The 121,896-nt window shown below is 26.7% G+C and overlaps 12 protein-coding genes and 1 long non-coding RNA gene across 19 annotated transcripts; 6 read left to right on the forward strand and 7 right to left on the reverse strand.

The window, feature by feature from the left end:
• Positions 1-3,453: 3,453 nt before the first annotated feature.
• On the reverse strand, positions 3,454-10,141 carry LOC132929390 (probable RNA-binding protein 19). The gene is made up of 16 exons (XM_060994719.1): positions 9,912-10,141; positions 9,635-9,839; positions 9,385-9,548; positions 7,949-8,113; positions 7,633-7,885; positions 7,363-7,572; positions 7,099-7,281; positions 6,842-6,993; positions 6,663-6,776; positions 5,654-5,789; positions 5,449-5,586; positions 5,262-5,383; positions 4,987-5,189; positions 4,814-4,927; positions 4,520-4,755; positions 3,454-3,590 (listed from the first exon to the last, which is right to left on the reverse strand). The coding sequence occupies exons 1-16, from the start codon at positions 9,945-9,947 to the stop codon at positions 3,526-3,528; spliced, it is 2,496 nt and encodes an 831-aa protein (XP_060850702.1). The 5' UTR covers positions 9,948-10,141; the 3' UTR covers positions 3,454-3,525.
• Positions 10,142-10,264: 123 nt separating this feature from the next.
• On the forward strand, positions 10,265-13,361 carry LOC132929391 (G-protein coupled receptor 143-like). Of its 2 annotated transcripts, none has more exons than XM_060994720.1 (7): positions 10,265-10,644; positions 10,764-10,962; positions 11,024-11,135; positions 11,384-11,472; positions 11,555-11,733; positions 12,214-12,541; positions 12,676-13,361. In XM_060994720.1, the coding sequence occupies exons 2-7, from the start codon at positions 10,813-10,815 to the stop codon at positions 12,862-12,864; spliced, it is 1,047 nt and encodes a 348-aa protein (XP_060850703.1). In that variant the 5' UTR covers positions 10,265-10,644; positions 10,764-10,812; the 3' UTR covers positions 12,865-13,361. The 2 variants fall into 2 exon arrangements, with proteins under 2 accessions (XP_060850703.1, XP_060850704.1); XM_060994721.1 differs by having other exon boundaries at positions 10,810-10,962.
• A 1,064-nt stretch (positions 13,362-14,425) lies between these two features.
• Positions 14,426-16,227, forward strand: LOC132928337 (rhodanese domain-containing protein CG4456-like). Of its 3 annotated transcripts, none has more exons than XM_060992930.1 (5): positions 14,426-14,675; positions 14,947-15,073; positions 15,560-15,754; positions 15,814-15,973; positions 16,046-16,227. In XM_060992930.1, exons 2-5 carry the CDS (start codon positions 14,962-14,964, stop codon positions 16,092-16,094), a joined length of 516 nt encoding a protein of 171 aa, XP_060848913.1. In that variant the 5' UTR covers positions 14,426-14,675; positions 14,947-14,961; the 3' UTR covers positions 16,095-16,227. The 3 variants fall into 3 exon arrangements, with proteins under 3 accessions (XP_060848913.1, XP_060848914.1, XP_060848912.1); XM_060992931.1 differs by having other exon boundaries at positions 14,430-14,675; positions 14,979-15,073; XM_060992929.1 differs by lacking the exon at positions 14,426-14,675 and having other exon boundaries at positions 14,738-15,073.
• A 447-nt stretch (positions 16,228-16,674) lies between these two features.
• Positions 16,675-23,409, reverse strand: LOC132928335 (arylalkylamine N-acetyltransferase 1-like). 4 transcript variants are annotated; one of them, XM_060992923.1, is made up of 4 exons: positions 23,195-23,409; positions 19,984-20,212; positions 18,106-18,394; positions 16,675-16,939 (listed from the first exon to the last, which is right to left on the reverse strand). In XM_060992923.1, exons 2-4 carry the CDS (start codon positions 20,189-20,191, stop codon positions 16,720-16,722), a joined length of 717 nt encoding a protein of 238 aa, XP_060848906.1. In that variant the 5' UTR covers positions 20,192-20,212; positions 23,195-23,409; the 3' UTR covers positions 16,675-16,719. The 4 variants fall into 4 exon arrangements, with proteins under 4 accessions (XP_060848906.1, XP_060848910.1, XP_060848908.1 ...); XM_060992927.1 differs by having other exon boundaries at positions 19,984-20,232; XM_060992925.1 differs by lacking the exon at positions 23,195-23,409 and adding an exon at positions 20,540-20,624.
• A 128-nt stretch (positions 23,410-23,537) lies between these two features.
• Positions 23,538-26,584, forward strand: LOC132928340 (rhodanese domain-containing protein CG4456-like). Its single transcript, XM_060992935.1, has 3 exons — positions 23,538-23,933; positions 24,580-24,742; positions 25,608-26,584. Exons 1-3 carry the CDS (start codon positions 23,798-23,800, stop codon positions 25,663-25,665), a joined length of 357 nt encoding a protein of 118 aa, XP_060848918.1. The 5' UTR covers positions 23,538-23,797; the 3' UTR covers positions 25,666-26,584.
• A 464-nt stretch (positions 26,585-27,048) lies between these two features.
• LOC132928338 (partner of xrn-2 protein 1-like) lies at positions 27,049-29,080 on the reverse strand. The gene is made up of 4 exons (XM_060992932.1): positions 28,885-29,080; positions 28,533-28,714; positions 28,285-28,421; positions 27,049-27,495 (listed from the first exon to the last, which is right to left on the reverse strand). Coding segments are annotated over exons 2-4 (309 nt in total). The 5' UTR covers positions 28,703-28,714; positions 28,885-29,080; the 3' UTR covers positions 27,049-27,493.
• A 149-nt stretch (positions 29,081-29,229) lies between these two features.
• LOC132928341 (uncharacterized) lies at positions 29,230-31,640 on the forward strand. The gene is made up of 4 exons (XR_009662015.1): positions 29,230-29,626; positions 29,709-29,813; positions 29,902-30,013; positions 31,216-31,640. It is a non-coding gene; the product is annotated as an uncharacterized LOC132928341 (long non-coding RNA).
• On the reverse strand, positions 31,546-32,884 carry LOC132928339 (uncharacterized). Its single transcript, XM_060992933.1, has 3 exons — positions 32,725-32,884; positions 32,556-32,636; positions 31,546-31,902 (listed from the first exon to the last, which is right to left on the reverse strand). Exons 1-3 carry the CDS (start codon positions 32,768-32,770, stop codon positions 31,745-31,747), a joined length of 285 nt encoding a protein of 94 aa, XP_060848916.1. The 5' UTR covers positions 32,771-32,884; the 3' UTR covers positions 31,546-31,744.
• Positions 32,885-32,931: 47 nt separating this feature from the next.
• On the reverse strand, positions 32,932-34,700 carry LOC132928336 (probable ribosome biogenesis protein RLP24). The gene is made up of 4 exons (XM_060992928.1): positions 34,493-34,700; positions 34,222-34,408; positions 33,970-34,119; positions 32,932-33,134 (listed from the first exon to the last, which is right to left on the reverse strand). The coding sequence occupies exons 1-4, from the start codon at positions 34,571-34,573 to the stop codon at positions 33,007-33,009; spliced, it is 546 nt and encodes a 181-aa protein (XP_060848911.1). The 5' UTR covers positions 34,574-34,700; the 3' UTR covers positions 32,932-33,006.
• Positions 34,701-38,529: 3,829 nt separating this feature from the next.
• Positions 38,530-42,619, forward strand: LOC132929534 (m7GpppN-mRNA hydrolase). Its single transcript, XM_060994929.1, has 7 exons — positions 38,530-39,117; positions 39,195-39,351; positions 40,789-41,007; positions 41,076-41,335; positions 41,427-41,709; positions 41,775-41,915; positions 41,974-42,619. The coding sequence occupies exons 1-7, from the start codon at positions 39,026-39,028 to the stop codon at positions 42,154-42,156; spliced, it is 1,335 nt and encodes a 444-aa protein (XP_060850912.1). The 5' UTR covers positions 38,530-39,025; the 3' UTR covers positions 42,157-42,619.
• Positions 42,620-50,961: 8,342 nt separating this feature from the next.
• LOC132928200 (putative uncharacterized protein DDB_G0282133) lies at positions 50,962-67,785 on the reverse strand. The gene is made up of 11 exons (XM_060992686.1): positions 67,432-67,785; positions 66,109-66,302; positions 65,900-66,045; positions 65,725-65,824; positions 65,321-65,406; positions 65,180-65,253; positions 62,778-62,845; positions 56,785-61,766; positions 56,201-56,242; positions 53,287-53,328; positions 50,962-51,662 (listed from the first exon to the last, which is right to left on the reverse strand). Exons 2-11 carry the CDS (start codon positions 66,298-66,300, stop codon positions 51,581-51,583), a joined length of 5,814 nt encoding a protein of 1,937 aa, XP_060848669.1. The 5' UTR covers positions 66,301-66,302; positions 67,432-67,785; the 3' UTR covers positions 50,962-51,580.
• A 3,437-nt stretch (positions 67,786-71,222) lies between these two features.
• Positions 71,223-78,467, forward strand: LOC132930002 (uncharacterized). The gene is made up of 6 exons (XM_060995660.1): positions 71,223-71,572; positions 72,459-72,629; positions 73,456-73,591; positions 75,224-75,372; positions 75,958-76,185; positions 78,306-78,467. Exons 1-6 carry the CDS (start codon positions 71,426-71,428, stop codon positions 78,465-78,467), a joined length of 993 nt encoding a protein of 330 aa, XP_060851643.1. The 5' UTR covers positions 71,223-71,425.
• A 1,283-nt stretch (positions 78,468-79,750) lies between these two features.
• On the reverse strand, positions 79,751-121,478 carry LOC132929924 (uncharacterized). Its single transcript, XM_060995565.1, is given in 26 exon segments — positions 79,751-81,410; positions 83,697-83,785; positions 83,867-83,982; positions 84,130-84,252; positions 84,559-84,670; positions 84,768-84,882; positions 85,055-85,192; positions 85,257-85,461; positions 90,399-91,521; positions 91,523-93,462; positions 94,404-94,576; positions 94,653-94,717; positions 94,782-94,920; positions 94,987-95,116; positions 95,637-95,675; positions 95,851-95,923; positions 96,321-96,457; positions 96,920-97,033; positions 98,402-98,482; positions 98,574-98,661; positions 98,727-98,929; positions 104,485-106,548; positions 106,872-106,940; positions 109,968-110,014; positions 117,601-117,752; positions 121,284-121,478. Coding segments are annotated over 26 exon segments (7,815 nt in total). The 5' UTR covers positions 121,392-121,478; the 3' UTR covers positions 79,751-81,238.
• Between the last annotated feature and the right edge of the window lie 418 nt (positions 121,479-121,896).

Consider the following 121,896-nt stretch of genomic DNA (forward strand, 5'->3'; position numbering starts at 1 on the left):
TCATAATATTAATTTGTAAGTATTAGTTGTCCTTTAAGAACACCCAGACAAAAAAAAATAAATTCTACGCTGGTGGGATGAGCATGCTTAAATTGCTTAAAAAATCACACATTCACACTTTACTTTTATTATATATTATGTGAAACTCGATTTTACATTATTTAATAAAGTTGTTTTAAAAAAAACAACCATAAGGCATAAATATTTAAATAGAAACATAAATTGTATTTTCGTTAATAAACTTTTCTTTAACATTACTATCTTACTATCTTTAGTACTATACCAACACTGGCAACACTATCTATGATGGGTGTTTACATTATGCAATAATAACGGTAAAGTAGGTACAAACTTTAGCCTCATACTATAGTACTATGCCTAATACTTGGAATACTTTAATACTTTATCAACGCGGCTTTAGGTAAATAATAAAGAGAGTAAGTGAGTATGAACAATTTAATAATTTTATGCAAGCGTAGAATATTAATATTTTATTAATGGACCATCAACCATGTTATGTTATACCTACAGGCATGAGAGTGCGAGGCCAAGTGAGAAGTGACATTATTATATATTTTTAAAACATATTTTTTTTTTTATTATTAATTTTAGATACAATAAGAAATGTTCAAATGTATCTATATCGGATTTATAATGGTGTTGTTTTTAGTACCGAACTAGTAACTACCGAACTAGTTTTAGCATTATATACGTAGGTACTTAGCTTATAACATTATAAGTATCTAGTTATAGTATGTTAAATAAAATAAAATCTTATACCTATCAAGACATCAGGTGATTCATTAAACGTAAAAGTGCAAAACACTCATTATATCAAAAGCCTTTCAAAGAAATATTGGGAACTCATATTAAATTTAAATTAATACAGAAAATAAGAGATGGTGTTAGAAATGCTTGAATTAATAAATATTAATGATTTTTTACATTTTAAAATAAGTGGTTTATTATTTTAGTAATATTTGCTGCATAATCAAATTGAAATAAATAATGGTTCTTAGAATCATTATCGACACTTATAAACTATGAGTATGGCTCAGCAGTTGCAGGAGTTACATGTAACTAGTTAAATGCATATATTGTTTTGTATAATCTTGAATTATAGCGGAGAAATCCTAACTATACGTTGGCAAGTTTAAAAATCAAAAATTAAAAATACCTACATATTTTGTGTATGTTGTCAGTTTTAGGGAAAAAGTACATATTTCATCGATTTTTGAATGCACCTACATTAAGCATAATATTTAATATTATTTAAAAAAAAAATGATTTTTTTTCTTAATTTATCAATATATTTTAAATAATATCATGGGCGCTCGGAGGGGGGCAAGACGGGGCATTTGCCCCCCCCCCCCGGAATTCAAATAGAATGTTGAACATTTTAACTTTTATTTTGATTTATAAACATTTCATCGATATTTTTACTTTATAGTGTGTGAGGTTAGTATTTGATTTCATATAATTCTAACACATTTTGTAGTTTACAAGGAATAAACTTTTTTTAGTGTATTTTTTGGAGTTTGATTTCATTTTGCCCCTCCCTGATAAATTTCCTGCGGGTGCCCATGAATAATATTGAATATAAAACTTAATATTATTTTACGTAAGTTTATTGTCATTAAAAAGAATATTAATTTGATGACAACGAAGTGCTTTTAATCTATATCACGCTAAAACAAGATTGATTTTGTCAAAAACTGGTTTTATGTAAAAATCTTGTGTTTTTCCTATTTATTTTTGTGATGTGTAAGTTAAAAATTATAAAAATATTGGAATTATCAATTTTGACCTATGTTAAAAGTATCAACTATCAACTACTAACTAGATTAAATTTACTATCAGAATAATCACCCTCAAAATTGATAATCGAAGCAATTCTTCACACATACGATATACATCATAAAATTATATACCTACATTTATCGTTTCGCTAAAAATCTAAAAGCTAAGTTTTTTAAACTATTTTTGTTTTTACCTAACTATTAACTAATAAGTTGAGCAAAATTATTTTATTAACGAGTCATGTGCAATGTTCATCTTAGTTTGTATCAATTATTACTACTCTGAGTGGCTGTAGCCCATAAGCACAAAATATGACCAAAAGGTTATTTTTTTAACAAACCATAAGTTCAAATAAATTTTACAAAAATAAAGCGTATTTTATCAAAATTGTATTCATCCCACTTCTAAGGTACAAAAGCGCAAAACGAATTTGCGCTTTTGGTCTATCCAAAAAAATGACGATTCGCGCTTTTCTGTTTCACCGCTCTGTGTTGATATCGCATTACCGTAGAACTGTGTACAACTATAAATAAGTTCCGTGGTTTGTTGCATATATATCTAAATATTCCAAATAGACAATAGTTATTAAAATTCACGGAAATTCGAAATATTTTGAAAATGTCATTACATAATGTGTATAGTTAAATAAGTATAATTATTAAAATACATGTCAAAGTTTCAAATCCTCGCAAACAACATAACTAAAATCGTTATAAATATCTAATTTTTACTTAATCAACTTCCCTAATTAATTAAACTTATCTAATGTCAATAAATAAAAATTATAATAATATATTTTTAAATTTTTGGATTTCAATAAGAACTACTTATTAATAACCTTGATGTTAATTTATGTTAGTTATAATAACAATTTAATCTGTTACCTAATATAAAGTTTTATTTTTTATTAAATTTATTTAATTTAGTGTTCTTTCCACTAATTATTGTAATGTTGTCATACGAAAAATAAAAAAAGCAACCTTGTATTAAATTTTCAAGATTGACATTGAATATTTAATACTCTTTTAAGTTTTAACTAAAAACTAATAAAAAAATTTGTTAACATTTGAACTTCAGATGCTTATAAGAAAAAAGTCACATTGTATCAATAGCTTTTTAAATTGCTATAATAACAATAGTTATGACCTACTTAGTGTTAATTTTTTCATATAATAACTATAGAAACAATCTCTAAAGAAAGCAATCAAACAAGTTAAATATCTATAAATAGCTTAAAAACTTAAAAATCAAAATAATTTGAAAATCATACAATGCATAATAGAAAATTCTAGTATAAACACTTGGTGAAAAATTCAAGTATACACTTGTTTTTGAATTAGAACAAAATAAAATAATAGATTTTGTCAAAAATTAGTCAAAAGTACTGGGAATTAAAAATTTTTCCTCCCAAAATTAGATTTACTTTCTTACCAGAAAAGATATGGAGGTTATAAATCAAAATTTTTTTCCATTAACCTTATTAACATAATAACAAAAAAGCACACATTGTAAAATCAATACATTTATTACTATACTCAGAACCTCAAATATGATGGATAATAATTAGTAAGTAAATTATAATTTATATTAAAAAATTATCATATTTAGGAATGCTTGAGGTAAATATATATATAAATAAATATTGCATTTAAATAATATGTGTTAGAACATTTGTCACTAGTCATTTATTCAAATAAAAATAACACACAATTATTTTTTATAATTTTATTCTTTATTTTCAACTTCATCTATTTGTATATCAGCAACACCTTTGCAATGTTTTTTTGTTCCTAAAAAAAATATATTATTAATACTGTGTTTAATAATTTTTAGTAAATGAATATCAATCAGTGACATAACTCATAATTATAGAATGATTTCTACTTAAACCATTTTTAGGCTCATGTGTGATGGAAATAGTAAACGATGCTCGGAATATTGGTACGGTCCATACATTTATAACAAAAGAAATAAAAAATGCGGAAAACTGGTACTATTCAATATTTAATTTTCAGGGATCCTAAAATATTTACAATGTTTATAATAGAATTTCGATAAATCACCATCGTCAACAAGTTAAATTTATAATTTTAATACTTAAAACAAAAAAATAATGTTAGCAATCAAAATTAACCAAAAACACAAATAAGTACACACAAAGTAGCAGGCAGGTAAAATAAATATAAAATATAGGTACAATATATATAATATAAAATAATTTATGATTAATAATAATTATTTAGTATACTATTTACTTTAGTATATTATTTAAAAATTGTCCTATTTGAATTTATTTATTTAAGAAGCTCTCACATTCGTTGTGTAGTTTGTCTTGCAAAGTATTTTTTTTTTTGAACTTTTAGGCGGTATTGTGTATATTTGATTTAAAACGGGTTCTTAAAGGTATTATTTTCACTCGCAGTCACTTGTGAGTCGTGGTTTCCCATCGATCGTCGGTAAAATGAAATTAAAAATAATTTTTGATATTTTATTATTTTTTTTTTTGATAAAAGTTTGGGAAACCTTGACTATTGTGGACTGTACCAGTATTCCGTTTACCATATTAAACAGCCTATGGCGTTTTATTCATTAACATAACATTATAAATTATAATACAGTAGACCATGTTATTCCGATTTAAAATTCTAAAGTTATTATAAACCATTTTCTAACTTTCTAAACACTGTTAAAATTAAACACAATTTAATTAAAAACTAACCTCCAGGTAACAGATATTGGTCTGCAGTTCTTTTACGCATTTCATCAAGATTTTCACCAGCTTGTGCCCATTCGAGAACCAATCGCCTACCATACAAATGAGTACTTTGGCACATGGATTCCATAGCTGCTCTTGCTTCAGTCTTAGAATTATATTCAACAAATGCAAATCCTCTATGAGTGCCAGTTCCTACCATTTTCTTAGGCATTCTTAACCCTTTTAGTTCTCCAAAAGTTCTAAAATATTAACAATAATACAATTTCTACTCTAAAAACTATATTACAAGAAACATACTTAAATAATTCAATAACTTCTTGAATACTGGCTTGGAATGGTATATTTCGTACAAGTATTTTAGTACTTTCTTCATATGATTTACTTTGTTTTCGATCTACAACTGTTGTACTTCTACAAAAAATTAATTTATTAAAATGTATAAAATATAACTGTGTCCTTATACTACTAACTGTAATGTTCTATTTGAACGTTTAAGTTCAATAGAATGATCGTCCAACATTGACATTTGTTTGGTTTTCAATGCTTCATTAACTGATTTTTGTCTATAAAATTGAATAAAACCATAGCCCATGGACAGTAATTGTCCTGGATGATTAGGGTCTTTTTTTCGAGCAACAGTAACATTTGCAATTTTTCCACAAGATTCAAAATGCTAAACATAAATTTGATTATCAAGATGGTATTTTTTTCTAAAAACAAATATAACATAATTAATTGTTTATACTTTTGTGATATGTTCTTCTGTAGTATTAAAATTGATGTTTTTAATAAATAATGTGGTATCGGGTTCAGGTTCATCAATATCATCTTCAGTTTCTTTAGTGGTAGAATTTGAATAGGTTTGTTCTAAAATTAAAATTAATGTAATTAAACTTTATCCTCTTAAAAGGTATTTTTAAATTATTGTTTACCATTTATATTTTGAGTAGCATCAGTGAAAACTTTATCTGGTGCCCACTCTAAATAAAGTGGTAAATGTTTAAATTTAGAATAAGCAAGTTGACGAAATGCTGTTTTAGCTTCTGAGTTTTGTACAAATTCTATTAATCCTGTAACAAAACAACAATATCATTGTTAAAAATTAGATTAAACAATAAATCTTTAAACTTGAATTACCAGTAACACCACTTGGTGGTAATACTACTCTGCTTACTAAGCCATACTTGGAGAAAATGTCTTTTAACTCAAGCTCAGTTGTATCAGCAGGTAAATTTTTAACCAAAATAACATTTTTGCTTCGATTTATCACAGTCTACAAAAATAAATATTAAATACAAATTATTGAATATTATTACAAAAAACATTTTTTATTATATTTTGGTAGTTATAATTTTTTTTACTTTTGATATTTTTGTATGACGATATGCATTTTTAATTTAATATTCTTGAACTGAATAATATGAGTTTATAAAAAATAATTGTACAAACATTGAATTTTAACTTTAATTAGTTATAAGTAGTAAGTACACATTATTAAATGTCCAACAGAATATTGGTTTACTGATCCATTTATTTTAACTTTCAATATTATTAAGTTATAACTTATTAACAAACTTTTGAGAATTAAATATTTATATGTAACAATATTCTACTTTGGAATAAAAAATAAAAAATTTATTCAAAAACTTTAAAAATTATATAAAAAAAAAAATCAAAAATTGTAATTAAAAATATACATATACAGTAGAACCTCATTAATTCGGACCTCATTAGTCCGGACTTCGCTTAATCTGGACAGCCATTTATAATACGTAAATTACGCTAGTTTATGTCATAGATTAAAATAAACGAGAAAACGAATTCTAAAAATATCCTATATGTATTATGTATCATGTATTTTTAGGTTAAATATTGTAAGACATACATATGTATTTATATTTAGTTTGAATATTAAATTAATATCCAATATATTTTTTTTTAAATTTATAATTTACGATTTTTGGTTATTTTGTTTAATCCGGACTTTCAATAATTCGGACAACCTAGAGCCCCATATAGTCCGGATTAATGAGGTTCTACTGTATATTTGGAAATAACTTAAAATTATGCAAAAAAAAATATTTTTTAAATAATTAGCTCATATTACAAGATTGAGATAAATTTGATAAATTTAAGTAGGACTTACTTGATTAAATATATCTAGTTTAACACCATGATTTTCTAGGTAAATTTTTGTATCTGAAACAATTTGTGATTCCCCAAGAGCTAATCTAACAGCAGCATTATCACCAGTAAGTACCTGATAACATAGGATTAGATTAATTATTTGTGTACACAAATAATAATTACTAATTTAGCAATTACATTTTCTTTAGTAGTATTATAGGTTTTAGCAATAATATCAGCAACTGCATTTTGCCCTAAAAATAGACTATTCCAGTTGTGAGATAAACCTGCTTCCGATTTTAATTTTGCCATTTTTTTCTTTTTGAATGAACTGCCTTCATTAGTTATTTCTAATTGTAAAGTTTAATAAATGTTTTGAATATTAAGAAAATTAATTAATAATTTCAGTAGTCATTACAAATAAATAATTTATCATATAAAAATTAAACAATTACCATCTTCTAAATTAATTTTTGCCTTTCCAGGTAATAAATGCATCATACGCCCATGAAATATTGTACCATCCAATTCAGTATATGCTTTCACAGCATGTTCGGGCATAAGATAGGTAATTAAACCATAACCTTTGACAAGTCGAGATATTTTATCAATGGGAATTATAACTTCAGTTACAGGACCTATAGAATTTAATGGTATATCAGTTTATATATATAGATAAAATAAAATAATTACTAAATTTTTAAAATTAAAAAATATACCATATTTTTCAAATATTGCTTGTAATTCTTCCTCTGTAGTAATGAATGGTAAATTTCGAATAAATATGCGCCCAGATTCTGCAATGCTCTCTTCGTGTATTAAACTATCAGTTTGTTTCTGCCAATCAGGATTTCTTTTATTATGGTTATTGTTTTCTTCTTCTTCGTCAGTTTCATTTTTCATTGGGTATAATAGTATTCGTTTTCCATCTAGAATTTAACAAATAATATTCATACAATGTTAACCAGTTACTCAACATCTAAACATACTTAAGAAACTCTTATTTTTAATGAGACATTGTTCTGCGTCACATTTATTTTTGAATCCAATATAAGCTACGCCTTTGATTTTAGGTGGTAAACGTATAGAATCTAGTTTCAGTGGTTTGAAAAATTCTTTCAACATGGCCTTTTTTGCTTTATATGGTAAACCACGAATTACAATTGTATGATATTCTGTTTTAGTTCCTGGACTTTTCAAAACCTCTGCTTCAGATTTCTTACCACTTTTTATTTTTAAATACTAAAAAATATTATGACATATTTTATAATATTATAAATGCATATTTATAATAATTTAACAAACTTCAAAATCAGATATATCAGCATTTGCAATTTTATTTGTAGGTTCTTCCTCTATTTCTTTTTGAGTGGATGACTCTTCAACTTTATCTTCATTTTTTATATCTTCAAGGATTTTTTCTTGTCCATGAGCTTCCAAGAATTCAGTAAACATAGGATCATTTAAGTGCTACAAATATTTTCATATGTTTAGTAAATCAACAAACTTAGAATCATCCTTTTTAACATTATTACATAAATAGCTTTTATATGACATATAATTTATATATAGTAAAAATTGTTCATAATGACATTTTTTGCAGTGACATATTAGATTTAATGACATAAAACATAAAGTCCCAGCAAAACTTTTATGTTCTAAATGCTAATCTTCATAGCTTGTTATAACTATAGCTTATAGGCCACCCTTTTTTACAGAAAATAATGTAGAATGTGCAACGCAAATTTCAAAAAGTGTAAAATACTTGGAAATAGCTTAAATTGCCCTAAAAAATTTAAAATAGCAGCTTATATTTGATTTGAAATAGAAGATAGATTTAAAGCTTTTTGGACAAGAGAATAGTCATGAGAACAATTAATTTTAAGAATATATTAAGTGTAGGAATTTACATTGACATTTTTCCAATACTAGAAAGTCTGTTGTGATGGTGAAATGTTAAATCCCAAACGACAAAAAACCATATTCAATTAAAGGACAAACTAATTATTAATAAAAAGATAGTTTAAATTCGGTGTACATTTTTTGGATAAAATCAAGAACTTTGAGTGTTTTACAGTATATATTCTTAATATTTAGTGTTGTATATAACGAGGAGTAAAGCAAAATCCGAGAAAAATCAATTTACCATGGGTACAGAAACATCTTTGATCAAATAATTTGCTCATTCGAAGAAACTAATTAGTATAAAAAATATATATCTTGAATATCTTAATTTGTGATCAATATATATGGACAATAATTAATTTATTTATTTAAGGGTATAAGAAATATGAACAAATCGTTTAGTCTTAGTTAATAATTAATAATAGAATTTTTAAAACCATGATTCAAATTTCATATTTTTGGTATTTCCTTTTTAATTTCTGGTTTTTGATAATATATTGATTTCTAGTTTTATTTGACATTGGGTTTTTTTATTATTTTAATTAATTAACCTAAGTTAAAAATTATAGTTTGTGCCAATTTTTAGATAATTATGATATAGTATATACCTATACAAGCATAGTTCAGTGTCAAGCACAATATGCTCTTGTATTTATCAACTAGAGTTACAAAACTCAAAGACTTAAGACTATTCGTTTTGAAGTCTTAGAGTTTCTTTAACTTCTAAGGTAAATCATGAATTTAGAGGTAGTGATAGGAGAGAATTAAATTATTAGTTAATATATGTATAACAACAAAATTTTTATAGTAAATTACAACTGCAACACTATAAATACCTGTTTTAATTTGTCTTCTACTTCAGGTTTGAGTTTACTTTTTTTTTTAGTCTTAGGTTCTGTTTGGATTATAACTTCTTCGGAATTAGCAGTACCATGTTCTTTTTTATAGGCTGTACTGTCAGGTGCATATTTACTCCATGATCTGGGTTTATTATCATCTCCTAATGATCAATTAAAAAAAACACACATATATTATAAAACAAGAACAGCAGAGTTATAACGATTAATAATTATTTGAAATATTTACCTAATTCAGTACATTTTTCTACTTTTATACGTAAAGAATGGAGAAAGGTATTGTCAAAATAATCTAAAGCTGCTTTAGCTTCTTCTTCATTTTGAAAACCAACAAAAGCAAAATGACGAAATTTTCCTGTTTTTGTATATTTAAGTTGGACATCAGTAATAACTCCTTTTTCACTGAAAATTTCTCTTAATTTGTCATCGGTTATCTAGAAATATTAAAAAATATAAAAATTATTATTAAAATTTGATGATCAAAAATCTCTGTAAGCTTAACTTACGGATTTTGGTAAATTTTTTACGATTAAACGAGACATTTTCGGTACAACACTTGTACTTGAAGTATTTAAAATAATAATGCTTAATGCTATAGCCTTTAGTAAAGCATAATTTAGTTATAATAATTAATACATAACGTTATTGCATATTTTACTTTATTTTTTCATAATATTTATAATACTATTTAATATTTATCACGTCACGTTAGGATTCACGTGTGTTTTCAACACGATTTAAGATAGTACTATCTTAAATCGTGGTATCAATATTAAAAGACAGTAGGTAGTAGTTGTTCACTAGTTCCAATATAACCTTAAATAATATTACGATCAAGGTGTTATAGGAATGTTGTTTACAAATAAATTTCGAAATAATTTGCCGGTGCGTAGCATAGAGTACTCTATGGTGCGTAGGTAGCACGATTAAAGATATCTTTAATCGTGGTAGGTAGGCGCCAATAATTCATAGATAATATCTTATTAACTTATTGTCACGGACTAAGATATATCTTAGTCCGTGCTTATTGTATCGCGCTGACCGGCAAGTGGCAGATAATTGATAATATGTTAACACTTAACATTTGTATATAAAATATAATTATTTTTAATTGTAACTGTGACAATGTAAATTTTATTTAAATTACTATAATCAATTAATTTATTGTAAGTTGTAATGTATGTAAATTAACCATCAATTTAATCGCTATTCTGATTAGAAATTCAATTAACCTTAACCGTGAGTTTATTACTATAAATTATTATTATGTTGGTTAAGATGTACAATAAATATATGTAGTATGTAGTATATTATGTAATATGTGTAATCAATTCCTATATAATAAAAATAATTTATAGGTACTCAAACGAAATTTAAATTTGAATTTTATACTCATACTCATAGAATATGGCTGACCCATCAATTCAAACGTTTTGTTGCCGTAGAGCACTTGATTATCATCCATCTTATAAACTCATGAACGAATTCAATACAGACCGTTTTAATATGGTGTGTTTACTGTCTTCAATAATAGGAATAACTGGTGCAGCATACCAGGTAATGACTATTCAAATATATATTTATAATAATCATTAATACAATATTACATTAATTTTAGATATTACCAAAAATCGAGCTAAAAGTTCCAAATAGATTTTATTGCAATATCATGCAGCGAGGAAAATATATAATAATGTGGTTAGCAATAGCAGATGTCTGTGCATCATTGGGTAAAATCATTTAAATTTTGAATATTTTAGTTTGGTTTAATTCATCTCACTAAAATTTTTAATCTACCTTTACATTTTTTTGATAATTAGAATATTTAAATTTAATCTAATAATAAATTATAGTACCTACATATATATTATTTATAAAAAAAATTTAACTATCTTATTTTATTGAGATTGTTTAGTATAGGGTTCAATTATATATTATAGAAATACTTCTAACTAACTGGTTATTTTTATAATTTCAGGTATACTTTTAAGGTCCTGCTTAAAATTAATGCATCATTTTCAATGGTACGATGGACAACCATATACAGTTTCTTGTATATTTTTAGCAGTAAGTTTTTAGTTTTAACTTTTAAATCATATAATTTCTAGGTTTCTGTAAAGTTTATTATTGTTATCTTATTTATGAAAAGGTTTGGATACAGTACTTTTACATTGTAACTTGGTTTTGGACTTTGTTGTATGCTGTAGACATGTGGAGAGCATATCAAGATAAACATTCATGTAGAAAATTATATCATTTTGTTGCTTGGTCAATTCCTGCCATATTTACATTTATTGGACTTTCTACTCTTTATAGACCAAATGCAAAGTATAAACTGTTAAGAGAAGTCAACATACTATTTGTTTTCTGTGTCCGACCCAAAAGCGACATAGTAAATGTGTGATCAAATGTTGTATTATCAGCTGTAATATTTTAGTGAATAAATTTATTGTTAAACTTACTGGTAAGAATATTATCTAGGGTATATCATAAACTTTTTTTAATATTTTTATTTAAAATTGAGTACATTTATGTAAAATACTACATTTTTATAATTCCTATGACTTGCTTTAAAATATCAATAAAAGCCTATAAGTGATATAAATGATATTATTACCTTTACGGTTGATATTATGTTAATTACTCTAATACTAAAGCTAATAATACAAAATAATATTTGCTGAACACAATTTTGTTGTGAGTTGGTCAGAAAAGAAATGGTACACTGACATTCTCTTAAAAAATGTTAATGTTCAGTTAACTTAATATAATTCTTAATATCTACTAATTTTCTTTTAATTATTTTAGCTGTCACAATTTGAGCCCTAAAGAAAATGTTGTTATGAAGTTTCTTCCAAATTATTTTTTTACATTTTTGCCAGTCATTGTTGTTATGGTAGTCAATCCAGTGCTATATTCTTTATCCACTGGATATATATACCACATAATAACTTCATACATGGCCCAATACTCTACAAATGAACGGAAAATGTTGGACTTATTTAAACAGAGATTTGCATTAATTAATCTAGGATTTTATTTATGTTGGGCACCCAATTTAATCAATGCAATAATAGTATGGACATCTTGGGATAATCTACCAAATGGAGTTATGCTTATACTTTGGTATCTAATGGTATGAACATACATGTATATTATTAAAAAAATGGTTTTATTATGAAAAAAATAATAATAATAATTTTTTATGAATATCTATAATCACATATTATATGCATACATTTCTTTATTTAATATCAATTTTATTTTCAGGCTATTTTGAATCCTATGCAAGCGTTTTTCAACAGTTTTCTGTACAACTTACTTGAGCATACTGAGCAAATCTGTTGTAAATGTTTTAGCACCCAAAATAGAGTTCAGGAAATAGTAGAATGTAGACCTTTATTAATAGCTAATGTAAAAGGTTCAGCAAATTCAAATGGTTATGAAATAATTGAATGATTTAATTTAACAATTAATAACTAAACCCAAACAAACATTTGTTAAAAAAATTAAAAAATGTTCAAGACATAATTTGTATTTATACTAGATATTAATTCTCTGCATTTATAATTTTAATATGTATTATGTTTTTTTATTGTACCATAAAGGTATATCAATAATTTATAGCTGTGAACAAAATATTTTTTTGTTAGGCATTTCCATTGTATTAATTATTTAGTATGTATGTAATTACTATATTTTTAACAAATGCATTTACTATTTTATTATTGTATTTATACACCTCAGACTGACAATAAGATATATTAGCATGTTATTTTTTTTAAATATATATATAGACATATAGTTGTGCATCTTTATTATATTTTATATATTAGAAAATGAAAAAATAATAAATTTAAAATATGTTATATTCTTATTTTATTTTATTTCTTGTTTATACATTTGAATGTGTATGTTTCTTTTGTAATTTAATTGAATAAAAATATTTAACTGAATCAGACTAATATTTGTATAAATAATATTTAAAAAAAAAATCAATTTGTATTCAATATTCATAAATTACAAGTTAGAATACAATTTTTTGGAAAATATTATAATAGTTTATTATTATTGGTATTATTCTTAATTTGTTTTTTCTATCAACCCTATTGTGCATGTATCATACAATATTATAACATATCAGTATATCACATATTATAGGAGTGATTGTAACAAATAATTTTAGTCAAATTATGTCCTTAAGGTTTGAAAGGCCATGTCTGATATTTTGGTTACTCGGAATGTTTTGAAACAAAGTTACTCTTTTGGTGCTGTTTTACATTATTGTATAATGAGAAACAATTAAATATATAAATATAATATCTAAACCACAAACTAAGAACTTTTGTACTCGTGCATCTAAAAGTAAATATAAATGCATTTTTTCATCCTTACACTCTTATAGGGAGGAGAGGCGAACTTTATACATTATATATATTATATAATTACACAAATTACTATAGGTGATATAAATTACAAAAATTTGAAGGAAAAAATGCCATATGAGGGGCTACTAGCCTATTCGTCTCCTCCCCTGAGGACACCCCTGGAGCATGGCCACTGGCCAGAGATGGTCTGGTGACTGGTAGTCTGGTTTATAAGTGCCTGGTTGACGACGGACATTTTTGGCTCCTTGATTGTTGAGTCCTAGGATACCACTACACCTACCTCCATCACTAGTATAGAGATGATGAGGCTGCTTGGCCCTCAAGCTCTCAAGCATTCCTTTTTTTCTTTTAGATTTAGGAGTAAATTAAATTTGCATTTAATTAAAATAATATCGTATTCTTTGACCCATGCGTAAATTTAATGAGCAATTATTGGTAATCAATAGGACGTGAGTTAAGTAATATTATATTATTTATATTGCTATATTGGGTGTCGGCCGTTTGAGCAACAATGGTTTTGATTTAATAATTATCGTTCTAATGATATCAATGATAATTATTTCTATACTTTTAAAACAATTAATAATTAATTATAATTACACGCCAGTACGCCACAAGAACGACATCTTCTTTACGGCTTTTAGCTTTAACAAAATAATACGGCACCCTCCGACCACCGAAACCTAATGAAATGTATAACTTAACTTACAAGCTTTCTTATCACCACTAGTCGAACGATTCATATGAAATACGATTACCGCCTTTCACGTGCTTTCACCTAGCTTTGGTCATAGAACATAATGTTCTATGGAAATACTTGGGTTCAATCAAGGTCGTACCCATAGAAAAGAGAATAATATTCTGTTGGTTGTACTTATAATGGTAAACGTCAAGGATTATAATTTGATAAAAAAAAATTAAAATTATTTTTTATTGATAATTATTGTAAATGTTTATGTAATTTTTTCTACAAATTTTTATTTGTTTTCTGTTTAAATTACTATCAAATTTTAACAAATTCTTGTATAATATAGATATTTTCATATCTATACTGATAAACATCTTCTACTGCAATATCTATATTATATTAATTGATCAATAACTATATTATATAATATTATATTTAAATATTTACTCTTTACACATTTTATAGAAATAATTTTAAATCATGTTAAAAATTTTAAGAAGTCAATGTTCTCCTTTCATTGTACAAATGCACTACCTATCTGGGAAAGTAGTAAACAAACAGTTCACGAAGAACACAAAACCTATACTACTTTGTAAGTTTATGATTTACGACTATAATAAAAGTGCATATTAAAATAAATTGATTTATGTTCAATCAATTTTATCATGAATGAAGTACCTATATTATTTTTACCTACCATAATAAGGCCTTTACTAGACATATTTTGAGTGAAAACTTACATTTAAATTATTTGTATTTTCAATTTTTCAAATTTAATTATAAAAATCTAATATAATCATAATTATATTATGTTTTACTTGTATCAGATTCCTTGCATGTTTTTCAGTAAAACTTATCAAATATGTCCAGTCCAGCTTACTCTACTACTATTTACTAATATGATTGTGTCATTGTTCTTAATTTGTCCTAACCTTATTTTCTTTTAATCAAATATAATAGATTACTACATAATTTATTTTGAAAATTAAATCCATTGCTCTAGTAACCAAAGGATAAATTAAACAGTACTTATAAGTTGTAATAACCATACTTAATTCAAAATGTTTTAATGTTTAAGATAAAGCCAAATCAAACTCTTGCTCACTTATTCAAAATCGCAGTTTTGCTGGCACGTCTCCACCAGTAATTACAGATATTAATTATGAAAAATTGAAAGATTTTATCAACCAAAATGACGTATTAATTATTGATGTACGTACTAAAGAAGAATTAGCTGCCACAGGAGTTTTACCAAATAGCCATAATATTCCACGTGTGTTAACACATTAATATTAGTTTGGATACCTACTTATATTTTTGTTTTTATTTTAGTCGATGAATTAAATACTGCATTTGAATCTGCACCTGAAAAATTCTTAGAAAATTACAATATTCCTAAACCAGATAAAGATCAAAAAATTGTTTTTTCTTGCGCTAAAGGAATAAGGAGTTTAAAAGCATGCCGTTATGTTGCAGACTTGGGTTATAAAAAGTATATATTTTTGAATAACCTTAATTTATACACAAATGATAATTGAAACTTATTTAACTTATTTGATTTTAGTCTTTTCAATTATACCGAAGGATGGTTTGGATGGGAGTCACACAAATGAAAAATATATACCATTTATATTTTATTGGTCAGTTCTCAGTGTATGTCCTTATAGCAAGTAGACTGTTATTGTTTTAAAATTGTATTTTTTATTTATGATTAAATAACAATATTCAACGTTATACAAACCTAAATTTATCATAAATACTGTTAAGGGTTTAAACCTTAACTATTCAATTACCTTTTTATCGAGGAAAAGGTGATGAAAAATGTCTTAATGCATTGGTGATAAATATGATGCTAAATATAAAGTAATGAATATTATTAAGATTTTTAATAAATGATTTAATATTAATATACCTATGATTATATAAAATTATATTCATTTTATCACATAAACTATTAAGTAATAATTAATAACAAATAACAAAAAATGGTGCATAGATATTTTAAAATGGAGACAGTAAATATCGCTTTAGGCCAATATCATATCATATTTAGTCTTTATAATTAATAATTTGTTTGAAATAAAAATATAGTTTATTTATATGTTTTTAATTTATAGATTGAAAATATAATAGCATATGTTTGTATGAGTACACACAACTGTAAGAGTAGATTGTAGCATTGTAAATATATAATTATATAATTAATTATTTATTTATATATATCATAATAATTTTTAATTAATCTGCGTAAAAGAATTTTTCAATAGAAATTACATAAACTTTAAATTGTTTGTGAGGGGGTAAAGAATTAAATATCACTTCATCTTTTTCATTCTTATATTCTTCGTAATTCAAGGAATAGATGCATTGAAATCCTAGTTTCTCTGCTGCACTAGCAGAAAAATAACTACTACAGTCTACGCGAACCATTGAACATTTGTTTTCTAATGCCAACTCCCTGAAATTTAAATTTGAAACCTTAAATAACTACAAATAATAATATAGATAATATCGTATTATGTAACAAATATTAAAATAAATACAAATTTTATTTTATTGGAAAATTGTTCAGAATAACTAAAAGAACATAGGCGCAATTTGAGTTTTAAATTTGGAGAAGCTATTATAATTTGTATGTATACTGTGTGTATGCTCCTTGAGATATATAAAGGTGAAAGGGGATGTATACAAACCATTTTGAGGGACTTAGCTCCCAAGTCCCTCTAAAATTGCACTTATGCAGAAGAATCTACCTTTTTTAAATCTAAAAGTAATATGAGAATATTTGTTTTATTTTCCAATTTATAATACCACCATTTCAATCTTTTAAATGATTTTGTAAATTTTGAGTGGCAGAACTTGGGATATAATGAAATGTAAATGTGTTAATCAAAAATGAAAACAAATATTGTATAATACCTATGTACCCACCTACTCAATACATACATTAATATTTGTATATTAATAGGTACCTATATAATTTAATAACAATTAAATATGTACTCTATTATATACTGATTCACAAAAAGTTATCCATATGGGTGGTGTAAATTCAAAAAATTAAATATACTAAGTGTAAATAATGATTTCTACTTCACAAAATAAATAAAATGAGTTTACATTACATAAACTAAAAGCCTAATATGTTATAATTGTAGTTCTTGAAATGGATATTCGATATTTGTCTAAAGTTCGATTACACTATACCTAGACGGCTAGACGCCATAGGCGGCATAGGCTATAGTCTACATATAAATTAGGTGTATATTGTGTATACAATATATGTATATACTATATGAATATAACTGAAGTAAGTATGTACTATGTAGTAAGGATAAGTATTATATTATATTTAGTATTGTGTTATATACAATATACATCATAAATTATAGTTGATAATTTATATTTCCTAGTTTCCTACTTAATTAGGTAGTAATTATCAATTATCATATTATATTATATAGCTTTATAGATCTGATAGCACTAAAAATACCTAGACATACCTAGTCTATAATTATACTTATAATAGTATTGTCAGTAAATTATTATCATTGTGCATAATTATAAATTATAATTATGCAACTATACTTAAAAATATATACCAACAGTGTGTGGCTAACGTACTTGCATTTATAAAAAAGTGCTTTGCAAACTCCTTGACCTCTAAATTTTTCATTCACAGCGACCGCCTTAATATCCATTACCCGATTTACATCTGTGTACCTTTCAAACATATTTGATTCTTGTTCGATTTTTTGAAAAAGTTTCATGAACTCATTGAACTTTAAACTTCCCTCTTGGTCTTCGTTGTTACTTGTACAATTACTTCGTGTTTCGTTATTCCGATCAATTATTTCGTTGGTAATAACACCAATCAAATCTCCGTTCGAAGACACGGCTTTGAAAGTTAAACCTAGATTTATAAATAAGACATGTTTTTTGCTGTATGGTTTATAAAATATCATAAAAATTAATTAACATTTAGATAGTGAATTCTTCGGTGTATAAATAGAGAAATAAATCGATTGGAGGCACGTGTGCTATATATTTATTTAACAGAAAAATGACATGGGATGTATGCAATTAAAATACAAATTTAAAACAAATTATTTACACTTTTTTTGCTATATATGGTTGGTTATTATTGTTATTATTTTTGTATGAAATATAATTTCATCATATAGACTTATAATATAAGACAGTCTATGACGCTCAATGTTGAACAGTAGAACATATAGATAATATTATAATGATAGCCATAAATGGAAATTTTAGTTTAAAAAAAATATAAGCTTCACTCTAAAATTCTACTTCTATTTTTCCGCCATCTGCTAAAATTGTATTATTTAAATTTCTAAATTGTGTATATAATTATTTATTTATTTATATAAAAGGTTATTTACTACGCATGCCATATAATATATATTTCCCTAATTTCGAAAATTTAACTAAAATCTGAATTTTTGGAAATTTTTTAGTATACCTAAAAAGACCATGTTTTAAAATAGAAGCTACCTTTTCACCGTAAAAGCCAATAAGACGATTAAAATGGTAATATATATAAGAAACAATTTTAACAAATAGTTAATTTTTAAATTATTAAGCTATATAGGTAAATACTATTTAGATAAGTACCTACCAAGGATAATAGATTTAAAGGTATGGGTGGGGGAGGGGGTTGAAATGCTTTGGTGATTAATAAATTATAGAAATTAATTAATAGATGTCAAAATTAAACATAATATTAGCATTTTGTACATTATAGGTTAGGTATAACCTACTATAATACCTACTTACTAGACTAAATATAACATCTATTTTATATTTGATTAAAAACCATTATCTAATATCCCTACTCCTTAAGGAGTATAATTATAGTATATAACAGGGGTGGCCAACATGACTATGTACGCGAGCCATCACATACTTAATGCAATTATATCAAGAGCCAAATTATCTAATCTGTACTTTTATACCACAAAAATAATAAAGGTAGCTAACATCCGATAAACATATCAAATTACGAAATATGAAATTATAAAATAATAATAAAAACATTTTTTTTTTTATAAATTTATGTAAAAAAAATTAAAATTTTAGTTTTTGTAAATAAGACCGCGAGCCGCATACGTCGATGAAGAAACCCACAATTTGAACACCCCTGATATAATATAAAATTTAATAAATGAGAAACTATAAATAAGGTTACTTAGGTATGAACTCGTTCAAATTTTGATTTACAGTAAAAAAGTTTTATTTGAAAAAAAAGTTTATAGGTATCACCATTGGACATTCCGGAATAAATCTATAGGTAAATATTTGAAAATTAGATCTTTAAGTATATACAATATATACTTGAGAAGCATATATACCCGGTAAATCACCCATCCAACGTGTATATAATATTTACTGTAATATAATTGAAATAACTTTCTTTTTTTTTTGTTATATATGGTATACGTTTCAGCATTATGTATGTATAAATTTATAATAACAGCTTACCATTGTCCAACGTTTTAAAAAGATGATTTTGAAGTTTTTCCACTGATTCGACGTCTTTAAATAACTGTATACACCTTATTAATGGTTCTTGTTGAAAGAAAAATTTTTTTATAAATTCGATAACTTTTTGTCTATCATTGACATCATTGAAAGACATTGGCACGATATTGTAGCTGAGACGTACCTTGTCTATGTTGGAATTGTTCATTTTCTTTAATTTATTTGTAAACTGAAATGTTTGTATTATAACTATAATACTATAATATTAGTTTTGTTTAATTTACATAAAATATTGTATACATATGTATTATTTAGGTTACTCAAAACTTAAACTTTCACTTATTTTATATTTCTATTAAAATACTTTATATATATTAAATATTGTACAATAATTATACATAATACATTATATCCACAAGAAAGTCAATAGATGAATTTACAATATACGTGTAAAATAATATTTCTCAAAATATTATGATACGCTGTAAACATAAAAAATCGAATATTAAACAAAAATTCCTACATTACTAATTAGTAATTATTATATAGTAAGTACCTATAGTCAATAATGCATGTTGATAGATAAATACATACGTACTAAACATACACGTAATATATACTATTCAGTATTTACCACTACATGAATATAAAAAACGTGTCTGTGTATATAATATATATTTATCTTAATTAACACCAATGAGCGTAGACATCAAATTTTTAAAATTGTTTTTGTTGACTGTTGTTATCTATAGCAAGATTACCGCTATATTGTCTATATTATATTGTATATTGTATGTATACGTAATATGTATGTATTATACCTAAAAGAAAATGAATCTGTTCGTTGTATGGATGTCTATATTAGATATTTATTTTATTTGTTTCTAAATAACTTTGTAATATTAATAATAATTAGGTATATCGTAAATAAGAGTATTATTATAATTGTTGAGATTACATTTAATTTATGATTTCTATATGTGCAATTATTTAAAATATATATTAGGTAGGTGTACTGTGTAGACATCTAATATAATAATATAGTCATAAAAATCGATTTTTTTTAATTAAAATAGGTTCGATGTTCCTTTTAATTTATACATTTTATAGTTTTACATACAGCTAATGATTAAAATGTATACATTTGTTTGTTCAATTTTGTAACAGCTAATTACTATTACACATTTTTGCTTAGTAAATAGTAGGTATTTATGAATGTACGATAAAAACATATTTCTGTTAGTATTTGTATTGTTTTATATTGTTTAAATATAAAATTTATACCCAATATCAACTAAAACATAGCTACAGGATTATATTTTAGTTCCTCCAATTCTATTTTAATTAGCACAGAATTATTCTTATTATTATTCCAGTTATACTAACACAATTACACAATCGATATAATAGATACTTAATATAGTAATATTATGTATTTTAAAGATTATTTTATGAATGTATATACATTTTATAGTAAAAACTATACTTCCAATATTCAGTTATATAGTCTATAAGGGTGGCTTCTGATAACAAATGTAATATAAAAGACTAGAAAGTTGACTAAGAAAGTTGAATTTTAAAATTTTGAAATTCCTAGTAATTTTAAATGAAATGAGAACAAACAGGAAATTTTTTCACATACCAGTTTTCGAATAAATCGATCTAGTTTATTTAGGCATGTAAGTATGTAACTATTAAAAACGAATTTTCATAGTACTCTTTTATAGCCAAATTTTTTATTTATAGTATATTAGTATAGTATAATACAATATTTTGACTTCTTTTGAGCAATTTATAGACATTTTAAATTTACAACTTTTTTTTCTCTAAATGTCAATGAAAATTTTTTCATGTGATCAAAAAGCTTATAAATTTTATAATTTAATACATATAGTTCCTTAAGTTCCTTATAAATTTTCCATAACCATTACATTAAAAACTATTGTAAATGCAGTCACTATTATATATATATATATATATTTATATCGTTTAATTATAACGAAATTCACCCAAATTGCCGAAATTTGCAAAATATTTTGTAGTCAAAATTTATTAAAATTTTTAATTGGTCCAAACCAATAAAAATTCTCAATAACTACCTCCATTTGCTTCAAACCATACTCAAATCCAAACTATAAATTCACACAAAATTCATACTGTATACGTCTTTACTTATAATTATTTTGGCGTATGGTATGATGCAAATCTGGGAATGCGTCAAACCTTCTCAAACCCTCTGCAGGAAGTACTGGGTGCGTACACCAGTTGCCCTCAAAAGTACCTTTTTTTATACTACCGACCTGCGTTAAAAAGACCTAGTTTAATGATAGTATACCGTTAACGTTAACTAATTCATATCGATTTTTATACTTAGGACCTTGAGTAAGTAAATGATAAATTATTTATAACGTTTGACGGAAAACTTTATTAACGTTTAAAAGTTTGTTTATCTAACATTTAATGTTTAAATTTTTTATAACGGTAAAGAATATTTTAACGAATAAATCCAAAATATCACCAAATAATAAATCATCAAATGAACCGTGTTTAAATTTTAGTTGTTATATTAGAGTTAATACCTATTTAATAAGGTACTTACATTTAAATAAAATATAACTACTCGGCTCAGGGGCGTCATTTCGGGTTTTTTTCGTGTGCGAGTTATCAAGCAAGCCATTTTAAAATTTCACTAGGCCATATAGAAATTGTATATATATTGCATATATGTACATTTTCTGCTTACATTTATTTTCATACATTGTGGACCGAATCAAAGCATCAACATAAATAGTAAAAATTAATTTGAAAACTAAAATGAGCACAGTAACATACTGCTGATGTATAATAAATAAATGGAAATTAACAAAATAATGTTTTTCTAATATGCAGCTATTATTGGAAAATGTAATAATTACAGCTTGTGTATCAATTTGAATATCGTTTTCACACAAAATTACGAAAGTACCATTAAACTTTCAAGACAAAAAATTTAGGGGTAGCTGCTACCCTAGAACGGCTAGAAATTTCTAGTTTGCGCCACTGTATGTATGCTTATACATAATATATAAGAATATAATGTAGAGGTGTCAAAGTATATACTGACTTAAAAATAATATAAATAAATAAATAATCTAAATATCATACTTATTTTATTTTTAAAACCAGATTTTCATTTAAAACAAATATTTTAAATACGAATTATGATACATACCTTATACTGTATGTCTGTAATACATCTAAGCCACAGTGAAGATTTTTGGTGTCACCGATATCTCTATAACAATACGTCGGTACCTACTACCTACTTATGTATATAATTATATATCTACATTCTACATATCTAAGGTATATCTCTATAGGCGACTACAGCTTTATATAATTATATTAAAGTATAATACTGCAGACTGCAATTAACTGTAATTAATTAATCGATATTTTAATAATAAATAGGTTCCGATCTCCGGTTCTCCCTCTTCACGACATTCGTCACTCACGGCTCACGCCTAGTATATTATTATAGTAAATTATCTGGTCACATTTGAATTATTATTGGGAGATCGTTAGTCGTCACGACGTCACTAAATCATCGTCAGTGTATGCGCGTGTATAAAAATAATTTAGTCAGGCGAGTGTACACATTTTATATCAGTCGTGAAATATTATGTTATAACTTATAAGAGAGCTGTTGCGGCACCGTAATACTTGGATACCTATTATACCTAAATATACACGTCACCATTTGCCTCTAGACTAGTTATAGTTCTCCATCGATCGAGTATAGAAATAATTTATTTATATCAATCATTCAATCGTAATGTCGGTGTTCTATGAGAATGTAGACTACGATGGCTTGTTGGCAAAAATGGACCAAAAATCATTTGTGATCGATGTCCGTGAACGTCACGAGCTTGCTGCGACTGGATCGTTACCCAACAGTTTAAACTTTAAACGTTCCACGTAATATAACATAAGTCATAAATATATTATTAATTATTATAATATGTTATACAATAAAATATGTCAATTTATAAATCGTACGTAATATTACCTAACTTATACATTTTTAGTGAATATCATTGACTTCATGATAATAGTCTTTAGGATTTTAGGCGTGTCATCTATTTTAGAGTGAAAGTTTATTTTATTTTATGTAAGATTATTTTCTTAAACATTCGCATTTTAATGGGCGTTGCCGCGTTATAATTTACGAGTACTATGCATCTTCAAATTAATATAATATGGGAAATCAAAAATTACAATTCATATGTTCATTTCTACTCAACACTTCAACCGTGACAGTCAACAGCCAACCCGCTCACGACAAAAACATTTTGTACATAATTATTAATATTTTACTAACACCAGTAACACTATTGTGTAGTAGATAATATAATGTTTGGTATGATCTTTTATATGGACCTATAATGAGTACTGACTAGAGTGACTACTACTTAGTAACTATAGAGTAGGTATAGTACTTATAATGATCTATTTTATAATTTTTAAATTGTTATGGTATTGCTTACTAACGCGGTGTTTTCATAATATGCGGAACTGCTGGGTGTGAACAACAATTTAAATTGATTATTATTTCAGTCGGCGAGTTAGAAAATGATTTAAGTTTGCCTGCTGAAGTATTCGAGAAAAAATACAACGTGCCCAAACCCGACAAAGATAACAACGAAATCGTATTCTCCTGTGCCCGGGGAAATAGAAGTCGCCGTGCAGCTGAAATCGCTTTCAAACTAGATTACAAAAAGTAAATACTTCTATTGTTAACATAATTGGTTTAGTTTCCCCACTCAAATTTAATTATTTTTTTTTATCGAAACTTATGTAACTCGGCGAGTTATGAACGATGGTGCAATCAGAATATTTGCAAACATGAGGTTTTCAAAAATTAAAAGGTATAATATTGCCTACCTTTTTTTGTTTTACGGACAAAATCTTGTTTGAATAACGATAACAAATGTTCAAATGAACAATTTGCTTCCAAGCTATTTTCGGTGTAGAAAAACATTCCCCCACCAATAAATTTTTTAATGCATTAATTTTTTTAAGAATTTATTTAAATATAATTATAGACGTATATTTTAATTTCGAAAGATCATTGTCTATTTAATAATTTAAAACAAAAATAATATAAAAATAATAAGTAATTTTAAAACAAATATTATGATTTATGGGTAATAACTAATAATAATATAATAACAATTATATCTTACAAAAACTCATTGTAATTAAGGTACTAGAAAAAAGTAAGATAAGTACAATGGTACAGTTAAGTGTAATTAACTGTAAAATTGTTTCCAAAACCCCTATCAAATACTTAGACTATTAAAATATGTATCTATAATTATATTTATGGTAATATTTAGAAATGTATTCTGTTTATACATAATTAGACAATAAATAATAATTAGCATAAGATAAATACAAATAATTTTGTATTCAAATAACTTTTTAAAAGATGTGAGCGAAAAATTTAAAATGTAACAGTGTAATACTAATCGAAAATAGTCTGTGTATAGGAGGGGGAAACCATGAAGGTTTGTTCATTTACTTGTACCCTATTCTAATACTAATGTATACAACATAATGCCTAATCTAGTTTGTCATTACAGGTTATTTAATTACACAGGTGGTTGGGCCGAATGGTCGGTGAAGTATCCAAGTGCATAAGATTATTATTCTAATACTAGAAAACAACAAAATTAAATATTAATAAGCAATTCATTCATCATTGTACATATTATACTCTAAGTAGTAAAGTAGGTACCTATCTATTACTTTTTACCTACTACATTGTGATGACAAGTGACACAATGTAATATTTAAATAATAAAAAAATTGCAGTCATCGTTTAGTATAATAGCCACAAATATAAACTATAATTGCGGAGAAGTTGGGAATCTATCTAATATCTAATTACTTAATAGTTACTAGTTTACTGTTTACTATTGTCTATTATAGCCAATAATGTTCCCAATGGAACATTGAACATTTTCTTAATTGATTACTATTATTATTTATTATTTAGGTACTAGTGTACTACCTACCAATACTATAGTATATTTCCTTATATCTAACCTAATGTGATTTATCTTTTTATATGCCTAAAATTTTAATACTTAATGGCTAGTACCTATACATATTATAGTTGAAGTTTAGATTTTGTAATTTTTCATAGATTAAAGAAGGAATAAAATTATAATTAGTATATTAATTTTAATCTTGTCTGCTATATATTTTAATCAAGTATTTTTTTTTTTTTTTAATCTTATATCAATGGTTAAAAGATCAATAATTGTCGCAACCCTCAGTTTGGGTGAAAATTATGCTATAAAAAATATATTAAGTTTTATTAAATTAGTTTTGTTATTTTTTTTTATTTCCATCATAAGCCAACATACAATGATACAATGGACACGAGATGACAAAACATGATGGTAAGATAGATTATACATACTCATACAGTCGTACTAGATTTAAGGTCTATGAAGCCACATCATGATTTTATAATAGGAATTATTATTTATTATGTATATATAGTTGTCATTTTAACCATTGTAAATCCTAATAAATGTTAATAGCTTATGAATTATGATTTTATATAAGATTATACTGAATTTAAAATTAGGTAGGTATAGTGAGTGTTAGTTAGATGAAATTAATACATACGACATGCTGATACAATGTCATGCATATTATAGTCTATTTCAGGGTAGTAATACGACTCTTGGAGAAATAAATTTATTCATTTGAAGCTGGAAAATAATCAGTATAAAAATTTGATTCTTATTAAATGGAAAAGTCTTCCAAATTAATTTTCTTCAATGAAAACATGTATACAACTTTTATATTTTTTTTTATAAACTCAGAATTTGTTCAACATACTTATGTAGTTATGTGCTATTTATACTTTAAGAGTCCAATACTCTAATAGGTACATTTAATGTTTTTAATAATTTTATATTTGACTTGTTTTTATCATTAAAGCCATAGATGTTGGAATTTTAAGTTTAAAAAAAGGGTTATCAAATTAGTTGGCACACACAAGGAAAATAAAAAATAAAAATTTTTATTTGACACATGAGTACAGAAAGGTTTGCCATCCCTGAATTATAGACAATATTAACCATAGGACAATGAAATATAATATAATAAGAATACATGCAATGTATAGGTGCCAGGAATATTGGCTTTAGTCAAGAATAATATAATCTAAGTATGATAATATTAAATAGTATTGTTTAAACAAAAAAAAAACAACATTGAAAATACAAATTATACTTATTACCTATATATTATTATAAGTCTTCAATTCATTAAAAAAAAACAAAAAAATTGTATATTATTATTAGATCATAATGCATATTAAAAATTATTATTTTTAATCTATTGGTTTTATAATTTTAATAGTTCAGTAATTATAAATGTGTGAATAATTAGTTTGTAATTTGTAATTTATCTGGTTGATATTGATCTGATATGTAGTGTTATGATAATTTTCTGAAATACATTAAACATTAATAAACATATATTATTTTAAATTTTGAATAACAATAATCTATTTAAATGATACCTAAGCAATTGTTTTCATTTATTTAGAATTATAATATATACAGTGAGTTTAGTAATGTGAATAAAAAAATGAATAATTAATGTCTTAATGTGATCACTGGTTTATAGATTCAACCATTTATTGGAATCAAAATTGAAAATTCCAAACCAGTTCTTATATTACTAATATTAAATTAACCTTTTATTAGAACTTAGAATCACCAATTACCGGATAATTGAATAATTTTAAGAACATTCTTATCATTTTAATGGTATTTCAAACCTTCACTAAAAAGAAACAAGAATTTATTTGAAAAAGTTAAAAGGAGCTATTCAAAAATATGTCAAAAACGATACTTTACAGTTGTTCCAAAAGTTATAGGTACAATATGTACAATATGTACAATATACATTATTATTGATTTATTTTTAAATAATTAAAAATCATGTATATATTATATTAGCTGAATAATACCTATAATAATATCTGAATGATTTTAATTTCAGGCTAATATGAAAATTAAATTAGTAGATTCTCAAGTGCAATCAAAAATAGATAGACTTAAGATGAATAAACTTTATTTTAAACTTTTAATCAAATTTTAAACACACATCTAATTAAAAACTCATCAATAAAAAAAATGTTTTATGGAATCAATCGGTAAATAGAATCAAAATGGTCAGAACCAATGTGATCACTGATCATATTAAGCAAAAATTACTGTATTATGTACTTACAGCGTTTAGCTTTAGCTTCGGCAGCATCTGATGCTGCAACAAAAGTTCTTTGTAATTTTCCTTTACGTTTTTCTCTTAAGTCATCAGCTAAACCTTCGGATAGTGTTTCAATAAGGTCCATGACTTTTTTAGGGTACCTTAAATAATTAAAACTATTTTAAAAACAACACTAAAAGACTGTAGTTTATAGTTTGATTCAAAAACATTAATATTAAAAATTATACAGATCGATTAAAATTTAAACTTACTGGCATCCTAAAAACTCAACATTAAAAAACACTTGGGCTAAACACACTAATCGATCTTCAGGGAATTTGTCTTGATGAGCAACTAAAAACTGACGCCTAAATTGCCAATGATCTTCATATTCATGTTCAGATCTGTATTTATCAACATCCCAAGACGTGTCAAAAGACATAATTATAGGTGCCTGTAAATAAAAAAAAGAAGAAAATTAAAGTTTAAAGATTGCATAATTTAATAATTTTTCAATTACATTTATCAATATGTTGGTATTAAGAAATTTATAAAATGTCTTCAAAATTAAATAAAAGCAACAACATTTATATAATAATAATATAAGCTAAATGACAAACTTACTATTTTAAAAAACTGAGTCTCCCTCACTCTTCGACCTTTTTCAAAAAATAGACCCAAATAGTCTTAAACTCAAAAAAAATATAGTTAACCGTTAGGTACGTTAAACGCTTAAGTCTGAAGCTTTGAACAGTAAATTACAAATTTTAAACAAATAATTACCGGTGTTTTGCTGTTTTGGTGTGATCGAGATGAATACAATGTGATAACACGTGATAAGGGCAATTCCCGTTTATATTTTTTTTATCTTATTTTTTGTTTTTTCCTAATAAAAAAATTAATTCTGAGCATTTTTATTTTTAATCCACGAATTATATCATAATTCGTATATTTATATCGTATATCTTAATTCGCGTTTTAATCCCAGAAACTAGATACAATTTTCCACCAGAAACCAACCTCAAAGTTGAAATAATCAGTTATTTTTATTTTTTACTTCGTTTAAAAGCGACGACAGACAGAAAAAAAAACGCATTGTACAATCAATACTTTTGTCGCTCAGATCAGAATTTAAAATTAGACGAATAATCAAAGATTTAAAGAACTATTACGGATGTACATTTTTATTGAATTTAAAATTTAAAATTATATTATATCAAAATTATACACTGAACACAAACACACAATTCGGACACAATCATTGAACACCAACGTTTTCCAATCGATCTGAATAAAACTCAAATCATTGAACCAATAAAATTCTAGTATTCATGAGAAATATACAAGACACAAGCTTTCCATAAACGTAATTTTTATTACTACCTAGTATATATATATATAATATAATTTATTATTTATTAAAATATTTTTATCCTCCCCAATAATAGGATCTAAGGAAGGTTGTAGTCACTGCCCGCTGGTCAGATGAGTGGTCTGGAAGAATTTTGAATCATATTCGTCCATGGCAGAATGTCTGTTATTCAAATTTCGCGGTAATTATTTTTCTTCATTGTAACACCATTTTCCTCCATGCTTCATATGTTTTTATAGACATTTTATCTCTGGTAAATTTTTATCAAGGTTATAGACAGTTTTTCAATTTTCTTTACTTCGTCTACTGTCTAGTTCGGCAGATTAAAATATTAAGTAGAAAAGACAAATTCGATTCGAGGTCATAAATTATATATTAAAAGTAAGTACATGTTTATACTAATATTAATAAATTTATTACTGAAATAGTATTCAACTATTATTAATTATTAATCAATTATACATTTTTTTTGTTGTGTTCACATTAAATTAAGTTATTATTATTAAACTAAATAAAAAAAAATAGTTGAATATATGTGTTCCCTTTATCGGTAATCGATAAAAAAATCTGTTAATAAAATCATATGAAAAAACATTATTGTACATTTATCTATATGGTATAATATTATTTTATTAAACATTTTTACATATCACATTTTTATTAAGGGTTAAGGTAAGTTTTTACTGGGTACTTTTTTTTCTTGACATTCCTTTTATCTTGCTCTTCATCTCACAAATAATCCTATTATTCAGTGGTGGCTATAGGCAGTGGCTCTGATCCTTTTTTAAACCACTAGGGTGAACCCTGTTTGAGGGTGCTAACTACCCACCCACCTAAGCCTGATTAAGGGAGTGGGTTAAAAGATATCTTTACATCGTGCCTGCTTATTGCATTAAATGCATTTTGCTTATGTTGTGTACTTCTTTGTATTTACTATTTAGTATTTACAAATTACAACTATATCAAAAAAAATTACTCACAGCCCATTAAAAAGTTCTGGGGTATTTACCCCACTTGCCATGCATGATCGGCGCCACTGGCTATTATAGGTGTAGTATCTGACTACACCTTTAATTAGAGGTGGGTTTTCTAGATAATTTTTTGCATGCCAATAATACAGAATAATGCTTTGGAATATTTTAATAGTAACTATTTTATTTTTAAGATGTTATAAACTATTCAGTAGACCGTATGTTATATGGATTAATATTATCGACAGTGGGTGGTTACTTCTTATGTTTCGCTATACCTATATTTTTAAGGATAGCCGCCACTGCCACTACCTATCTATAATTTACTTAAATGCTTGATAAATTTTAATTGTACTTTCTTGTCTTTTTTTAATAAATATATTACCTATAACTAATTTAGGTTATGAAGGTGATGTTTATATTTTTTCATTGGATCTTTTTTTCATCCAATATATTATATATTTACTGTTAAATTATAATAGACAACATTTTCATAATACAAAAATTTAGATTTTTTATCTTGGTATAATTCATAATTACTACCTATTCAAAATATTCAAGCATTATAATTATATTGATATATCTGTATATACTATACAATTATTGTTTTAGACAAACATTATGTCGATCCGAAAAATATTGATTGCAACTAAACCGTTGTCCAGAAGTATCCATGGAAGCAAACCCCTGTGTGAAGATGCACGTTTGAAAAATTTAAAGGAATGGCAATCATTATTCCAAAAACCTGATGGTGTACCTATTTACCTGAAACGTGGAATGACAGATCGCCTTTTGGTTGGTTTCTTAGTCATTGGTACATTTGCCGGACTTGCAAACTCATTCAAATATTTGTACGAAGAAGTTATTAAACCATGAATAATGTACACATGTAGATTTTACAGTTAGTTTTGTAATAATAATAATAATAATACAGTGAGGAAATCTTGTAATAAATTATGTATTATTATTGAAAATATATTGCGAGTTTTGTTTACATCAGGTTAACAAAAAAATAAAAAATATACATTTAAAAAGAAGTTTTAGTATAATTATATCTTTTAGTAAAACTATTAATAAAGATTTTGTCATACTTAAAACTTAAAATTATAAAAATTGTTCAACCATTAATGTGGTGAGAATTTTAAGATGTGGTGAGTGGTACAGAGGAAGGCGTTTGTTGTGGAGGTTGATTGTTGATTATAATAAATTTTTGCAATACAGCAAAAATTATTCCTGAAATCCCTAATATGATGAGTCCAGTAAATGTGATTGACAACCAAGCAGGTATTCCTAATGATTCTGAAATAAAATAAAATAAAATGCGTATGTGGTATGTGTATTAATTATTAGTTATGAAAAATATTTAAATTTAATAAACCGACTTTGTTTCTTAGTTTTTGAATACTGTTAAAAACATTTTATTAGTCATATATTATTAGATAAGATTTTATTTATTTTTATGCAACATGTATGTCGCATTTGCTAAAGGTTATAAATGAATATATTTAGTCGAGTGTACGCTATTAACATACACAATTAACACTGTAGAATGAGGATAGAGTGTAAGAAAGTTATTTTACTAAAAATATCTTTGTTTGATTACCTACATTTTGCTATATTAGTTTATAATAAAATGGAAGTTTTATTGTAATAATAAATGCTAAATTTTATTTAGTTTGATGAAACTCAGTTGTACACAAAAGTGATGTATATGCATAATGAAATTTATTTAAAAATATTAATTATAAAACCAATGACTAATCGACAATAAATCTATGATGGATCTAAATGCAACTATTCTAACAAGTAATGTTTATTGTTTATCATAATATATTAAATTATTAATTATCTAAAAATTATAGAGGAATTATTAATAGTAACCAAATTTAAAATTGTAGAGCCACATTTACATGTTGATTTGTTTATAAAATATTAATTTTATCTGTACTTACTGTAATATGTCCTAGTAATAGTTTTTCTTCCCCTAAGAATCTTTCGCCTTGCTTCTGTCTCATTGAGAAATGAGATTATTACTTAAAAACATAAAAATTAATTGTAGTTACGTTAAAAGACTATTTACAGATTTACTTTATAATTTAAATTACGCCAAATATTACTTACCAATCACCAAAAACAAGAAAACAGTAGAAAAACGCATTTTGAACATTTTGTATTAGTTATTAGTTATCCTTTGAGACAATATTTTTAACACCAATAAATAATACAATACTAATGGAATTTTTATGTCTATTGGGCGGAAAGATATTTGTATAGTACCTTATCTGTTATGTTTCACTGTGTTGTAATAAATAAGGTTGGGTAGATAACTTGTGTAAATAATTACTCATGTATATATTCATAAAAAGATTCATATTACAATATCATTGAACAGTTACAAATATTTTATATTTTTATGTAAGATAATTTACTATGATCAATATTATTTTCGTCTTCTGTAGTAATCATCTCCACATCATTTTCTTGCTCTTCTTCGAGTAGTTTTTCTTCAGTTGCCAAACGTTGTTTAAGTCCTAAAACAAATTAACAAACAATTAATTAAGATTTTATTATTTTCCAATCACATATCTACTTCAAAATCATTGTTATTGACTATTGTTATTGTAATATATTGAACTAAATGTACAATAAGTACAATATATAATTCTAATTGCAAGTTTTCTGAAACTAAAATAAATATGATAAGCTACAAATAACAAATTAATTGTTATAGTAAATACTTTGATAAAAAATTTATTATTTTTTATTAAAAAACACAATTTTATTCATTTGAACATCAATTTTAGGTTTCTTTTTTACAAAACCATCCCACATTTAGGAAACTGTTTTTTTCCTAATATTCATTTTAGAGATTTAATAATAAATTAAGTATTACAACAAAAGAATCTTAGCATATTTTAGGTATTTTTCTCTTAGACTTCTTCTTTTATCCCATTTATAAAAAACATATTATGCATTAAATGTTATTGAATTTTAGGCTTCATAAGCAAAAAAAATCCACTAACCTAACCATACTGTTTGGACATAATAATTGGCCATTGATTAATTTTAATAAATTTGCTATTTAGTGTCAACAAAAATTATTTTCACTAAGAAAAATAGTGCATTTCTGCTTTTCAAGTAGAAACAATAATAATTACTCTATTTTTCTTTGATTTTACTGTAACTTTTAACAGGCATACATCGATGAATGCATTAATGATTGCCATTGGCGATAACTCAACCTATAGTTATAACAGTGGTATGAAACAATAGTTAATTCCCCAGAATATATGTCATGTACATATCATTATATATATACAATTTGAGATAACAAATGATTATAAATATTAGTCCTTTAATTATTACCTGCAGCAGGTGATCTAATAAGTGACATATCTCTTTGGACTTCTCTGATGTCTCTGTGCTGTTCAACTTCACGTCCTTTACGTAGTCGCTGCATTACATAAGTAGATTGGCGTTTCTTTTGAATTTCAGTAACTTTCTTAATTGCTTCCACTATTAAAACAAATATTATTTACAAATTGTGTTAATCGTACACAAAACATAGATCTATTGTAGTTATTTCATAACTATGTTTATTGTATATAGTTTACTCACTAGACATTTGCCAAAATTCTCTGTCATATTTCATTGGTATGTTACGTCTTTTTTCAATCTCAAAGGATGGATCTACAGCAAGTTCTTTACCAACAGCCTTACGGTATGCTTTAGTCCATCGTACACGCCTTGGGTTCTTCTTCTTTTGGAATGCTCTGTGACATTTTGAGCGACAAAATTTAAATACCTAAAAGAATAAAACATAAAAAATTAATAAATTAATTTTAAAGGAGTAAAAAATAAGTATTAAAATTGTATGTATTTGACATACCTTACAGTCATTTCTTACGAAATGCATTCCGTGTCCTGGGTATATTTTGGACGAACAAAAATAACAAGTGTCAATATGCATTGTATCGGTTTAGGAATATTAGACTAAGTTACTGAACCAAAAATCACTAAAAAAGATTGGCCGGTGTCTAGTGCAATTTGCAATACCCAGGTAAAAAGAAAAAGAATATTATTTTCATTATTTTGTATTCATATTATTGTATTATCACATTAGATTTATCATTAAAAAGCACGTGAACCTTAAAATGTTTTAGTCATGGCATAAAAACCACAATTTAAGATAGTATTATCAAAAATAAATAAAAATAAATGAGACGCACTCACGCACAGAACATAGAGTAAGAACTAAGAACTAAGAATAATATTTATACGTCAGATTATTCTATGATCTATGCAAAGTGGATATTGTATATCCATCTTAGATCTATATTCTATGGTATAATTATTTTAAGTTGTAATAATAACAAATTTATTATAATTTTAAATTTAAATTTAATAAAAAAATAATTAATAATTGCAATATATTGACATAAGTATAATAATTTAGATGAATACTTAAGGCCAACAATTATAATATGCCCTAAAAGAAAATTGTTATTATAAAAATGATTAAATGATTAATTTTTTTTATGTATTATATATACTATAATGCAATTATTGCCAATGATTTACAAAAATGTGTGGTATTAAAAAATATTAAAAATTAAAAAATGAAAGTAATAATAAATAATAAGTTAAATAAAAACATTAATTAAATGATAAATATTTTAATTTTTACTTGATCTTATTGCATTGAACAATTAATGATTTGGATAAGTTTTCAAACAGCAATGAGCGTCAATTTTTGTAACGTGAAAAAAACGTTCCTTCTACAGTTCTACATCAACGGATGTAATAGGTGCCTATTTAAAATACAACAAAATGTTGGTTGTCAAACCTTCTGGAATGCCTTCTGGCTTCTAACGTGGATACATCAACGGATAATACTTATGAAATTTTCGTAAGAATATGAAAACATTGAAAACCATTATTTTTTTAAAAAAAATCTTCGCTATCAGTGCCATTTGTACCACTAACTTCACATATTTTACTTCGCGCAGTTTCTATTAGTTTAATTGAGTCTTTAACGAGTTTTTAAGATCTTAAATATGTTGCAAAAATATATTAAATGCTAAAATATACCCTAATCAATGCTAGTAGCTACTCCCAGGGCCTAAAATACATCTAATTTCAGGGGACACACTTATTAATTTAACTATTACCTTTGGGCAATTTCTATAGCAAAAAAAATCTGTGGAGGTTATAACTCCCAAAATCTCCCCGGTTTTATGTACCACTTACCTGTCACATCAATATTATTTGTATGATACTGGACTAAAAAAATAAAATAAATACAACAATAAGTTCAAAATATTTTAAATTGTTTAAAATTCCTAAATATATGTTATTACTTATTTCTGCAATCAAAACTAAAAACACGCTATAAAACTTGGGACACACATTTGTCATTGAGGGGACTCACTTTGATTTTGAGGGGACACAGTATTTTAGGCCCTGGCTTCTTCCATATAAGACAATGAATCTTGAATTCGACGGAAAACACGGCGGAATACGCCCTGTATAGCCCCGGCCTTATTTAATATTTGAACAATTTATATTTTATTATTAGATCGGCAGCAACAGTAAATCCCGCTGACAGTCGCGGACGGGTATTTCCAGTTTCCACTGCAATGCGTACCTATTTGTCCATTTTATAACAATGTTGTTACTTGTTAAAATTAAAAATAAAATAATATTATTTTATTCACATACCCATTATAATACATTTCTTTTAAAATATTTTTTTTTTGTAGTTATGACTTGTTTCAAAGTTCATTTTAAATTTTAAATTTTAAAATTTAAAACCTTTAAAATACGCCCACGTAAATTATACGCCCGGGGATAAATCCCCGACTCCCCCCCCCCTAGATCCAGCCCTGCTAGCCGGATCTAAAGACTTGCATGGGCCGGGCCGGACTTCTGTTTGAAATATTTAAAATTATGTTCCATAATCTATTAAACTATTCTTGGTCAGTTCATTCCGAAAAAATCGGAACTATCCAGGCTAACGATTTTGACATCGAAATTTTTTTTTTTATTTATTGGCGTTTATTGGCAATTTATAATCTGTACATTATATACAATAAATAAATATGATGCGGTAAAAATAAATAATAAAACGGCTTTGAATAACTTGAAGGAAGACTTGCAATCGATATATTATCGAAGTGCGAGACCAAGATATTTGACATGGTTCAGTGCAGTGACGTATATTCGGGGGGGGGAGTCCAGTGGTACTAGACCCCCCCAAAACCTCTCTCTCAAAAAAAACTAAAATTCTTACATATTTGCAGAACCCGATTTATGTAGGCACGCGCGGACATATTTTTTTCCTGTTAACAAAATATTATATAAAATATAGTTTAAAATTCGTTACGCAACATATGTTCCTTCAGCATGGTTTTAAGTAATAAGTATAGAAACTATACATTTATAATAATACAATCATATATTTTGTTCAACTTCCTCCAAAAACTGCATAAGGATGTAACTATTACAAGATATCATAGTTTATAGTATATAAACTATTATTCATATATTATAGTTTATCATAGATTAATTATGTATAAACCACGAACTATGATTATTTATTATATTGATAATCATAGTTCGTGGTATAAACTGAGGACCCCCCCCCAGAAAAATTTGAAAATACGCCACTGGTTCAGTGTAATATTTAGAACTGAATTTTGTGTGTGTGTGAGGGGGGGTTAAAAAAAGATATTTTAAAATATATGCTATAAATAAATTCATAAATTCTAAAAAAATCGGGGGGGGGGGGTGATCCCCTCCACCCGTTAGTACGCCATTGACATGGTTGCAAGTGGAAATGTGGAATAGGGGAATTGTTCAAGGTGATCGGCGGGCAGACTTGTGGTCATAGGGGATAGTGAAAAGGTAATATGCGATGACTTAGTTTCGTTGATTTTAATTCCCCATGTATTGAACACTAAGAGTCTAAGACATAAGAGCGTTTAGGTGGGTTTGGATTTGTTGACTGGACAATGATAGGGTCAACACTTAAGGCAAGTATGGCCAGCAAGAACTTCATGGTGGGGCTTGATACTTTGAAACCAAAGTTTGGTATTGATTTTGACTGAACGTTCCGTTTTCAAGGAATGACTTTAAGAGTAGATAGTAAGGGGCTGGAAATATTTTTTAAGATGACGCTACACCCGCATGTATTGTCTCTGTCTTACTAACGTACATCATAGCAAATTTGCGTTCAGCAGAACATATTTTGTGATTTTAGCTTTAATATTAGAGTAAATTTACCTATAATCAAATTTAAAGTTAAGAATATTATCTAGTCAATGTCATATGGTTTTATTGATATTATTATTATTTTAAAGTGAGTTATGAACTTTTTTAAATTGTAAATGTTACATTTTACATATAGGCATATATCTATAACTCACTTTAAAATTATAATATCAATAAAACCATAAGATTTTGTGGCTAATCAATTAGGCAGCAAATAATAATGCATAAATGCCTCCAAATAGAACTCGTTTGATCGTTTATTCGTTTATGGTATTTTCCAGTACATGGTAACCGATGAACGGATGAACTCGCGAGGGTCGTGGATGTGCATGTCATAGAATAGAATAATATTATCAGTGTCATACCCCTGTCCTATACATGTAAGAAATGAGAAATGAGAATGTGAAATTGTCAATTGTGAGAAGCTAGAGGCGAGAAATGAGAATTTAAACGCCCCAACTTTCCAAGTCAAACTACTCAAACTATTAAATTATGAGTAATGAGTATTTGAACGGGCCTCGATTAGTGAACAACTAATTCAGTGTGACCGCTGTGTGGGAATAATCATGGATTAAAATTATATTGAGAATCAGCTGTTCGCTTTCTCTTTTTACTTGATGCTGATCGTGACGTCAAGAAATTGCGTCGCAACTAGCAAGCTACAGCAGGCCGTCTGAACTCTTGAGTGCACAACAATAACAAGCGACCGAGCGATTGGCTCCGTCTTCTTCCTGTTGAGAAAATTTTTGATCTTAAATGGCCGTGTCGACCGACTTGTGTTTAAAACGTACCGATACCAATGAACATAACGTACACGCGGGGACTTAGTGATTGGAGAGACAGTATTAGCTGAAGCATTTAGTCATGTAACTATTAATTATAATTTAAATTATATTATAATATTAAACCAGTGTGATATTAATGTTACGACACATTTTGTTAATTTTTTAAAAAGACAAGTGCGTATTTTCGTTTTTTTTAAATATTAAAACCGTTTTGCATTGTGTTTACAAATAAACGTGTTTGTTATTCGATAAGTGCTCGTGTAGCCGTATATATATTTATATATATTTGTATTTATTCGTTGAACCTATATAAGATATAACTGATATACTATATAGTGGTATTCATATCCGTTTATCCGACAAATATGATCATCGAAATGAAGCCAGTTACCGTAAAAAAAGGAGACCAGATGAAACAGAATAAGTTGACTAAGGAAATTCTTGATGACCTTAGCTGGTTCGTATTAATAACATTTAAACTATATTTCTGTTAACATCATATTTATTTTTCTTGTTTTTATTATTGTTTTTCAGTCGGTTTATAATCAATGTTCCTGAGGTAGAACGACAAAATTTGATACGGATTTGTTTCCAAATCGAACTGGCCCATTGGTTTTACATCGATTTTTATTGTGATGAACATAATTTAAAACCATATGGTATCAATCAATTTGCACAACATATGTTTCGGGTAAAAATTTACATCATTTAAATTAAAGTATACATTTTCTAGGACTGGAATATTTCATATGCTATGTTTTCTTTATGCTTGAATAAACTATTTAAAGCCAAGTATAAATTATGAAATAATAATTTTAATTAATGTACATAGTAACCTACTATGATTATGAACGATCATTTATTATTTATACCCATAGGTATAACTAGGGGGTGGAATTCAGCCCCCCTAGAATTTTTGGGCAAATGTACATGCTTATAAACTTATTAGTATTACCTTTATTTTTGCCTACAATATTAACCAATATAATGTTTCATATAAACAAATTGTCAGTAGTAAACATCAATTGAAACAATATATAATTTACTATAAAACATTTTTAGGAATCTAGTCGCCCCCTAATTTAAAGGATTAGTTAAGCCTACGTTTATACCTATAAATATTATTTTAGTTCTATCAATTTAATTTACCAAATTAAACTATTTGTTTATAAATGGTAAAATAATTATGAATATAGATACTTTTATTATTTGCAAGTAAGTAATTGTCTATGATTTCAAAAATAGATTCTAATATGTATGACATATAAAATTTAGGTTATATTGATGATTTTGATATTGAACGAAAAGATAATTTTTCCTTTTAACTATAAAATATAATGAATGTGTCTTACAAAAATAGTAAAAATATCATTAAATTCTTATGAAATTCCCATTATTTTTATAACACATTTTTAATCAGTATATGACCCATATATATATATAATATTAGGAACAAATATTATCTTTAATATCTTCACATAAATGAGATTAAAATCCTTCTTTAATGATTACAATCTAAAATCTATAAATGATTGTTAAATTGTTGAAAGGAATATTGAATATTTCAATTAAGTGGCTGATAACAATGTATTACATTTTATAGTTTGTGATGGATGGGTTATGAGTTATTAATGTATTACTTATTACAGATAAGTATCTTACAATTAAATGAGATTGAATTTAAAAATAATTTTTCTTTGCATAGTTAGTCATTAATTTAGATTAACAATTGTTTTTTTATGCTAGTTTTTAAAAATAAAATATTTTATTACTGTGCAGTTATTTTTAAATTTTATTTATCATAATATTATTGTTTTATATATTAAACCTTCCAGTGTTAAATTTTATTTTCTAGAAAAAAAAATGTATTAATAAATAATCTAAGTTGTCAGAAAATGAAAATTAGTTTTGAATTAAATTTATTTTAAATAAACTGATTTGGCTGTTAATTTTTTATATACATTTTTTATTTTTTCGACAACATTTACATATTTTATTTAATATTAGAAAAAAACACCTAAAAGTTCATTATTAAAATAAAACTGATTTTATATAAATATTAAAAATTAAAAAAAATTAAATATAGGTCTTAAAGTTAACTCAATTTTCAATTTTTTTTTGTTTTCAGCATATACCATTTTTGAGAAGTCGTGAATCCCAGGTTTTGGATGTGCTTAAAGAATGGCGTGAATATAAAAGATCAGTACCAACATATGGTGCTATTCTACTAAATGAAGATATGACTCAAGTATTGTTGGTCCAAAGTTATTGGACCAAAACATCATGGGGATTTCCAAAAGGCAAAGTGAACCAAGACGAAGATCCATTAAACTGTGCAGTTAGAGAAGTAAAAATAATAAATAAATAAAAAAAAAAAAAATTCTTAGCAATAATTAATAAATATAACATTTAAAGGTTTATGAAGAAATTGGTTACGATATTGGCAGTGTGATTAACAAGGATGATTACATTGAAACTGTGTTGAATGATCAGATAAATAGATTATATATTGTGCCTGGAGTCAGCATGAAAACAAAATTTTCACCTCAAACACGGAATGAAATTGGATCAATTGAGTGGTTTGCATTAGATAAATTACCATCTAATCGTAGAGATCATATAGCTGCCAAGAGTTTAAATAAACATTCCTTTTACATGGTGTTACCATTCATCAGGTAATAATTGAATTTAAATTTATTGGAAATTGTTTTGTTTTAGTAACTTTAAATCATTTAAACAATAACTATTTCATTACTCATTAAATAGACAATTGAAGACTTGGGTGGTTAAAAAAAGGATAAAAGGAAAGCAAAATGTCAAGCCACCCAAAAATTCTAAACAACCTTCCAAGAATTCTAAATTGCCTTCAAAGAGTTCTAAAACGCTGGCTGAAAATCCTAAGATGGTGGCGCAAAAGAGTTCTAAATCATTATCTGAGAACCTTAAATCGGTGCCTGTGAATCCTAAATTGCCACCCAATACCTTAGAGTTAATTGATCCCGCCATCATTTTTACTCCGGATAGAAAAAAAGAAAATACAAGTTTCCTTGTAAGTATAAATTCTTATCAACTGTAAAAAATTAATTTTGCTCTAAACAAAAAAATATTTTATAGACTTCTCAGACTCAAGAATTTTTTGCTATGTTCCCGGAACGATACAGTTCACCAAAATCTCCGATTATAGTGCCCCAACCAAGTACACCTATACAACAATCTCCTTCTCCTTCAACTACAGCTGAACCTAATGCTATTTCGGTTAGTGTACATTATAATTATAGCTATTTGTACAATAAATAATAAACATTAATTTTAGGAAGCCAAACTTAAAGAATTCTTCGCCATGTTCCCTCAATGTTTGGACGTCTCCAAATCCCCAGTTGCGCAAAAAGATACTGTTGCTCCTGTTCAGGTGACCGAAAATAAAAGCAGAATCAAGAAAACAAGTCCTTGGCCGGAGTTTAAATTTAACACAGCTGAAATAATGAAATATTTTTAAATACCTTTGACTTCAACTCCCTCACCCCACCTATCATCAATTGAAACATTATTGCTATTGGCAAGTTTTTAACAAAACAACATTTTTATTTTAAATTCATTAATTTTTTTTCTCTTTATCATTTCATTCAATAGTTTTTCTCAGTAAAACTAATAACATTATTTTCTTTTCTTTTCTATTTCTCAAAGTAAATATTATAAAATGATATTTATTTATACAATAGTATATAATAGCAGGTATAACTCATACAATTGCATGGTTATATAAAATATATTTTTTGTTTATTTAAGTATTATTTGAAATCCTTTCATTATTGACCAACTATTTTGTTTTGTATTCTCTTTCTGTAAACGTTAAATTCAAACAATTTTTAAATGTACTTCTTGATTTATTGTCACTACATAATTATTATTTTTTGATAAATTTGTTGTGAATCCAATAAACCAATTCACTTTTTCCCGTATTATGTTTAACTTATTGAGTAAAAAATTAGATTTTAAATAGCTCATTGCTATTATTTGGCTGAATATAAATCAGCCATATCATTGATTTAATTTGCATATAGATAATTAAACGTAGATTTCAATATTGCTCATAACATTAGTCAATAACATTAAGCTTGAATTTAAACTTCGTACAACCTGTTATATAAATGTATATTTTTTTGATGTGCATTAGGGCCTTTTATATTTTATTTTAAGTTGGCAGATAAAAATCAAGAGATCATTTTAATAATAGAGTTAAGTCTTATTTATCATTCGAGGAATTTTGGCTTTTAAACAATGATTATGTTTTCTTAAATACTGGTATGTCTGATATTTTATATAGAAGAATATGGGATGATAAAAATAATTTTGTAGGGATTTTAATCTATAACATTTTTACTATTATTAATATTGAAGGGGTATATCTGCTGTAATAATGCACTCCATTGAGTATTTTAAATATATGCCACCTTAAAATAAATTAAATATTTTATGATGAATATTAAATTGAGATTTGATGAGTGAAATTATTGACGTTTGATGGGTAGTTAAGAGTGTTATGATCGTTATTAGATATTTTTAAAACAGCATGAACTACTTTGTAGCCGTCAAAAAATACTTTTCTTTATTTGCAAAATATCATATAATAATAATCGTATTCATCGAGAATCCTGTATACTATCATATGACTTGAAATGTATAAAAATATATTTCCAATTAAAAGTATGAAGGACAAAGGATATATGTACTGCCAGAGGCGTAGCCAGGATTTTTATATGGTAGGGGAGGCTAAATACTTTTAACTTGAGTTATTGAAAATCAAAAACAACAACAAAACTAAAATACTGATAACATATTAACGTTGATTTGCCGTTAATGTATTTACTATTTTAAATAACTAAAATTTGTAAGACAATTCCATATTTAAATTTAAATATTTCAAAACAATAGAAAAAATACGGCCAATGTGAGGGATATAGCCCCTCCCCCTTGGCTATGCAGCTGTGTACTGCAGAAGGTCATTATTAAAACAAAAAGTTTATTTTGTTAATACCCTCCTGCGGTGAGTCTAACTTGCATTTGATTGTAAAATATTTATAATGGTATTTAATTACATTTCATTATGTTTTTGAATTATTTAAGCATCATAATAAAATACTTTTAGCGGAGCTATAGGACAAGATACAAAATAATATAATTATATATCATCTGATACTCAGTGCCGTAACTACCGCAGGTTAGGTTAGGATGGACCTTAAAAATGTATGTATCAGCTGTATCAGGGCCTCAGATTTTACTATACATAATAAACAAACAGTTGTAAAATGAATATAAGAATGTAATAATTTTGAATTTCTTATTTCATAGTATAGGTTTCATTATATTAGCGTAACAAGTAGAAGAAACTATTATTTAATAGGTACATGGTATTCTAGGATTTAAGTAATAATTCATATATAACTGAAGATAATCTTCAAATTACGATATTTTTACCACTCATAGATACAGCAATTGTCAAACTTAAAGAAATAAGGTTCTCAGGGTTTTTCGAAGTAACAACAAATAACAAATTTAATTTTCTAATACCTAACTAGAAATATTTTAAAATATAGTGAAACATGATAATTTTGTATAGGCAACTTATGACTCAACTATTTTATAAAAGTGACATAAGTATACAGATACAAGTATACAACTAGACAAATGTTATGTATTAAAAAAATATTTAAGGATTCTCTCAAAACAATGCATAGCATAAAAAATCTTTTCAATGTTTATTAGACAAAGACGCGTAGCTTCTATTTACAAAGATTTTATATTTAAAGAAAAAAAACTAATTAAAATCAAAAATGTCAAATGTCTATAAACAGTTCAAAAAAAAGTTAAAATACTTTGAAAATTACCTACACTAATATGTAATGTGTATAAAAATATTTTGAAATAATTTTCAAGTAGATACCTATCTATACACCTAGGTACTGTTATTTATTCTAAATTACTGCAAAATAAAAGATCGATATTTTACACAAAGCTTGGTAAAAATTTGCTAAATGTGTTTTTGATTTTATTTAATTGTTGTCACCAATGTTTTCATTTTCTCAGATTTCCGTTTTAACCCCAAAAAATATAAAGGCACACATGCATAGAATTTACATCTAAGACACGTTAACATGTAATGTTTATTAGCAATACTGTTTGTATTGTTTGAATAAATATTTATTTTTGAAAAATACCACGTCAGTTTCTAACTATGTTTCTATTAATACCTAGGTAATCACCATTACTTTATTTTTATTATTTATTTAATTCGCATATGGTGTACACATTTAGTATTCACTATACAGTTAGCATAGAAATAAATTAATAAAGTATCTAAGTATCAAACAATAATATTTAATACATTTTGTAATAATTTAATATTAACATTAATATAAAATTTAATTCATTTTAACCTATAAAGAGATATAAATTCTACTGTAATACATTTTTATTTTTTATTTACAATAAATTTAAACCCAAAATAACTAAATTAATGAATACATTACCTACACAATGTATTATCATAGGCAGTCTTGTTAAAAATTCTTTTTGAAGTAGATATTAATAAATAATAATATTATATTATTATTATGTGATGTACTCGTACCTACTGGCTACCTCAGTCAACGGAAAAGCATGATATATTTTGAAACGTTATTCAAACTACATTTAAAGCTTTCTTGATATCTCTTAAAAACAACTGTATTAATTTTTTCGTTAAAATCGGTTGAGTATCTTTCTAGGTAGGTACCTACTTATGTAAGCTACAAATGTACATCCATTTTTATATACCTACTAATTACTATTAAGTATAGATTATATAAAACTATAAAAGCCAGAAAAGCCTCTTTTATTTTTGTACCCAATGGAAAATACATTTATAACCAAAAAAATATTTGATTTGCACGAGCCAAAACGAAATTGCTGTGTGAATAACCTTTTATTAATCTACATAATATAGAGGCGGGCATATGCGCAATTTGAGGGAGTTTTGGGTGTGCTTAGCACCCCCAATTCTTAAATTAGCACCAGAAAATTGTTTTATGTTAATTTAGATTTTAATAGTAACAGGTATCCATAACCTTAAGATAACATTTAAAAAAAAAGATAGTGGAGCTTCAGCGCCTTCAGTTTTTTCATTGAAATTGCGCCCCTATATAGAGGTTAGGCTTTAGGTTTATGGGTTAAAACAAGATATAAACACTTCTCGAATCTCGAGGAACATTTGTGTGAGGTTTGGTACAAATTGATTCTGTGATGGTTTCCAAATCTATAAGGTCCATCCCAATATCCCATTCCTTTGAACTTTAATTTCTGTATATTTATCGTATGCTCGTACGACGTACTGTACCTATACGAGACACGAGTCGTACATTGATCTCAAAAAATATAATTATATTTTAAATATTTTAATACTAATTATTACTTTATAAACAAAACATTAATTTTTTATTTTAAAAATTAATTATGATTAAATAAATATAACATTAATGTTAGGCTTATTTTCTTAATAATTAGGGAACGGATTTAAATGTAAACTGCATTTTTTTCTGAATATCTGAAAACGTTGCTTTCCAATAAGCACAAAGTTAATTTCATACATCAATGAATTAAAAATGTAACTTTAATTTTGCATTTTTTACATTTTTAAGACTAACTTTTTAGAGAATTTATTAACATTTTTATTGTTTTTAAGTCATTTTTATAAAGGAATTGATAAAATTTAATAATAATTAGGCTGCAACTTGTTATACATTATACAGTGCTATTATAAAACAAGGTAAAAGTATTACGTATAACGAATGTATCTATCTAAATTGTATACCTATTCATTTTAATAGATTATTATAAACTTATAACTAATAAAACTAAGTTACTTCTTAATATTTTATGTACTTCTCAAGTGCATATATTTGTTTAGTCAACAGCACATTATATATTTTCTAGTTTTCTACTGCACAAGAAGTGTCCTACTGCATCTTACAATAAAGCCTGTTTACTATAGGTAATTAATAATTACATTTATCTATTTATATATGAGCGCGTTAAGACCATATTGTCAACATTCACTACGATTTTTGGCAAATGTTAACACTCAACATACACCGGTGGCGATGACCGGTGACTGTCAACATTCGCCTATTGCGGTCATACACCTTAAAATATACAATTATTAGTCTAAGCAGTAAGCATGCCGATAATCTATAGTCTATGTACGTATAGGTAGGTGAATAGTATATTAGTTGGGGTCGTTGAGCAAAAATGTAGTTATATATTTTATGATAATATATTATAGTATTGGAATACTGCGGTATTGTATTGGTGAAAATTAATCCACGGAAAAGATATTAAGACATCATGCTTTAATAATAGCCTATATATATATATATATGATATATTAATGTATTAAAAAAAAAATTAACGGCAGGTCGACAGATGCATATTGTTGCGACCGGTATGTAATTGCTTTTAAAATAACAACTGAACAATCAGAAGAAGGTATACAAATCTACTGTTCTCGTATTTTAGTTTTATTAATTTTAGTTAGTCGCTAAAAAGTCATAAAAGAGGTTATACTGTGATCAAATTGTAACTCTTTACTGAAAAAATGACTCCGACGTTATACAAGACTAAACTCATACTTGTAGTGCTGTGCATCGGATTGACATTGATCCATTATTCGTCACAAGGCAAAGGGGGTAATATTTATCATTTTTATATTTCCCATATTAATTGTATTAAGACAAAAAATTAATATAATCGTTTACTCAGAAATCTTATATAATAGCAATCATCTATGATCATGAAAAATATATTACATCGCTGATGTATTGGCTTATTGCTCACTCTATTTTAATTTATTGTATATAGTATTCAGTGTCAGATTACGAAGCAAATGATATCTGATAATTTTTTTACTAGTAGGATTAAGAATAAATCTTGCCAGGGAAAACATACATTCAACGGGTGCTAAAGAGCACAAGCTGGTATTATATCGAATATATAATTTTTTTATTGTATAATAATATTGGTAAGGTTATTTAAAGATTTATTTTTATCATTAAAAAAACTAACTACTTCCAAGTCAACTTTTTTAATGGTTTTAACAATTGCAAATGGCTAATAGGCTGAACAATAATTTCGTACAAGTTGTAGGCTACAGCTTACAGGAAATCACACGTAACTACTCAATTGTATTTGTATTCGCAAAGTAAATATTCATTATGATAGTAAAAGTCCGAATTGTCGGTAATTTGATATTAATTAATACTGCAATTAAATTGGTGGTAGGTATTTATAAATTTAAATTTACCGCGTCTTTTACACATATTATACCAGACAATTTCTATTACGATGCATGTGTCTTATGCATTATATTTTTTTTTTATGTATTTGAGACAATTTAACATACCTAAGCAATTAAAATACAAAATTATATTTTTAGAGAAAAAAGATGGAAATCGTGTAATTGATTTAATGGCCAGGGCGTTGCCGTGTTTATTTGGTAGTGTATTTTTGATTACAAGTATAATTTATTTTTAACAAAATATTAATTTATAATTTTAATGCACATTTTTAGAAGAAGTATCAGTCGAAGAAGGTAGTGACAAAGGTGTTGTAACGGTATAGTATTATAATATGTATATAGATTTTTTCAAAATATTAATCAATAACTATAATATATTTTTAGGTAGTGTCAACAAAACCTAAAAAGAAAACCAATAAAAGTAGGTACAATTCATCTAAATAATATAATATCTATTTACCTAAAATATTAATCTATTATTTTTTATATATTTTTATTATTTTAGAGAATGTCTCGAAAGTCTCATCGTTATCAACATCAGAAAACATATAGATTAATGTAGAAATTGTAGAAAATTTAATGTATGGAGTCCTAATTTAAAATATAATTTAGAGCTACACAATTTGTTAATACATTTAATACAATCTATTATTGATTTAACTGTATATTAGATTATCAATGCTACATGCGTAATTATGAATTAAATTATCCATATTATTGTGAATTTAAATGTATTTTTGCTTAAAAAATAAAATAATTTATTAATAATCATCAAAATATTGTTATTCTTGTTGAGTAGGTACCTATTATTATATCGCTGTTCGTCATATGATTTATAAGTATTATAACCTATACATGGCTACATGTATCTAGTATCTACGTTAAGGTAGGAATCACCATTACAGATATTGGCTATTCAGTACGTTAAGTCTTAAGTACCTAACCAATATTTACTTAAAACCACCTAACGTCCACTCCCTTAAACCCAAATAATATGTACCATTTGTACCTAAATGATAATAGAAAATATAAGTGTACTAAGAAAATTATTTTTTATAGACATTTTAAGTTCCAATTTGGACGTAATTACTTATTTAAACATTTTAAACGATAAATAACGATATGTTAATTATTTTATTATAATTTAAAAACATTATTCGTGGGAATTTAAACTTGCATGTATTTTATGTTATTTATGAATGTAGCAATAACAGTTTTTTATTTATTTTAAAATATGTCTATTTAGTATTTATATATATGCACTTACTATGAATCTATTTTTAATGTTTTACGATATTTACAAGCATACCTATGTTGTTAAATGTTATGTTATAATGTAATATATAAACGTGAAAGTAACTTCATCTGTCTGTAACGCTTAAACCGCTGAACCAATTTTGATAGCATTTGGTACAGAGATAAATTAGACCTCGGAGATGGACATTTAAGCTACCTCTTTTGTCGCGAAAGAAGGGGTCGAAATAGAAGACGAAAGTTCGTAATCACGCGTTGTACATTTTAAAACAGTAGTTATAATCGTACCTAGGTATATAAAATCTTAAACCTTTAATCTTTATAATAACTAATAAATAATAATATATGATATATTCTTTGAATTTGTTTGACTGTTAAAAGATAAACTAACAAATTATGTCACACGTGCAGGAGGAGGATGTTGTAGAGTATCTTTCGGTTCACAAATGTCATGGACACTGAACGCAAAACGTTGTATCTTATAGTTTCTCAACTCTTCAGAATGATCGGGACTCAGGAGTGTCTTCCCATAAGTTGAGACTGAAAGCTGGTATTCCGCGGTTCCGGTCCTGTTAATGCGAAATTTTTGACGCACCAAGGCTATACAATGGTGCACGGCTACAAAGCCGTGGCTATAGCCATTTTGTAGGGTTTATTTTTTTGAACATTTCATTCTCATTAATCTCATGATTTTTAATATTTTTTCTAGTTTAGAGAAAAATTGTGAATTATTTAATAGGTATCATATATCAGGGGTTCCTAAACTTTTTTCCGTGGTACCTTTTTTAGACCAAATTCAGCCGCCGTGCCCTTCGGTGAATTCCATGCAAGACAAAACAAAAGAATACTCATTATTGATAACAACAAATTATTTATTATGAGCCGTAAACCGTGGTGCACAGCTGCCATATACAAGTGCTAGTTATTAAATATGTGGCCCGCGGGCTCGTACCCGTAATATAATACAATTATGTTCTTAAAACTAAAAAAAAATATTTTTTTTTTTTATTTATTTGAAAACAATTTATATTTACAATTTGTATTTAAGTTATACAATAAGTAAATTTGATGGTTTATTTAGAATGGCGGGAAGGGGAAGTCGCCCATTAGCGGCACCCCGAAGAAAATAAATATATCTATTAAAAAAAATATTAAAAATTAAATGTTGAAACATCAAAATTTTCAAAATTTAACTTTATAAAATGGCTATCTTCCGATTTTTTTAACTTTATTTATTATTACCAAAGCAACTACATAAAATTAAAATTTGAAATACTTTTAGTCCATATCTCTGTGAATTATTATAGTACAAGCATAATTAAATTATTAATATTTAACCACTTTTGTATGAATCAAACAATATTTTTTTGTGTATAGTACCTACCTAACACAAGTTAATTTACAGGGAAATTAAATTCAAACACATCATTTGATGACATTTGGTTAGCTTAGTCTTATTTGCACTGATACACGGATCCATCCATACATGATACTATAAAAATATACAATTTCAATTTTAGTCGTAGAATTTATGAAGTTTCCCAAGGAAGTTTTATTTCAATGATGAAACTTATACTGCCATTTTTGATTAACAAGTTTACCTGAATACTAAATCTACAATTTGTACGTTTTAAATTGTTTTAAAAACAATTTATTACAATGTTTGTTAGATTGTAGCTTTTGGTGACATAATGTAAAATATGTATATACACTGTTAAATGTATAATAGAAGTAATATATTTATTAAAATTAAATTAAATATAACTGTAGGTCACTTAGGCAATTCTAGTGAAATTCAAAGTTCAGTCCTACTGGTTCTTATTTTTATTAACATAAATAATAAATACATTTGAATAATTGGTTTATCGAGAAGTTCTATTCGTAAACATAACCAGTATTTGATTTTGTGTACAAATTACATTTTTTTGAAAAACAAATTCCAAACTACCCAATAAAAGAAAATTTAAACATAACGTTGACACTTAATATATAATTAATTACATAAACAACTGTTTTATGAATCAACGAAATAATACAAAATTTAAAGAAATACAATAAACCAAACCAATAATTGATAAAAATAGTTAAGCTACATGAATTACAAAAAAAATATAAATGCTTGTATAGTTTAGCACTTAATTATATTAATAGTAATTAAAAAAAAAAAAAAAAACATTCATATAAATTTCTAATTCTAGTATTCTTTACAGTGAATATATTAAAAAAAAAAACTAAATTTAAGAAAAACGTCAATTAGTAACACAATTAAAATTAATATAAACGATAAAAAAAAAAGATACAAATAAATAAAATTTATTATTCATGGATATTTTTTTTTTCACTTTTTCTTGTCTCTGACTCTTAGTACTCGAGGAGAAATAATTGTCTCTTTATCTTTTGGAGCGGCTTGTTTTGCTTTTCTAAAATAATAATAAAATATACATTACAAAATGTCATAGTAATAATATCTAAACAATAAAGTTTTTTTTGAGTTCTATTTAATTTAAAATGTAAGGTTATAAATATCAATAAATATATATATTTTTATTATGAAAAGATACAATACTCAATTGGTGCCCTAATGTTTAATAAAAATATTTAAAAATTGAATAAGACAGTGAATTACTTGTAAGAGAAAGTTAACTAGTTGTGATATTCACTTTTTGTTTTTAATTATTTGTTTAAAAAGTCTATAGCTATTTTTAATTTAAGCGTTTTGGAGGATTACTAGGGATTACATTAGTTGAAATGTTAAGTTAATGAAATCATGAGGGTTATGCCTGCCATACCACCTTATACAGCTATTAAAATTTAACTTAAACATACAAAGTTTTACGTATTAATATACAGTTACTACGCATGTTACAACTTATAATAATTGTTTAATATACACTACAGACTGCAGAATGATGTGATAGACGACGGTCAACAATAGCATATGTAATATTGATGGTCGTTGAATGTCTGTACACGCATGCAATCGCCAATGTGCATACTGCGTACATCAGTACATAACGGAACATTTAAAATTTTATAAGGTTGCGGAACATGGTCGTAAAATACAACAGTAATTATATAAATTTTTAAATTTTTTTCTTACTGAATTTAAGATTTTGGTAGAACACTTTTACCAAGTCCACCAAACACTAGTTAAGAACCACTGGCGAACATAAACATAGTAGGTATTAGCCACAAGATATAAGGACTAGCACGACACGGTCATGGTATTGGGAATTAATCACTCATAATGAACTTAGAAGAAAATCCACAAAATATTATATTATAAACTACTAAATTAGTACAATTGATTTTTATAAAAACATAGCATAATTAATATAGAAATTATTTTTTTTTCAATTTGTGAAGTGTATGATATCAGTATATGCACACCTACGCCACTAATAAGTCATGAACTTGGATGTTTGGATGATCCTTTGTAAATGTAGTTTGCTATTTTCTGATTACTTTTTAGAAACAAATTAGTGCAAAGATATATTTATGGTGAGGAGTTTTTTTTTCATAAGGTAATATTTTAAAAATACTGTATTTTTTTCAGTTTGAAACAGTAACTCCATATTGGTTTTAGCTTCATGTATTAATAATTAATTAATTGAGTATTTCAGTATTTAAAGTCAGGATTTTAGTTTGTCTTATTATTCTCATTGTTTAATATATAAATCATATATCTGATATAAATCAGTGATTGAATATCAATCAACAGATATTTTACTGCCAGGATGGTAGAATATGGATATTAGTATGGATTTTTGAAATTGTATTTGTTTAAAAATAAGTTTGGTATAAAACTATATAAATCAATTAGGCTAGGTCAATTTTAATAAAAATATTTAAAACTGTTTGAAAAGGTAGTAAAAAATAGATAAAAATATTTAGTTTTAATATTTAATTGATTCCAATTATTTTAAATAAAACTGATAATTAATTTAAGCATAGCTGAGTGATATAACATTTAAAAAATAAAGTAACTGGTATTATAACATTAGTATAAACTGATTAAAATTATACATCACACATTTTACATACCTCGTTTTTCTTTGAATGGGCGAAATTGACTTTCCAGTATTTCTAAAAAGAAAAAAAAATCAAATTTATAAAAGTACTGTTTATATTAGAATATTTTAGATTCTTTAACTATGTTCACGTAACTTACATAATCAATATATATTTACAATTAATAGACATCAGTACTTATGCTATGCCTTATGACAACCAAGTTTCATATATTATATAAATTGTAGTGATTTGTGACTGTTGTTAATATTATAGTATGCAAGTATAAAGAGTATTTTACATTTATGTGTTTTTTTTCTATCATAATTTTTTGGGCCAGTTACGATGGTTCAGTTTTAAAAAAATGAGAGAGGTTTCTTGTAGCAAATTGTATATAGATGGTAAATCTTAAACGTAATACATTTTATAATCAGTAGAAATAATGAGGGTTTTATGCAATTCAATTTTTGACAAAATCTTTTTTTTTTTTTTGAACTTAAAAACTAATGTTCGTTACTTGACATTTTCAAAATATTTTGACTATTTTTGAGTTATTTATAGGCAATTGAAATTTTTGAGTTTTAGTTTTTTTTTGTCAATAAATATTGATAAAACGATATATTCTAGGTCAAAATTTTGAAAGAATTATAGAAATTTCTATACAAGTTGTTCTTATATCCATTTAAAAATTAATAAATAGATGCAATTTTTTTTAAATGCATTTAAAGTTAAAATTTGAACAAAATTATGTATTTGTAAACGATGAATAACAATGTTAATTATTTTATTAATACATTATTTGAGGGGACTTAAAGCTTTACGTAAATTAAATTATGAATTTTATTATAAGCAAAGGTAATTTTGATTTATTTTAAGATACTTTAAACTTACTTTTACACTTGTACATGATATTTATAGAATGATCTTATTAAATTTTGAGTTATACGTAGATATTATTATAATATGGTAAAATATATACTTATTAGTATAATAATTAAATACTAATAATATATTAAATGCAACATTTTCAGAAAAAATATTATGAACTTATCATAATACTAAAAGCAAAATAAATGACTAAGAGCAATATAAAAAAAATAATATAAAATTTATTTAGTGATATTATATCACTGATATAGGTTAATAGATCGTCTGCTCAGAACCGTTTTTTTTTAAACAATTATATATTAATTCAAATTTAAAATGCTAATACGAGGTGTGATCAAAAAATACCCGGACTGTGTTAATAATATTTATATCAATTAAGATGACGAAATTCCGATAATGTCATTCGATAAAGTAACTTCTAACGATAATTTGAACGTTGGTTTGAAATCGATAACAATATTTATTTTTATTTTATGTTATTTATACAAAAACATGCTTCAGTCGTGTGGCGAATTTCGTAATGGAAGGAATAGAAGAACGTGTGTGCGTAAAATTTTGTTTTAAATTAGGAAAAAGTTTGAGTGAAACTTTTAAACTTTTGCAACAAGCTTTTGGAGATGATGTTCTGTCTCGGACAACATGTTTTGAGTGGTTTAAACGATTTAAGGAAGGTAGAACATCCGTCAAGGATAACGAACGACCTGGTAGACCATCGACCAGTAAAACAAATGAAACTGTTGCTCGTGTTCGTGAAATTATTCGAAATAATCGTCGATTAACTATCAGAGAAGTAGCAGAAGACGTCGGAATATCTTATGGTTCGTGCCAAGAAATATTAACAAAAGAATTGGGCATGAGCCGAATCGCAGCCAAATTTGTTCCTCGCCTCTTAACCGATGAACAAAAACAAAACCGAAAGACCATCGCTCAAGAACTTTTTGAAAGAACAGAAAGTGACCAAGACTTTTTAAAAAATATTATAACAGGTGATGAAACTTGGATTTACGGGTATGATGTTGAAACCAAGCGTCAATCTTCACAGTGGAAGTCAGCAAATTGTCCTAGACCAAAAAAAGCAAGGCAAGTGAGATCAAACGTGAAAGCGATGTTAATCACATTTTTTGATTTTCGTGGTATAGTTCATCGTGAATGGGTACCTCAAGGACAAACAGTAAATCAGCATTATTATTTAGAAGTCATGAAAAGATTACGAGAAAATGTTAGGAAAAAAAGGCCAGACAGTTGGAAAAGTGGTTCTTGGATGTTGCATCACGATAACGCCCCGGCTCACAGCTCATTACTCATTCGTCAGTTCTTAGCAAAAAATCAGACTCCAGTAGTTCCACAACCACCATACTCACCCGACCTGGCTCCGTGCGACTTTTTTTTGTTTCCAAAATTAAAATCAATGCTCAAAGGACGTCGTTTTCAAACAATTGATGACATTAAACAAAATACGGAAATCGATCTTAAGGACATTCCAATTAGTGCCTACCAGGAATGTTTTCAGAAGTGGAAAAGAAGATGGCAGCGGTGTATTGCTTCCCAGGGAGATTATTTTGAAGGTGATAATGTGTATTTAGAATAATATTGTCTTAATAAAGTTTTATTTGAAAAATCCGGGTATTTTTTGATCACACCTCGTATTAATGACCTAATCGATACCTAACATACAACAGACCTGTACTCATTTACTATTTTATGTACTGAGAATGTGAATTTCCTAGGTATATCTATAACTCAGCGGTTCCCACTAAGATTTTAGAAGGGAAAAATATTAATTTTAAAAATCACTTGCAGGGCGCAGCATGTAGTGAATACATTTCATAATTTACCATATACAGTTATTGTCATAAAAATATAAAATGTGTACATGAAGTAACTGAAGTTAAAAGATTGTAAAAGCACTAAAAAATTATTTCATATCCCCCTCCTCAAGAAAATACTATAAACGGCTATAACACGAAGATAATGGGATTGTATACAAGATGGATAATACAAGATTCCACATAAGTCCTAAAATCAATTTAAAAATAGTGAAAATAAATATGCATTTTACCTAGTTTTTCTTTGTATGGGTGAAATTGATTTTTCAACATTTCTGAAAAAAAAAAAACAAATTTATAAAAGTACTATTTAAACTATTAATTTAGATTCTGAGCAAAACATTTGGCTCAATATCTAACATTAAAGGTGGTTACCATAAACCACCATAACTACCATTGACTACCATAAGTCAATATGTCTAGTCGAGAAATGTTTGTTTCTCAGGCAAAATAAAGTTTAAGTTGTTCTTAAAGCAATTTTAAAACTTTGAAAATCCATCTATAGTCCGCGCAACGAAAACTGGCCGGTGACCCCTATAAATAGGGACATAAGCCGGTGGGTTCTCAAACTGCACCGCTGCGTTGTTTACACAATAAATGAGGAAATTAATTTTGGAAGTATGACGACCACTGAGTGGAAATGGCCGCTAGTCACGCCGGTCATCGGCCAGTTTTTGTTGCGTGGACTATAATTATATTCATCTAAGATTAACATGGTAAAACAAATTTTTCAATCATAAAAGGTTATATATATATATTAAATTAAAATTTTGTTTTCTTTGTTTCGAATGTAATATTATATTATTTTGTAACTTACTTATTGTATTTCACTTTGAGAGATGCATTAGGCTCAGTAGAAGTATCTGTATTCTGATTTTTAAGTTTAGAAGTTGTGCGGGTAGATAAATCAGATTTTTTATTTTCACTGTCTGCTCCTCTGAGAGTTACTTGTCTTAATTTTTTACATGTAGATGGAGCAGAGTCAAAAGAGCAATTATCAGAATTCAATTGACGCTTTTTAGCTCGAGTATTTTCATTAGTTTTTGGTTTTACTTTTTCATTTGATTTTTTCTTTTCTTTTTTACTAACTACTGTACTTTCAGGAAAAGAATTATTAGAAGCTTGTTTAACAGATATTTTGGACATATTTCGGGTACGTATATTTGGAGAGTTTGAAGCTCGAGAAACTGTGTTTGCAACTTTGGATAAAATATCACATTTTTTGCCTTTAGCACTGGGCTGAGATAAAGGTGATGTATCAGCTGCACGTTTGCGGCTTTGTGTTTTTGGTGGCTGCAATGAAACTTCTGAAGTTTTAATTTTTTCCCTTAGATTACGTTTAGTTGACAATGAAGATAAATTGTTATCAACAGTAATATCCTTTTTTTTAGATTTTTCTTTGGTAGACTTAGATGGACAACTAATTGATTGAGGTTTTTGAGTACTTTCTTCTGTTTCAGACTCTAAATTTTTATTAGTTCTTAAAATTCTTAAACTTGCAGATTTCTTTGTAGTTTCAGGTAAAGACTTATCAGGAACTTGATTAACTGCTGAATTTTGTCTAGGTAGAATATAACTTGGTTTCTTTGGAGAGTTTAAAGCCTGAGAAATTAGGCTCGCTACTTCTTTGGATAAAATATCTTTTTTATTGTCTTTACTGTTTTGAGTTAAAGGTGACATATCGGTTGCACGTTTGCGACTTTGTGTTCTTGGTTGTATTGAAACATCAGACATTTTAATTTTTTCTCTTTGATTACGTCTAGTTGGTAATGAGAGTAAATTAGTATCAATATAAACATCTTTCTTCTGAGTTTTTTCTTTGATTGATTTGGGTGGATCAACTGATTGTAATTTTTTGGTACTCTCTTCAGTGTCATTTGATGATTCATTTTCAGAAGAATCTTTTGAATTTGTTTTAATTGGTTTAGAAGGTAAGATACGTTTCGACCGAGAATTTTTAGTTGTTCTTACATTTGAGGATTTCTTTGTTTTAACAGTTTTTGAAATTTTGGTAGACTTTGATTTAACTACACATGACGTTTTATTTTTTTTATCCAACTTCAATTTGCTTGTTTCAGATAATGTATTATTAGTATCATTATATATCTTAGTAGATGAGGTATTTTTTTTGGCTTTACTAGAGGAAGTATAATTATTAAGTTTTCTCCTACGCAATTCTCTTTCAAATGTTTGTACTTCATTCGGAGAATTCGAAGAACAAGTCGTTTCATTATCACTACTTGATAATGAATCTTTAGTAACCAATATTTTTACTTTTACATGTTTTTTCATCAAATTATTTGAATCAATTTTATTCACACTCGTAGAAGGTAATGGTGATTTAGAACTATTATTCTGATTTTTTTTGATTTTTTTAGTTTGGCTAGATGCATGTGTATCTTTTTCTTCTGATGAGCTTGAAGTTGTAGAGTAATTATGACTTTTAGAATCAGATTTTGAAATAGCAGTTACAGATTTCTTTTTCTTTGGACGGTTTAAGTTTGTTTGAACAGTTTTTTTATCAATGGAATTATTTTTTCTAGGCAATATTTCATCAGTATTGCTAGTATCTGCTGAATCGTAATTATCAGTGTAACTAACTTGGGAATTGGCAGATCTATTGGATCTTCTTTTATTCCCCAACAAAGATCTTCGAACTCGAATAGATTCATTTTTTTTAGGTCTTATAACTTGAGTTAACTTATTTGAAGTATTATTAGACATAATTAATGACACTGAACACTGCACAGAATTATTTTTTTTAGTTTCTGATATATTTTTCTTAATATTTGTGTCTTTTGATTTTTTAACAAATAATTGTTTTTTATGTTTACCCGTTTTATTAATATTTGCATTAAAATTAATAGACGCTTTTTTAACAGATTCATTAAAGTCTTTCATCATTTGTGACCATGTTTGTTGATCAGCATCAAATGAATTAACCGGAGTAGATCTTTCATCACCACTTAGTCTATCTTTATTCTTAGCAGAATCATCTGCTATTTCTGTTGTGGATTCATCAGGCTGTAAACTTGTAATTTTATAAAAAAAGTTTTTTGAATTTTTCGAAATTCCAGGGGTAGATTCATACCTAGGTCTACCAATAGAAGTATCTAATGAATGATCTAAATTTTTGTTTTGGTCGTTTTCACTATCATCACTAGATGAATCCATAAGTTCTGCAATTATCTTTTTAGTTGAATTAATTGTACTATGATCAGGTCTAATAGATTCTTTTATTGGTGATCGGACAGATTTTCTTAATTCTTTAGAATTATTAGCACCAAGAGCAGATTTTAATTGATCCAAACTGATTGTAATTTTTTTAGTAGGCTTTGGAGAAATATCCTTTAGAGAAAGATTGTTTGAGGATATAGTTTTTGGAAGGCTATTTGATTCTTTGTTACTTACATTTGTATTCTGCACAGAATTAGGTTCATCAACTGCAGTTTTGCTGGACAATTCAGAAACATTAGAATTTTCAAACTCTGTTAGACAATTGTTACTTACATTACTTTTTACTGGGGATTTTGTTGGTAAAGATACCGAATTAGATATAATTTCTGTGGATTCATTAATTGTTAATGTATTCAAAGAATTGTTTGATAGATGATCATTTATTTTTAAAGTAAGATTTTCAGTATCTGTTTCTTCAAGAACCAAATTTGACGTTAATGTTTTCTGTTTATTTAAAGCCAATGTTGAATCTATAGAAATAGTTTTATTTTCATTACAATTAGAGTTTATGTTATTTTCATTGTGCATCTTATCAAGCTGTACTTCAATAGCGTCAATAAGGCTTTTGTTTACAGGTTCAGTTAATGAAACACTTTTACCACTTAATGTCTTATTGCATTTGTCAATATTTGGTTCATTTATTTCTAATGAATTTTGTAGATTATCTTTTCCCACTAATATATATGTTTCTACAAGACTTTCTTTATGTTGTGAATGTGTTGTTTCGTGTTCATCAATACTCGCATTGAACATTTCAGACATACTTTGAACTACTATTGATGGAGTTTCACGATTTAGAGTTTGTTCAACAGCTTTTGAAACAGAAATTTGTTTATTTGTTTGATCAAAATTCAGATTTGAAGATTTACTGACAAGTTCTACAATAGAATTTTGTTTTGTTTTAAGTTCATCCTCTATAGGTTTAATATTCTTAGCAACTTGAGTATCATTCTTTGATGAAGAGATTTCGTTGGTACATATATCATCATTGACAATTTCAGAATCATCTTTCTGTTTATGATAATGTTCTTTATCTATAAGGTTAATTATTTTAGATGATTCAGTAATATTATTTGGTGTTTCAATGTCATTGGTACAAATTTCTTCATCGATAGTATTTTTCAAATAATTAGAGTGGTCTTTTTGAGTTTCATCTATATTTTTATCATGTGGTGATGTATTATTTAATTCATGATCAAGACTTTCAACATTATCAGACTTTTTAAGAAATTCATTTTTAGATGTTGGACAGTCTTTTGCAATACAAGAAATATCAAGTTTTGAGCTTGTATCAGACCGATTAATTTTTTCAGTTGAAATAGAATCCTTTTCAGTATCAACACTAGTAAAATCACTATCATTTACTGTAATAGAACTTGAGTTCACTGAAGGAAGATTTAATGGTGGAGCAAATGTGTACTCACATTCAAGATTTATATCATTTACAGATTCATCTTCAGTAAAAGTGACTGGTATTTTTTCTGTATCTGTAATATTTAACAAATTTGTTTTAGGACTTGAAACTATTTCAACACTTTTTACTGCACTTTTTTCAGTTTCAATATTACAAGTAGCTTTTAATGAATCTTCAGCTTCAAAAATATCTTCTAAATTAATTCGTCTTGACGAAGAAACTGATTCTTGTAAAACATTTGCATTATTTTGAGAATCATCATTAGGTGATGTCTCTATATGTTTTGATCCATTCATACTTAGCAGATCAGATGCTCGAATACTATGTTTTGGAGATTCATTGGTACGCTTTTCAATGGAATTAACAAGACTCATTACTTTATTTCCTCTCGATCCTCGTTTTGACGATTTATTAATACTATTGTCTAAAATTGGCGAATTAATTAGAGATGAAACACTAATATCTAATGGCCGCACACCATCTAAATCATCATCATATTCTTCAACATCAAATTGCATAGAATTTTTAGTACTTTTATTAGAATCAATCAAATTATTTTCATCATCTGTAACAATAAAATTAAATCCTGGATTTAATCGAGTCTTTGTATTTTTAATCTTACTATCAGTTTTTGGCAAACGAGCAAACTGAACCATTCGACAGCTAGATCTCGATCGATTAGGTTTAGTGGTTTTTGAACACTTCAAAATAGAACGCCTTGGAGCAGGTGTAGTATTTTCTTCGATCACTATAGATCTATTATCAATAGAGTATGTATCTCTTCTAGATGTGCCTGGTTCAGGTTCAGAAACTGTTAATTTGTTTATGTTATCTGAATTAGATTGTAAGTTATCATTATCTTTATCATTCAATTCTGGTTGGTTATCAATTGGTAAATTGTTATCAATGACATTATTAATATTTATATCAACAGACTGTTCACTATTCAATACAAGGTTTGGTGGATCTGGGGAATCAAATTCTACATCTTCGTCTTCATAATGATAACTAGAATTTAACTCGGGTGTAGAATCTCTCTTTAACCTCTGAGTAGATAATCTGTTATGAGCTCCAATTGAAGATAAATTGTCTGATGTATTTGTAACAATCCATGATTTTCTTGGAGTGGATTTAGAATCCCTGAGAAGCTAAAATAAAATTATACATGTAATTAGAATATTATTTAACAGAATAATACACTATTTATACAATTCATAGAACCAATATTTTTTTTATGCAATAAATCCAATTATATTTAATTAATTTAAATTGAAAAGTAATAATATAACTTTCAAATTTTTAAATAGACAAATTAATTAAAAAGTAATTAATTAAAATATAAATTAAAAGCAACCAAGAGATCAATAAGTTTAGCTCAAACTTGCAAATTATTTATGACTAGGAGAAGCAATTATTAGAGATATGACGATGAAACGATAAGACGATCATAATAATTTCTTTTAGGCTTGATAGACACCTAGTACTGTTTCTACAGTGATACAATTCTATATTGCTAAAAACAATTATTAATTAACTAATTTTAATTTTAAGCACAATCAAACCAAAATGGATCATATTAGTATTTGGCAACATATATTTTTATTTTTACATTAAAAAATAAAATATACAATAGTAAAATCATATAGCTCACAAATTTAATTATTATGAATATAATAAGAAATTATTGGTTTAATCAATTGGTAGCACTGTGATAGAGAATATTCAACAGTCAATGAATTCTATTACTCTATTAATATAAATCATTACACATTGAATTTTAAATATAAGCTATGTCCAATGCCAAATGACTGTAAATTATATCAATATTTTAAATTGTGCCATGCACTGAGTTTATTAATTGGTACACAGTCTAAAAGTATACTTGATTTATTTTCTAATAATATGAATACTTGGAAATTTAAAAAAGGTGTACAAAAATCATAATAAATAATTGATTAATTAACCATTCAACAATAACATTTGTTTTATGAATTAACAATATGAGTTGATCTTTTAATAAATTTAGTAATATCTTCAACATTTTTTAGGTATGTTGATCAGTTTTTTGAAGGATAATTTAAAAACCATTGAAAAAATGTAAGATTATAAAAAATAGAAACAATTTAACTGTTAATATTTTAAAAAGTGTTTACAATTACCGGTATATTTCGGATAGGAGTCATTGAATATGATTTAATACATTTAGATCCAGGTTGATCAGTTGAATCTGAAAAATATTAAACAAAACTGTTTATATGTATATAAAATATTAATAATACTAAATGGATAAATGCATAGAACATTTTAATATAGTTATAACTAAGGCTTGGAAGTTGATGACCTTAAAAACATTAAATAATTACCAAAAAATATGCAAATATGACATAAAAAGTCCTTAAAAAAGACCTAAAAAATTTACAAATGTTTTAAATTAATAAAAATATATTTTTTTTAAAATTGTACTCTATTTTACTATAAATTCTATGTTCATTTATCAAAACTAACAAATTACTCAAAATATGACATAAAAATGTCCTTAAATATTAAATAAAAAAAAAATTAAAAATATAGTAGACGTAGACGAGCATTAATCGACGCTTTGAAAATATTACAAAAAAAATAATAAAATTTAGGTAAAATAATATTCACTACAACACGACAACGACTGTAATCAATGAGATAAAATCGGATATATGTACTAATCTTAGTCTGTGGTAATTTCAAAGTTTTAAGTTATTTATCGGCATAATGGTCGACAAGAAACAAAAGTGAATTAATTTGAAATCAGTAAAAACAGTGGAGCAACCAGGAAGGGGGAAAGGGGTTGTAACCCCTCCTGAAATTTCTCCAAGGCCTAGTATAATAACCTATGTACTTATCTTATGTATATATATTGTAATAATGTAACCCCTCCCGAAATTTTTTTCTAGTTGCGCCACTGAGTAAAAATGTGGAAAAATGTCAAAAAATGCAAAATAAAAATTAGTTGTTCAGATTCATATGCTAATAAAACATATTTGTGGCCTGGAGAACATCATCTAAAAAGTTTCAAAAAAAGTGCAAAATGCATCAACTCGAGCAAAACGTAAAGCAACTCACTAAATAAACATTATATCAATATTTCAGGGTTGTTCCAGCTGGGTCTTTATTTAAATACATAGTATTATGCAGTTATGCAATTTTAAAATATGGTAACTACTATTTATAATTGTAAACCAAACCTTAGTAGTTTTTCATATATTTAAGTATTTCAAAATAAATAATAAACTACAATATACTATTTTATTAGTAATATAGTTTTTTATTACATGACATGTATTTTTATTTTTGTCACATAATCTAAATAAACTTTTAAATTAATAATATGTAACATTCAAAATGAAAATTTTCGAATTAAATCAAACTCATGGTTTGGTCAATAAAATGTAATGAAAAATAACTGATGGTTTAAATGTGATTTACAAAGCATAATTGTTGTTAAGCATAAGCATAAAACTTAAGATGTAAAAAAAAGCCCCAAATGCAGTAACACTTGTGTTTTTTAGTATTTTATGAACAAACATTATTTTTTAATTTGATATTTAAATATTCAGTATTTTATGGACAGCTCTCTAAAATAAATTGTAATTAATAAATTTGTGTATTAGTAATTTAAGTTTATTAGTTTATAATTTATTATTATGTTGAATGTTAATTTAATACTTTAAAATAATCTTTGGTAAAATGAATAAAGTATCAAAATTTAAAATTGCATGCAAGAATACCCCTTTACTGTATGGTAGGTGTGTGGAGTCATTGTAATGTGTTAAATTTGAATTCAATAAAATTAATTGTCTTCTGAGCAAAGATGGTATTCTCTTGTCCTATACCTTCATAGGCACATGTACCCTATTTCTGCTAAGAACATCATTCATTAACCTCTTTATCTATTATCTTACTTTAATAATTAATTTTCAATCCATCTCTTATAACTGAAGTCACTTATATACTACCCATAATGAACTAATAAGTTATATCTTATTGAATCCTACCTTGTTACTCCTTAGATTCATCTTTGCTACACTCAAAACTGTATTATAAAAGATACCACTTAATTTCAACAGCATCCTTTTGCTACACAATATATTAGATTTTTCTCCATTTCAGATATCATTTTCAAAATGTCTATTTTCTTTTACTACTGAACCTAAGCATTTGAACTAACTCATTCACTATACCATCCCCATCATTACATTGTGTGCCTATCAATTATATCACGCTTCCTCAAAAGAAATGTGGTTTAATTTGAAGTAATATTTTAACTTTACCCTTTAAGCGCTGCTTTCTACTCATTCAATACTTCAGGTTTTTTTTTTCAGTTAATTAATCAAATATTAATTCTATCATTGGATTTTCTGGTGCAAACTCTGATTCTTAGAAATATTAGTCTCGCTACTCTTTCTCTTTTCATGTATTAAAATGAAGTGAATACAATCAAGTAATGCATACATGTACTTATGTATATCATCTTAAATATGCATGATAGTATCTACAATAATATAGTATAATATAGTGTACATACTTGAATTTTGGTTCTGTAGGCTATTCTGCACTTCATCGAATGAAGATTTAGACATATTTTCTGTGGTTACAACACTATACATTAAATAAGTAAATTTTAATTCAGTTTTAATAGCTTATACAGACTAATTTAAATACTTACATTGGTGTTTTATTTAGGCTTATTATTGTTTTTGAGGGAGTTTTCATGCTGCTCTTAGACAAAGTTGAAAATATTTTGTTATTGTCCTAATATATAATTTAAATTAATAAATTAATAATTTAAATAAAATGGTAGATTTAATTTAAATACACATTCAATTTCTTTTTACAAATAGGTACTAAATTATCAAAAACAAAAAAAAATCTAGTAAATGTTATCAAAATATTATTTAAACTATTCAATAACAAATTAATTCCTGGCTGCATAAACACTCAACATTTATGAATCAATAGTAAGCAAATGTCCTTTCAACATGATTAGGCTCAAAAATGGTCTATTAAATTTTTTTTAGTGAACCATTAAATTATTATTTTTATGCAATCTGATAGTTTATACTTAAGTACCAATGGTGTGATGACTTGGTTTGAAAAACGTTCTGGCACTCTTGGTGATAAATGATCATTTTTAATCCAAGACTTTTTGCAAGATAAATTATTTAATTCTCTAAAGTAAAAGACAATTTTAAGAACACATACATTATTAAATTAAAATATATAAAAATATTTAATATAAACTTACCCATGTGGTTTCTTAGGATATTCCCAAACAAATTTCCTACCACAAATTTCAATTTCATCTGAATCATGCAACAAAAAATTATTTCTGCCAACTTTCTTACCATTTACTTTGGTTGAACCAACAATACTTTTATCACGAACATATGCCTAGTAAATTTAAAACTAAGATTAATAATTTCTCATAAAATCATAAAAAAAAATTCATTTTACTTTATTATCAATACATATTATACTACATTGTTGAGCTGAAACTTTTTCTAAAAGAATCCTTATATCACAATTATTATCACGGCCTAAAATGCATTCTTTCTTTGTTACTGGGAAACGTCCACAAACTGTACCACTAACTTTTTTGACCAATAAAAAACCATAGTAGGTTTTTATTGATTTTCGGCTCTCCATGGCTAAAAAAAAAAAAAATATTATTAGGATAAAAATCAATAAGTTTTTGATCAAACAAATTTAATTTAACTAAAATGTTAAGTCAATAATCTTTACTTTAAAGGTGTGATAGTGGACTATGTTGACAAAACTAAAACTGTTTCTACAGATTTGAAATTCAACATCAGTTAATTTTTGTTAACAGATACACGAAACTGAATTTTTTGTTAAATCAAATAAATTACCCAAAACTGATCTAATCTATCTATGTAGTAGTTATAAGTAGGGCTTGAGATTTGTATACATTTTTTTTTGTAGTATATTAAAAGTTAGCAAAATAAGCTAAAACATTTAACATTAAAAGAAATTAAATTTTTGAGTTCGTTGGTAAGTGGCAAGCGTTGTAATTAGTTCCTATTAACCAAAAATAAAAAGTAAAAATACAAATGGATGTTCAACATAAATTACAGATACACACCTTGCTGAACGCCACTATGCAACAATGCATTGTGTGTCACTCATTGCTTGCCATAAAATACTCCAGTTATATACACAAATGCAAGTAGAAACTGTGTTAGAATTTGGAAATTAAATATACAGTAGAATCTCGGTAATCTGATAGATATCAGACCATGCTACTGTTGGATTAATGAGGGTTCACATAAAAACACATTTCTACTTATTGAAATATTAAAAAATGAATAACCTTATTGTACTTCAACGATAACTAAATAAAAATAAAATACCTAATAGGTTTATTCGGATTTAATCTGTTATTACTTAGTTTTATTTTACGTATTATCTTTAACTATATACTAAATACATATTAGTACGTATAGGTTAATATAGCCGGATTACTGGACATACCGGATTATCGAGATATTTTGTACTTCTACATATACCCATTAATAATAAATAATAAACGTTAAGCATCATTTCGTCAATAAGAAACAGGTTACGCTTCTAGGGTACCTACAAACTTAACATAATATTATGTCTATAGTCTATAATATATTTTTACAGTGTATTTAGTATAGTATACTATACTTGAAGTAATTGATAATCATCGATAGACGTGCATGACTACGTGAATACGTGATACATTGTTTCGATAAAAAACTTTCTTAACGGACAAAACTGATAGATACTTACTGTTATTATACGCGACTTTTACGAGAAATGATTGGACTTCGCTGAAGCCTAAGTCTCACTAACGACAAAAACTACCGACCGTACAAAATAACGAATAAATTATCCGCTACACAAGATTCAAAAGCTTGAGAACGACATGGCTAATGGTCACGCGACGCGAATGGGCGAGACACTTACAAGTTCTCGAAAACTTCTAAGACGAGGAACTCACGACGAAAACGCACGCGCATCGAGTACAACAATGGGAAACAGAACGATTTGGGCGCCAACGTGCGACGGTTATGCGCGTATGGGCATCTCAAATCTCAATGTTTGCAGTTTGTACCTAGTCGGTATAACTTGAACGCGCAAACGATAAGGAATAACCGTTAAGGTATCTCCGTCCACCAACCTACTGGTAATGTAGCAGCAGCTGTGTCGGCAGGCTGCCAGACGCCCGGACTGAGTTGGACGCGGATGGGATTGCGGATCATGTTTGGTCATGGCCACACTGGGTATAAGAGTCGACAGTCGACACTTTAACTTCGACAGTTAAAAAATACGATATGGTAGACATTGGTATTATAAAAATTAAAAGATGTAAAGTCATTTTGTAAATTCCTGACATTTTCAATATTCCTATCTACTATTTAAAAACGTAGTATAAGAAACTTTATAAGTTGTAATTCTTCTAATTTCTAAATTTTAAAAAACACGAAAGATACCTAACAGGTATATTATTTTTTTTTATTAGCATTTGATTTTTGAAGTTTAAATTTATACTAGTAAGTCATCAGTCCCTTTTATTTTATTTTATTTTATTTTTATTATATTCCTATCTTATCAACACTTATACTTATTGTAAAAAATAATATATTTACAGATTGTATAATAAAACAAATTAAAAAAAAAAAAAAAAAAAAAAAAAAAAAAAATTTATACTATGAAATTAGGCATTTAATCGCGGAATAACGATTTTAGTTATTTTGTTGTAATTAATAAAATATTATTTCTGTGACTTGACATTTTTAACGTGTATTTATTATATTTTATTATTTTTTATACACACAAACATAAATCAGTTATTAAAGTAAATAGGTAATCTCTTTTTTGACATTTTTTTTTCTATACGCTTTATAATGTTGTATGATTTATACAAACATAGGCGGAACTTGACATTTTCATTGGACTGGGCTATCCTGAGAGTCATTTTGCACCTATCATACCCAAAGGAAAGGGTGGAGGGCGATTGAGAACACCTGTTTTTTACTACAATGCAAATGTATTATTATTTACCTATTTATTAATTATTGATGTTATAAATCTAAAATTGTATCACTTTTATTTTAAACTTAAATTATACATGTGAAATACAGATACTAAATATATTTTAAACATTTAAATTATTATATTTTTAATAATTATAATTATTATGTACAATTAATTTCTCAAATTTTTTTCGCATTTATACCTATAATAATTATAGGTGTAAATGCTAAAAAAATTTATTAAATTAAAAATAATATGTTCTTAGAAAATGTATACAATATGGTGCTAATTTGCCTGGGCCATGGTCCAGTAAGCCGCGCGTAGTTCCGCCCATAGATACAACGTAGTATTTATTAAATATAGCCAATATAGGTAAGTAAGCAGGTAAAATTATTAAATTTTATAATAATTTTTAAAATCTAAAATAAATATTTAAAATAAAATGATGATGATAATAATAATAATAATCATACTAAGTAATAATACTCAATATGATTTTTACATAATATATTAATATATTTACGTTAACTATTCATCAATCTATTCCGATTTGTATTTATGGATTGTGAAATGTGAATATTGTCTATCTCAGGCACATATACATGGGGGGTTCACCCCCCTCGAATAATTTCGAGTAACAAGGAAAAAATTGTTTTATTATATTGCGGCACAATTTGTATTGCTAAATTTTGTAAACCTCCTCCGACATTTTTTTTGTATACTTGCCTGGTCTATCTATATACAATATATTTCAATTTGAAATCAACAGATTGTATTAAAAAAAAAACTTACGAGCAGAGCTACAAATATTGCTCAAGACTTGGTTCAATTCAGATGTATACTTGCATAGTAATGAATATTTTTCGTTCAGTATTTTTAAATAACAACACTATGGCAGATACATTGTCAGTGTTAAATTATTCCAATATTCAGATGTACCTAAACCTAACTATATACACGTTCGAGGATTATAATATAGTTGGTTATCCGGAGAAAAAACACATTTATCTATAACCTACTATGAGTCTATGGATGGTTTTAGGTTTAGAGCAGAGCGATAAATGAACTAGATTTACTATAGGCAGATATTGAGGCATGTGTTGGTTTATTTGTGTTAGCCTTTACTTTTTGGAGTAGTAAAAATACTTCAATATTATTTCTGGTACTTAGCAGATTAGATTTAGTTTATACTTTAGGGTGGAATACTGGGATGGGGATTTAAAATGAACAATTTTAGTCCTTTTTTTGACGACTGAGGAAAACTAAAAAAAAAAATCACGGAAATAGAAAAATGTATGTAACTTACAATTGTTGACAACATTTTATACCATATTTTTTTGTAATTTGAAAACGAATAACTGTGGATACTTAAAATGTTTATCAAGTACTAGTTTTTTTTTCTATAAATATTAGTTACATTTTTTATACTTTGTCTACTTTTAAAAAGCTTGACAATTGAATACCTAAAAAGTTTCTTATAAGTTTACCTTGAAAAAATTAAATTTTACAATTATTTATGACAATTGCCTGAAGTTTTGACAAAATTGGATACCTACACGGCACACGTAAAATAACGATTACCACCCATCAATCTATTTTTGATATTTTGTTTTGATTTAAACAGTATTATTATAGTCATGAAAATATTCCACCATAATTTAAATTATTATTTCCTACGTACACAATGAAATGTTCGAAATTTTAGAACTGATATCTGATTTAAAACTGTTTATAAGAATTTTAAATGTTGAAATATTTTTAATATTTTTAACTCGGAAAAAAACTTAAAAATCAACAAACAAGATCCCATATAACTTTTTCTTTTAGCAGCTTAAAAATATTGGCAATACATTGGCACATTTTTTTTAAAATACCTATTTATTGAAATGTAAATTGTATTATATAATATTGTATATACTGTTAACTCTAGCCTGCAGTCTTCAATAATTTTTTTTGTTATCTCCAATAAAAAATCCTCCCAACAACACCATTGGATTATGAGCAATACAAATAGACACACTCATACGACATACATATTATATGTATATATAACAATTCAATTATATTTCTATATTAGTATTGGTTGAATTGCAAATAATACGTTTAAAAAATAAATATGATAATTAATATCATTATTACTGTAGTCTGTAACAATATAAAATGGAAATAAGTTATTCGTATTTCAATATCGTATTATCGTTTCTATTACGTGATCGAATATACTCTATAGCTGTAGGTCATTTACCTACCCATTAAATATTATTGATTATATATTTTATAATAACAATTACCGCCCATATATCAATATATAAATATAATTATTCATTAATTACCATAATTATATCTATTGGGTTTTAATTGTTTATTTATAATATTTTATAATAATTATTAAAATTGCATTATATATTGTTTGGGCAGTATGATCTTATCTCGAGTAGGTACAAAATATTATTATAATAGGTATACTTCTTATTACCATTAGCTAATCTTACTAGTACCGCGGGAATATTTATTTAATACCACAATAGTACGGTGTGCACAGCTAATTTTTTTCGACTTGTGTCGTCCGCAGATACATACGAATCATTCATAGTTCCATACAAATCTTTTATACGCTCAAACTTGCTTGGCTCAAACCTTAACCTCTTCAATATAAAATCATCGTACCGTCTATAACAAATAATATTTTATAAATCTATATTATTTATTTAATCGAATTTAAAATTACAAAAGGAATAACAATAATATGTCCGTCAATGCAACAATGAACAGCGGAGATTCGCGGTTAGATTCGCCGGAGTCCGATTTGATTTGTCTGGATCGTGTCAAAACCGAAATACCCGTGATCGGCTTGGGTTGCGAATACTTTACGAGGCTCATTGCCAGTCTCAAGGTGAGTTTAACACAGCTGTGGTTACATTATATTATAATATGATATTAATCGTATCTCGTAATCTCGTATGCATCTAATATCATCTTTCAGCTAGGTGAATTTTCGAGGGTGTTTATGGAGAATCCCGGAGTGTCCCGATAGGAACCACGGATATCTTTTTGAAACCCACATTTTGATTACAAAATAATATATAGATCGTATACATATTATATTATCATTATATTTATATTTTTATTTCATAACTGATTATTTAGGAATAATAATTTTTTTTTGTCAGTTTCTAAAATTATACATGTAGACTTGAGAAAAGGAATTTATTATTAATGATATTTTTATCTATGTAATTTTATATGATACCAAGTCGCGACTCGTAGCACAATTTTATTTTGAGATTCGGAGAACATTCTCCGATTCTTGCAGCTAACATACTTATAAGCGAACTTTTGGTAATTTATGAGTGAGGACTGATAATGCCGATAGTGGTGATTTAAACTGATCATCACTACGTGTCTCTGACTTCTATACAGTTTTTATATATTTGAGATTAAAAAATATAGTAAGCTTATGAGTTATGACATAAATTGGATTTTTTTAGCAGAACTATTTTCCATCCATATGGAATTGAGAATTGTGAAATAAAAATACTTTTGATACTCCCATATTCTATACTCAACTATTGTTCTCGATGGCGAATGATGAAAATTCTTATAAAAGAGGAAAGTTAGGAAATTAAAGGATTTTGCATGTTGAGCAGCTCCGTGAAAAAGTCATTATGTGCAGAGTTATTATGACAATTGTCGTATCAATGTATTATACTATATTATATACTTTAATTATATAATCACCATAGTTTTATGTTATGTGTTATCCGACTACCGTATTGCAGGAGTCCTCCGCTGTTGTCGAGTGGAGTCTGAACAAAGCCACCATTGGCGTGGATAATGTTGTCAGATTTCCGTACGTCAAAGACCAATTGTTGGCCATCGACCGGTTGCTGTGTTCGTCGTTGGACTTAACCGAACTTTCATTACCCGTGTTGACTAGAACGCCACAAGAAGTATTAAACCTATTTCGATTCAATATATTATTTCATTAATCAATAACCTATATGTGTTTCTTACTTACATTTTTAGATAAATTCAATTTCAAATCATGGATTTTTATATTTTATTTTTAACCCACATTCATCGACTGTTACATAACACCACTTTTATATAACCTACATAAATTATCGAAAGAAATCGATAAAAATATATGGAAACATAAAAATGACAACGCGTGCCTTTGAGTAATTAATAAAAATAAATTTGTTTGAAAAACGCATGACTAATAACTAATAAGTAAATTTAAATACGTATAGTTGCTTTTGTTAACAATTAAAATTAAATAAAAAGTAAATGTTTCACAGTGTTTGCTTGTGGTATACTATACCTACTTTAGTTAATTAAAGTTGTGTTAAAAATAAAACGCCACCACTTAGGTATTCGTGATTACAAATCATTATAATCATCTGATTATAAAAATAATTAAAAATAACGTAGGTGTATTCATTAAAGTTTTCACGAATTAGGTATACAATTTGAAATTTTATATAGATAATAGATATATACATAAAATACTTCAAGTCTGATTTTATATAAAATCTAACCTTGATGTGAAACTGTAACTAAATATGGCTTTTGATACCAATACCTATTGGTTATTGTATGAAAGTGAAAAGTATAAAATGTATTCTTTATAAATAATGTAAATTATTATACATGTTATTAAATATATCATATATTTATGTATTTGTTATATTTCAAAATAAGAGTTAAAAAAATTTAATTAAAATCATAGTGGATGCAATATTAAATTATAATATTTGTAAATACAAATTTTAGATATACGATGAAAGTATAGAATACGTGATTGGAATAGTAACACCGATTACCACCTGGGTTGACTTGGAGCTTCTGCCATCAGCAGAGTATTATGTCAATCAATATTTGCCGGAATTGGATCCTGATCAAAAAATAAGTAAATGTTTGATACATAATTTTAAGTAAAATATTGTCTTTGCATGTAAATACATATAATTAACAGATAAAAACCAATTAAAATATAAATCTTTATGTTTAAAAATTATAGTTAGGCATTCAAAATACCTCTTTAATACAATTCTGAAGTGTTTATTATATGAAAAGGTAATGCCTAAGATATATACATTTCATTAGTCATTTAAATATACCTATTTGGTTTAAAATATGAATAATAATTTACTTATTGGTATGAGGTACGTTTTTTTTGTTTATATGCCATGTAGATCGATTGTAGAGCACGTGTTGGAGCATATAAAATCGGTAATGATTGATGTAACAGTATTTATTTTTCATGCTTAAAAGACATTAGTACAACCGTGAAACAAGGTGGTTAATTGATTTTATGTGGCCCTAGGCGCAAATCGGATAGGTACAATACTATATAATTAATTAATATCTAGTTGATATTGTATACATTGTTTACTGCAAGATAATATTTTTTACCAATTTCGTACCTAACCTAAAGATATATTTATAATAATATTAATAATATTCAATTATTTAAAACCGGATTAAGGTTCTAAAATAAATAGTCATTTGTAGTTTACGTGAATGTAATAATTTTTATCAAAAAATGAATGTCCATTTTAGCAAGTAAAATTATTTTTACTTGTATTAGCGATATATATAGAGTTATGTTTTGTAGTAATTTTATTTATTAATTATTGAATATATCAATATTTTTTTAAAATTAATGTTCATTTTTAATTATTGATTATGTAAGTATACTATATATGATTTTATTTTATTATTTCAATTAATAGTGTATAGGTACAATACTACAATGTATATTACTATAAAATATATAAATTCATTTGTCTATACGGATATACCTAAATCTATTTTAACTTATTCACCCCTAAATTATATTTTTGGTAAAATAAACACTCGTCCAAACGTTATATATAACTATTCAACCAAAAATATCACATTTGGATCGATTTAGCTAAATAGTTTATGCCTAAAATATTTATAGGAAAATAAGAACATTTAAAATTCACATTTAATGCCTATAAGGCTTTATTATATTTATTAAAAATACGTAGGCTCATTAGCCTACATATTTATTTAAATGCTAATATAGTAATATCCTATATTCCTATAAGGCTATAAAACTGTCTTGTATATATTACAATTTATAACTCGTAGATAGTAATATTTTATAATGGAATTTCAAGATTTGTATGATTTTTAAATTATTATAATTACTTAGATTATTTCTCTCTGTTTATGTGTTTTGGTTTACTTATCATAGTATTGAAATTTTTTTTTATTTCCTTGTTTTTGAAATAAAACAACCAAACTAATGAGTAAAATAGTGTAAAAAATAAAATAACTGATGCAATTATGTTGTTTTTATTAGTTTAAAAATTTCATTTAAAATTTATTAAATTTTTGAAATAAATATTTTAACAATGCTTATTTTGTCTCCCCTTTAATCTGACCTGGTAGCAAGCACCTAATAAAATAATGGTTAATTTATACAAGCTAACACTATACATATCTTCATATCTCTTACGTTTATTTTTATTTTTATCGAATACTAATTGAAGTGTATAAATGTCTTTAGAGCTTATTAATAGTGAAAAGGGTCCAAGAGCATGTCAATTATCCGCGAAGCTTGCTCGTCGCATCAAACAACACGCTTATGCCGAACCAAAATATTTGGGGAGCCTGATGTATAGTTTATATGGAGAATCAATTTTGCTGGCGAAAATAGTAAGTAAAATAGTAGTTAGTAGTAGGCAATACCAAACTATTTCTTCATAACGACATTGAAAGGTGTTTCATTGGTTATTATTCTAAAATTTTAATTACCTATTATGTTTAAAACTCTTATATTAGTTATATTTAATGAAATAAATATGTAAGTACCTATATAATATACACTTATTATGAAATTAACTCATATTAATATCACATATTAACTACACTGTTAATAAAATTTGAAATAAAAAATTGATTAAATAAAAAATATTGTTGATAATCGAGGAATAGTAATATTTGGATGATGGATTGTATTGTATTTTTAAGCTAAAGTCTTATAAGTTATAAGTAATAGGTGAACGGTTTCAAACACTAGAACAAAAAGTTTAATACGATCGAATGTTTAGGAAAAACAATAGACAAAGAATTTAATGTGTGCGATTTTACTATTTTCCTAAGCGTTTACCTAAATGCCAAATGCCTATTTTAAGTCAAACGTATAATAAAAATGAAACGTTATTATATTATTTTAAAGTTCTAACTATTTATTATTTTATATTTTTTATAAACTGTTCATACTCAACCCAAATTTCATAGTTTGTTTTTGAACCAAAGTTGTTGCCAAAGACGTTTTGTCAGATCTGGAAGAAACTCGGCGATGGCGTGACACCAGTTGAGGTAGCTAATAGCTTATTGTTGGTGGAAATGGGCTGTCTACGACTTAGAGAAGGTGCATCTTTACTTGTCAAGATGATAGAAATCTCTGAGCAAATGGCCAAGTATTACATTGAAATGTTTATACGATATGTGTACGAAAAAAAAAATGTAAGTATGAATAATATATAATATAATATAGGGTAAAACTCTCCCGATTTTTTAAAATAGTAAACTCTCTCGATGGTAAATTCTCACGGGTCAATATTATGTTTGCCTGAAGGCTGGAGGGAATATATACAGTGTACACTCTCTCGGGTCAACATTATGGTTAGCAGTAGGAAATATGTTATATTATTCTAAATTTTTAAATTAGTATTCATAGATCCAAATGCAGTTGGAAACGTTTATGTATTCACATTAGCTGCAATAATGTCTCCACAAAATAAAAAATGTGAAACGTTTGCTTCGTACTTAGTTAATACGTATATTGATGAAGATGCATCATATCTTCCAATAATATGGGTTTTAGCATTAGTAAATTTAAAAACAAATCCTATTTTGAATTTGAATTAATTTATTTGAATTAAAGTTAACGATTGAATTTTCGAAATTAATAAATTAAAATTATAACTAATATGTAAAAACAACAATCATTATTGTATAATTTTGGATTTTGACTGCAATTACAATATTCCTTTCATAATATTAATATCAAATATTTTTTAATATTGTTTGATTTATAGATTTTTGATTTTTTCATTGAGTTATGCATAAAATGTTAACTTTAAAAGAAATAACAGTAAAGGTACCTATAATGTTTATTGTTTAAAATTTCTTCATATTCGAATGATGCATTTATTTTTTTAGTAAAACTGAGGTAGGTAACGGTAACTATATAAAAATGTTATGTATACATTGTAAGTTTATCGATTTTTAATTAGTTATATAATATTCAAACTATCATCATAATAACGTTGTTCATGCGGTATATCGTCATTTACGCGATAGGAATACTTATAGTTTTCACTGACCCTTGTATAAATATCAATATGCAATAAATAATAATAGTTAGGTACTGTATGACTGTCACTAAATACCTATTGACTATCGTATTACTGCTGTATTGATATGGCCAATATGGATGTAGAATACTAGAATGTACATGTAAATAGTAAATATATAATATTATATTTATATTATGTCGATAGTGTATAATATTACAATATGTATAGAATATCTATTTTTTTAAATTCAAATACCTACATTTCAGAAATAATTTAAATATTAATTTAATTTCCATAGTAGTAAGCAAGCCCAGATTAAGACATTCGGGGGTACAGGTACCAATACATATGGTTGTGAGCCCCCCATAAATAAAAACAATTCTTTAAAATTATAAAAGTATATAATAAAACAAATTTAAACATTTTTATTTTAGTATGATAACGATTAATGAAGATAAAAACATATTATTTTTTATTAAAATACATATTTTTAAATAAAATGAAGTAAAGTATAAAGGGTTTTGATTTTTAACGTATACCTGAAGTCCTTCATATATACCACTCATGTTAGAAGCGTTGTCATAAGATTGACCACGACAATTTTTTTTATATCAAGTCCAGTATTTTTCAGAAATTCACATAAGATATTAAAAATGAACTCTCCTTTATGACTAAAGTAAGTTACTGGTGTCAGATCAAACAATCGCTCATTAACTATAGATAAAATACAATATCTGAGTACTATATAGCCATTTGATCAATTTTTGTATCTGGGGCAGAGTCCATAATTATAGAGAAGTATTTTGTCTGTTTAACTTCTTCTACTATAAAGTTAAACACGTTCGACGGGTGACGGGCCTCATCGCGCATTAGTTCAAACAAGAAATAAATACAAATACAAATATTCTTGTAAGTATTATAAAAAATACAAATTATCACTCAATATAATTTTAAGCCGAGAAGACTATGATGGGTCGTTTACTCACGTGGGCCCGGGGACATGCCCCCCTCCCTTAATCCGGGCTTGACCATAAGTCACTAATATAGTAATACTTTCTTTGATAGGTAACGTTAGCTTCTGATTGAAATGTATTTTAGTACAAAATGCCCAATACAACAAAATTATAGTTCACATGTTTTGATTAGTAGATTATAATATAAATTATTATGCATAGAATAATTTTGATAATTTTATAATGTTGATCAGATTATCAGAAATAATATTATATTGATGTTAGTTTGCAATGATCAAATATCTAAAATAATATGTTCTTGTAAATATAGCATGTGGTCAACAACATATCGAGAGTAGTACATCCTGAAATGAAAAAACAGAAAAAAAACACGGAAACCTATATGTCTCAGCCTGAAAACGTGGAAACTAAAACAATAAATGAGAATACAAACGGTGATGAACATTCAAGATCTCAAAACTTAATAGATTAGGATAGCTTAATAGTTCAAACTTTACGTACACGAGCTATTTTAGCTGTTTCGGTTTTAATATTAATTATTATTATAGTTATAATTTATATTATATTTTACTAATTTTCCTTTTAAATTTTGTTCCAATTTTTATTTTTGAATTTTAAGTTTTAAATGAAAGAAATGCATCAATTATTATATAAACTTTAGTTTTTTTTGGGGGTTTTTAATTAACAAGGAATTAAAAAAAAATGAATTATATTGTAGGTATAATATTATAATTGATGGGTGTATTATGCTCAGGCGTGTGAATTTATACTTTTTCTAAGTCATTAAATTCGTTTTTGAATTATTATTATTTCGTTGTTCATTTTTATTACTTGTTATAAAATATATTCGTTTCGTGTAATCGTCTTTATTCTCATATTATTTTTTTATACTTAGGTACCTACTAAAATTAAATTAATTAAAAATAAAAATAATTTCCTATCTAGTGATATACAAAATCATATAAAATTCATGATGTCTACATTTTACTATAGGTCAATAGATACTTATGTTTGATAATAATACATATAAAATATAACGATGATGATAAATAATAATAATGTACAAACGATAAATACTACATCAGATGATGTAACTCGACATATTTGCCGTAACGTACTGCAATAATTATTAATTATATATATTAAAATAAGTGTATATAGGTATGTAACCTACATTGTACTTACGAGTACTGTTTTTTCATTACAGTAAATATTTTTAGTATATATACTTATTATACACTATTTAAGTCAAAAATGTGTTGTACCACTTGTACCTAGTGGCTGCTCTCATTTATTAATAAATAAATGAATTACCACATTCAAAAGTCAAAATTTGAAATTTGACAATTTATCTCATTGTACCTATATAATAGTATTGTTTAAAATAAAATAATAAATGCAATTGAAAATACAGTCATTATTGATGTGTCAATATTTTTTATATTAGTTTATTCATCATTCATTAAGCATATTATGTGCTAAAATGTAGGTGTACAAACTGAAAATATAGTATATAAATATTATATAATATATATATATATATATATAGATACATTTACCTCATAGTATATTATAAATAAATAACAATGACTGTATAGTATATATTATTATATAACATTGAGGATAGATTGCACGAAACAGGTATATAAATAAATAATAATGCTCTCGGACAACATATATAGTGCATTATTATGTATCGAACATTTACTCTGTTGTATCTTATTATTGAGTGTCAAAAAAATTTGTATACACCTATAAATTATAAATTTAGTCACTTTATTGGACAAAAAAAAATTGTACACTTTTTCGAGAAATTGTTCTTAAATATAGTTTATATAATATAATAGTATATATATGACGAGTACTATATATTTTTATGGTTTATTGGCATAACATCTAATGGTTTAACGTTTCGCCAATCTATCCGTATGATATTATTATGCCTATTAAATGAGGAACATTTGGTCTTACAAGAATAAAAAATGAAAAATATAAACATATTATTATATTTTAACAAGTAGTATATTCATTTTATTCATTTTATTTATAATATGTCTTATATAAGTGTGTGTGTATGTGTTGCTCGAACTGTTCTCTGAGGAGGGGGAGGTGGCTTCAGGTGGCTTAGCCCCTCAAATGAAATTGTAGTATGTACATCCGTGGACCATGATGTAAATGGTAATCGGTGCGCAGGGGGCCACTTGAGACCTCTCCCCTCCCCAATAAAAAAAAAAAAATGCAACAATATGCCGCCTAACGTGTCTTGTACAAGTTTGTGCACACGCACGCGTATGTGTATGTGTGTGTACCTACGTGTAAGCGAGCGTGTAACATTGTATCATTGTATATAATATACGATTGTAAAATAGTAAATATATTTAATTATAATGTATAATAATGGATATTATCCGTGTATACAAAATTGTTAAATTAAATTGTATTAATTTTTATGAACAATATACCTATGAATATTACATAAGTACAACGATAAATCAATATAGCCGAGGCCCGAGGGAAATCTTAAGTACAGAAGTTTAGAATTACAGCTTGTTTCCAGTCTTCCGTAGGCGAATTAAATAATAATAATAAAAAAAAATCAAGGCACGTCAATATATTATCATAGTAATATATTCCGGGTTCGTTCAGAGGGGCTAAAATTCTTAGAAAAACAAAACAGCTTAGGGTTACACACACGTGTAGCGCCGATCGGTCAGAAATGATGTATGTTCAACATGCATAAAAGCATAAAATAGTATATTATCAGATTATTGTACAAATATTAAAAACTCCAATGGAGTATGATAGATTATATTATAAAGTGTTCTATACCATTAGAATATTGAATAGAGTATAATATTGTATCTCTAATAGTGATATTGACTGACTAGTGTTTTTTTCATTTACAATAATTATATAATCGTAATAGTAATAATAATAATAATAATAATAATAATAGTAATAATATAATGTTATTCGATTATAATAACACGATATCTAATTACAGACGAAATATACATTACATATAATAGGTATTATATGTTAACAGTGAACGTTTAAAACTATAACCAAAAAAAAAAAAAAAAAAACAACTTATAGTTAATGCAAAATCCTTTGGTATATAAAATTATGTTATACTTAGAGAGACGAGTGAGAATCCGAGGACACACACGAAGAAGAGGACGAGGATGAGGAGACGAAAAGGTAATTTTTTTGGAAAAACTATTTTGTTTTTTCGCCAACAGATCAGATACTGCGTTGCACATAATTGCCGGGGAAAGTGCCGAAGCATCCTGTCCGTTTACTCGATCCCACGTACCATCCGTCGTCGCATTTTTCCATCACGAACACTACGTCACCTTCTCTAAGTTCCAATTCGTCACTGTTCTGTGGCTTATAATTGTATAACGCCCTATAACTGTCATCAACTCGAGTGATAAATTGTTCATTTTGTAATATAATATTATATTATAAAAATTTAAAATCAAATATTATAATGGATATTGGTAGGATAATACCTATGTAATGGTTGACTCAATTTTTCGCTGTGATAATTTAGTTTCGTAAATTTGGTTTAATGTCAAATTAGTCAAAAATGCACATCTATCACATGTACACATTAGTCACAATATAATGCATAATATTATATTTATTTTATTTATTATATTATATATTATAATAATAATTAATAATTAATTGTATTCAATTTTAATATGATTTTATAACGATTTATATACAATATATATGCTGCTATAGTAATAAGCCTATATGTATCGTTATGAATTAGTATGATGTTTTTGTAGTCAAAATAATATATTAAATTAATATAAATACTGTTATTAAAGTAAACGTAGATTATGACTTGTAAGTTATGAGTATGGAAGATAGTGTCAAATAGATATTTTATCAGTATAAAATAATGAAATACACATTACACATATTATTAGATAAATTACTGTTATAATATCAACATCTTTATTTTTGCATACGGTCTCTGTTTTCATTAGATAAAGCCTAAATGTAGCATAAGTCTATGATTATGCTTTGGATTGCTGTATAAATAAATTAAATAAGACTTCGTCAGGCCTTATTTAGTATTCCACTTGTAAATCATGGATTTTGTTACAGCGTTAAAATAATTTACTTATTTCGTATTAAAAATTGATTGTTAATTTTTACTATGGATTTGTATTTTAAAACCACAACTTAAAATATATTTAATTTAATTTAAGTAAAATATTGTATTCATTATTTTTGTTCAACCGCATTACTGTACCAATGAACAAGATGTGCTACGTCGTTAAATAACCGTACATACAAGTACGTAGTGTTCTGTATAGTGCACTACACTACTAAAAATATACAAACATATTATATAAAACAAATTATACATTTAAACAATTAATTTACAATGAACGATGATTGTGTACTTTTTTTTGTTTACAACGTACCTAACCTTGCATATTTTTACTGTGAACTCGTGCTTTATAGTTTTATTTAAACATTTTTATTTTAACTTATTTCCTAATTATTGTTTTATTTAATTTTTAATTATTTTTTTTTCCAAAGTGGTAATACGTATAACCGTTATAAGTCGATTTTTTTCTTTTTGACTTTTAAAAATAATTTATCAACATATTAAAAATAATAATTATACAATATTATATATTATACTACGACACAAATTAAAATAGGATTGATCTTTAAATGCTAAGACAATAACTATTTATCTGATTTTTGTAGGTACCTGTATATTGGAATGTCGTATCCTATATTATCGATTGCGATAATAAGGTATGGTATTGTAAAAAAATTGTGACATTTTTTATAAGGATTTTCGAACGTACTTATTATATTTAAATCTACATTATTTAGTAGATATTCTTAAATAATAAAACAAATCGTTGACTGCTTGACTATTATTTTATTTATTTATTATATTACCTTTTACCTACCTATAGAAATTTCAATTTCTTTATCTATATTTTTAATTTACCGTGACCAAATGAGTGCGACCAATGTGTAAATGCAACAAATTTGATTTGAGTAATTACTAATTTGACACGCGACCAAATGTATGCGATCAATTATTGACTGTAGGTATACCTACCCACATAACAATTTGACTATAGATTGTACTGATTATCTTTATCAGCTCACGCGCGAGTTTGTATTTTCATTGATAACAATATAATCGTGATTTTTTTACAATAAGGAAAAGGAAAAATACGATTTTTATCATTATTGTAATAAAATACTTTCTTCTACAGTTCTATACAATTATGTAGATAACATTAGAGTTTTTAGACTGAAGTATACGATTGGATCTGTAGAAACGTATAATAAAATATTTAAAACGAAATATTGTTTCTGACTGGTTTGAATATTTAATAAATGATTACTTATCTATTATTATATATATAATTATATAATTATAAACTATTATAAGAGACGAGCCTTTTTAGCGACTGTCATGCACAACAATTAACTCTATAATTGGTTATTAGGTATATATATATTATTTGTTATTTTATAACTGTTAAGCTATTATTTATATAAAAATAAAAAATAAACGTACCTAACAAGTAACCGAGTATGATATATATTTTTTTTTATATATAAATAATGATATTATTAATATATAAAATAAATTAATTAATTGACATGCACCTATATTGTATGAAAATTGTATTCGTTTACTTACGGCATGGGTTCTGAGTGTACGTCAACGTGTAGAGTTTCATTTATGTTATTTGCTTGTTTCTTCGTTTGAGTCCCGGAATTTCTTGTCGGCTACAATCAATATCATCGACAATAAGTTTCCCTAACTTCATAAAGTATAACAATTTTTTTTTGATTTAGACGATTTGATACCATAGAAGAATAGCTATCCGGCTGGTACATGTGCTGCGTTTTCGGCGGGTTACTGGTAATGAGAGAATGCGATGCAGGAGACGCTACGGGTTTGAACGATTCGCTCGTCGACGAGTCTGAAAACAAAACGAACCGATCCGTTTAAGATTAACATAGTAATACGACGTAGGTACACTCGTCGTAGGTACCGATGAGTATCGGAATTATCGGACGGGCAAACGCATATATCACGCGCATATAATAATGATAACAATATTAATTACTTGGGTGATCGCCTGGTTCCACTAAGACTGTGACGTAAGATATAGGGAATATTCCCTTTTTGCTTCCGATTCTGCCTTCATACCAGTTGTTGTCAACACGCCTAGTCAGGACAACCAGTTCTCCTGAAGATGAAAATAATACACATAGAATATAGATACATTATAATATACTATTTAAATAATGTGTATGTCTGTCTTGACGAATTCATTCCAAATCGAATAGGGAGTGGCTCATACAACGAATGAGACTGCTGTAGTGTTCAGCGTTCATTGAACGCTAAACGTCATCGTAATCACTAATTACCCGTCACCGTCGAATGTTATTTGCTTGCAATTCATTATTTTATATTATTATATTACTACTATTATTATAATGTATAAAATTATATCCATGGAGTGTAAATCTTTTAATCACATTTTGATTTTTACCTTTAACCAAAGATAATTCCATGTTGGTCTGTGCAACAAAATTGAATTTTGCCCTTGCTTGGCCTTCATAAGGTCTGTGCGGCGTTGTCCTGATGCCATCGTACGGAATTACCTGCCAAAAATATAAAATGTTACACTCTTGTGCATTTTGGTTGCTGCGTGAGCTCTGTGGACCGGAAAACGGAATTTTTGAACTATATAATGCGCACCTCGACATAGTTGAAAGGGAACAATCCGACCATAGCGTTGTGCTCCCCCTCGTACCAATTCTTGTCGATCTGTTTCCGGACGAATATGATGTCACCTTTCCGGAACGACAGTTCTCTATACACAGAAATTAAAATATAAATAAAATAGGTAGGTACTAGTATTATTATAATTTATATGTATACCTACTTTAATTTTATGAACTGTAATATACTAATATATCTATATACGGTTATACACGGCTAGGAACAGCGTAATGGGATATATACTATTAATAATGTATTTTTACCTGGACGTTTGGCCAACAAAGTTGTATAAAGCTCTTGCTACGAGCTTTGGTTCTGGAGTACGACTTCTTGGCGGCTGTGGACTTTCGTCAACGAAATCGTCGTAGCGGTTTAACGGGATGGGAGATTTTTGAGAAGGCCTAAAAAAATATCATTTTTTTTTTTAATTTTACTTCGACATTATTGTCTTGTTATATGACCAACAATAAGTTGTCTGCGTGTCTCCTATTCGACATGTCTTGAAGTTCTTGAAGGTACTTTCTTCGTCTTTCTTCTTGGTAGATCCTTCTCATAGCTTCTGCTTGTTTGTTAGCTAATTCTTCTTCTGTCCATTCTTCTTTAATTTCGTTTCGCACCGGACGTCGATATTGTAGTGTTACCTCCGACTCCGCATATTTGTGCGGTGAATCTAAAAGTATTTTTTTAGTATTATTTAAAACAATAGCGTTAGCGTTCAACTAAAATTGTGTTATAGTATAGGTAATTCTTTACATACTATATAGTATTGCATTTTAAGTGAAGCCCGATAATGCACAAATATTTTGTTGCAACGAAAAGTCGGTTATTGCACAGACAGTCCCCCTCTATATATGTCAGTTAAAATTAGGAATCGAATACCATAGGGAACGATCGAAATACTGAACAATGAAAATAACGATGACAAAATCAACAATGAACACAATGAGTTGCGTGCCGTAATTTTCATTCTTTACTTCCCTTCACTCGCCAACCCTATAATATTTATGGTAGCCAGTTTGTACTATCAAAAATATGCCAATGTTTCGATAAAACCATAATGTGACAAAAAAAAATATATACACCTTTTCATAGTTATACGTTGGTTTTGTTGTATTTTTTTCCAACAGCATCGAATATAAATATATATATAGATATATACTATTAAAAGACCTTCAGTCTAGAGAATATTCGAACACGTGCTACCAGTGAATGGAAGATCAATGTAACACGGGTCGTTAAACACGTCCAAACGGCAATATAATTATCGGTTTCTCTTCTTTTGACAATAGGCTCTAGCGAAACATGTTTCATTTTTTTTTCATTTACGAGAAAGCTACGCAACTAGAAAATAAACTATTTGTTTGACTTATATTTTCTGCAACGCTTCTCAGAAGATTTCTGAGCAAAATTAAAAATAGACACGATTTCTGGTCAAAATAGCCAGATGCCAATAGATTTGCGTCGGTTCGAGGGCAGCATGTAAAATATTGGGCAATCAGTTATAATAAATTTTGTTATAATCGTGATTGACGTGATATTACATCACTAGATTTATTATAAAGTTTATTCAATTTTTTCTAACGATAAATAATTTATGATTAGAGGGAAAAATGACTATATATTGAATAATTGGATAAATGGATAATTAATATTATGCAAATTCGCGATTGCTTATCACGATACTTTCTCCATTGTCGAATTAATAATTTACATACAACAGATTGAAAGTGATACATTCGATTGGAAATCCATAAAATTAGCTGTCATCAGAAAGATTTCTTTTATTAGTAAAAATTGTAGTAGATACCTCTTGTGTGTAAAGATTAAATTCAGAAAAATTCCCCAAAGAAAAAAAAGTAAATGTAGTTAAGAAAGTTGCATTCTTCACGAAGATAGAGTAAGATATTTCACAATCTTGAGTTCGTAAAATGGAAAACCGAGAACAAAATTAGACGCTGTTCTAAAAATATTGATATGTCGAAACAAAATTGATTTTAAGTTGTTTTTTTGAGCCCCGCGTGTATATTATACGTTTAAGAGCTGCAGTCGGTCGTTTTCTTTGATCAACCAGCTGCTACTGATTAAACAACACCACACTTTTTCCATTATTCACACGGACATTGACAATTTACTACGTATATGCGCGCTTAAACATGTTGCTTGTAATTTATAATATAACGCGTTTGTGAGCGTGAGGCTCGTAAAAGTAGACCTACAGGTTTTTATTTTATTTTACGAGGCAATTCTTTATTTGCCGGGGACCTTATTCGAAAACCTAATTTTATTATTGAAAGGGTTGAGTTAAAGACACAAACAAAGCGGAGATAGGGTTGAAAGTGCACTATAATCTAATTTAATATCGGCGCCTGGACGCGTGACCTTAAGACGGGAAAAAGGGTTGGTGTGACGATAGTGAACAGCGTGAGAAGGGGGGGGAGTATTATATGATGGTATATTGTATATATACGGTTGAAGTTTTTTTTCCCGTGGGCGGAACAAAACCGTTTGACCTATAATGTCCTCGAGCTTATAGTTCTATCTGGAAACAATATTAAATATGTATTTACCAGGCGCGTTTAAATATACCTGCGATTAAACTATGCACGATTGTATTTCATAATATGGCGAAGCACGCAGATGTATAACTCAGATAGTCATTACTCCGACCTTATTATATCGACAAAACATTAGGCAGACAAGCGTCCGAATGTTAACGGTTCGTATATTTTATAGATTATATCTAATTTTTTAATGAAACGGAAAATTATTATAGATGAAATCAACCGTGGAAAAAATTATGTTCAAGGTAAATGGTTTGTGACTCGTCAGATATATTATTTCATACTATTTTTTTTTCAAATACATTTGTATGCGGAAAAAAAGTACCCATATCTGTATAACCGTACAATATATTTATATAGTATACAGAATACATATGTTTAAAACTATAAAGTTTATCGTTTAACATGAAAATACATCTAAAATACCATTATTATTATTATAGCTTATGCACAATCATCAAATTGACAGCAGTAATAGCTAATAGGTAATTGGTGCGGCTATTAAAAGTTAATCCTAATGATATTTCCAAAAGAACGCCTACAATTCAATTGGGTGGAGGTCTAAGTTTTTTTTGTACAATATGCCAAATGAAGTGATTTTTTATCTCAGCAAAACGTTTTTGCTCTGTGAATAGAATTCATTGTGAGTTATGATGGTACATTAGTATATTTATATGATTGATGATCAATGTTTTGTAAATAACATAATATATAATATACAGCGAAAATACGTATAAATGAAATTGTCATAAATAATTGTAACAACACATTTTGGTACTGGCAAATTGTGCGATCTACCTACAACCATAGATTTTTAATCTACCGTAAGTATTCTTCACACGATTTTCTAATTATGTATATTATACTATGATGTTTATAATTTAGTATAAAGTTTGATATTGACATAATATCGACTTCTCATTGAGGATCGCTAAATGTTTATGAATACGATAGTCGATATTAAACGGTCATCGATTTAATGTAGATTGAAATTCAAAAAAAATTAAATATAATTATTGTATACTTTAGTCTTAATTTAGTAATCAAGCATTTATGAGAGTTCTAAATTTAGTGTGTAATTTAATAATTATAAATATGTGAGTTATGTAATAAATGTAGGTGTTATATGTTCTAATAATGATAATATATTGGTTTTATGAGTTAACATGAATCTTTGAAATCATCTCGAGGACACCTTAAGATCAAATTCTATTTACATTATAACATTTTCTAAATTTAAAGCACGTATTTTAACAAAAAACATATGGTAGATCACGCACTTTACCAAAAAATTGACAGTAAAACGCAATAGGTACTTATATTGTACTTACATAAAAATAATTAGAAATTTTTTGAAAAATATAATTTTTAAAAAACTATGGTTGTAAGAAATTAATTACAATTATGCAAATACAAATAGTGAATGTTTTGGTTATTATGTTTTGAAAGTATCATATAATTTTTAATTTTTAATTTATAATAAATGTATGTTTTAATATTGTATCTGTTAGTGCAAGTAATAGTAATATATAAACGTATACGATATCACTACATCACGCATTTGAAAAATTGTGGATATTTCAGTTATATCGTTATTCGTAGAAAAAATGTGTATATTAAATAATACAATATGTTTAATTAGTCTTAAAAACCTATATAATATGAAGGAATTATTTGAATGAAAAAACATACACTATAATAACCGATATTATATTTACAACAAATATACCAGTAATTGCACTGTCTTCGTCATTAAGCTAGGCTATACATTATAAATTGACCTCCAAAACCATTTAAACTCTGTCCTTGTGTTCGTGTAAGAACTTTTAGCTCATTTACATTTTTATTCATCTGTAAATTAGCTTTATTGCTAATAGTAGATAGGTACTAAATTAGTACTTACAGTCACCGTTGACAACAATCCTCCTTAAACTGACTGTTCTAGCTGGCAACAAGAGCGGTTTTTTCATGTCATCGCCAGCCATAACACACAAAACTCGAATTTATTACAACGAGATTATCGTACGGAGGGTGGCGACGATAAGTATAAACACGCATTGACCCGACTCAACCCATGACCGAACAAACAGCACCATCCGAAGCCGAATATACACTACCACATGTTCAGCGGCAAAACAATCGGAATGGGACAGACCGAGCTACAGGCGAACGCAGCGCTCTCGTCTGATAGTTGCCGTTTGTAGTTTGTATATTATGATCGGGGTCAATAACGTGGAAGAATGTGACAATAATGTATTCACTCACTCGTGGTATATAATAATATATAGGTACAGGAATTTGGGTGTTTTGAATCCTATCTGGATTTTATTTTAGTAGCCTTGAACCTTGCCAAGGTTAATTCGTGTACGTTAATGGTTTGTTTTTTTTGAAGTGCCGCGAAATGGAGCGTAGGTACTTTTCAATACTACTTTCAATTTCTTCGAGAGTTGGCTTATTAATTTGGTTGTATGAAATGAAACTGTCGGTCAAATTGAATACGGATGGCCATTACAATTATTTAAATTTTAACTCCACGATAATAATATTATATTAGTTAATATATACACTATACAGTCGATATTCTGAATTTAATTTATTGGGGAGCGGTTATGTAGAGTAGATATATATGGTGTATATTATATTATACCTATTATTGTATAAGCGTTGGGTGGTCTTTGTATTTTATAAAATAATCAGCATCTATTCTATTATTATACTATATGAACACTATTTTTCGTCAGTAAATTTTAACCAACTATAATAATATACAATTATAATTAACATGTTAAAGATGAAATAATAAAGCCGGGAAATACTTAAGTATTTTTAGTTTATACTTAGAAACGTGTAAAATAATGCTTATAAAATATATACTATACAGTATACCTATATTCTACATTTAAAGGTTATCTATAGTTAATTATTTGGACTTATTTTTGTTTTCAATAAAAAATAATCAGGTTTTAAACTTACGCTCTTATTATAAAATATTAAAATGTATGTGCATTTTTAAGGTTATTGTGGATAGTTTTATAAAAATTTGCACCTTTAAATTTAACAATTGATGGTTTTGGTGGTAATGTTGGCTGCTGGGTCCATATACCATTCCAAGATGGTGTCCACCTATATTTGGGCTTATGAGCTTCCGGATTATATGGTTGACTTAAAAATCCATCGTGTTTTGATTGTTTCAGAATAGAAGGATGATGATGTTTTTTGTTATATCTGACTGGTGATGCAGATTTAGGCCTTATTTTTGGTTTAGTAAAAGGTTCTGGTTCTGGATATTTGTGTGCCATCCAATTGCAGTCTAAAAATGGTATCATTTTCCTTGCTTCTCTCAAGTCAGGAGTAGAAGTATAAAATTGACCCAACATAAATGCTCTATTTCTGTTTTCAAACATGATCCTTATTCTTTCTACTTCACCTTTAGTTAACTTGTCTTGAAGACTCGCCAGTTTACTAATTACATTTATACGGGGCATAAGTCTATTATCTGGCCTTAATGGATATTTGGGCACTGGACTTTTGCACCGTTCGTATTTTATTTTCAGATTTTGCACATCGCCGTATTCATGATATCTAATAATATTCCTATTGAGTTCTGGGTCACTCTTGTATCTTTTTAAAGTATTTGATTCAATTGGAGTATGCAAAAATCGAAGATCATCGAAGCTTTCAAATTTTCTACAAAGCTTTCTAACAAATCCATTCTTTATGAATTTTGAATACTCGTAGCAGTGATCTGGCGATGGAGATAATACTTTTCTCATACAATCTCTTTCTCCGAAAATGCATTTCATAGATGAAAAACTTTGAGATGAATGTAAATTTGTTTTCTTTGCACCAAGGTGTATAACTGTAGAAGCAGATGAGCTGGATTCACTAACATTTGTGCCATTTGCCCAATCAGAGATCATTTTTTTCTTGTCTTCATTATCAGCTAAAACCAATAAATAGTTTTTTTCATAATTCTTTGCAATATATTCTTCTTCGGATACATCTATGGAGTAACATGTTCTCGGTGAAACACTTTCAGGAATATTTTCCTTACATTTTACTGCTGCAACAGCTCCTAGAGTTTCTTTGGGTATTACTACATTACCTGAATGCTTTTTTTGTTTTTTTTCTAACACTTCATTACTAATATTTTTTGAAATTTTTTTTTTTTTCATTTTCACTTAAACACACTGATCCAATTGAATCAGCTTTTCTTAGTACTTCTCCTCTATCTTTTTTTCTAGAGGGCCCCATTGAACTCGATCTTACGTACAATGATGAACTGATTTCAGATTTCTTTACCTTGCCATTTACTTCAATTTCGTAATCATTTTTTAATTTAGTTCTCTGTATAGTTCTTGGTATCCTTTCTCCTTTCATGTCAGATATTGTACTATATACTTCATTAAGTTGTGTCTTGAGTCGATTCAATTGTTCCATAGAAAGACTGCTCCATATTCGGCAACCAATATTAGAAGGACTTCTAGAACTTGATCTTCTGGGTATGGGTGTATAATTGTTTTCCCTCTCTTCTGATACAGGACGACCTCTTTTTGATGATGTTATGTGTTTTAATGAAGCAGCTACATCTTGAACTGAAGTTCCTCTCCATAGTGGTCTGTAAACGTTAACTTCTGGTTTACAATAAGTATCGATCCCTATAGCATGAAATTTTCGTTTTAAATCAATCACTGAAGTTTCTTTATTTCTCAAGCCACGATCTAAATTCCCTTTCCAACGTATTTCTTCGGGGTCTTTTGTCTTATATAGCACATCTTTTGACTTCTGAACATCTTCAAGTTTAGCATGCAGTGATTTTATTTCATTTTCAGCTCTTTCCTTAACCCGAATGGTCTTCCACTTATCATAATCCACCAGATCTCCACGTGTTCTAACTTTATTACTCGCATTTTCTGCAGTTTTTTCTAATTCTCCCAATCTTTCCAAACTACAATAAAAATTATGTAACTCTTTAAAGCGTTCGGATTTCTTACTTGAGTGTCTTAACTCTCTTACATAGGTTTGATATTCATAATCGACTGCAGCATTTTTAACTCTCTCCATAGGTTCTTCAGCACTTTTAGACCGTTGACATCGGCGGATACCAGTTACACTTTCAATCAATTTTACTGGTGCTTGGAAACTTCTGATACGACGAGAAGATGGAGACCGTGACGGTGGTTCACTGGCACTTCTGCCTTTTAAAAAATCAACACTTTCATCTCCAAACTGATCCCATTCTGTTACACCAGAAGATTGATATTTATCAAAAGATTTAAATTTAGATTCAGACACAGGCTTTTTGCTTGATAAATATATGTCTATTTTGCTACTTTTACGACATACATTAGATTTTTCTTTATCCTTGATTGGACTTATTTTAGGAATTTGTTTCTTCTTTTCACCAGTCAAAAGTAATTGTTGAAAAAATTCTTCTCCAAACTGATTTTGTTTTTCATTATTTTTGAAATCTTTTTCGCTTTTTAAACTCGATTTCACCGAGGTTTTGACAATTTCAATTTTTTTGGTTTGCCGTTTTCCGCTATTTGTTTTTACTAAATTACTTTTTAGTACCTTTTCTTTTGAAATTGTTTTCTGAGTGGTTTTAGAAACAGGGATGCTTTTAGCTGGAGTTAATAATGATTTTGTTTTTTTAGATAAAGATGATTCTGAAGAATTTGTTGATGAAGTACTAGACCTTGGAAGCACTTTTCCTTTTGTTGATACAGCAACTGTAACTTTAGGGGACTTCTCTTTTTCTTTTTTTAGGTCATTAGTGTACATTTTTGTAGAACTTTTTAAACTTGAGATTTTTGATCTTTTCTCTGTTTCAGGTTTTGATTTACGAACTTTTAATTCGACATTTGATTCTACATCAACGCCTTTAGTCCATCGCTCAAGTCTAGAGTTTTTACGAGATGATTCTCGCCGAGGAGGAGTAGGAGGTGATCCAGTAGAACTTGCTGATGATTTAGCTGTTCTTTTAAAGTTTGAAAAAACTGGGTAACAAGTGACTTCCTTCCAAGGGTGATGAATTACTTCATTATCAAATTTCATTATTTGGATTTTAGTTAAATGAGACGTGATTGGCAAATACTCCAACTCCAAATCTACAGATCAAATTTGAAATTTTATAAATATTATCCAGATGCTTCATGTTTGTGCAGTACAAGCCAATCTGGTAGATAATTGCTATTTGTTAGCCCATTATTAAATATTGCATTGCACTTATCAAAATATTTCAGTGCTTCCATTAATTTTCACAGAATTTCCCAAAAAGTAGACCGTGCATCATTATTTAGTGCGACCAAAAATTGTATTTGTTATGATCATTACTTATATATTTAAGTGGTTGGTGAATTTCTTTATTTTAATTAAAGAAATTATTTATAAATAGTTAATATCGTAAGTGTGAATGTATTTATTATATTATTTTAAAAAGTGCATAACATCACCACTCGTAGTATAATTTTAATATTTATATTTTTAATTTGAAGTGTATCAATTATTTTTTTCGATATTCATTTTTTTTACATTAGTACGCTATTAATTATGTAATTATTGTGCATTAAGTTTTAAGGATATTATTTAAATTATCACGTATCTAAGTAGTAAAAACTTAGTACCGACGTATTATTATTTATTTTGTAGTACTACCTATTGTAATTAACGTGTTCAGAATTCAAGAATAAAATAATAATAATGATGAAAACTTTTAAAATATTTTCATTTTTCAACGTATTTTTTACGTAGCATGAATATATGATATATACATAAATACTTTCCAATAAAAATATTCTAAAATAATAACAGAATCAATAATTTTAGAATTTAAATACAAATTTTAACTTATAGCCAAATATAGTACTAAAATTTGTATTTATATTTTATACATATCATTGAATCTATGCTTTTTTTTTCTTAAATGAAATGTCGTCATGTTGATAAATAATTGCGTAATTAGTTAATACTGTATTAATGTGCGTATTGGTGATTTATATAGAATAACTTAAACTTATTTTATTTTTTTATAATGATATAATAATCCAACCTTTTGGTCGTTCAGGAAAAGTTTTTCGTAAGCCCTGAAATGGTACTTCTCCCCCATTTTGAATTACTTTATATGCACTTTTTTGTTCGGTAGGTGAAAGGCATTGAGATTGATTTTCTTGTCTTTTAAATATTAATGTGGAATCGCTATCATATCCAGATTCTTTTAAAGCTCTAAAAACATAACCACTAATTAAAATGTATCAATCTATTATAAACTATATTTATTTTATTATATCAATTTACTCACTGAGCCAGATTCGATTTTTTTGACGACGACCGATTTTGAGTAGGAGGGATTTTATGTTCAGAATCCTGGTAATTAAGAGAAAATATTTACATTTGTATTTTAATGCCAAACAAAAAAGCTCTGACTCACCCCGTCAAAAGTATTCATAACCTCATCCCACCACTGTCTTGTTTCTTTCTCGGCTATCGAAGAATGTCCTGGTTCATAGTTTTCGATTGGTCTTGGTTGATTTTTGTATCTGTCTTGACCACATTTTACAGGAGATACACTTAAATTGTAAACATATTTACAATAAAAATATACAATTGTAATTATCACAGAAATTCATGCTTACGATCTTCTCATGCAAACATTTCTCGTGTATTCGCCGTCTAAATTTTGAAATGGTCTATTTTCACCGAAATCTGATTCATACCCTTTTTCTGGTTCTGATGAATACCCATCACCTTTTCTAGTTTTAGGTCCTAAAAAATAAAAATTAGATGGTTATTTCTTAACAATAAAGTCATAAATGTATAATATTGCAATATCTATAACTATAATATAATTAATACGAGTAAGTATACGAAGAAAGTTACAAACAAATAGTGTATACACACCTATTTGCTTTTACCTATATATTTTTAAAATAAATAATAAATGCTATACAACATGGTTAATAATGCACTAACTTTTACAATAAAATGCAACAACCTTGATAGTTTATTAATATGTCATGTTAGTTTTAATATACTTACACTAAATATTTAATTAATATTAGTTTAAGTATCTATTTTAAATCAAAGTAAGTTATAGTAGTTAAACAAAGTAGTATTTTAACATTGTATATATGATTTTAATAGTTATACTAGAGAACCTTATATAAACAGATGCAAAAATAATTGATTTTAAAAACTGATATTATTGTTAATCATAAGTCAAGCTAAGCATTTTTCAACATAGTCATCTACTGAATAAAAAACTGTAATTGTATAGATTTATCACCTCGCGATAATGTTTTGTATCGTACTGTTACCCCTTCATCTGTAATATTGTCAACTTACAGTTATAAAATATTCTACTATTAAATAAAATGTGTATTTTTTTTAACTATTATAATAAATAATAATTTAATGAATTTTAAAAATTAAATTTTACATAATGTATGTATTATACAAACTAAAAAACTAAATTTATGGTTTTAATATAAATTACTTGCCATCAGATTGAAACTTATGTAAAGACTCATACATCTGCTTGTACCATTTTGGTTGATTTGGCTCTTTAATTTCCTAAAAAATGTAATAATAAAACTATTAATTAAATATTAAAGTTATAATTAAATAACAATTTAAGAATCTAGGATAATATAAATATAAAATGTTTGAACATAAAATTAAATATGATCTTAATTTGTTTCTATTCTAAAATAGAAATATATATATAAAAATATTTTTTATCAACATTAAAAAAATAAACGCTTAACTTAACTTTTAATTCTAAATAAATTATTATTGAGTAACTTTTATAATTTAAAAATAGACGTTACGAAATAATAATTTGTATTGAATTCAGATTTAGTTTTCAGATAGACATAGATGTAAAATCCCGAACTAAAGAACTTTTATTAAGTTAGAAACTAATGAGTAATGACTATATATTGTAAACAAAATTTAATATTTAACACACCGATCTTAATACAATTGGAACTCCTTCTTTAGTTGTCGGACCGATACCTTCGTACTTTTTTGGGCTGATTTCCACCATTTTTTTTTGCTTTTTCTCGTCCGACTGCAGACTATCATACTCACGTCTTGAAGCATATTCTAAACATATATCAAAAAAATCAATAATAAAGTCGAATAACAATATAGAACTTGTGTTTTTACGAATCAAGGTAATGAACATTTATAAAACTTTAGAATAAAATAAACATACATGTTGCATATTTAAGTAGGTATAGTGCACTTTTCGACACTCATACGATAAACGAGTCTTATCTTAATAACTTAATCACGTGTTCATACGAATGATAAACGTTTTGAATTATCCAGAGTTACAATGTCATTCGAGTTACTAACACGTGCATGATGTGTAGCATTAGCATTCATTTTGAGTGTTAAAACGTCAAACTTTTAAGTTTCCGAAATCTTTATATGATATTATACCCACTAATTTCTACCTCTCCCAACATGTATATTAATTAATATATTAAACTATAAATAAAAAGTAAAAAAAAATATTGTAATAATTTATAGTGATATATTTTTTTTTTTATATGTACTTACTTATTTCTTGAGTTTCAACATTACGTTTGACAGTAGAGCCTCTTGTTTTATTTTCTTTGTCCATACTATATTCTTCTGAGTTGAGGTATGCAGAGCCTTTCGGTAACTGTCCTTCTGTAAATACAAATATCAATAGTTATTATCATACATCTCTTGATCACTTGATATAAATATAATTTCTCGACGTTCACGCCTATGATGATGTAAAAAGGTTAAACTAATTATACAAATTTGCTTCTTATATCATCAAAATTATTTAATTACTTGTGTGTAGTTATATGTTATATGTGTAGTATATAATCAAATAGAAAATTATTGAACACAAATTAATAATTATTCAAAAAATTGTTATGTATACATAAGTGTGGTGAAATATAAAATGAAAAAGAATATATAGTTAAATAAGTACTTAAACTAAAATAAACAAAAATATTTTTACATAACATAATTGATTAATATTCATAGTAAAGTCTATCGTAAAATATTATGATCTATAATTTATATATATCATATATTTAATATTATAGTTAAATTAATAACATAAGTACACATTGACAAATTGACCAATAAAAATAATATTTTAACGGTAATTATTATTTTGATCATTGATGGTTTTAATAAGTAAAACCGTAATATGTACGTTTGTATTTTAATATAATATTTTTAAAACTGTTTTCAATATTTTCCGTTTGGAAAAATTATTTACATGTATTGAATTTAATAAACCATCAATAACTGAAGATGAATTGTAATCGTAACCAATTTACTGTGAGAATTTTCTTAAATTGTATTGCACTACATTTTAGGTGTTTATTGAATAATTAAATAAAAATAAATGAAGAACAAAATTAAAATAATAAGTTTAGATAGCCAATAAGAAATTAAATTTACTTAACTGTTTAGAAAAAGTATGCATTTTATGCAAAATTTTGTGCTCAGTGCTATTTTGAAAATGCAATTGAAATTTATAATTTAAGTGATCATTTTTAATTCATAACAATAAATCAATAACTAATGATGCAATATAATTACACGTAGCAGCATCTACGCATGTACATATTATGAAATATGAAATCCTATATAGATATTAGCCATTAGGTACCTACTTCCTAGTCATATCCTAGCATAGTAACATACAATAAAGAATTAAAACAAACAATATGATATGTATAACATATATACTGCAAAGCACATTCTAAAACAACACATAGCCTATTTTTAAATATTTACCATCGTCCGTTGATGATCAAAATGATAATGAAATATTATATTTTAATCTGATTTTTACGTATTTAATATTTGTATATCTTATTTTAACTTAAACAATATTAAAAAATTGAACTCAACTAATAGTAACAATATGTGTAACAATGAAAGATATTTGGAAAAAAATTTAATCACAAACACTTGTTTGTGTTATCGTTATAACTCATAAGTATTATTATTAAAACATTGATTTAATATAGGTTTTATATGTTATACCTCTTGCTTTCTGAAGGAGCGTAACAGTAGGGCTTTGAACTCTTGGAAGTCTCCTGTCCGTGCTATGAACATTTTCATCGCCTTCCACCAAAATTGTGATTAAGTTAAGTGCCAAGTGCAAAACAATAATGTATAAAATACTCAAAATATTCAAATATTTTATGTTTCTTACCTTGTATTTTCGACGGTAATGGAGGAGGAGGAGGAGGTGGCAATGGAGAGCTCAATACAGGTAAATCAACTGGTGGTTTTGGAGGTACCTGTAATATGTTAATGTTTTTAAATTTTTTATCTTTGATAATTAATAAGGTAATTAAATCAGTACTTTTTTAGTATCTTCATTGATTATTTTTCGAGATAACGTTGGTGATTCGAACCTGACTGGTTTGTAAGATTTTCTTTCAGGTGTCGGGCTGGAGTTGGGTGTCCATATTGGAGGTAGTTCAGTCTGTGGCTGGTTTTTTTCTACTTTTCTTGAGATATTCTCTAAGTCCAATGATCTATGCTTTAGTTCTGGCGACCAGACACCTGAACAAATACAATCATTTTTATTATCGATTCGATGAGGTCTTAGGGCTAACACCAATAATGAAATTAATTCTAACAAGTCGCACACAACACACATGCTTTAGTTTTGTATAATGTTATAATATAACTAGTCAATGATGGACTTATTTCATGTTAAATAAGACTATTCAACCGTGTACACACATTTACCATTTAAGGCATTATACATAATACTAAATTGCTTGACTATAAAGTTACACTCGATATAGGTACTAACATTAAAACATATGTTTTTTCGTACACGCCGAACTTGAATGATTGGTTAACAGCCCACAGGTGTGTTTTAATTATTATTTGTATTCTAAAATAATGTTGTTTTTTAAATATTTGTACATTGACAAATTTTAAAAGTTAGCATGATATGAATAGTCAGAAATGTATATGATTTCAATTATAATTCATTATTAGTTGTACAATATTATATTAATCGCAGGTTGTAGGTATAAGTATATGATTAAACATAATTTTCAGGATCAATAACAGTTATTATTCACAGTAAATAAGGTAATATATATATATATCTAAGTATAACTCAACTAATTATTTAATTAACGCAATATTATTTAATACATTGACTTTTTTTTTTTAATATAAATGTATACAATAAACTCAAATGCCAAATATAGTTTACTTCACATTAGACGCGTTAACTATTAAATTAACGAAAATACCACTTCAATAATATCTATTAAATACAATTTAAATTTTTTTAAATACACATAATATACACAAACGAGTCAAACGTTAGGTAATTTAGTAATTAAGTAAGTATATTTTACTTTCTATTATACACCTTAGCTATTAAACTATTGGAATATTATTTAATATATACGAATATATGTATACACTTTTAATTTTTTTTTCAAATATAAATACAATAAAAGCCTTGAGCAAAAATCATAATATATTACGCATTAGTGATGTATCACAAACTTAATAGAGTGAATTACAAAGTTAACGTTTAGAAAATCATAAGTGTAACAGTAAAGCGTAACAGTTATTGATGGTATACAATAGCCAATAGATGTATATAGCACACGATATTATAGTATGTATTGGTAGCCTGATAACATATTTATATATATATATTATATATACACCCACGCCGCACATAGGTGCACGTTGTACATAATACTGTAATCTAGAGCCAAAAAGCGCACGAGGCGAAAAAAATGATTCACACTCAGACAAATGGACAGATTAAAGACTGAAAAAAGAAACACATATTGGCAAATGGTCAAACTTGTCTGTGCCAGATGGTGAAGTATATTATATTAAAAACAAATATATCTACTTATAAGACGTGCCTGTGTAATAATGAAATAATATTAATTATTATCATATGAGATATTTTTTATATGTTTACTTTGCAATGGGGTCAAAAAGAATTTGGTAATGTCGTTTGGCCTTTGAAAAAAAAAATCAATTTATATATAAACGGAAGTTGAAGTAACGAAATTTATTATTGATAGTTTGATTTTCTGGCACTGGTTTTGAATTTTAGCAATTATAATAAATATTTTCAATGGTTTAATACATATTTTATGTAATTTATTCTTACAAAATTTTAAAACAGAGGTAATAATTAATATGAAATGTATTTAGAATATTGTAATTATGTATTACAGATTGAATCTTCAAAAATGCAGTTCTTAATCGCCTATAAAAATAGCTACTACAGAAATATAATATGTTTACATTAATATTTTAATTAACGAAAAGCAATTATGTTTGAATTATATTTATAGAAAGTAGAAATCATATTAAATTGTTTTGAATGAAAAAATTACTTTAATAATAGGCCATCATTTTCAATAACTATTTAAACCTTAATATTATTTAATATTTCAATCAATATTATAAAATATCAATAAATGTTGAAATAATATTATGTTCTTGTATAAAAATTTCATCAAAAAGCAATTTATTACATTAATGATTTTCTAAATTCCATTAAAGTTGGGTTCTATCCCGTTGAAAGTTAACATAACTCAACAGTTTTTTTTTTCATAAATAGAATAATATCTTAATAAAATTCCAGTTAAAAATAAATATAGAAAAATAATATTAATGTAATTTGTACATAAAAAATAAAACATGTTATTTGTTTATTTTAACGATAAATATAAATTATATTTGTATTCAAAATATATTAATACCATAACAATCATTATGTTTTAATAATATAATATTATATGTTAGGTATGATATTAATTACAAATACATTTATTTTTATAGATAAGTAAAACGGCAAACAGTCTAGGCAAATTGACTTACACCATATTATAAATATTTTGATGTTTTATTCTACCTACAATTTACATTATGGTTTATGTTCTAAAATATAAAATATATTATGTATTTTAATAATATGTGACTTAGACAACTCTAAATAATTTAAAACTCTATAAAGGTTAATTTTTCTAAATATGTAATTTTATGGAAAATTTACACTACTATAAATTTAGGTGATGTGTTACCTACTAACTATGTACTAGTTTTTGGTGGATTATATTTAAAAAAAACAATTAAATAACTAAATCAATGACTGGTTATAATATTTAAATTTAGTACCTACGTTATTATTTGTCTGTATCAAAAAAATAACTAACTGTAAAAATATTAAAACGATTATTTTAACAATTATTATACCTACTCGTTAAAATTATTAATAGAAACAATAATTATTCCCAACGATGTTTAGGAATCGAAACCAAACGTACTTATTTGTTATTAAACAAATTTCGTAATTTTAGATATTTTAATGAATTTGTTTAATAATTTTTTATAACACATTGCAGTACACTTATTTTAAAATATCATACAAACATAGTATTATATAATATAACCTATAATACATTTAACCTATTCATAATATATTGATTATTTTAATCACAATATTTTAGGTTAGAAATTAAAGTTTTAATTCAAATTAAAATCGTGAGATTGATTAAGTACGTATTAATTTAATCTTTTTGATTTCTCTTTTCGATAATAAATTGAATCAATGAAATAGTATACCTGCTTTTTTAGTGTCAGCTCTGAACTGTGGACTTATTTTGCTTTTATTTCGCATCATATAATCATTAATTCATATAAATTAACTAAAAATAATTTTAAAACACAGTAGATATTTGAGTGCAAAAAAACACCGGAAACGAAACTTAACGGTATGCGATGAACGTTTTTGCCACGCGCGCGATTCGGCGTCGGTTTGAATAGTGTGCGCGATACTGCTTTTTTTTAAATACCGCGGGAAATCTGTTAGAGTATTGTCGGGTGGGAGTAAAAATGAACATAAAAATATACTGTATAAATAAAAATAATGAAAAAAAAATATTGGCTAATGATCTTTGAAACTCAACGGTGGCCGACTTTCCGGCGGCACCTGTTTTATTATTAGATTTACCGGAGGCTTAATGTAAAATTTTGTTTTTCTCTTATTTACATAATATTTATACACCATATGAATACGATTATTTTTGAACAAACTAATGTAATTGAATTCTATTAAAATTAATCTTTAAAAATTGGGGGCTAAAATAGGTAACATATAGTTGGTACTTTCGTGTAGTCTATACTCGATATTCTGTATTAAACGACATAAACAACCATACCGTTTAACATAAAACATAATTCATAATATTTATCTACCTATGTTTTTAATGTTTGTACACACTATAATATTGTTAAGCTATCATAAATAATTACTCAATTATAGAAAACAAATACTTAATTAAAATTAAAGTATATAGTACGATAGTGAAAACTGATAAGCATTAAGGAAAATCAATATCATTTATAACTAAATTTTTTAAACCTTAAGAGGTTTTATTATTACAGATTAAATTTATAAGCAAGTGTGAATATGTTTTACATATACTTATTTTGTATTATATTTTTTAGAATTTTTTAGAATAGTAAGTAAATTAATATATAATTTACAAAAACATATAGTCATTGATGCAGTCATAAAATAAATAAGTACCTATTTAGAAATTATTTCAGTATTAGTATTGCTATTATACATTTACACTAATTATAGTTGATTATAATAATTATATATTAGTTAATATAAATCATAAAATTTTGGCATAAATACGTACAGGTATAATTATAATATTGTTCTTCGATAATATTTTAATAATTTAAATTGTATTATTAATACTTTATTTTTTAAACTCTACTGATTAGAATATTTTTGTTTACTGGATGATTTTTCACTGTATTTTATATTTTGATTACATAGTCATAATATTTTTTTTGTAGAATATTTATAATTTCAACTAACGATATTACCTATTATTATATTTCAGTTTTTTGTCATAACTGTTAATAAATAATAATAATACATAGGTTATAGGTACTTGTCACATTTTTTTTATCATAAAATACAATCAATATTTAAAAAATATAGTTTGTAAAATATAATCTATTTTACATTAAATACTCATACTAAATAGTACATACTATAAAATGGTTTCTTTTTTATAGATTAATAATAGTTTTGTAAAATTATACATTTTGTAAAATTGATATATTTTATGAAAATTTTTTTAAAATATATTTATTACTTCGAATAATCAAGTAACCAACTTATTATTTTAGTGAATTAACAATATCTAACATTTATTTGGACTAATCACAAAACGCTACGAGTACATGCGCACAGACTTAATGCAAAACATTGTGCATGCATGTAAGCATATTATATGTATATCAACCAACCTATATTTTTTCTAGTCAAAAATCCACCAAAAACTTGATCTATTTCCTCTAGAAGTGAACAATCAGATATCCTTCGTTTAGATGTTTTGTTATTTATTCTAACTAAATTTAAAAAACCAAGTTTTAAACAAAATAATATTATTTACCTATCGTTATTAAATTGCTTTAATACGATAAAAGTACCTACATATAATATTAATTTATGACGTTTAAATTGACTGTATCAATTGACCATATTATTTAATCACTTTTATTATACTTTAAAGTTAAAAACTATATTTCACATGTTTAAAAGTTTATTTTGCTATTCCACCGTATGCAGAAAAATCGTGTAAGGTTTCGTCTCACCTCTCTCTACTCTGTTTTAATTATAGAATCAGAATTTGGTCTGTCCAGTCGTCCAACGTGTCGTATACCATTTATAAAAATAGTGCCACAAAGTTTGTAAGTGAGTGAGTGAGTGCGTGCGTGCGTGTGTGTGTGTGTTTGTGTGTGTGTGTGTGTGTGTAAAAGTGTGTGTGTGGGGGGTGTTCGTACGCATGTATAGTGTATACACGTCTTGAACAAATTGTATCGGCATAAACAACTGACAACTTTACTATATGTCTATGAAAACAAAAATCACTGTAAGACGTTCAGAACGATGGACATTTGCAGCTTATTTTAGAAATTTCTTCTGCTGATTCGTATCGAAGAAACGTAATTAGACTTGGCCACACTGCAAAAACCGTGTTAGTAAAACAAAATAAAACAAAAACGTACACACACTCTCAATCCACTTGACTCACCATTCATGTGCACTTCTTCGATGCAAACTTCTTCTTCCGGTACAATGTCCACCAAGTGCTTTGGATAATATTCATCCTTCACTTCTATTTGCACATCCGCCTCGACGCCTAACTTATCCAACCTCTCACGAGCTTTGGTTACAAACTCTGCATCAATATCGTTTAATGATTGCAGAGTACCTGATGACAACGGTCTACTGGCCTTTGTTATTCTAATAACTTTATTTTGAAGTCGATTTTCTCTTTCTTTCACTTTTTCCATGTACTCTGCGTACATGAGCTCCCTCGTGTGGTTGTCGGGAAACGACAGCGTGTCCATAAACGTAGGCATTGGTGACGGTCGATCGATGACTGATCGATTAAGTTGTTGCTCTTTTTGGATTACATCCAATAATCTAGATCGAGTTTCTCGATACTTGCGCAAAGACACTAGACATTCAGCATCAGACAATGGTTCGTCACTAGTACCGCACATTCGACACGCTTCGTCAAAAACTTCGGAACTATACGACTTCGAAAGCGACTGTGATTGAGATTTGTTATAACTTAAGATATCTACTGTGGGTGTTAAATCTTGACGTGGTGATAAATTTGGACTTTTTGTTCTATTAAGAAATTTTTTGTGCAGGTCAATAATTTCAGACGTTTTGGAAATAGTGGACGGAGCGTGACACGATTTCGATTGACTAGGCGATAAGCACAACGACTTTGATGATTCGCCATCAGACAGAGTGAAACTTACCCAATCAGTGTCAACGTCAGCATCGGAAGCTATTGAAACACATCTAGAAGTTGTTTGTGATGATTGTATTTCTTCGTAATCATCTGTATCGTCCTGAAGTAATCTAGCTATTTGTTTTAATTTATCGTGAATGGAAACTTTATTTTGTCTTCGTAGTTTGTGTTTATGGTCGTATGTTTTACATTGTTTTATTGTACTATCATCTGAAGACTCTTCTTCGTGTTCCATGTTCTCTTGATGATTATTAAAAACACTTTTTGGAGATTTATTATCTTTTTTCATACTTAGTTTACTTGAAAGTTTAGGTGAATCAGAATAATTAATATGTTGACTTTTTGTATTTAAAACATCCAAATTAATCACTTTTTTATCTTTACAATCAACTTCAATACAGTTTTTTTGAAAGTATATAGTCGTATCTTCACATGATTCTGTATCGAATAATGTATTAGTAATAAATTGATTTTTTCCACCATTATTACCATTTACAACTATACTACAATTATTTATTATTTTTTCGTGTTGTATTAGACTTTTGTTAACTTTTACATCTTTCAAAGTGTAATCGTCTTTATGTTTTTCATTAGTTAAATTATTTTTGTTTGAAAAACTACATATTTCCCTGTCAATACGTTTATTATTTTCTAAATTATGTAAATGTAATGTATTTTTTAACGGTTCAAGTGTTTCTAAATCAATTACATATTCATTTTCAGTAGTAACAATATCTGCAAACCTGAGAATCTCCGACTCTCTGACTAAAGACGGAGATTCTAGTCTTTCAAGTTGACATTCTGAAGCGTTAGTTTCATTTTCATTCACTTCTGAAATATTTTCTAACTCATTATTATATTTTTCGTCGACATCTGAACCCTGGTCTTCGGGTAATCTCTTGAAATTATTCTCGTTTCTAATTTTTTCGGAGCTTTCCCAAGTTTCTTTTTTTGGATCATCATCACTTGCACTTGTTTCCTCTCTAATAACATCTAAGTGGCAAAAGTCTGGAATAATTTGACAATATTCTGGTACCGAAGGTGTGATTTTTTCAACTCTAACTACTACTTGAATTGGTAAACCAGCTTGTTGACGTGTTTTTAAATCAGCTATTAAGAGCGCTTCATTATGTTTGATCCATTCTAATTCATCAAATCGTGAATCTGAATTTTCCGGTATTATTTGTATTTTTGGATTTTCCGTTATTTGTGTTATCTCTTGAGCCTCTTCAATTATTTTATTTGGTAAAGTCTTCGGATGTTGACCGTTTAATTTTTCGGGAGAGTCTGCGCGTTTCTTTTTCCTTCTACGCTTTCGTACTCTTTTACCTATAGGCAATATTATATGATCTATCTTTTTTTTTTTACTTTTATGTTGTGCTACGAGATTAATTTTATATTTGATGCTTAAAAGTTAATTACTATTTACTATATAACTATGTTATAAAATCGAAATAAAATTATGTTAATAGTGTTGTTTTAAAAATATTTAACTAGGTACATTTGAATAAAATTAAAAATACACTCCCACTATTGAAGTTACTTGCATTCAATTCTATTAGGTATTGTGTTAGTATATAATTATAATATAATAATATATGTATATTATTATATAATATATATAACATTTAATACAATTTTTTTTTACTCACTTTTTTTATTCGGCGTTTCTGTTTCCGTCGATTTTGGTCTAACACTTTTATCTGCACCTGCTTTAGTTTCTGCAACAATAATAGTCCAGAATTTATTTATATAGATGGCTATATTAGTGTAGATAAACGCAACAAAGTTTTAAAAAATATTCGTAATACATCTAACAAACAATATAGAACTTTATTTAACGGTTAGTGAGGTATGTTTGTTCAACAGTGTTCAGCATCATCGAATGACTATGGTAGATCCGCTGCGTGAGCACAGATTGGATAGGGCACACCCGCCGAATAGAGGAAGTAACATATAGCATCAAAAACCGGAGATGGGTTAACACACACGGACTCATTATTTACAAACTCACACACGTACAATAGTCATTAATTTATGTACGCATGTTTTTGTTGGTAACACATGCGCACAATGAAAAGGATGACAGACGAATAGACACAGGTCAACGGAACTGTGCATATGGGGTGGTTAATATATGTATACCTAATGTGTATATATATTTTATTGGATCAAATATCCCATTATTACAGCTGTATACTATTAATACAATGTAATGTTAGTTAAAGTTTAACAGTTAAACCATAAAATATTCTAAAACTTTTATAAGTAAGAGAAATATAGTGATTATAACCATGTACAAGATCTAACAATAATATGACTATTATATGATCTCATGTTTAATTTGTATAAAAAAAAAAACAAATTTTAAAATAATTTTAGGTACTAATTATTAAGGTTAGGTATAAGATAAGGTAAAGTTTGTTATCAGTACTCTTAATCATTCAATGGTCGAGTGACACTTATTTCGTTTTATGATTAAGTTACAAATATATAACATCGTACATAATTTTATTGTTTATTTTATAAACACAAAAAAAAATGTCTTAGAAAAAATTAAAAATAAATAGCTTTTTTTGTTTTAAGTTTAATAATGCAAAAATAGGTAGTTTAGATTTAAATAAAAACGAATTACATTACACATTTGCTTACCTACTTTATATTTAGAACTTGTATATTATTTACTATTGAGACTAATCGTCCAATTATGGGCAGGATGGGTGTAGTTCCTGTGGGTGGAGTGACGTGCAAAGCCTATTTTTGTATAGTCAAGCTCACGAATAAACATTATTATGAATTCTTTAATTAAAAGTACAAATTAAATTTAAATATGATTTGATGAAGGTTCTGTAGTATAAACTAATCAGCAATTAATGACATTTTTATAATTTACAAGATATAGGCGTATGAACTAAAAGAGCCTATGCTACATATTATAATATACTCTACTAAAATAATATAATATAATACAATATACATCCTATATTAATACTACAAAACATACTTTATTACATAAATGTTATTTAATTTATTTAAAAATAAATATGATAATTTATACAGATCACAGTAGTCCACTATTTCACTATTAAAACTAAAAACCGTTAGGCACCTAATATACCGTATTTTGTATTTTTACTCGATCGTTTAAAAAAATTAATAATAATCATTAAATAGATTGTTATAAATTGGCATTAATTATAATTTATAACCATATTATTAACAAGATTTTAAAACATTACTTTTTTAAATTTATTATTTTTATATAAACTTCAATATACGGGTTTACAAGACAAAAATATTCAACTATAGAAAATAATATATATTTTTTAATGAACATTCAGTGTAAGAGTCTTATAATAAATCTGTTGTAAAAAGTTTTAAATATTTTATTTAAACAAAATAAATAGTATTTAAAATTAAAAATGTATGCAACTATTAACGTTAGATATGAATTACTGTGTTTATTTCGACCACTATGTAAAATACTTCTAAATAATAAGTTTAAAAACAATTTGAAAAGATTTTGAGGTTAATTGTGAACGCTTATGGTAATTTTTTTATTTAGTTACATTTAAAATCTATTTCTTACCTATTTTCGCTCTTAGCTTATTAGGTCTATGGTATTTGTCTTTTAACCTAGATTTTGTACTTTTGTACTCGGGCATTGTAGTGTTATTTAAATTGACAGGACACAAAAAATAAAAATGATCAATACACCAATATCTAAATGTGAATCGCATGTTAACGTATATTATCAAAGAACACAAGACACTAAAGTAAACTGTTCACTTTCATCGATAAAGATTATCTGAAGGCATACGATGGTGCTTGAGAAATAGCACTCCGGTGGGGTGCAGTTACGGTCGACTGGACCGTCGATAATACACTAAAAGACTTGTCGAAAAATCGGCTACATTGATATTAGATGGCCGATTTTTTTTCTCAAGTACCGAATACTTTAAAGACACGTTTATGGCCTACATTTGTATACATAATATTATATGGGCCAGAAAACCAAAAAAAAAAAATATATTATATATTCTATACTATACTATATTGCCATTAAAAGAGAATATAAAATATATAATTTAATATAATTAAAATGAGTGATAATATTTTATAATAATTACAATAAATTGTTGGTATAATATTTATTAAATTCTATAATTAAATGAAGTTTTTCAATAAAAAAAAAAAGATTAATATTATAATATAAAAATAAATATATCTATTGTATGGAAGTCTTCATTATTACAATTATTATTAATTGCATTCATTATTTTAGTATTTGATTTATTTTGTACATAATTAAAACGTCGATACATCAAATATTATAAATTGAATGTACTATAATATAGTATATAATTTTAATTTAATTTAATATTTTGAATTGCATTATTTAATAGTTAGTTCAAATTTATAAACTATGCTCAATTAATAAAAAATAATTTAATAAAAATAATAAATATACATTTTTATTTTTGAAGTTGAGATACGTCATAATTTCCAGTGGTTTATTTTTAATTTAAATTTATTCATAGTAGAAAAAAATGTGAAGAAGTGGGTAAAGTTTTCTATTTTTAAAAGCTTATTAAAAAAATATGTGAACTAAATAGAATGAGATCACGTATAATCAAGTGAAATTGTGAAAGGGTATAGTTTTTTTAGTATTAGAGAAAAATCAATTAGTAAGATATTAGTTAGGCGTGTTAAATTGCAAATAATAATAACTTAGGAAAAAATCTTACCAGCTTCATGTTTTTGGTCGTTATTTTCGATACTGGATTTCGATTGCCTGTAAATAATAACAATTATCATTACAAACTACTACTTACTATATTTTTAGTATAGGTAACGTTGCTATTTCCTATATTATAAAGTATTTTATATCCTATAGACTATAAAAATAAAATATATTATATTACACAAAAATATAATTTGTACAATATTTAATTCAATGTCAAATACATTAATTGTTAGGTTTAAAATATGTCATGGGCTTTTTTAACACGCATATGTATATTATTTTAATGCGATAAAGAATGATGATATTTTATACATGAAAAAAGCCTATAGCGATGTGTACAAAAAAGTAATCACTGCACCGTATATCCTCGTTTCCAATCAGATTTTAACAAGGTACATACTATTATGCCGTGAATGTATTTATAAATTTAAAGTTATAACACATAACGACCAATTGATTGAAATATTTTTTATATATTCTTATTATGGAAAGCAAAGGCTGTTCTTACATTCAAGCTAAATAAAAATCATGTTTTTAATAGTAAAATATATTAAGCTTTGATCCGTTTGACCTAATTTCAATTTAAATAAATAAATAATAATAAAATAACTGCCATTACCGTAACATAGATAAAAATTAATTTTAAATATTAAGTATAAAAAAGTTGATTGCAAAATTGAATGAAATAATCTATAACTTAAAACGGAACAAGATATAAAAACAAAAAACGTTTTTATAAAGGTACTATTTTTTGATAGCTAGATAATTTATCAAATTTTTTACGATGAGTTATTCTGTTAATATGTTTCAGTTATTTATCATTTAAATTATTATAATATCAATTATATTTCCTAATAAAATTTTTTTGTGGTAATAAATATTAATAATATACATCAACATGTAAAATCATTGGTGCAAATAGTAAATATTTTGATGAATATTCGGAGAGGATCCCCCCCTTTGAAGCTATGACCATCGTTTAATATCCACGTCTTTTTTCAATATTATACTTTAGTCCACCAAAAAAATCAACAATCTGTGCCTTTGTCTTCAGCAGTAGTATTATAACTATTTTCATATGTTATAGGAAAATTAAATCTAGTCGATTCATTGTACTAATTTTACAATCATACTAAAACATTAAATGTATAGGTACTAAGAAAATAATTTATATCACTTGTAACTAAATTATGATTTTATTTTTATACATATATTTGTATTATGACGTGTCTAAAAATACATAAACATGAAGCACACCCTACAAATCAGTGGCATGTCTAATCAATAATATTCACTACTGGGGTGCCTGGATTCGACTAACATTTAGTAATAAAAAAAATAGCAGGTACAAAAAACAAAAATATCAGTAAGGCCTTCCTTACTATTTAACCTTTTTTTTATTTGAGCCACAAGTAAAAATAAATAGAAGGGAAAATTAAAAATTCATTTATATATCGTGTATAACATTTGATAATTTATTAAAAAAATATTAAATATTAATTTTAAATTAGTGTGCATTTTAATATTGATATATTTTTTCACCATTTTTAAGTTTGTAGTTGCTACATTATACTACTCTTTACAAGTCGTCAAAATTCTATTTTGTCATTCTTTGCATATTTCATCGTTGAAAGTGAAGTTTCACATAGATATTATGTTGATGTGAACATTGTTAGTAAAAAATGGGCACATTTTTATATTGTCTTGTATTTTACGTACAATTCACACATTGATTATTTTATTATAACTTATACTTATAATATTAGTTTTAAAATTTATATTGTTTTATTAATTTGATGAGTTTTATTTGCCACATAAAAACAATTGGCGGCCCGCAGGTTGAGTTTCGCTATTCTACGGTGTCATGTGTGTAACAGTCATGGAGTAACGTTAAAGCCAAAGGAAGAACCTTAAGGTATAAATATATTTATCTTAAATATGCTTATATAATATACCTACTGTTTACATAATTACATAATGAATGTTTATTTGTATTTTAACCTGTATACACCTTATTAGTTATTTCTTAGTTACATAAACATAACATGTATATCACATAAGTTGTGATATATATTTGTTATTTCGTCTTCACTTGCTCCTAAATTTAATTTGAAAAATGCTGTTTAATTAACGGGTTATTTATAACCCGTAAAAAATATATAATATATTATAGAAATAACAGTATAACATAGAATATATTATATACATTATACGAGTATACGAGTATATAAGTACAAATTAGTTACCTATTCATAAAATATCTATTTTAACATAGTCAAACATAAATTATTATTAAAAATATAAAATGCATAGGTATAGTGAGTTGTATAATATCAACAATTCATATATAACAATATTATAGGTATCCAAAACAATCCCAAGACACATTACTCATTCCATAAAAAATCTAGCAGATCCAGCATGTGACCACAGTCCAGTTCTTCTTAATCTGAATTGTGAGATTTACCACAATCCTCCCCGTCCTTCCTTAGCGAAAGGACCAGTCAATTGGAGTTCCTTTTCAAAAAATCTAGAAAATGACACTAATCTTAAAATCTCACTTAAATCAAACGACCAAATCGACGAAGCAGCGCAAAACCTAACCACCTCAATCCAAACCGCCGTTTTCAAAGCATCGTATGTCACAAATACACCTGACATTTCAAAACATAATATCCTTACTCCCCAAATCCAAAAATTAATAGTAAAAAAAAGAAGGGTCCGCTCGTTGTGGCAAAGATCCAACCTGCCTTCTGACAAACGACTATTAAATAATCTATCAAATTTAATCAAAAAACTCATAATAAAACATAAATCCAACTTTTTCCAAGAAAAATTTCAATCACTTAACTCTAATGACGGTTCTCTATGGAGAACTACCAAAAATATTCTCAAAATCAAAGAACAAGCTACACCGCTCAATGGTCCAAATGGAGAGCTAGCGATCTCTGACAAAGATAAAGCTGAACTTTTTGGAACCCATCTTTCAAATATATTTATGCCACATCCTAATGTTAATCCTGAATCTACTCACCTCGACAATATTGCCAGATTTATTGATAGTCCTTTACCAATGTCTCTCCCAGCAAAACACACATCCCCAAATGAAATCAAACACTTAATTAGCAAACTAAAGCCAAAGAAGTCACCCGGATACGACTTAATTACAAACAAAATATTACAACACTTACCCAATAAAACTTTATTACTTCTCACATTTATTTATAACTCCATGTTAAGACTCTCTCACTTCCCTCCAATCTGGAAATTTTCTATAGTAATACTTATACATAAACCTGGTAAACCCAAACACCTACCGTCATCCTATAGACCTATAAGTCTACTACCAGTTTTAGCTAAACTATTCGAGAAAATTATCATCAAAAGAATTAGACCACTCATTCATTCAAACAATATAATACCCCACACACAATTTGGCTTCAGGACATCTCACTCGACAATACATCAAATACACAGAATTACTGATAAAATTCAAACTTCATTCGAAAATAAAGAGTACTGCCCAGGAGTTTTTCTAGATGTGGCCCAAGCCTTTGATAGGGTTTGGCACGTCGGCCTCCTATACAAGTTAAAATTATTCCTCCCAGCTCCCTACTATCTAATAATCCAATCCTACCTCTATGATCGTACATTTGCAGTTCGGCAGGGCGACTCAATATCCTCCTACTTTCCAATCTCTGCCGGTGTTCCACAAGGAAGTGACTTATCACCCGATTTATTTAACATATATACATCAGATATTCCAAAAACAGCAAACACAACCATAGCAACTTATGCAGATGATACAGCTATACTCTCCTCCAATCCAGACCCTATTTTATCCTCAAACTATCTCCAAAATCACCTCAATTTAATAAACACCTGGGCAACCAAGTGGAAAATCCTAATAAATCCCGATAAATCTTTCCAAGTGCCATTTACACTGCGCAAACACAACCTACCCTCGCTCCAACTTCAAGGAGTCGAGATTCCTTCATCAAATCAGGTAAAATACTTAGGCATTTTACTAGACAAAAGATTGACATGGGGACCTCATCTTAAGTCCAAACGTAAAATTCTTAACTACCGCCTTCATCTACTCAGGCCGATTCTTAAATCCAAACTATCGATACACACAAAGTCCACATTGTACAAGTCTCTACTCAGGCCCATTTGGGCGTATGGTATGCAAATCTGGGGATGTGCCAAACCCTCCCAAGTCCGCACTATCCAAGCCTCCCAGTCCATCACTCTCCGGCTAATAGCCTCGGCCCCATGGTATGTAACAAATGAAACCCTACACAATGACTTAAGAATTCCAACAGTTGACCAACTAGCTAAATCATACTACAAAAGGTTTCACTCCAAACTACAACACCATCCCAATCCTTTAGTCACTCACCTTGCATCACGTACTCTTCCTGACAACCCACCACGCCGACTTAAAAGAAATTGGTGCCGCGACCTACTAAATTAATGAATTAAATTAATGAACAAAAAAAAAATAAATTACTAGAGGGTACCATCGCTGGATGATTTCCCTCATCATGTGCCTCAAGTGTATTTTTATTATTTTATGTATATAGTGTTATATCATTTATCCATTTTACTTATTGTGTCATATTGTATACAGATTGTAAATTTTCTAAAATAAAAAAAAAAAAAAAAAAAAAAAAAAAAAAAAAAGGTATCCAAAGATTATAATGAACCAGTATCTGTATTAAAGCTAATAATAATTTGAATTATTTGTTATTAGATAGTTGAAAACTCAATTCATTAAGTATATAAACAATTTTAAAATGATTTAATACAATATAATATGTAATTAATCATAATTTACTGTACAATCACAAAAGTCAAAAATACTTTTATGTTATACATGCGTAATTTAATAAATATTACAAAAACCAATAGTCGATAAATGTTAAATAAAGAGTAGTAAATGTTTATTAGTAGTATATGTGCTGTAGAACAACTATAGTAAATAATAAGTAAAATAAATTTTTTTTTTTGCCTATAATATGTAAATTTCAGTTGATTTCAAAATTAAGTGTCATGTGTAGCGTCAAAAAGGCGTGTCTTACCGAAGCATCGGGAATTATCATGATTATTATAGTGATTTTATTGTAATGTACAGGATGGGTGTGGGGGTTAACAGTCCAGAACATATACAAGTATACTTGGTCGCCACCCAAAATATATTTATTTTTTTTAATTTAACCTGTTAAATTATTGTTGCAAAATAATTCAGCTATTGACATATTACATAATAAAAAATTAGATTAAAATAAACGTAATGCATGATTTTTACTCAAAAGTCTAAAATACTAGTTATTTATTTATATTATTTATTCTAATATTGAACATTCACACTAGTACCAATATTAAAAACCAACTCTCAAAACATAATACTTTAAAAAAAAAAATGTTTAAACGTATATTTATAGGTAAGTAGTTCTACTGTTTAGTTAAAATCTATGTTTTAAATTCAAAACATTGTACTTAAATGTTTAAAATGTTTTTAGCAATGATAAAAGCGTGTATAAAGGGTGAGTTATATTATAACATAATGAACCACGTTAAAAAAAAATATAACTGGACAGTTTTTTAAATATTAAAAGATAATAGTTAAAAACTTAATTGTTTTGGAAAAAATAAAAATATTTAATAGACGGTTTTATTAAATACGATAAAAATAGTTACATCTTACATGACGTGTAATATCTTGATTCTCGATAACTATGTTTAAAAGTAAAATGTATTGTATTATTGTATTTTTCAGGCGCAAAATGTTTTTTTTTTGTATATTATGTCAACAATTCTAAAACAAATCTCCCATCTTCTAATAATAATGATATATAAAACAGTAAAACAATAAATAAAAATTTCACAATTTTAAGCTATTCTTAACAAATAATAATAATTTGATGGGGAAGTATAATTTGTATTTAGTGAGGTACCTATATTTTATTTATTTTATTTTCATGTTAAAATTGTATTACTTATTTATTTATTTTTTCTGATAAATGATAATAATTTAGGCTATATAATATAGCTATAAATTATGTCTTGCAGCTTAATTTATAAAAGCAATGTAACTTAAACTTATAATTTTTAACAAAAGTTATATCTTATATATTACAGCACTTATTATAGCAGTCTAATAGAAGGAGTTAAGGAAAATTATCAACAAGTAAGGAATGATGGGAAAAAAACACGAGAACTTTTGATATTTTAACAATGTTGAAAAGATGATGCATTCTATACTATGGTATGATAAAAAAAACAATATTTCATAGAAAATAAACGTGGCAGAGTAACTTTGCAATCATTATTTAAGCAGAAATAGAAACTGGTTCAACTATTTATAGTGATGAATAGATATCCTACGCCTATTTAAACGGACACTAGTTACTAGGCCACGGATATATGCACCAGACAGTGAATCACCAATAAAACTACACACATATATATTATAAATAAATAAAAAATCAAAGTTTTGTGGCATTAATAATATTATTATGTAAAATTGAACTAATGATAGTGTTTCTACTTTGCAGCTCTTTCTGAGCAATGGATACTAATCAGTAATTAGCTTCAAGAAGAATGATGGTGTTACTTATATCCTTATACGATCTTTGAAAAATAGCTTTGAGACCTTTATTTGACATTTTTATAATAAGGTAGCTTACATTTTGATCAGTGGCGTCCCTAGACCCTTTTATAAGGGGGGGGGGGTAAACTTTATAATATAATAATTTGTATAAACAGGTTGATTCTATTATCATTAAACACTCATTATTTCAAAAAGTGCTGATTTTTTTCAATTTTTTTTTTTCAAAATGTTTAATTTCATGCTTTTCTAAAACCATATAATATTTTTATTTTTTTCAACCTTATATTTAATAGTAAAATCACTATCAACTTTTAATTTTCAAATGGCAACCTATATTTAAAATGTATATACAATAAAATGTTCAATATATTATTTTTTATTTAACCGTTAGTGAGTTATAGCTGCTCAAATGTGGGTGGTTTGAGGTTTTTAGGTGTTTGTCCTACAGGTTATTACGGCTGTAAGATGTTGGTAACTACAAGTACAAAGTTCATCACTGCGTCGATAGTCGATAACGAGTTTATTATATATGACTTTATGAGATATGAAAAAAAGTATTATAAAAACCGAAAACCACCCAACATTGAAAAGCTATATCTCGCTAAAAAATTAACGAAAAGTAATAATTTAAACGTTAAAATAACCCTATTAATTTAATACATTATATAGGTTGCTGTTTGAAAATTATAAGTTTATAGCGGTTTTTGCTATTAAATAAAAAAGTGAAAAAAATAAAAGTTTCATACAATTTGAGAAAAACGTAAAACAAAAAATTTTGAAAAAGTCAATACTTAACGAAATAATAAGTGTTTAGTGATAAAAAATCACTCTGTATACATATAAACACACAAATTATTAGGTAGGTGATATAAATTACGAAAATTTGAATGAAAATAAGGCTATGGGAAAGGCGATTGTTCCATTCGCCTCCCTCACTGAGGACCCTCTGATTTTTATGGTACCTAACATATTGAACTACAAACCAAAACTACTTATTTCAATTGTATATTATACTAACCGATAAACGCCTAAAGTTAACTTATCTCCGGAATTTCTAATTAATGCTTGGGCTTCATTAGATGTGAGATGATCAACAGACGCAGAATTTATTGATTCGATTAAAAACCCTTCTCGTACACCAGATTTTGCCGCTTTCCCTGCATTATTAACCTGAAAAATAACAATTAAAACTATTTAACCATACCTTTTTTATGCACAAAATTAAATAATTACAAATTGATAATTGTATTATATTATCTTTGAATGCATACAATTTACATAATGTAGTATAGTTAAAATAATTGACTATGTTGCATGTTAAATATCATGTTAACATTTTAATTATATTATACTTTTAGTTATTCTCACAGATTATATTTACATTAATATTAACTAATCTGTAACATGGCTAATTAAACCAATAAATGATCTAGTATAAATAATTAAAATTTTTAAAATATTTAGACTGTCGTATATTAATGTAAATGTTATAATTATGTACCCTATGGGTTATTCGGATACTGGGTAAAAAAAGTTATTGAGTATAATATTTATTATAGAATTTATAATTTAGAAATGAATAAATAAAATTCAAGTTACGAAATTATTATTTAACTTGTTCCTTTTTGTTTCGAAATTTGAGCATCACGTGTGTATTTTCTGTCTTCAGCAAACACACAATAGTAAGCCGTTATTCAATTTACTAACGTTATACAATAAATAATAATACAACAATGAAAAAAAAAATACAGTTAATTCTAAATACGTATAATGTGATCAATTTTTTATAACTGTAGTGGAAGACAGAACGGAACTGAAAGTATGTAGCTATTATAGTATAAGCTGTCATATAATGATTGTATATCATAATCAATGTTATGACATTTGACAGATCTCGGAAAACGCCCCCATTTCTACAACCTTCAAAGAATAATTGAATCTATACATTTTTAAATTCATAAAATCCTTATAACAAACTATTTTTTTTTTATAGGTTTAAATTCTATGTTAAAAATATAAGTATTGGTTATACGTTGGCAGAACCGCAGGAATGAATGTTTATTTTAATAACTATGTCTATGTGTAAAAGTGTAACAGTTAAAATAATAAATTAACAAATTTAAACTCGTTATTATAACTAATTACTCGTTTAAACAATTATAGCTTTATAGTTTTTTTTGCCATTCATTAATAAATAACAAAGACCGTATAGTGTAACTCTAGTATTTAAATGATAGTGTAACATACGCATACAGTATACGGCAAAAGTATCAACTAACAACTATTTCAACCTTTTCTTTCGTTTTAGTTACTAATATGTAAGAAATAAAAATAATTGATGCCAATCTATGATTTAAAAAAAAAACAATTCTAAACCACTCTAAGAAGTCATACGTATCTAATACCTACAATTATAATATGTAATAAATATAATAATATATTATAATACAATAAAATAACGTTTTAAATAAAAGAATATATTTAGTTTAAACAGTTAATGTCCAAATTAGCAAAATCTTTAAATTAGTTTTTGTTAAGTTCATAATTTTCTTATTCAACATTTTTTTTATTTATAATTCAATTGTACCAACTTATTACGTTATTATAAGTGATTAATATAAGAGTTCTTTTTATATTTTATTTATCTTAAAGAGTAAAGACAATCCTGACAATCTATTAAAAATAATGAAATACATAATATATAGTATATACTTTTAAGATTAAAATTAAAATTAAAATATAATACATTATAACTAAATTGCAATTTGTATACGTCACTAAATATTGCACGTTTGAATTACGTACGCTACAGATAATTTTCAACGAATTACATTTAAATTCAAATATACAATACCTTAACATATTCCTTTACGAATGTAAAATGAATAATTACGTAAGCACTGGTATAAATGGAAATTTAATTGAAGTATAATTAATACTTTAAGTCTAAAAGCATTTGCTGAGAAAGAATTATGACTATTTTGAGAAGACAAAAAAAGGCATAAATTTCGATCAGAGTTTAGGTCATTTAAGAGAAGCAATAGTATACAATTCCATCCAGTGTATTTTTCTGTAATTTTAATACCTATAAGTAACATTGTTTATTTGTACAAAATCATTAGTATTCAAAAGTTTTTTATAAGAAAAGGCATCAGCTATAACCAGGCGTGGATTTAGAAATGAAATAAGAGGAGGGGGGCTAGATGAAAAAAATTACTTTAAGTACATAAAAGCAAAGGCATCAAGTTTAAATTTGAATATTGAATACATTTTGCATATTAAACTCAAGTAATGATAACACATTATTATAATATAGTGCCAAAGATATATAAATATACAAGGTGTAACAGATAGACATGACCAAAAAAAAAAAAAAATTATGCTAATTAAACGTATGACAAAAATTATTAATATTATATGATGAGTAAATAATTTAAGAAATATTTTCCTGTCAGAAAATTCTCAAAAATCATATTTTTAAAAAAGTTATCACGTTCCAAATTAATTTAATCAAAAAATATTGATAGGTATTTTAAAAAAATTCTAAAAAATAAACTACTTGACTTAGATCTTTAGAATCTTTTTACCATCAAAATTGTTCTTACAATCAGATTCACAAATTGGTTATTTTAAATTTATCCAAAAAAATTGTAATTAATTTTTTTTTATTATTTTTAGTACTAAAAAATAAACATAATAAAATAAAATAAATTATACATGTAGCATTAAGGAAACCTTAATGATAAATAAAAAAAAATTGAAAATATTAATTAGAACAAAAGTAATACTAAAAGTCAGTTCTATCTGTTACACTCTGTAAATTATGTTTTATGTTTATATTTTATACTTACGTATTTTTATTTATCTGTGCATAGTACATAACGATTTCCAACGAAATTTACAGTATCTATAGCAAAAATCAACCAAACATGTTCTATGCAATAAGATGTAGTTACTGCTTTATTCGTTGCACGTGTCGATTTGTACGTCTTTCTTACGTCTAATATTTGAAATATTTTAAGTAGGAACCTAAGGGCTAGGGGAGTTAGTCCCAATAGCCCCCCTTGTATCCGCGCCTAGCTACAACTAAGATTGAAACCTTAGGTCAAAAATCTCACAAAATACCAATATGTAATTATTCATTACACGTATTCAATAACATGTATAATAGATATTTCTAACTAATAGCGTATAGTTATGGGGATACCTAAACATTTTTCAAAGGATGAAAGTATTATTTCTCCTCAGATATACCAACAGAATAAATATTTAAGCCTTATTATATATCAAAAAAATGCAATTTAACCTATCCTAATCTAACTATACATTTGTAAGATAAAAATATTTTTTCTCAAATTATTGCGCAAAGCACATATTTTGTTCTGTTGTATTATATGTAGTTTATTGTTAAAATAATATCAACGTTATTATCGCAATATTAGTATTTCGTGAATTAAAACTACAGAATCATGATCATATTATATTTTTCTTAATCAAATTATACCTACCTTTTTTTTTTTTAATAAACTCTTACATACTTAATATTATTTAACGAGAGTACCTCGATTTGTTTTTAAGCCATGAAATTAATTTTAAGATTGGAAAAATACAAACAAACTATTTTTTTACGGTTTCGACTTTGACAATTCCGCTAACTTTTACCCAGTTCCTCTGTATAAAGTTGTATAAGAATAACAATACCTTATTTTTATTTTGAGTCGCTAAAATGTTAGCCAGTAACATGTCTCTGAACCTTCTAGCTGAATAATGGAAATGCACGTGTGCATCGGATACCGTTTCGACAAGCATTTAAAATATGTTTAATAATAATCAAAAATATATAAGTATTATATTATATACACAATCACGCCACTATATAAAAATGCACTGAGCATATATTAATCATATCGAAACGCGATACAATAATGATAATAAGTCTTTATCTAACGGATGAAGAAAAATTATAAAAAGAGTAGGCTTAGATCGATCATATTATTATAAGGATATTATAATGACAATATTATTATTATTATATTTTAACAATCGAGTAAAATCGGAAAAGTCAAAAAACACTACAGCTGCTTCGTAGGTATATACAGCGGTAATCGTGAAGTAGTACTGATGATGTTTAGATAATAAATATTTTGCGTCGGACAGAATATTCTTATTATCATCTATGGTGGGCCGAGCGTAAAATGGCAGAAGGAATAGGAAGGAAGGAAGAATAAAAAAAAAAACCAATGATAGCAATGGTCGCAGCATCTTAGCAGCGGTATGTAACTACGGCGGCGGTATAAGAATGGATTATTTGGGC

The sequence above is a fragment of the Rhopalosiphum padi genome, chromosome 4 (genome assembly GCF_020882245.1).
Source record: "Rhopalosiphum padi isolate XX-2018 chromosome 4, ASM2088224v1, whole genome shotgun sequence".
NCBI classification, from domain to species: Eukaryota; Metazoa; Arthropoda; class Insecta; order Hemiptera; family Aphididae; genus Rhopalosiphum; species Rhopalosiphum padi.

Bases quoted from the DNA above. Each gene is read 5' to 3' on its own strand.
- LOC132929390 (XM_060994719.1), bottom strand. From the start codon at position 9,947: ATGTCTCGTTTAATCGTAAAAAATTTACCAAAATCC. The intron at 5,384-5,448 runs GTAAACAATAAT...TTTTAATTTTAG, and splicing joins TGCTACTCAAAATATAAATG to AACAAACCTATTCAAATTCT. The intron at 5,190-5,261 runs GTATAAACAATT...ATTTATGTTTAG, and splicing joins CAGAAGAACATATCACAAAA to CATTTTGAATCTTGTGGAAA.
- LOC132929391 (XM_060994720.1), top strand. From the start codon at position 10,813: ATGGCTGACCCATCAATTCAAACGTTTTGTTGCCGTAGAGCACTTGAT. The intron at 11,136-11,383 runs GTAAAATCATTT...TTATAATTTCAG, and splicing joins AGATGTCTGTGCATCATTGG to GTATACTTTTAAGGTCCTGC. The intron at 11,473-11,554 runs GTAAGTTTTTAG...ATTTATGAAAAG, and splicing joins TTTCTTGTATATTTTTAGCA to GTTTGGATACAGTACTTTTA.
- LOC132928337 (XM_060992930.1), top strand. From the start codon at position 14,962: ATGTTAAAAATTTTAAGAAGTCAATGTTCTCCTTTCATTGTACAAATG. The intron at 15,755-15,813 runs GTGTGTTAACAC...TTTTTATTTTAG, and splicing joins AAATAGCCATAATATTCCAC to TCGATGAATTAAATACTGCA. The intron at 15,974-16,045 runs GTATATATTTTT...ATTTGATTTTAG, and splicing joins GCAGACTTGGGTTATAAAAA to TCTTTTCAATTATACCGAAG.
- LOC132928335 (XM_060992923.1), bottom strand. From the start codon at position 20,191: ATGAACAATTCCAACATAGACAAGGTACGTCTCAGCTACAATATCGTG. The intron at 18,395-19,983 runs GTAAGCTGTTAT...TTATAAATCTAG, and splicing joins TTTTAAAACGTTGGACAATG to GTTTAACTTTCAAAGCCGTG. The intron at 16,940-18,105 runs GTACGTTAGCCA...TTTAAATTTCAG, and splicing joins GCACTTTTTTATAAATGCAA to GGAGTTGGCATTAGAAAACA.
- LOC132928340 (XM_060992935.1), top strand. From the start codon at position 23,798: ATGTCGGTGTTCTATGAGAATGTAGACTACGATGGCTTGTTGGCAAAA. The intron at 23,934-24,579 runs GTTCCACGTAAT...TTATTATTTCAG, and splicing joins CAACAGTTTAAACTTTAAAC to TCGGCGAGTTAGAAAATGAT. The intron at 24,743-25,607 runs GTAAATACTTCT...TTGTCATTACAG, and splicing joins TTCAAACTAGATTACAAAAA to GTTATTTAATTACACAGGTG.
- LOC132928338 (XM_060992932.1), bottom strand. From the start codon at position 28,702: ATGTCTTTTGACACGTCTTGGGATGTTGATAAATACAGATCTGAACAT. The intron at 28,422-28,532 runs GTAAGTTTAAAT...TAATTATTTAAG, and splicing joins GTTGAGTTTTTAGGATGCCA to GTACCCTAAAAAAGTCATGG.
- LOC132928339 (XM_060992933.1), bottom strand. From the start codon at position 32,770: ATGTTCAAAATGCGTTTTTCTACTGTTTTCTTGTTTTTGGTGATTG. The intron at 32,637-32,724 runs GTAAGTAATATT...TATGTTTTTAAG, and splicing joins TTTCTTGTTTTTGGTGATTG to TAATAATCTCATTTCTCAAT. The intron at 31,903-32,555 runs GTAAGTACAGAT...ATTTTATTTCAG, and splicing joins TATTACTAGGACATATTACA to AATCATTAGGAATACCTGCT.
- LOC132928336 (XM_060992928.1), bottom strand. From the start codon at position 34,573: ATGCATATTGACACTTGTTATTTTTGTTCGTCCAAAATATACCCAGGA. The intron at 34,409-34,492 runs GTATGTCAAATA...TTATTCTTTTAG, and splicing joins TCGTAAGAAATGACTGTAAG to GTATTTAAATTTTGTCGCTC. The intron at 33,135-33,969 runs GTAATAATTAAA...AATTTGTTTTAG, and splicing joins TATTAGATCACCTGCTGCAG to GACTTAAACAACGTTTGGCA.
- LOC132929534 (XM_060994929.1), top strand. From the start codon at position 39,026: ATGATCATCGAAATGAAGCCAGTTACCGTAAAAAAAGGAGACCAGATG. The intron at 41,336-41,426 runs GTAATAATTGAA...CTCATTAAATAG, and splicing joins ATGGTGTTACCATTCATCAG to ACAATTGAAGACTTGGGTGG. The intron at 41,710-41,774 runs GTAAGTATAAAT...AATATTTTATAG, and splicing joins AAGAAAATACAAGTTTCCTT to ACTTCTCAGACTCAAGAATT.
- LOC132928200 (XM_060992686.1), bottom strand. From the start codon at position 66,300: ATGGAGAGCCGAAAATCAATAAAAACCTACTATGGTTTTTTATTGGTC. The intron at 65,825-65,899 runs GTAAGTTTATAT...CTTTTACTTTAG, and splicing joins TATCCTAAGAAACCACATGG to AGAATTAAATAATTTATCTT. The intron at 53,329-56,200 runs GTAAAATGCATA...TTTTCTTTTTAG, and splicing joins CCCATACAAAGAAAAACTAG to AAATACTGGAAAGTCAATTT.
- LOC132930002 (XM_060995660.1), top strand. From the start codon at position 71,426: ATGTCCGTCAATGCAACAATGAACAGCGGAGATTCGCGGTTAGATTCG. The intron at 73,592-75,223 runs GTAAATGTTTGA...AAATGTCTTTAG, and splicing joins GGATCCTGATCAAAAAATAA to AGCTTATTAATAGTGAAAAG. The intron at 75,373-75,957 runs GTAAGTAAAATA...CAAATTTCATAG, and splicing joins CAATTTTGCTGGCGAAAATA to TTTGTTTTTGAACCAAAGTT.